Source organism: Homo sapiens, chromosome Y (assembly GCF_000001405.40).
Source record: "Homo sapiens chromosome Y, GRCh38.p14 Primary Assembly".
NCBI classification, from domain to species: Eukaryota; Metazoa; Chordata; class Mammalia; order Primates; family Hominidae; genus Homo; species Homo sapiens.
This window is the reverse complement of record NC_000024.10, coordinates 21184941-21329119: the sequence shown is the minus strand read 5'-3', so window position 1 is coordinate 21329119 and position 144179 is coordinate 21184941. Positions and strand designations below refer to the sequence as shown.

The following is a 144179-nucleotide window of genomic DNA, read 5'->3' as shown; positions in this document are numbered from 1 at the left end:
TCACCGTGCCCGGCTTTTTATTTTTTATTTGTTTAAAAATATATGTCAATTATTTTTCTCTCCTTTTATCTTTGTCTTCTCCTTATAGTACTCCATACATTATCACCCTGCTTCAAAATGTTCCATAAGTTCCTTAGGCTGTCTTCATGATTCCTTATTTTTCTCTTTCAGTTTTATCCTCCAGTTTGATTATTTTCAAACACTTGGCTTAATTTTGCTTATCCTTTGTTCTGCTTGAACCAGTTTACTGTTCAACCCATCTATTTAATTTTTGACTTAAGTTCCTGTAGTTTTTACTTCTTTGATTTCTGTTTGATACCTTGAAATATTTTCTACCTCTTTGTTAAACTTCTCAGTTTTTAAATGCATTACTCTCCAGACTTATGGTAATACCTTAGAGCTTTCTGTTTTGATTTCCCTGTCAGGGACATTACACACTTTCATTTTATCAGAGTCCAATTCTGTTTATTTCTTTTGTTCTTTACCTCAGAACGTATTTTCCTCTCCACTGCACTCCCTCACTGCCCTGCCCTCCCGTACCCACTACCACCAGCTCCATTTTTCTTGACTATGAGTTGGTTTCTGTAAGTTAGTGAAGATAACCATCTTTCTCTGTTTCCCTTAACTCATCCTATGTAGGAAATTTCATTTCCTTATCAGTGCAACCAGGGATTCCAGGTGCTACTCAGTTCTGTGATTGTCCAACCAACCCACTGTCTTTCTTCTTATGCCCCTCTGGATTGTATGGTGTGCAAAATCATAATATTCCCTTGGCATAGGCAAGATAGTGGCCAGCCCCATGATATGTAGCTAAAAGGGATTAGATGTATTTTACGTGTGGACAAGCTTAGATTCAGAGTTTATGTCCAACTAGTTCTGCCCTATGCCAAGAATAGTGTCCATGACTGACCCCTGTGCAGTCATTCATTATGCTCACTCTGAATCTGCACACATGGCCACTGAATATTTACAACTTTGACAATCTTGTTCTCTGTGATATAGGAGACTCAGAATACAAATTCCCATTCACTTACAGAAGTAAATAATTTAGCACAAGTCCTTTAGGTATAGGCTGCAAAATTTGTGACACATGATGTTTGCAGAAGCTACTTCCAGGGAAGGTCTACAGATCTTGATTCCTCACCAGAGCAAGCCAGGGAGAAGGTATTGCAGACATGCCTGCTTTCTCATTCTGCATTGCCAAAGTCACACAAGTTTTTTCCAGGAAGAATCTGCAAGTCAGATTTCTTGCTGTGGCAAGACAGAGAAGAAGCCAAGAAGGTCTGAGAGGTGTTCACTGTCACATTTATACTTTACTGATGTCCAGGGAGAATAGCAGGTGCGACTTGTTGCTAGAACAAGCCTGTGAAGCAAGCATGCTATGTCTGGTGACAGAAGGGAAGTGCTGTCTCTCTTCCATTCAAGATTTCAGAGATCTAATTCACTGATTTTCTCTAGTGAGGGATGGCAGAAATTTGCTATTAGAGTAAGCCATGGAAATGAGTGTGGGAAGTGCTTTTATTCTCATTTAGGTTTGGAAGTATTCCAACTCTCTGCCTCCTTCCAGATAGAGACTGCAGGAAATTTTGCTGGAGCCAGTCAGAGAAAATGCCTTGGGCAGTGCTGTCTCTCTGTGTTTGGCTCACAGAGGTCTGTCTCTAGCCTACTTTGAGAGAACAATTGCAGAAAACACTGAAGGATGTGAAAGAAGTCACAGTGATTGCCATTCTTCTCATTTAGGCTTTCAGTAGTATTTGTTCTAGTTTCCTTCCTGGGAGAGATTTCACAAATAGATTACTAAAACAAGTTAGGAAAGAAGGGACTAGAAGTGTTGAGACCTTTTTTCTCGCTTCTGAAGACTTTCAAACATCTTTCTGGGGAGAGAAAAAAAGGCTTTCCCTAATCACTGAAGGAAGCCAGGGAAGAAGGCACAGGGATTGATGTCCTTCCCATTAGGCTCCACAAGGTTTATTCTTGTTTGTTTGTTTGCTTTGAGTAGGGATTACAACCTTGGTTACAACTCCCCTGGGCTGTAATTCTCTTCATCATGATACTCTGTTTTGAGACGGAAATATATTCTATAGTGTGAAATGTTTCTTCCAAGACTGGTGTGAAAGTCAGCTCCATTTAACTGTTTTTTGTTTTTTTTTTTTTTTTTTTTTTTTTTTTTTAGTGAACATTTGACCGACCTTTACTCCTGATCTGAAAGTCTCCTCTTCATTGCTGTCTTTCTTAATAGGAAACCCATTTCCTTGCATGTAGGTTGGATATCTATTCTTCCTGACTCTCCTGCTAGTAGAAATTATTTTCTGCCTCACTGGGCTTAAGTCAGGAAATCCTGACTTCCTGATATCCCTGAGTAGGGAATTATTTTCTTACTACATAGGTTAAAAGCTTTTTGTCTTTTTTCTTGCTTTGTTTTCATAATAGGGACTATTCCCTAACTCTCTGTGCTTAAAGTGTCTTTTTTTGCTATCATCTCTTGGTAGGAATTATTCCTTGACTCCTGGAGTGAAAGTCCCTTCTACCTTTTCTGTCCTTACCTAGTAGGGATTATTCTCTGACTGTGGTAAACATCATATATTTTCATTGCTGTTGTTTTATTGGTGACTAATCCCAGACTTTACAAGACAGAAGTTTTTTTTTAGGGGATGTCTTATCTGAATATAAATTATTCCCGGATTTCTGGGATAGTACTCTTTTTTCTGGCTATTTTACTTCAATGTGAGGTATTCTGTGCCTCCTGTGGTAGAAAATTCTTGTTTTTGATTGTTTTTCTGAAGATTTTTGACTGGACTCCTGGTTTGGAAATTTCTGGACTTCTTTGCTGAGCAGGAAAAAAAAAAATTCCTGTCTCTATTCCCTGTGTAGAAATTTTCTGACTCCTGGAGTGAAAACCTGTTTTTCCTGGCTCTGTTTCGTAAGAGAAATTATTTTCCTGATTGGACATCATGTCTTTCCAGACCTCTTCCTTGAGTAAAAATTATTCTCTCACTTCTTGCTTTGAAATACATTCCTCCTGGCTCTCTTATCAAATGGAATTTATTCCCTGGCACCCTGAGCTGTAAGTCACTTCTTATTAGCTCTCTTTTCTGACTCTCTGGCATATGATATCTCTTCTTTCTTGTCTCTTTGGTAACGGGTAAAATTTTCTGACTACTTGATTGTCTCTCTCTCCTAAGTGAGAATAATTCTCATGTGATTCTGAGTTCAAAGTCACTTCTTCTTGGTTCCCTGCCTAAACTGGTATTATTCTCTGAATCCTTGGACTGAACCTCTTTTTTTTCCTTTGTTCTTTTCTCTGAGATAAATATTAAATAAGCTCTCTGGTGAAAGAGTGTTTTTCTACTTCTTTTCATGATTGAAGATTATTTCCTGGCTCCCTGGGATAGAAGTTTGCCACCCCTGACTCTTTTTCCTGATTTGAAATTTTTCTCTGACATTTGGGCTCAAAATTCTTCTTTCTGACTCTATTCCCTGATGGGGATTATACCCTGACTTTGTTTTAAATCCTTCTTTCTATCTCTTTAAAAAATAATAATGATTATTGTAACTTTCTTAGGTAGAAGTTCCTTCTTATAGGCTCTCTCTTTCCCCAGCGACATTTATTCCTAATGTGCAAAAAGTATTTTCCTCCTGGTGTTTCCCTTACTAGGGATTACTGTCTGACTCCAGAGATGAACATTTTCTTCTTTTGTTTTTCTGAACTTTTTTTCCCTTATTACAGATTATTCCAATTTTCTGAGGATTATTTCCTGATACATTATTTGGAAATCTCATCTTCCTGGCTTTTTTTCTTTATTGGGTATTATTCCCTGTCTCCTAGGGTGACATTTTCTTTTCCCAGGTTGTCTTTTTTTTTATGATTATTCTCTGACTCCCTGGGGTTGCAAGTCTCTCTTGCTTTGCTCTCTAATCTGACTAGAAATTGTTTCCTGATTTACAAATCTGGAACTTTTTTTTATCAGCTTTGCTTCATGTTTGGGATTATTGCTTTATGTTCTGTGTTGTATACCCTTCTTCCTTCCAAGAGGGGTTCATTCTCTGACATTTTTGGCTTCATTGTCCTGTTGGGTATCATTCTCAATGAAGATTTTTTTCCCTGATTATGCTAAACATATTTTTTCCTTGCTACTTTCTGAGTGGGGTTTTCCTTGAATCCATTGGCTGGGTTCCCTTTTTTTAGTCTCTTTCCTGAGTGGAGATTATTTCCTGATTCCCTATGTTGGAGACTTTTTTTCCTTAATGGGAATTTTCCCATCTTTCTAGCCTGTCAGGAAGTTAATCTCTATCTTTATCTATCTCTATCTGTATCTCTATCTGTATCTCTATCTCTTTCTCTATCTCTATCTCTATCTCTATCTCTATCTCTATCTTTCTATCCCATTATCTCTATCTCTAATCTTCATTGAAGCTCTTTGAAACCTCTCTGTTCTTTATTTGTATTCTTGCCTCTCCAATGGAAGTCTCATAGCCAACTAAAACCCACTTTCTTGAACCCTTGTGGACTTTAGGCTTTGGTAACTCTATATCCTTGTTGTTGGCATGCATTTTTCAAGGATAATTTGGAACTTCCATGATCTTTGAGAAACTTAACATCTCCTTACAGTGGTGCCTCTTTGATATCTTCCTTCTTATTACTCATGTTTCTTGTTTCTCCTTTCACTACCTTCAATCTTCCCTTTACCTTCCTTGAATCCTTTGACATATCCTCCCTCAAACCTCTCATCATTCTTCCATCTACCCCTAAGCAAGCCTTTTCCTTCCTATTTTATCCTTTCAACTCTTTATAGTCAACAGAATTGTAGGCCCACTAAATCAGAGGCTCTGGAGTGACTCAAGTATCTTCCCCACCCTCCAAAAAATTATTGGCCTGAAGCTGAAATGAAAAATGCTAATTAGAAGGGATTGAGTATTTTATCTACCCAGCCTTTGGAGACATCCAGACTGCAACTAGATGTATTCTATGCCTAAAATGTAGTCCTCTGGCTCCACAGATAAAATATTAGGGCAAAATAATATCATAAAATTCTTCTTCATCAATACAGACAAAAGGTATCAGACCTCCTATTGAATAGGCAACCTTGTATCATTTTTCAGAAGAACAATTTAGACACAATATAAAATGGACATAAACCAGCAAGTTTTATATTACCCTATTGCCTCATTCATGACTAAATTTTAGGAGAGCTACGTAATCTTTTTGTCTCTATATTTTTATGCATATGTGCTACGTGTGTGTGATATATTTCTATCTCTGGATATTATTACCAAGTTAATTTTTAATATCACTTAAAAGGGAGCTATTCAAATTGGCTTAGAGATAAATGATCACTATTGTGAATTACATACTCCTAACAATCCTTTCTAGAAATATGTATTCAAGCTCACATCACTCATGCAAATATTTAGTAACTAAGATTACTTTAAAATTGTTTAATACAAACAGCTACATATTACAAATTGTTGTTATTATTAAGTATAAAAAGACATTTGTGGGCCAGGCATGGTAGCTCATGCCTTTAATCCCAACACATTGGGAGGCCGAGGCAGGTGGATCATCTGGGGTCAGGAGTTTGAGACCAGCCTGGCCATTATGTCAAAACCCCATATCTACTAGAAATAGAAAAATTAGCCAGGAATGGTAGTATGCAGCTGTAATCTCAGCTACTTGGGAGGCCGAGGCAGGAGAATTGCTTGAACTCGGGAGGCAGGGGTTGCAGTGAGCCGACATCATGCCACTGCAGTCCAGCCTCGGTGAGAGGGCAAGACTCAATCTCAAAAGATAAAAAAGAAAAGAGAGAGAATACATTTGTCATTTGTATCCTTCTTGGATTTACTAATTTATTAGTTAAGCTATGTTATGTTCACTGGACATTTAAGATTTTATAAACATTTATATAGCAACTGAGTCATTTATAAAGTTCAGTAAGAATGTGTTCTCTTTTCAACAGAACCTAATTGGAACCTGGTTTTATTACAAAGCCTTGTCTGAAATATCAAATACATTTAAGAATGATTTGCATACAATCAGGGATAACCAGTCAGCTTTAAGAACTAAAGTTGACTGTGGGGAAAATACTTATAGAGCCCTCTTGGAAAAACCAGCCTGTTAGTTTGTTAGAGTTCCTAGCCGACGATGTGAGAAAGATTACTTCTGGGCAAGCTCTGGAACCTCACGATATTTGAGGACTCTGAGAGGAAAGGAGTTCAACCAAATGTATAGAATCTGAAAGGGAAGTCTGGTGGCAAGTTCCTGGCTTGATTTCTAGTCTCAAGGCTTTAAAAAGTATAATGTGAAACTAATTATATAAAGTTCTCACCAAGTGAGGTGGAAAGGCCTCTGTGGCCGGTCATGGTGGCTCACACCTGAAATCCCAGCAAATTCAGAGGCAGAGGTGGGAGAACCACTTCAGCCCAGAAGTTCAAGACTAGCCTGCGCAACATGGTAAAACCCTATCTCCAAAATCAAACAAACAGACAAACAAACAAACAACATACAGAATTAGCCAAGCATAACGGTTTGTGCCTATGGTCTCAGCTACTCAGGAGGCTGAGGTTGGAGGATCACTTCAGACCACAAGGTGGAGATTGCAGTGAGCTGGACACTGTCTGTAATTAAAAAAATTATATATATATATATATAAATTATATATAATAAAATATATAAGATATAAGATATTATATAATATATATAAAATATATAATAAAATATGTATATACGTATGTCTTTGTGGTCAATGACAATTCTTACTGCACTTAGGTAAAAAATGAGGACAAATCTAGTCAGACCAAACTTATTTTGTGAACAAGAGTTAAGAGAAGTAACTGCAGAGAGAATTTTGTTTCAATGGAAAACTAAAACACACTCATGTGAGTTGTCTTACATATTTTATTAGTCTACAATTTCAATTCTGATTTTATCCAATATATAGCTACAACTCTCCAAACTAAAATTTCAACACTGTATCCCCCTTTCATGATTTAGCATCACTGAAAAGTAAAACTGCCCAGTTGTCCCCAAACCTTGTAAGCTGAAGGTGGATGACTACATTTGAATAATTAAAAAATCATCTTCATGCCTTTAATACCTGATGCCAACACTGGAGGCGTTAAACACTGCAAACCAAAGAATTCATTACATCATCACTGCCACCTCACACCACCATCCTTAAGCTCAACATGTGGAAGTGTCACTTGGCTTCCTGCTGGAAGGGGAAAAGGGCCTTTGATGGGAAGTAATCAGTTCAGGAAGACAGTACCCTCATAAATGTTATTAGCGCACTCCTAAAAGACTATAGAGTTCCCAAGCCACTTCTACTATGTGTAGACTTAGCAAGAGGGGTGTTTCAAATCCAAGAAGTGGCTGGGCGCGGTGGCTTACGCCTGTAATCCCCGCACTTTGGGAGGCCAAGGCAGGCGGATCATGAGATCAGGAGATCGAGACCATCCTGGCCAAAATGGTGAAGCACTGTCTCTACTAAAATACAAAAAATTAGCCAGGTGTGGTGGTGTGCACCTGTAGACCTATCTACTCAGGAGGCTGAGGCAGGAGAATCACTTGAACCTTGGAGAAAGAGGTTGCAGTGAGCTGAGATTGTGCCACTGTACTTCAGCTTGGCGACAGAGCAAGACTACATCTCAAATATAAATAAATAAATAAAAATAAAAATAAAATCCAGGAAGTGACCCTTCACCTGTACCCTGTATTTGCTAATGCCTTGACCTTGGGCTTCTCAGCCTCTGGGATTACAAGAAATGTTTGTTATAAACTATCAAATCCAGGTATTTTCTCATAGCAATGCATATGGACAAATATGATAAAAAAATTATCCTATTATTCATTCATAAGCATTATGTTCCTATGAAAAATGATGCAATAAGGCTTTAGCTTTTGTTATTTAATGATTTTTCTCCATTTACTCTAACCTGCTGAAACAGAATCCCTGTTACAAGGTTGATAAATGGTATGTTACAGGTTACTCTTCTGTTTCCCCTACCTTTTAATCATTATGACAGAATGCCTCATGGAGATAATTTGGGTTAAAAAATCCTAGGGAGAGAGTATCACAGATACTTTTTCCTTTTCCCCCCCCTTTTTTTTTTTTTTTGGACAGGGTCTTGCTTTGTCATGCAGGCTGAAATGCAATGGAGCAAATAGGCTCACCGAAACCCGGATGTCATGGGCTCAAGCGATCATCCGCCTCAGCCCCCAAAAATCTGGTACTACACTGATGCACTACCACATCCAGTAAATGTTTTGTCTATTTTGTACAGACAAGATTTCTCCATGTTGCCCAGGCTGGTTTCAAACTCCTCAGTTGAAGTGCTATGCCCACTCAGCCACCCAAAATGCTGGGATATAAGACTGGAGCCATCACACCTGGACAGACACTGTTTCTTGTGTTGCTGTTGTAAAGATACACAAGACTAGGGAGTTGTATCCTTTCACAATCCTACATTATAGGCGAATAAAAACACAACTTCATAACATAAATAACTCACTTGAAAATCAAAGTTGGTAACTTCTCCCTTTAAAATTATTTGCACCCTTACGCTATAAAAACTATGATCTTGTCAAAATTTTCTCATAAAAATACATCCTCCTTACAGATTAGGCTGTAAATTTTAAGAATTATGGACTGTAAAATTCTGGATCTTCATATATTTCATTTCTTTAAGTTGTATGATCAGGAAAATTAATTGGTTCACTTACTTGGGTCCAAATCTTTTCATTTTTATCATTAGATGATATCTTAAATATCTTAAACCTTTAAGCAATCACTTGTCTGAAACTTTATGATGTTGTTTTATGTTTTATACACTTCACTTTCCAAAAACCATGAGGTTTAAAGCATTCCTATTCATACCTTCACTTAAATCTGATAGTCTGAGCCTGGTGGCTCATGCCTGTAATCCTAGCACTTTGGGAGGCCAAGGAGGGTGAATCAGGTTTTTAAGACCAGTCAGGCCAACATGGTGAAATGCTCTCTGTACTAAAAATACAAAAAAATTAGCCAACTGTGGTGGCACACACCTATAAACCCAGTAACTCAGGATGCTGAGGCAGGAGAATAGCTTGAACCCAGAAGGCAGTGGTCACAGTGAGCCAAGATCCAGCCACTGCACCACAGCTTGGGTGACAAAGCTAGAATCTGTCTTAAAAAAAAAATTCTGATAAAATCCCAAGCCTTCTAGATAATTTCTATTTGTAAGAACTTATTGCTAAACCATTCCTTAGCAACAACCATTGCCAAATATTATAGGAATTCATTAACATGGGTACTTCCCGTGTAAAAACACTTATTTTCCACTATTTAAATTAGGAACACTTAATTTCATTAAGCTATGTACTCAGGAAACGTAGCTGGTTCAGTTTTTGTTTAGGTGGAAAAAAATGTTTTCATCACCATTATCCCCTTTCAGTCACAGAATGCTTCAAGAAGAATGTTCTGCATGTCTTAAACTTTAGTATCAATGATATCTAATTATTTCCTTTTACCTACATGATTCCTCTGAATTGTAAACATCTTATGGTGAGACAGACAGTTTTGTAGTCTTTCTGAAGACTTCTAAAACTTTTAAAGCTTGTAAGTTTTTAAAGAGAAACACAGCCTAATTAGAAAATGTGTGCAGTTTGCAAGGGAGACGTAACCTATGCCTACTTTTGTATTTAGTTTTATTCAAAGCTACAAAAGAAAATTTTCAACAAACATCGCAATTTAGTCTCCTATTAAATTTGCTTTTAAACATGTGTAGCAATGAAATCAGGCATTACCTATTATATGTATAATTTTATTCTAAACGTTTTAATACACCCATATCATCTAAACAGATAGTTTTCAAATAGCATTAACAATTATGAAATTACTTTGAAAGAAATTCATTTTCATCTTAATACCCAAAAAATTCATAGAGGAAGTTAGGATCTACCTCTCCCTCCAAAATCAACATTTTGTTTTAGTGGTACTCACGTAATGATGCAGAAATAATATTTTAATTTTTGCTTTGCAAGCAAGGTTTGGTAAGCAATAACTATTATCTTTCTTTATTTTTTTTCTTTCTTTGTTTTTATTTTGTGAGACAGTTTTGCTTTGTTTCCCAGACTGGAGCACAGTGATGAGATCTTGGCTCACTGCAATCTCTGCCTTCTGGGTACAAGCAATTAATTCTCCTGCCTCAGACTGCTGAATACCACGGTAAGTATTATTTTTAATATCTCCTTTAATATCTGCTTCAGTCTCCTTTTTCACATCGGCTTCCCCCACCACTTCCTGTAGGTGCTCCATAACTTGAGCTATCGTATCCTTCATGAGGAGCAGGGTGCACCCTATCCACAGAAGGTAGATTCCTTTACTCTTTTTTTTCTTTTTTTATTATTATACTTTAAGTTTTAGGTTACATGTGCACAATGTGCAGGTTAGTTACATATGTATACCTGTGCCATGCTGGTGTGCTGCACCCACTAACTCATCATCTAGCATTAGGTATATCTCCCAATGCTATCCCTCCCCCCTCCCCCCTCCCCCCACCCCACAACAGTCCCCAAAGTGTGATGTTCCCCTTCCTGTGTCCATGTGTTCTCATTGTTCCATTCCCACCTATGAGTGAGAATATGCGGTGATTCCTTCACTCTTTTCTGCCACTGTGCCCATGATCACAGGAATACACATCACCACCTCCGTGAGTAACTCTGCTGACTTCTGCCATATCCATCTCATGTACAGTTATAATCATAGTGAATACTTCCACCATAACTCATCTGAGGCCCTCGTGCAGGTGGTGCACCATGAGAGGTCCCTGCAAGGTTGATAAAATATAGAACTTATAATGAACTACATTTAAACATTTTTAATGGTATCACTAATGCATGTCTCAGTTAAAGTACTATTTGGAAAAATCTGCTTTCCCCTGTCTTCATTGAGAGCATATTATTATGCCTGAAACAGTCAAAAGGTTTTATTGTAAAGAAGCATAAGAATAGTATTTCGAAGTATAAGAAAGTTTATTTTAAAATAAACGATGTTAAGTCACATTTTCTGAAAATGAACTGAAGTTCTCATCTACATGTTCACTATGCATTATACTGTTAACAATTCTCAGTTCTCAGTGTTTAAACATGCTATATTTTTCCTTTATGATCTTCCTTAAAATTTTATTAAAGCAATGATCTCATCTATTAAATATAATACTATAATTTACAAATCAAACCCAGACACTTACCATAACTCTGATATGCATCTCTGTAAGAACTTCCACTTGGATGTTCAGAATGATCTCTACCACAGCCCCCTTGGTAGCCATCACGGTCATTAAATTTAAAAAACGTTTGTTAATGTCAGCAGGAAAAACTTAAGAAATCTCTTTGACAAAACCAGAAATTATTTTAGTACCTATATCCTCCAGAGGATTGTTCACTCCAACTAGAACGACCGTAGTCATGGTATCCATAATCTTTAGGTGGTGGAGCATCATCCCTGGTGTCTCAGGAACTTGTATGAATTCTACTTCCATAAGTTAAAGCAACAAATTTTAAATTATCAACTTCTAGGATCCAAAACATAACTTACAACTTAAACAAAATAAAAGGCCAAACATCTGAACAGATATTTCTCCAAATAAAATATGCAAATGCTCAAAAAGCACATGGAACAAATAATCATAATTAGTTATTCAGAAAATGCATTTCAAAACCAAAATGAGATACCATACTTCACACATAACTGGAATGGAAATAAATTTTAAAAAGCAGGAAATACCAAGTGTTTGAGAGGATGTAGATAATCTGTAACCCTGATACAATTCTAGATGGAATGGAAAATGATGCAGGTAGTATGAAGAAATGTGGTGCTTCCTCAAGAAAATAAACACAATTTTTATAGGACCAAGAAATTCCACTCATATATACCGAGAATTGAATAAGTGTACCCAAACAAATATGTGCATATAGAAATACTGTGGTGGAAACAACCCAAATAAAATAATGGGTTAGCAGCTTGTGTAAGGAAAGAAGTGCTACAATGTAAATGAACATTCATGGCATCACGCAAAATGAAAGGAGACAGATATAAAAAGTCGTGTAGTGTTTGAGCTCATTAACATGAAACGCCCAGAAAAAGTAAGTTCAGAGGCAGAAAACAGATTGTTGTTTGCTAGTGGCTGACAGAAGGGAGAAAATGAAATGAACTGCTTAGCTGGTAGTGAAGCTGTAGTTTGGAGTGATGAGAATGTTTTGGAACTAGGTGGTGGTAGTTGTTGCACCACACAGAATGCATTAAACACCACTTAACTATTTACCTTTAAATGTTTAATTTTGTTATTTGAATTTCATCACCACACAAAAGTCAACTATTTTTCCATTTTTCCTTTACCTATCCTTAGTTGCATAACCCTCATCTCTTGGTGACACATGGTCATTTCTTCAGGAAGAGACTGGCTCTCTGCATGGAGGACCTCCATAATTCTCTCATCCAAGTGACATGGGATATTTAATGTTAAAATGATTAAATATTATGTAAAGGACACAAAATCTGAAACACTGTTTTTTCTTCTGTAAAACAACTTTTTAAAATTATTTCTTGTATGACTCTATTCTTCTTTCCCTAAATTACTAGACATTCATGACACTTAAATATTTCTTCTGGCTTTGGATAATCCCATGCCTCCACAAGGCCAGCTCTTCTAACGAAGCTGAAGGCAGACATTAATTCTTAGGTAAAAGTTCATTTTTAATTGTTAATAACTAGTTAGTTATTATTTTTCTTTTCATATGAATTACTGATGATTACTATTGACTCAGGGAAAGCATGTAAAACCATCAAACTCTTCACTGAATATAAAGTTTACATATGTTGTCCTTTCTCAGCTGAAGAAGGTAAATTTTCCCATGTTGTTCAATCCATCTCACACACACAAATACTGCTACCTTTGAACGACTGCATACTAAATTTTTACATAAAAGTGCTCCTTTATCTCTAAGTGATTGGCTCTATCTTAAATGTTGACAAATTAAAATGTCCTAGTACAGCTCTTCTAATCATGGCCAATATTTACTTTTACTGCAGTTAGCAATACTCTTAAAGGGGTCATTACAACATTGTACCTCTTTCAAAAACAGAAAACTTCCTCTTTTATCATACTCTTCACATGGTAATTCAGAGAGGTCAGTCTTTCTCCTATGATGTGTTCACTGGCTAGTCTTCTAATGGAAATGTGCTGGCTTGTGTATTCTGATATCAATAAATATTTAACTTCACTGATACTCTATATGCGAAATGTTGAAAATGGCAGTTTTCAATTTCCTCCATATTAGGAAGGAGGGCTAGGTAAGAATTTTAATTTGTTCTCCTTAAATTTCTTTGCTAAGAACTGTTATATTATTGTCTTGCTTTCTTCTGTTCAGTCTGAAATCTTACACTTCTTCTCAAAAACATTACTTCTATTCAATCCTACTGTTCACCTCAGGCTGCTTAGAACTAAATTCTCAAATAATTTCAAATCCTACACTAAGGATCTTGTGTTAAGGTTTCAACATCCCTGTACAATCTTAATGAGTAATTTACACCCCCATATATTTCACAACTCTGAACTTTTGTGGTATGCACTAAACTTAAAAATGCTGGACTCCTTCAAGTCTATCTTTCAAGCCTTAATTTTATTATTAAATATTGTTTAAGCCCAGTGATTGCTTATTTGCAAAATAAGCTCTTTTAGTTCTTAGTATCCTCACATAACCAGTAAGAATTCCTTGCACATAAGTATTATTGAGGTCTTAGAACCTGGATGGCCAAGCGCAGTGGCTCACACCATGAGCCAGTGTGGAAGGCTGAGGCAGCTGGACAGCTTGAGCCCAGGGCTTTAATATCAGCTACGACAATGTAATGAGATCTTGTCTCTACAAAAGTATAGAAAAAAGAAAAACAAATTTAGCTATGTGTGGTGGTGCACACTTGTAGGTACAGCAATGCAGGAGGCTGAAACAGGAGAATTGCTTCAGCCCAGGAATTTGAGGCTGTAGTGAGCCATCATCTCACCAACACACTCTGACCTGGTGAGAACAAGACTCCAACACAACAAAGAAACTGAACAAACAATTTTTAGATTGACCCACTGGAGGACCACTACCCAGGGACCTAGGAAATGGAATAATTCATTAGATTAAGAAGCCAACCATCAAAGTATAGTGCCAGGAACTTTAAGAAAAATTAAGAGGAATTCTCTGGCAAACACAGGATTAAAACTAATGTTTGCCTCAGTGTAATCACTTCTTTGATTTACAATTAGAAGCTAAAGTATTTCCTCATCATGAATGTGAAATTAACCTAGTGAGACGGAAACTACAATAAAAGCTATCAATTAGTAAATATGCCCATGTGTATGTCACTACTATTTTGTTTCTTGAACTAAAAGTTAAGCATCCTGTTAAAATAACTCATTTTTTTGTCATACAAAAACAACTGTCTTTCTATAAGATAGCATTTACCTTGGCCTCCCATCCCACTATTGCTTCTGGCCACAATACAAGGAGCAGATTTTTTTTTTGAAAGGGAGTCTCGCTCTGTCGCCCAAGCTGGAGTGCAGTGGCGCAATCTCGGGTCCCTGCAAACTCCACCTCCCGTGTTCATGCCATTCTCCTGCCTCAGCCTCCCGACTACCTAGAACTACAGGTGCCTGCCACCATGCCTGGCTAATTTTTTTTTTATTTTTAGTAGAGATGGGGTTTTACCCTGTTAGCCAGGATGGTCTCGATCTCCTGACCTCGTAATCTGCCCGCCTCGGCCTCGCAAAGTGCTGGGATTACAGGCGTGAGCCACCGCAGCCGGCCCAGAAGGAGCAGATTTTTTAGGAAGAGGACCTCCACTTCTTGAACATGGACCTTTTTTTAAATGGAAATGGCCCCCTAGAAGAAGTCATGTTGAGATCAAAAGTGTATCCACCATCTTCTGTGTTTACGAAAAAAAAACAAAAAAAAAACAAAAAAAAAACAACAAAAAAAAAAACAACTTTTTAGTTAAGTAACATCACTGTGTCTTAAATGGCTAAGTTTTAGTTGTTTATAAATATTTCTTAAATATGATAATCTTACGAATTCATGTGTCTAAACTAATACAATTTAGTATTTCTATACCAAATTAGTGCAATACAAGCAATAAAAATTCGTTTAGAAAACCTAGAAAATGGCTGGGCATGGTGGCTCACACCTGCAATCCCAGCACTTTGGGAGGCTGAGTTGGGCAGATCATGAGGTCAAGAGATCAAGACCATCTTGGATAACATGGTGAAACCCAATCTCTACTAAAAATACAAACATTAACTGGGCCTCTTGGTGTGCAACTGTGGTCCCAGCTACATGGAAGGCTGAAGCAGGAGAATCGCTTGAGCCCAGGAAGCGGAGGTTGCAGTGAGCTGAGGTTGCACCACTGCATTCCAGCCTGGCAACAAAAGAAAACCTAAAAAATAACACAAGAATCAGGCCGGACGTGGTGGCTGATGCGTGTAATCCCAGCACTTTGGGAGGCCGAGGTGGGAGGATCACCTGAGGTTGGGAGTTGAAGACCAGCCTGACCAACATGGAGAAACTCCGTCTCTACTAAAAATACAAAATTAGCTGTAATCCCAGCTACTCGGGAGGCTGAGGCAGAAGAATCGCTTGAACCCAGGAGGCGGAGGTTGTGGTGAGCCGACATCACGCCATTGCACTCCAGCCTGGGCAACAAGAGCGAAACTCCGTCTCAAAAAAAAAAAAAAAGAATTTTATACTGGTGTGAGAGAGAGAGAGATATGGGATAAATGCATAGTGAAGAGAGGGCAAAAATCTATCAGTTAAACATATAAACACAATCTAGATAAAGAAAAATATATTAGGAGAAAAATTATACATTATTGTTCAGATAATTCTGGTATGAGGAAAGTTTTTTCAAAACATATCATAAGGGTACTCCAAATTCCATTTAAAGAACTCAAATATTTACAAAATCAAAACATGACACCTCAGAAAAATACATTATCTGTAAAATTTGTGTCATAACATTCAATTCTTACAAATCCATTATGAAATATTAATTTTTAGCTTAGGCTATGCTCAATTTTAATAATCTTTAAGAACTGCATATTAAATAATAAAAAATATTTTCATATACCTACAAAAAATGTAGATATATTCTAATGACCTGGTGGTGTCACAGGTAAGAAAATGCATATTCTCATCATGGCAGAGTAGTATTAATCTTCACCCTCAAAATCAATTGAGAAAAAAAAATCATGAAGCTATGTACCTTAAAATGGAGCAAACACTGCAATTTCAACTTGAGAAAACATATCCAATGAATTACACATCTGGTTATTAAAACTCAAATTAAATGTTATATTTTTGAAGGTTGGTTAATAGATAATACAACTGACCCAATTTTTTTAATACATGAATATTTTTAAGTAAAAATTGACCCTCATTCCTATTGAGTAAGTCCTTCATAAATGCCATTTTCAGTGACTCATCCTCCAGCAAAGAAAGATACTAACATATTTGTGAAGCAGTGGCTTTTAGACTTTTCCTGAGTCACAGACTCTTTTGAGAAACTGAAGTTACACATTTCTTAAATACAAAATGCTTTATGGCAGGCCGATGTGCAAATCATGCCTATCAAAATGGCAAAGGAATACATTTGTATAGATATTTCCATGTGTATACACAAATAACAAATATTGCAAGATCAATCCTAAAATAATGACTTCTTATTTCCTGTTGGAAGGTTTTCAAGATTCCATCGTATTTTGATAATACATTTTATATAAAGTTCTTGGCCCCAAAATAAGAAACTCTGAAGCATAATGAATAAATGAGTTCTGCAGAAAACTTGTTGAGTACAGACAATCAATATTAATAAACTCAATTTTCTTTTAAATGTGTTATTTCAATGCAAATTAAGATTTTAAAATGAAATTTTCATATTATTTCAATCATTCTTATAATATATCTTTAGTACTTACAAAAAATTTTGCTCATTATCAGTAAGTTAATTTTCTGTACATAAAGGAAGTAAACAAAATTAAGAAATTTTGATATCTTCAAACTTACTGTCTTTCAGTCCTATGGTTTCATCTTTGTATTTGAAAACATTACCCAAGTGTCCCTCACATGAGGGAAGAAACACTCTTGTTCCTCCACTACCTCCTCTTGCAGATCTCAGACTTCCTGAAGGGCTCCTTTTTCTCCAAGAAGCTGTTGATCTCCACCTACCATCATTTTGAAAAAGATAGTTTCTTGACTTGTTCTACTTTTATTTCTTTTCCATCCAAAGACTAAAAGTATTAAGTATCCTATCAATAACATTGTCACATTTAACCTAAACACATTTTACAAACGTTTTTGCATCCACTATATTTCAGTTCTAGATGTTTTCTCCCAAACCAAATATATCTCTTTTTTTCCTGAAATGACCATGTCTTTCACAATGCCAAATTTGAGACATTTACTGAGCACATGCCTTCCACTAAGGGATCAAACACAAATTCTATTATTCAAATTCCTTGAAAAGTTTTCCAGTATTAAAAAATCACCTAAAAAAACTTAACCCATCACACATTCTAGGATAATGTAGCACATCTTCTTTTTCACAAACAATAATCTACTTCATATTTGTATTCACATCACTTATTTGTTTCAATATCCCAAGGTTTATGAAAGAATGTGTCATCTAAAAAAAGATTATTTATTTATATACATATATTAAAAAAAAACACTTGCCTTCCAATATGGGACCATATTTCCCAAATACTGCTTTAAGCATCTTTTCATTGGTTTCTAAATGGAGGCCAGCAATGAAAAGTTTGCCAGGCCAATCTGCTTCCACCATTTTGCTGTAAATGGAAAAAAAAAAATCTTGTTTAGATAACAATAAATAATCCCAAAAGATAAAATTTTATTACATACTGTGTTGAAAACTCAAGTGAAATTCCCTTACAGAGGCTGACATATTTTTAGTATTTCTTACTTTAAATATGTAAAATTTGTAACATGCAGAGCAAAAGGGGCAGTGACTTCATGGACAAATACTGCATTGTAATACTTACCTGACAAAAACTTGTTTGTAAAAATGAGATGAGAAAAGCTATTGTAATTTTCTTAAGCTGCAAAACGCAGGATGCCCCATTTAAATAATTTCATTTGAAAACTATATATTTATACTATACAATGTGATGTTTTGTGTATTTTTTTCTTGAGATGTAAATTTCTTGTTGCTAAAGTGCACACTGCTCACTGCAGCCTCCGCTACCGAGTCTCAAGTGATCCTCCCACGTCTCAGCTACAGGCGCTTGCTACCAGAGCTAGCAGGCAATTTTTTGTGTGTTTCTTTAATAGACACAGGTTTCCCCATTGTACCCAAGCTAGTCTCGAACTCCTGGTCTCAAGCGATATTCTGGCCTGATGCTACCAAGGTGATGAGATTTCAAAGGTGAACCACCACGCCCAGCTTAATATTTAAATAAATGATTAAATCAAGCTAATTAAAATACATCCTTTCTTGGGGGAGAGCATTTTACATTTTTTACAATATTTTAGTTATTTGAAATGTACAATAGATCAGGGATCCCCAAACCCTGGTCTCCAACCGGTACCTGTCCGCGGCCTGTTAGGAAGCCGGCTGCAGAACAGGTGACGAACCGCTAGCACCGCCTGAGCCCCGCCTCCTGTCAGATCAGCAAAGGCATTGGATTCTCACCGGAGTAGGAGCCCTACTTTGAACTGCGCATGCGAGGATCTAGGTGGCGCTCTCCTTAGAAGAATGCAATGCCTGAATGAACTGAGGTGGAACGGTTTCATCCAGAATCCATTCTCCCTATTCCCCGCTGGCCTGCCCTGTCCCCCTCGCAGCTCCGCTGCCCCACCGCTGCCCCCCGTCACACTGCTCTGACCCGAAGCCCCTCCCTACCCTGTGTTCCTCCTGGAACTGCAGCCCCTCATCTCCCCGGTGTGTCCACCTCGCCACCTTCTCCCCCTACCCACCTCTTTTCTGTGGAAAAATAGCTTCCACAAAACCGGTCCCTGGCGCCAAAATGGCAATAGATTAAAGGGCTCATTATGTTCGCAGACTGGTCTCCAACTCGTGACTTCAAGCCATCCTCACATCTCCTCTTCCCAATGGTAGGATTACAAGAGTAAGTCAGTGTGGCAAGTTAATAGAATAACTTAAACGCATTTATTTTGTCTCAGTTTTAAGCTATCACCATTTATCTCGATTACACCCACTTATTTGGTGTAAATAATTTAAATTATTATGGTGCCAGAGATACATGAAATATGTTTCAAATACTCTTAACAAGAGAAAGAAACATAAAAGAATTATAAGCAATGTTTGCACTATTATGATAGTGATGTGGAAAATAAGATGACAGATAAGTTTTAAAAAAACCGTGATTTATCAAGAATTGTTTGGAAAGAAATAAAAACCCAATATGTAGGCCCAGCTTGGTGGCTCATGCCTGTAATTCCAGTACTTTGGGAGGCCAAGGGGGGTCAGATAACCAGGAGTTTGAGGCCAGCCTGGGCAAAATGTTGAAACCCTGTCTCTAGCAAAAATACAAAAACTTATCTGGGAGTAGTGGTGTGGGCCTATAGTCCCAGCTACAGGTGGGAGCTGGGAGATTCCCTTAAACCCTGGAGGTGGAGTTTGCACTAAGGCAAGATCACGCCACTGCACTCTGGACTGGGTGATACAGCATGACCCTGTCTCAAAAACAAAAACAAAACAAAACAAGTAAACTCACACACAAAAAAAATTCCTTTGTAATGAATTCTAGGGAAGAAACCTGAAAAACGTGCTTAGGAGTCACTGTTTTGCTGACAAATTAATACTTCCTTCTTCCTTTCCCTTTTTTCTTCTCCTTTTTCCCTTCCCTTTCCTTCTCTTTCTTTTCCTTCCTCCTTTCCTTCCTCCTTTTCTTCTTCTTCTTTTTTTTTTTTTTTTTTTGAGATAGGGTCTCTGTCCCCAGGCTGTAATGCAGTGGTGCCATCATAGCTCACTGCAGCCTCCAATTCCAAGTCTCACATATCCTCTTCCTTTGCTTCCCTAGTAGTTAAGACTAAGGGAATGAGCATATGAAAGGATGATAAACGTCATATAATACTGGGGAGTTGTGAATTTGATAATAAATTAAATATAAAATTGCAAAAATTGAAAGCACTGATAACAGCAAATTTGGAAGAATGGTAGGCTTTGTTTTGTTTTGGTTTAACAAAATTAAACGTACTCTTTCGATCTCATCTAGCAGTCTTGCTTCTTGGAATTTATCCAACTAAATTAAAAACATATTTACATCAAAATCTGCATATAGATGTTGTTCTATATTAAAGTGGTTAAACTGTGGTTTATGGAATATTTATGGAATACTGTGCAGCACTGAAAAAATGAGCTTTCAAATCATGAAAAAACATGGAAGAAACTTAAATGTATATTTACAAGTGAACTAAGCCAATCATAAAATGCTACAAGTATTATTTCAAATATATGACAATCTAGAAAAAAATGTTGAAGAAGTAAAAAGATCAGTGGTTGCAATTGATTACAAGGGAGAGTGTAATAAATAGGCACAACTCAGGTATTAGAGTATACAATAGTGAAACTATTCTATATAATACTACAGTTTTGGATACATTTTATTACATGTTTGTAAAAACCTATAGAATGTGCAACAGTAAAAGTTAGCCCTAATGTAAATTGCAGGTATTGAGTGATAATGTATTGATGTAGGTTTATGAACTGTAACAAACATACCAGTCTCATCAGAAATATTGATAGTGGGAAAGGTTGTACATGTGGGCACAGGGTGTAAGGGAGCTTTCTATACTTTCTACTCAATTTTGTTGTAATGTAAAACTACTCTACTGAGATTTATTAATTTAAAAAGCTCAGTAATTAAGATCTGTATTTCAGTGCAATATTCATAAATAATTATTAATAAAATTTAAAGTTGAACAAAATATTTTATAGAAAGATAAGATCATTATCAATATTAATGTTATGCTAAGGAATATTGAAGCAGGAAACAAAATAATCAATAATATGCTATCTTTAAAAATATAATACTTTATTAATGATTATTACATTATTTTGGATTATGAAAACATTGCATTAAAATATTCTCTATGTTGATTATTTAATTCTTCTGGTGACCTTTAACTTTTGCATTTAAAGTAATTGCATTCACTTCACCTGCTTAATTCATAGTTTACTAAATCTTGGAATGGAATCGTAGACACAATGCAGGAGAGGCAAGCCCCAAGCAGAGCTAAGCCCACTGGTTTCTTGACTTTGTCCAGGAAATAATTCAATGCCAAACCAGAGGTAGAAAAAAATAGCTTAACTGATGAGACAGAATTACAGCTCTGGCAGTGTTACAGCCCTGTGGCTCCTCTTTCAGAACAGGGCTATGCCATAGCAAAAGAGTAGCAGCTCAGGGATATCTTGCAGCCATATTTATATTTGCTTTTAATTGCATGGATTGATAAATGCAGAAATTTATAGGGAAAGGGTGGTAATCATTGGATCATTGCCATAGAAGGGTGGTAACTCCTGGGTGTTGCGATAGCAATGTTAAATGCCATAGCACACTGGTGAGCATGTCTGATTGAAAACTGCTTCTGCCTAAGCCCTGTTTTTTAGGTAGTCCTCAATCTGGATCATGCGTGAGCCCTACCCCTGGAGGTGAGTCCCACCTTCAACCTCATTCTCCACTCAGATGTTAAATACTTTCCCTTAATCTTAAGGGGGATGCAAGAGGGAGGAGGTCCATGCAGTGTACCTGCTTTCTGCTGAATCATGAGCACTGGCCTTGCCTAGCACTAGAGAAGCAAATGTCTCTGGATACATGAGCTAAAGGGGTGAAAGGCAGAACACCACAATTATCCAGATCAGTATATAACTCAAAAGCCTTATGCCAGCATTGTTTGCACCTGGAAATATTATAATCTACAAGATACAAAGCTTACTATAAGGTTCAACAAACAAGTAAATAAATTAGTAACAACAAGACAGCTGTCAAGGGTCCTATCACAGATTTTTAAAAGGTGGAAAAACAGAGAAATACCCTTCTTTCCAGAAAATTGGGAAACTGACAATGATACCCTTCCTTTTCTAGAAAATTCAGGAGCTCAATTGTGTTTTTCTTAGTCTTTCCTAGTAGGAATACCCTCTATTCCCACCAGCAGCATCATGTTGCCACTTCTGGATGAGTGACTGTTGATTCTTTTAAATAGGTAGTGGCGATCTTCCAAAAATTTAGGTTACAGTGTCCTCCATTTGTGCCTGCAACTTATAAGAAACAGGTTTAAGCCAAGTGCAGTGGCTCATGCCTGTAATCCCAGCACTTTGGGAGGCCGAGGTGGGTGGATCACGAGGTCAGGAGGTTGAGACTATCCTGTCTAACACAGTGAAAACCTGTCTCTAATAAAAATACAAGAAAAATTAGCCGGGCATGGTGGCGGACACCTGTAGTCCCAGCTACTCACGAGGCTAAGCAGGAGAATGGCACGAACCCAGGGGGCAAAGCTTGCAATGAGCCAAGATCGTGACACTGCACTCCAGTGCACTCCAGCCTGGGTGACAGAGTGAGACTCCATCTCAAAAAAAAAAAGAAACAGGTTTAATCTTGGACAATTGTATCCAACTAGGTACGCTCTAAAGTTTAAAAGGACTGGAATAGTCAACAACACTTGATAGGGGCCCTTCTATTTTGGTTGTAACTGATTGTCAGGGGATGCTTCTTTCAAAATGTTTACTAGTTTCATGACTGAATAGGAGGTCAGTTAATTGCTTTGTGAGAGGGGGCAATACTTTTTGTCCATAGGCTTGGAGGACTTTTCTAAACTGGTCTAAGTTGACAACTTATGAGTCAACTATGTATCTCTTTATTAAGCAGGAGACCTCAAGCTAAAAATGGCCTCACATAACTCCTCTCAAATGGATTTTTCTGGAGGTTTTTAAGGGTCATTCCTATGTGTATGAAGACTATGGCTAAGAGAGGAACCTGGTCTCTGAGGTCCCCTGACATGGCTTAGCTCATGTCTTTTCAAAACATGATTAGATTTTTCTATTTTACCTGAGGATTGAGTACTCCAGGGGGAGTGAAGGTGATAGGTAATGCCTAAAGCTGAATGCAAGCTGCTGGGTCACTTTGGCTATGAAGGTAGGTCCATTGTCACTATGAAGGCTTTCAGGTCATCGAAACTTTGCAGTTGATCTTATTGAGTAAAAATGTGGGCGCTCATAAAGTGGGAAAAGCCTCAATTCACTTGGTGAAGTTGTCTATAAATACTGGTGAATATTTCCAGCCCCTGTATGGTTGTATCTGATAAAAATCTATTTACCAGCCAGGCATGGTGGCTCACGCCTGTAATCCCAGCACTTTGGGAGGCCAAGGCGGGTGGATCACGAGGTCAGGAGATTGAAACCATCCTGGCCAACATGCTAAAACCCCGTCTCTACTACAAATACAAAACTTGGCTGGGCCTGATGACACGCACTTGTAATACCAGCTATTTGGGAGGCTGAGGCAGGAGAATCACTTGAAACTGGGAGACAGAGGTTGCAGTGAGCCGAGATTGTGTCACTGCACTTCAGCCTAGCAACAGAGTGAGACTCTGTGTCAAAAGCAAACAAAAAAATTATATTTGCCAGTCTTCCCAGGGTATGTCCCTCAATGTTGTAAAGGTTTGGGTACAGGTAGGGGTATGGAGTAGTTTCCTGGATTGTTACAGCCACAGAGTTCACAGGCCCTGGTCATCCTTTTTATAGTGTAGAATAGTTTCTTTCCTTAAATGATTTGAGAAAATAACTTGTATATTGAGACCTGTCCCAAATGTGAGGAGTCATATAAAGGCTTAACTATCTTTCATTGCATTGCCCCAGGGAGAAAGAGTTTTGTTGCTTTCTAGTAACCATCCTGAGGGATTCTTTTATAACCCTTTTTGTCCTGTCCATTACATTTCTTCATGGGTACAGGGTGGTGTTCCGGACATGGGTGCAGTACCTGGCAGTAGCCAGTGGCCTGTAACAATGGTACCTCTTTAGATTTGCCCTTAGCTGTTTTCTCTCCCAGAGAATTTCCATTGATAATAGAAGGGTCTTCTTTTTAGTGCCTACTGCAGTGAATCACTCCCACCTTATTTAAGAGCTGGACAGCTAGTTATATGCAAATACTACACCATTTAATGCCAAGAAATGGAGAATCTGCAGATTTTGGTATCCATGGAAGTCCTGAACCAATCCCCCACTGATACTGAGGGAGGATTATGTATACTTCAATATCACACAGTTCACAATGGAAGTACAGCCTCCATTATCACTCAAAACCATCCTGTGTCTTTCTTTTACTGGAAGGTAGATAATTTCAACTTTGACATCTTAATACTACATCTAGAAAATTTTCTAAGTTTTCTTATTAATATATATGGTTTGTATATTCTTTGAAGTTGTCCATGTAGATAATCATGTCATCTACAGATGAGGACTGTTTTACTTCTTTCTTGTCAATTCTTATAAAATATTATTATTGTTATGAGTATTATTTATTGTATATTATACGTTAAAAATCTCCAGGACAAATGTTGAAGAGAAATGGTAATAGTGAGTCTTCTAGTCTTTCTTCTGATTTCGAAGGAAGTATTCTCAGATAAGGAACATTTTCTTTATTTGTACTTTAATGTCTTATTATAAATAGCTATTTGTTTTATTTGGTGTTTATTCTGTATTCATTGATGTAATTCTATTTTTTCCTACTTTAATATATTAGTATGATGCATTAAATTAATATATTTTCTTAAGTTGAGCCACTCTTTTGTCTTTGAAATAAATTTTGTGTAGATATGTAGTTATGATGTATAACCTTATATTTGTTTGCTCATTGATATATTTTGGCTCTGTTTTCACCCCAATCTCATGCTGAATTTTAATCCTCATGTTTTGGAGGGGGGCTTGGTTGGAGGTGACTGGATCATGGCGAGAGGTGACAAAGTGCTAGCAGCCCTCGCTTGCTCTCCTCACCTCCTCAGGCCACAGGGTGTCCACTCTGGCCACGCTTGAGGAGCCCCCTTCAGTCTGCCAGTGCACTGTGGGAGCCCATCTCTGGGATGGCCAAGGCTGGAGCTGGCTCCCTCTGCTTGCGGGGAGGTGTGGACGGAGAGGGGCCAGCGGGAACCAGGGCTGGGCATGGTGCTCACGGGCCAGCACGAGTTCTGGGTGGACGCAGGCTTGGCGGCCCCGCACTCGGAGCGGCCTAGTGGTGCCACCCGGCCCCAGGCAGTGAGGGGCTTGTACCTGGGCAAGCAGCTGCAGAAGAGGTGCCATGTCCTGCAGCACTGCTGGCCCCCTATGCTGCACTCGAATTCTCTCCAGGCCTCAGCCACCTCCCCATGGGGCAGGGCTCAGGACCTGCAGCCTGCCATGCTGGAACACCCCTGTGGTGGGCTCCCACCAGCCTGAGCCTCCTCGACGGGTGCCAGCCCTTGCTCCGTGGTGCCCGGTCCCATGGACCGCCCAAGGGCTGAGGACTGCAGATGTGTGGCGTGGCACTGGTGTGTAGCTCCACCCGTGACCCTGGCATGGGATCCATTAGGTGAAGCCAGCTGGGCTCCTGAGTCGGGTAGGGACTTGGAGAACTTTTATGTCTAGCTGGAGGATTGTGTATACACCAATCAGCACTCTATGTCTAGCTTGGGGTTCCTGGATACACCACTCTCTATCTAGCTAATCTGGTGAGGACTTGGAAAACTTTTACTTGTAGCTAAAGGATTGTAAATACACCAATCAGTGCTCTGTGTGTAGCTCAAGGATTGTAAATCCACCAATCAGCACTCTGTGCCTAGCTCAAGGTTTGTAAATGCACCAATCAGCACTCTGTGTCTAGCTAATCTAGTGGGGACTTGGAGAACTTTTACTTCTAGCTAGAGGATTGTAAATACACCAATCAGCACTGTGTGTCTAGCTCAGGGATTGTAAATGCACCAATCAGCACCCTGTCAAAACGGACCAATCAGATCTCTGTAAAATGGGCCAATCAGCAGGATGTGGGTGGAGTCAGATAAGGGAATAAAAGCTGGCTGCCCAAGCCAGCAGTGGCAACCCACTAGAGTCCACTTCCGGCAGTGGAAGCTTTGTTCTTTTGCTCTTTGCAGTAAATCTTGCTGCTGCTCACTCTTTGGGTCTGCACTGCCTTTATGAGCTGTTAACACTCACCACGAAGGTCTGCAGCTTCACTCCTGAGGCCAGCAAGACCACAAACCCACTGGGAGGAGTGAACAACTCCAGATGTTCCACTTTAAGAGCTGTAACACTCACTGTGAAGGTCTGCAACTTCACTCCTGAAGCCAGTGAGACCATGAACCCACCAGAAGGAAGAAACTCCGAACAATCTGAACATCAGAAGGAACAAACTCTGGACACACCATCTTTAAGAACTGTTAACACTCACTGCGAGGCTCCGTGGCTTCATTCCTCAAGTCAGTGAGACCAAGAACCCACCAATTTCGGACACAATGGGAGCAGACTTCTTTATGTTCTCATGATAGTAAGTAAGGTCTCATGAGATCGACTTTTTTGAAAATGTGTATCACTTCCCCCTTTACACTCTCTTTCCTGCCACCATCTGAAGACACACTTGCTTTCCCTTGGCCTTCTCGCATAATTGTGTGTTTTCTGAGGCCTCCTAGCTATGCCTCCTGCAAAGCTTGAGAAACTATGAGCCAGTTAAGTCTCCTTTCTTTATAAGTTACCCAGTCTCGGATATTTCTTTGCAGCTGTGTGAAAACAAATAATATACTTATATTTTGCTCATGTTTTCACATTGTTGTTTTAAAGTTAAATTAATCTTTTTTGGGCTTAATTCTTATGCTTTTTGTTTGAAAGTAGTAACGAAATTATTCATTTGAAAATTAATTAGGGTTTTGTGTTTTTCTTCTCTTTTTCACTTCTCTGAAACATTTCTTTCCTTGAATGTGTAGTAGAATGCAACTATAAAAGCCACTTATTCTAATACTTTTTTATAGGGATATTTTAAATGTGGATGCATTTTTTTCAAAATGATATAGCAAGTGAAGTTTTCTAGTTCTTCTTGTGTCAGTTTGGGTAACTGACTTTTTTGTAAAACTTTTCTGTTTCACTGAAGAATTAAAATTTATTTGCATAAAGATGTTCCTAATACTGCTGTATTTCTAAATTTCTGCTGCCTCGCTGAACATGCCCTCTCTTTATGTCTTGATATTATGTGTTCTTTCTTCCCCAATCAATCTGGTCAGAGATTTGTAAGCTTTGTAATCTTCTCAAAGTACTAATTCTATTTCTATTTGATTAACTTCTGCTCTTGGTTCATTATTTTCTAATTCATACTTGTTTCTTTTGGTGTACTTATTTCTTCTTTTCCTAATTCTTTGTAACAAATTATTCACATATTAGTGTCAGCTTTTCTTATTTCTTCATGAAATACAACATTTCAACCTTTTAATTTATCACTAACTTTCTTGTTAGCAGGATTCCAAAAGTACTGATACTTAATATTTTAAACTATTATTTATTTCTGAATTTCAAGTTTTGTGTTTTTTATGTGTAATTAAGAAGTCTGTCATATATTTCCAATTTACAAGGTTAAAAATATGTATATTTTTATACTTGTTTGTATTAGAATCAGATGTGTTCTTGATAATATAAGAATCTTTGAAATGTATTGAGACTTACCTTATGGCATAGTATGTCTGTAAATGTTTCTGAATTTTTAGAAGAATGTGCATTGCTAGATACTATAGCCTAAAACTGCCTATCAGATAAAGTTTTTGAATAGCTTCTTACATAGTTTAACCTCTGCTGAACCAATAATCTTGGAGTGTTGTACTAAAATGTTTCATGATAATTAATTTATTATAATTTCATTAATTTTTGCTGTCTATATTTTAGAAGTGTAGATTAAAACTGTATTATACTCCTAGTCTACTGAAAGTTTTGTTGTTATGTAGGTGGCAATAATTTTCCCTTTAGTATTAATTGTTGCTTTAAATCTGAAAATATGCATTGTTTACTAGGGGCATAGAATTTTCCCAGATATCCATTTACATAATTTATTTTCTGTTTCTTGCCTTGTGTTTGATGTATGTTTCATAAGCAGCACAGAGGTCCAGCTTTTAAAAAGAAATAATTTTAGATGAATTTATTTCTCATCTTCTGGCACACAAATGTCTAACAAATAAGTTCAGTGTGTTTGCTACTTCTTGCTCACTGGATCCAATCAGTATAATGTCATTAAGGTAATGGACTGGTGTAATAGCTTGATGAATTGTAAAGCATTCAAGGTCTCTCCAAATAAGAATATGGCACAATGCCAGAGGGTTAACATGCACCTGATGTAGGACAACAAAAGTATATTGTTGGCTTTGCCAGTTGAAGGCAGATTGTTTCTGGTGGGCTTTATGGGCAGGAATGGAGAAAAAGACAGTTGCCGAGTCAATGGCTGCATACCAGGTACTGGGAGATGTGTTAATTTGCTCAAGCAATGAAACCACAGCTGGTACACCAGCTTCAATTGAAATCACCACTTGGTTAAGCTTAGAATAATCCACTGTCATTCTCTAAGATTCATTTTTCTTCTGCACAGGACAAATGCGAGAGTCAAAAATGGGGATGTGGCAGAAATCACCACCCCTGTATCTTTCACATCCTTGATGGTGACACTGCATCTTTCACACCCCTCTGCATCTCTCCAGGGATGCAATATTGTTTTTCATTCACTATTCTTCTAGGTAGAGGCAGCTCTAATGGCTTCTGTTTGGCCTTTCTCACCACGATAGCTCTCACCCTAACTTTCAGGAAGGCAGTGTGTGGATTCTGACAGCTGTTTAGTATGTCTATGCAAATTATACATTCTGGCATTTGGCAAATGACCACAGGATAAGTTCAGGGACCAACTGGACCCACTGGAAGTCAGACCTGAGCTAAAATTCCTTTAATTCCCTGACATCCATAAGCCCCTACTTTAACTGGAGGATGACAATGACGTTTTGGGTCCCCTTGAATCAACGCAATCTCAGAAGCAGTATCCAGTAGTCCCAAAATGTCTCATCATTTTCCCTTCCCCAGTGCACAGTTACCTGGATAAAAGGCCAGAGGTCTCCTTGGGGAAGGATTAGAGAAAGATTAACAGCATAAACTTTCAGTATAGTAGTAGGGTCCTTCCTCAATGGAACCCAGACTCCCCTTTATTCAAAGTTTCTCAGTCTGAAAATGGGCTCCAGCCTGGACATTGATTGAGGGGCTGTGATTCTCTCTTTTTATAATTCCAATTAGTTTTTTTGCAGTATGCTTCCTATCAACTTTACTTATAGGAATACTGTGATTAATTAGCCAATACCAGAGCTCTAAGTGAGTGAGACTATTCTGTTTCTTGCTTTGCCTGCACCATCCATTACAGTAGCTATGTCCACCTTGCCTTTGATTGTTGAATGCCACTACTTGTTCCCTGCTAGTTTGGGGTCCAGTTATTCTCATCGTATTTGAATTTTGTAGTGGAGTAACTGTGGTTCCTGCCGTTAGATCTGACATACAGAGAAGAGCAATTATAGGGCTCTTCAAAGATACAGGTGCTGCCCTCACAAACCTATTTTGCTAAGAATTGGTCAAGGATATGTCTTCTGGACCCTCCCAGCTAAGATGAATGGGTCTAATATGATTAATCCACTCCACTATCTCAAGGTCTCTAAGCCTTTGTTTCCCTTTCTCTACATTAAACCAAACAGGCATTTCCAGCTCAGTCCCTGTGGGCCATCTTTTAATCCATATTTTAGCTAACCAAGCAAAGAAACTATTAGAACTTTTTTATCTTCCTGAGCTGCAACATTAAATGCAGATTCATTATTTATTGGGCCCAAATCAATAAATTCAGCGTGATCAAACTCAATGTTTTTTTCCGCCATTATTCTACACCCTTAATATTCATTCCTATGACTTTTCTCCTGATTTCTATTAATATAAATTAGAAAACTCTAGCAGTTCAAGTGTAATGCACCTCCTCATGGGTCACACTGTCAACCTCACCTTCAAGGGCCCACCAGGACTTCAGTCTAGTTATAGGTCTAGAAGCAAACAGGGGTGTTCAGGGTGCCTCTTCAGGAGAATCAGCATTATCTTGCCTGGAAACTGCCTCAAGGGACCCCATCACTGTTTCCTCAGGAAGTGCAGTGTTTATTGCTTCATGCAAAGGTGGAGATGCTGATGGCAACATGAGATGGGGAGGGGATGTTGCCATTGCTAGGGATGGGGAAGCTGTTTCTTCTGGCAAAAAAAGGTTCATCAGAGTTTATAAACTCAGTGTCCCCAGCTTCATCAGGGTCCTTCCTTATGCCCCCCTTGCAAGTTTCAGGGACCCATTATTTTCCAATCAATGCCTTTTCTTTAAAAGTAGACACCTGGTGAGGCTGTGCATGCACCTTTCCTTGCAGGTCAGCCACTCACAGGATAAGAGCTTGTGTCTGTTTTTCCACAATTTCATCTCTTTCTCTACAGGAGATAAGACTCTCACGCAGGGCGATTCTTTGCAGATTTGAGGCTCAATATCTGCTTCTGAAGCTGAGAGATAAAATCCCTGAGTCCACTATTTTATTTCATCACTTTCTCCACTGAATTTAGTTGCAACCAACCAGCTTCATTATTTTCCTTGATTCTCCACATATAGTCAAAGGTGTTATGTATAAAATCACTAAACTCCTTGTTTCTTGTGAGCAGTGCATCGGGAGTGCCAAATGCATTTATTTTTGCAGCCCACTGACTCAAATGTTAATCTCCTTTTGTAACACCCTCACAGACATACTCAGTATCAATACTTTGCATTATTTAATCCTATCAAGTTGACACTCAGTATTAACCATCACATTATATAGTTCATGTCATGAACTCTCAGTCTTCATACTACTAGAAGTAGAGTCCTTAGCATTTTGGGGTTTAATAGTATTAAGAATCCAATCCCAGAAACTCAAACCTAGAAGATAACTCCATCCTTAATATTCTTTTCCTCTAGAACCACTCGTATCACTGAAATCTGAATTAGGCTTCTCCAGATGAACAAAACTAATAGGATATATAAAGGGGAATTTATTAAGTATTAACTCATATGATCACAAGGTTTCACAATAGGCTGTTTGTAAGCTGAGGAGAAAGGAGAGCCAATCTGAGTCCCTAAACTGAAGAACTTGGAGTCCAACCTTCAAGGGCAAGAGGCATCCAGCACAGGAGAAAGATGTAGGCTGGGAGGCTAGACCAGACTTGTCTTTTCACATTTTTCTCTCTGCTTTATATTCTAGTTGCACTGGCAGCTGATTAGATGGTGCCCACCCAGATTAATGGTGTGTCTGCCTTTTGCAGCTCACAGACTCAAATGTTAATTTGCTTTGGCAGCACCCTTACAGACACATCCAGGATCAATATTTTGCATCCAACCAATACTCTTCAATCTAACCAAGTTGACACTCAGTATTAACCATTACAATGCCTGTACACTTTTGATACCTATTTGAATATGAGTGTCCTCTTTGGTTGTTTTAACTGTGCAAGGGAGCCTTGATCAGCACTTTTCTTTAACTAGGTTATTTACTTTTTTTTTTTTCCCTATATCAAGCCCATTAAAACAAAGGTCTTTAAGGCTTTATGATTTCTTCAAAGTCTTGTTTTTTTATTGTTTTTGTCCTTTGAAAGTTCTTTACACCTTCTTGTTTGTATGCATGGAAAAATATTTTTTCAATGTTTACTTCCAGGCATTTTAAAGTATTTTTAAAATGTTCCTTAGTGTCTGTGTTTATAAAGTGTAAGTCTCTAAAATAAAAATATAAAGGAAGAAAACTCTCTAAGTAGTCTTTTAAGTTATATCTCTTACATTCCCTAAATTATCAAACATTTTGAAAAAAATTGGAGTTAATCATTTCAAATTTCTCACTTTCTGCTGCTAAGAGAACTTATCCGTAGTAAGGCCATAATTTTCTTTTTTGTGAAGTGTGTTGCTTGGAAAGTAGATGCTTAGATAGAAATACACAATGCTACATTGATCACTTTGTGCTCGTAGGGTCAACACAGTAGAGAGGGCATAGAAGCAGTAGAGAGGGCATAGAGAAGGCATAGAGAGGGCATAGAAGCCAGAGGGCATGGAAAAAACATTGAGCTGCAATACAGTCTCAATATAAGCTTTATCCAACCCTATCAGGAGTTTGGAAAATGGAATGAATCTTCAGAGCGGTCTGCAGTGGAGGGCAAGAGAACTGGGACTTCGGACCCATTCTGTTACTCATTGTATGTAGACCTTCATGGGAATGGCGATGTGGCCTTGAATGAGTGGGTTTTCTGCAAACCTCAAAAGGGTTTTGTAGCTGAGTAATGTGGGCTGGCAGTCATGGCAATTAGAGTAATAACTCTTTTTTTTTTTCACTTAAAAGAGATAGGAGAGCTGCATTCTGATAGGTGACCACACATACTTAGAAATAAACCAAAATCAATCTCACTTCCAGCCCCTTCACTCTGGCTATGGCCATTCATGACTTTCATGTCTAGGAATCTAGAGTGGATTTTTATGTTTACATCATGTTTTTAAACAAGCATGCAGTTCTACTTACCTCTTTATCTATTTGAAAATCATTTTTATCTAGTGCTGTGGTATGGCTCTGTGTCTCCACCCAAATCTCATCTTAAATTGTAATCAAAATTGTAATCCTCATGGGTTGAAAGAGGAATCTCATGGGAGCTGATTGAACTGTGAGGTGATTCCCCCACGCTGTTCTCATAATAGTGAGTTCTCATGAGATGTGATAGTTTTGTGAGAGGCTTTAATTTCCTTCAGTCTGAATTTGTTTTATTCTTCTCTTTTCTTCTGCCATGTAAAATAGGATGCACTTGCTTCCTCTTCTACCCTGATTGCAAGTTTCCCGAGGCCTTATCAGCCCTGCAAAACTGTGAGTCAATTGAATCTTTTCTTTATAAATTACATAGCCTCAGGCAGTTCTTTCCTAGCAGTGTGAGAATGGACCAATGCATAAATTAGAACACTAAGAGTGAGATACCACTGTAAGGATACCTGAAAATTTGGAAGCAGCTTTGGCAGTAACAGGCAGAAGTTGAAACGTTTATAGGACTCAGAAAAAGAAAAAGAGAGTGGAAAAGTTAGAAACTTCCTATGACCTAAAAGGCTAAGAAGAAAGGAAGATGTGAGAAAGTTTGGATCTTCACAGAGACTTATTTAATGGCTGTGACCAAAATCCTGATAGTAATATGGACAATGACCTTAAGGTTGAGATGGTATCAGATGGAGAAAAGAAACTTGTAGGGAACTGGAGCAAAGGTGGCTTTGATGTGCTTTAGCAAAGACACTGGTGGCTTTTTGCCACCTGCCCAAGATATTTTTGGAACTTTGGGGTACCAGGCATGTTAGAAAGAAATTTTCAGTGCTGCAAAAGAAATAGCACTCAAACATAAATTTTCTCAGCAAGGCAAAGTTACTCCTGCAGGAGGGTGCATCTTGTTTATGCAGCAATGGCAAGAGCACCCAGAACAGAGGAAAGCAGGAGTTTTTATGATTTTTAATGCAGCTTGTCCCTGTTAGTGTATGTGCCTCCACTGGCTGCCGTTAGACCACACAATCTAAGCAGAATGCAGTTGGCTAACTTGAAGAGTGCAGGAATGCGGTTACACTGGTGGGAAGGCAGGAGGGTGATTTCTTGGTGGGCATGCCTGAGCACAGCAGGGCAGGAGGGGCTGACAGATTGGTGGGCAAGATTAGACAAAGAACAGGGAAGTAAGACTTCAGGACAGACAGCACAAGGAAGGAAAGACCTCTTGGAGAAGAACAGTTGTTTGTAGCAAAGTGAAACTCTTTGAAGAGGAATTGTCTAAACTACTTGTTTTTTATCAAGGCAGAATAAATTTCAAAGAGGCAGAACATTCAAAGGAAATCAAAGCATAAAATTATAAAAAATCTGCTGCCTGAGAATGGGGTAGAAGATAAAAACCCATATTTTAGGAAGAAATTGAAGCAGGTAGTACAAATCTACCTAAGTGAAGAGAAAACAGAGGTTAATCACCAAGACATGAAGAAAATGTCCCCAAAGTATGTCAGAAGTCTTTGCAGCAGCCCCTCCCATCACAGGCCCTGAGGCAAAGGAGGAAAAAAAATGGTTTTATGGGTGGGTCCAGGAGACTGTATCACAGCTGTTTCAGCCGTGAATAAGAGGGTCAAGGTATAGCTCAGGATGTTGCTTCAGGTGGTGCAAGCCCCCCACTTTGGCAGCTGCCATGTGGTGTTTTTACTGTGGGTTCAAGGAAGACAAGATTTGAGGTTTGGGAACCTCTGCCTAGATTTTAGAGCATGTATGGTAACACCTGGATGTCCAAGAATAAGTCTGCTGAAGGGCCAAAGACCTTATGAACCCATGCTAGGGCAGTGCCAAAGGAAAATATGGGGTTGGAACCTCTACACAGAGTTCCTACTGGAGCATTGCCAGGTGGAGCTTTGTGAAGAGGGACACTGTCCTCTAGGCACCAGAAGTGTAGATACATTGACAGCTTCCACTATGCACCTGGAAAAGCCTCAGACACTCAATGCCAGCCATAAAAGCCCCATAAAAGCTATGGGGAGCTATTCCATGCAAAGCTACAGGGGTACAGCCGCCAAAAGCTGTGGTTGCCCAAGTTTTCATCAATGTGGCCTGAATATGAGACAAGGAGTCCAAAATTTTTTTTGAAACTTTAAGATTTAATGACGGCTCTATTAGATTTTGGACTTGCACTGAGTCTGTAGCCCCTTTGTTTTGTACAATTTTCCACTTCAAATGGGTGCATTTAGTCAATGCCTATATCCCCGATATATCTAGAAAGTAACTCACTTGCTTTTGATGTTACAGGTTCATAATAAGAAGGAACTTACCTTGTTTCAGATGAGACTTTGAACTTGGACTTTTGGATAAATGTTGCAATGAGTTAAGACTTTGGGAGATTGTTAGAAAGGCATGATTATGTTTTTAAATGTGATAACATAGAATATGTGGAGGTTAGGAGAAAAAAAATATTGTTTGTATCCTTACCCAAATCTCATCTTACATTGTAATGTAAATTTTAATCTTCACATGTTGGAGGAGGAATTTGTGGGACATAATTGAATCATGATGGCACTTACCCCATGTTTTTCTTGTTACAGTCAGTGAGTTCTCATGAGATTTGATAGTTTTGTGATGGGCTTTCCCTTCTTCACTCTGCAGGGTCTCTCATTATTCTTCCTACTGCTGCCCTGTGGAGGAAAGATTTGCTTTTCCTTTTTCCATAATCATAAGTTTTTTGAGATCTTACCAGCCCTGCAAAACAGTGTGGCATTTATTTATTTATTTATTTAGTTATTTAGTTATTTAGTTATTTTTGTAAATTACCCAGTTTTGGACAGTGTTTTATAGAAGTGTGAGAATACATCTAGCTCCTTTGATACATCTTTCTCTTCAATTTCTGCCAACTGTGTGGCTATGCTTTCTTCATCTCCCTTTCTGGGTCATCCTTCTGCATATTAAATTCAGCCTCTGTGTCAGATTCTCGCCATTTCCTCTGCCATATGGTATGTTTAGAAAATCTTATTTATATTTCTGGTTAAAAAATAATTTTTCAGTCCGGGCGCGGTGGCTCACGCCTGTAATCCCAGCACTTTGGGAGGCCGAGGCGGGCAGATCACGAGGTCAGGAGATCGAGACCATCCCGGCTAAAACGGTGAAACCCCGTCTCTACTAAAAATACAAAAAATTAGCCGGGCGTAGTGGCGGGCGCCTGTAGTCCCAGCTACTTGGGAGGCTGAGGCAGGAGAATGGCGTGAACCCGGGAAGCGGAGCTTGCAGTGAGCCGAGATCCCGCCACTGCACTCCAGCCTGGGCGACAGAGCGAGACTCCGTCTCAAAAAAAAAAAAAATAATAATAATAATAATTTTTCAAAATTATAAATTTTTAACTAAAATCCCTATGTTGCCAAATTGTTTTTTAGAAAAATATATATTTACTACATCAATAGCAGTATGTGCATTATTTCTCACTATAAAAAAAATACTAACTTTACAATAAGGTACCCAGTATGGTATAATTTGAAGTTTAGTAATTTTATTAAAAATATTAGGTTACTTCCATTGAGATTTTACTCCATGTTTCTCACTTTTGACCTCATCCTATAGTTAGTTTCCTTTATGATCACAAACACCTGCTATGCATATTATCTGAAAACAGTAAAGACTTAGTGGCAGATAAGGACCTTACCCTATGTGTCTTTTTTCAATGAGAAAGAAGAACTTTTCCTAAGCCCTTCCTCCCTTGTGGTTCATTGAGCTAAATTTAGGCACACTTTTATGTCAATGATATCTTTGTGACCAATGTTGAACTCCTTAAATTTCTCTAAACCCATTGGGCCTGATGATGGGTCCAGCTGACTCTGAACCATATAGCTGTTGGAAGAAGGCTATTTATCTTAAAAACGTTTTCAGGAATAAGAGAGGCATTAGGTAGGCAACCAACAGGGTCAATGACACTTCTTGTCTTTATGAAAACTCCATGTTTTCACTAATCATTGTAGAGTACCACATATGGCCATATCAATAACTACATTTGTATAGTTAATAAGCTTGAGCTAAGATTAGGAGCACATGTATTGTGGTTAGTAATCAGTGCTTTCTTTGGTGCAGCAATCTGGTTTGGTTGTTATATAAATTAAATGTGATAATGCATATATAACATTTAGAAGTATATCTGGCATATTTTAAGTGCTCCAAAAAGTTTTCTATTTTATTACATCTAATTTTACCCAGAGTATGCTCTCAGTTTACACTAATGTCTAAAGAAGAAGTTAAAAACTCATACAATACAAATATGTTATTGAATAGCATTTAAAAGAAAAAGGGAAAAAAAACTGGATTCTGCACATCGTGCTCTCTGACTACAAACAAAACTGGTGGTTAACCTCATTGGAAAAATGACTCCATAAGTGATGCCTGTAATAGTCCAACAGGTTAAAATGAAGCACACCATCACAAAGATCACCAAAAACAAGAAAACACATGCAACTTAAAGTGAGAGTCAAAAGACAAAATAGATAATATATTTATTGTTTTACATCTGAAGAATGGTCTTAGCCAACATACAACTATAGAAACAGCATGTGTTGATGCAGGGAAAGTGACAGAAACCAATGAGTTGAGCCTAAGTTTAGATTAATGTATACATAAAGAATTAATATGACAGAGATGGCAGAACATTAGTGTAGGAAAAAGGATTAACAAATCAAGCACTGCAAGTTTGTTATCCCTATAAAAATGCAAAAACATGTCTAGCTTATATCCATCATATTCAAATGTCAACCCCAAATAGATTAAAAATTTAAGTGTTAAAAGTAATCACATATTTTTAGAAGAAAAATTAGGAAATAATTATAGAATAACATTATAAACTCAGAATGAAAAAGTGTCTTCTAATGAAACACAAAGAATCCTAATGCAAAGAAAATAGTTTATAATATTGAATAGACTAAAAAAATTGTTTATAAAAAACATATGAATGAAATTCAAGTAGAAGTTACAACTGTGGTAAAGTATGTTTGCAGTGTATAAAATCAATGATGGAGTATATAAATATTTCCTGAATAATTAATCACAGCAAACTGAATTCAAAATTGTTCAAAATATATGAACAGGCATTTAACCTAAGAGAAATATGGATGGCCAGTAAACTCATGGAGTTGCTCAACCTCACTAGTAATAAAGAAAATAAAAAGCAATCTCATTTGTAATTTTGGGGGTTTGAAGTGCAGTTTTTTACATGAATATATTGTATAGTAATGAATTTGTGTATGTTGACCCAATGGGTAATTTTTCAGTCCTCACCCATCTCACCCTCACACCATTTGAAGTCTGTAAGGTGTCTCCTTCCACTCTTTATGGCCATGTATACCTATTATTTAGCTTCCACTTGTAAGTGAGAAGATGTGGTATTTGATTTTCTGTTTCTCAATTATTCTGCTTAGGATAATAGCTCCCAGTTCCAGCCATGTTGCTTCACAATACATGATTTTATTCTTTTATATGGTTGAAAGGTATTGCATGGTATAAATATGTGCCATATTTACTTTTTCTGTCATCCATTGATGGACACTTAGGTTGATTATGTAGCTTATCTACTATAAATAATGCTGTGATCAACAAGCAAGTGAAGGTATCTTTTTGATATAATGACCTGTTATTTTTTAATTAGGTACCTAGTAATGAAATTGTCATTATATAGTAGATGTACTTTTAGTTATTTGAAAATCTTCATGCAACACTTCATACAGTTTGATCTAATTTACTTACCCATCTACAGTGTATAAACTTTCCTTTTTCTCTGTGTTATCACCAACATCTGTTGATTTTTGACTTCTTAATCTTACCCACTCTGACTTGTGCAGTATCATATCTCACTGTAGTTGTCAGTTACATTACTCTCAAGATTAATGATTTAAACACTTTCTGTTAGCTGGGCACCTGTATGATTTCCTTGGAGAAATATCTGTTCACATTATTTGCCCACATTTTTAAGGGGTTATTTTTTATTTCTTGTTAAATTGTTTGAATTATTTTAAGATTCTAAATATCAGCCAATTGTCAGATACATAGTTTGCGAATTGTTTTTCTACTTTGTAGATTGTTTACTCTGCTAATTATATATATACATATATATTCAGCAATCACATATGTATAATTAAAGCAAATGTGCTCACCATATATAATAACAGAAAAAAGAGAAATATATATATGTTTATATATATGTTTATATATGTTTATATACATATATGTTTATATATGTATATATATAGGTTTTTACTTTGACTACATCTCATTTGCCTACATTTTTTCATTGTTAGTTTGCTTTTGAAAACTTAGTTATAAACATTTTACCCAGGCCATTGTCCAGTAGAGAGTTCCTGCATTTTTCTCTTTCTCCTGGGATTTTTATAATTTCAGATTTTAAGTTTAAGTTTTTAATTCATCATGAGGTAATGTTTTCAAATGATGAAACTTATAGTTTTGGTTTTATTTTTATGCACAAGCTTATTTCCTAGCACCGTTTATTGAAAAGGGTATTATTTCTTCAGTCTAGCTTGTTACCAACTTTTTCAAACATCAGTTGATTGTAGTAATGTGCCTTATTTCTGGGATCTCTATTTCATTTTACTGATTTCTGTGTCTGTTTTTATGCCAGTACTATGCTCTTGTTGTTACTATAACCTTGTAATATAGTTTGAGCAGATAAAGTGATTCCTCTTGATTTGTTCATTTAGGGAAGTGCTCAGTCCTTGGAGCACTTATTACCAGCTAACTGAAGAGATTTCTGGCCCTAAATAACTAGCAGTGATACCCAGGTACTACATCAAGGTTCTTGGGTGGGCCTCTAAGAATTATAGGCTGCAGGTGAGAGTCCTGTGGTGACTGTCAGGCAAAACTCCTTCCTCTTGAAAAAAGTAGAGGGAAAATAAAGCAGACTTCTTCTTATACCTTAGGTACAGCACAGATATAATGTCTAGCCAGGGGGGTGCTTGTGTCACCACAGCTTTAGATGATTCTGCACAGGGACAGACTCCATTTGTTTGGAATAAAGAAAACAGAATATATGTCTTGGCCTGGTAATCTAGATAACTCAATAAGAATTTGCTCTTATTGTAACTACACAAGTTAGCAAAAACCATGTCATCTTTGGGCTAGGGATAAAGCATAGACAAAAACATCTAAGTTTTTTTTTAACATATGAAAAGACTTCTGTAAGAGTCCATTCTCACACAACTACAGAGAATTACCCAAGGCCAGGTACATTATGAAGAGAGAAAAAGGTTTAATTTATTCACAGTTTTACAGGCCGTAAGTGTGACTGGGGAACTCTCAGGAAACTTTTAATCAGGGGAGAAGGAAAATAGAGAAGCGAGAATCTTCTTCACGTAGGGAAATGAGAGAGAGCAGAAGGAAAAGTGCAACACACAACCAGATCTCATGAGAACTCAATATCATGAGAAAAACAAGCAGAAATGTTTCCCATGATCAAACTACCTATCATCTTGTTATTCCTCCAACATCTGAGATTACAATTTGACATGAGATTTGGGTGAGAACAGAGAGTCAAATACCACCTCTGGCTCCTCCCAAATTCCATGCATTTTTTCACATTGCAAAACCAATCATGTTTTCTCAACAGTCCCCTAAAGTTTTAACTTCTTCCAGCATTATCTCAAAAGTCTGAGTCCAGAGTTTCATGTGAGGCAAGGAAAGTCCCTTCTGCCTATGTGCTGGTAAAATAAAAAACAAGTTAGTTACTTCTAAGTTATAAAAGGGCATACAGACATTGAGTAAATGCTTCTGTTCCAAAAAAGAGAAGTTGTCCAAAACAATGGGGCTAGAGGTCCCCTGCAAGTCCAAAACACAGCCGGGAAGTTATTACATTTTAAACCTTCAAAATAACATTGTTTGACTCCATGTCTCACATCCAGGCTACACCGAAGAAAAGGGTGGGCTTCCAAGGTGTTGGGCAGTTCTTCCCCTGTGGTTCTGTAAGATATATCCCTCTTGGCTGCTTTTACATGCTGGCATTTAGTGCCTACATCTATTCCAGGTACAAGGTGCAAGCTGTTAATGGACCTATCATTCTGGCATCTGAAGGGCAGTGGCCCTGTACTTACAGCTCCACTAGGCAGTGTTACTGTGGGGTCTCTGTGTTGGGACTTCAACCCTACATTTTTTCTCTTCACTGCATCAGAAGTTTTCCATGAGGGTTCCACCCTGCAGCACACTTCTGCCTAAACCACCAGGTATTTTCATACATACTATGAAATCTAGACAGAAGCCCCCAAGCTCAACTCTTGCCTTTGCACATTCAGAGCCCTAACACAACATGGAAGTCACCAAAGTTTGGGGTTTGCACCCTCTGAAGAAATGACCCAAGCTGAGCTTTGGCCACTTTTAGCCACAGCTGGAGCTGGAGTGGCTGAGACACAGGTACCATGTCCCAAGTTTGCACAGAGCAGTAGAGTCCTGAGCTTGGCCCATAGAACCATGTTTTTCTAGGCCTGCAGGCCTGTGCTAGGGAGGCAGCAGGGGGCAGGGCACGGGAAGTGGGTGGAATGGGAGGTGGGGGAGGGGCTGTTGCAAAGGTCTCTGAAATATCCTGAGGCATTTTTGTTGATTATTAACATTCAGCTTTTCTTTACTTACGTAAATTACTATGGCTTTGAATTTCTTTCTAGAAAACGACGTTTTCTTTTCTACCACAGGTTCAAGCCTGCAAATATTTCAAACTATTATTTTCTGTTTGCCTTTTAAACATAAGTTTTAATATCTGACCTTCCCTTTGCAAACTCATGTGAGTGAGGCTTTTAGAAGCAGGCAGGCTAATTCTTGACAGCATTGCCCCTTAGAAATTTCTTTCTCCAGATAACTTAAATCATCTCTCTTAACTTTGAAGTTTCTCAGATCTCTGAGAGAGCAGGTGCACCATGCCGACAGTCTCCTCACCAAAGCATAGCAAGTTTTTATTTACTCTTTATTTCAGTTTCCAATAAGTTTTTCATCTTCATCTGAGATCACCTTACCCTGGACTTCCTTGTTTATATTACTATCAACACTTTGGTCACAACAATTCAACAAGTCTCTAGGAAGTTTCAAACTTTCCCTCATCTTTCTATTTTTTTCTGAGCACTCCAAAGTGTTCCAGCCTCTGCCTGTTACTGAATTCCAAAGTAACTTCTACATTTTCAGGTCTCTTTATGGCAACACCCCACTTCTCTGGTAACAATTTCCCCTATTAGTTTGTTGTTACACTGCTATAAAAAGCTATCTGATATTCAAGATAGATTAAAGACTTAAACGTTAGACCTAAAACCATAAAAACCCTAGAATAAAACCTAGGCATTACCATTTAGGACATAGGCATGGGCAAAGACTTCATGTCTAAAACACCAAAAGCAATGGCAGGAAAAGCCACAATTGACAAATGGGATCTAATTAAACTAAAGAGCTTCTGCACAGCAAAAGAATTAATTTTTGTGTAAGGCATAAGGAAGGGATCCAGTTTCAGCTTTCTACATATGGCTAGCCAGTTTTTGCAGCACCATTTGTTAAATAGGGAATCATTTCCCCATTTCTTGTTTTTGTCAGGTTTGTCAAAGATCAGATGGTTGTAGATGTGTGGTATTTTTTTTCTGAGGGCTCTGTTCTTTTCCATTGGTGTATATCTCTGTTTTGGTAACAGTACCATGCTGTTTTGATTACTGAAGACTTATAGTATAGTTTGAAGTCAGGTAGTGTGATGCCTCCAGCTTGTTCTTTTGGCTTAGGATTGTCATGGCAATGCGGGCTCTTTTTTGGTTCCATATGAACTTTAATGTAGTTTTTTTTCCAGTTCTGTGAAGAAAGTCATTGATGGGGATGGCATTGACGGGGATGGCATTGAATCTATAAATTACCTTGGGCAGTGTGGCCATTTTCATGTTATTGATCCTACCTATCCATGAGCATGGAATATTCTTCCTTTTTTGTGTCCTCTTATTTTGTTGAGCAGTGGTTTGTAATTCTCCTTGAAGAGGTCATTCCCATCCCTTGTAAGTTGGGTTCCTAGGTATTTTGTTTTCTTTGAAGTAATTGTGAATGGGAGTTCACTCATGATTTGGCTCTCTGTTTGTCTGTTATTGGTGTATAGGAATGCTTGTAATTTTTGCACATTGATTTTGTATCCTGAGACTTTGCTGAAGTTGCTTACCAGCTTAAGGAGATTTTGGGCTGAGACGATGGGGTTTTCTAAATATACAATCATGTCATCTGCAAACAGGGACAATTTAACTTCCTCTTTTCCTAAATGAATACCCTTTATGTCTTTCTCCTGCCTGATTGCCCTGGCCAGAACTTCCAAAACTCTGTTGAATAGGAGTGGTGAGAGAGGGCATCCTGTCTTGTGCCAGTTTTCAAAGGAATGCTTCCAGTTTTTGCCCATTCAGTATGATATTGGCTGTGGGTTGGTCATAAATAGCTCTTATTATTTTGAGATATGTCCCATCACTACCTAATTTATTGAGAGGTTTTAGCATGAAAGGCTGTTGAATTTTGTCGAATGCCTTTTCTGCGTCTATTGAGATAATAATGTGGTTTTTGTCTTTGGTTCTGTTTATATGATGGATTATGTTTATTGATTTGTGTACATTGAACCAGCCTTCCATCAAGAGATGAAGCCCACTTAATCATGATGGATAAGCTTTTTGATGTGCTACTGGATTCAGTTTGCCAGCATTTTATTGAGGAATTTTGCAACGATATTCATCAGGGATATTGATCTAAAATTCTCTTTTTTTGTTGTGTCTCTGCCTGGCTTTGGTATCAGGATGATGCTGCCCTCATAAAATGAGTTAGGGAGGATTCCCTCTTTTTCTATTCATTGAAGGAATGGTACCAGCCCCTCTTTGTACCTCCGGGAGAATTTGGCTGTGAATCCATCTGGTCCTGGACTTTTTTTGGTTGGTAGGCTCTTAATTATTGCCTCAATTTCAGAGCCTATTATTAGTCTATTCAGGGATTCAACTTCTTCCTGGTTTAGTCTTGGGAGGGTGTATGTGTCCCAGTATTTTTTTGAGAAGTACCCTACAAGCATAGGAAGCCAAAGCATAAATGAACAAATTGGATCACACCAAGTTAAACAGCATTTTGGCAAAGGAAACAATCAACAAACTGAAGAGATAATCTACATAATGGGTGAAAATAATTGGAAACTGCCTATCTGACAAGAAATTTATAACTGGAATATATACAAATCTCAAACAACTCTACAGGAAATACATCTAATAATTTGATCAGAATGGGCAAAAGATTTAAATAGGCATTTCTCAGAAAAAGCTATACAAATGGCTAGATATGAAAATGTGCTCAGCATCATTGATCATCAGAGAAATGCATATTAAAACTGCCATGAGTTATCATATTACCCCAGTTAAAACGTCATATCCAAAAAACAGGCAATAACAAATGATGGTGAGAATATATGGAAAAGAGAATCCTTGTACACTGTTGCTGAGAATGTAAATTAATATAACCACTATTTAAAACAGTTTGGAACTTCTTCACAAAACTAAAAACAGCGATACCATATGATCCAGCAATTCCATTGCTTAGTATACACCCAAAAGAAAGAAAATCAGTATATAAAAGAAATATCTGCACTTTCATGTTTGTTGCAGTACTGTTCATAATAACTAAGATTTGGAGGCAATGTAAGTGCCCAGTCACAGATGAATAAATAAGGAAAATGTGGTACATGTACACATTTGAGTTGTATCTAGCTATCAAAAACAATGAGATACTCTTGTGATTTGCAAGAATATAGGTGAAACTGGAGCTTAATATGTCAGGTGAAATAAGCTAGGCACTGAAAGACAAACAGTGTATGTTATCACTCACTTCTGGGATCTAAAAATCAAAACAATTGAATTCATGGACATAGAGGTAGGAGAATGCTTCCTAGAGGGCTGGAAATTTTGTGTGGGGTTGGAGGGAGGTGGGCATTATTAATGGGTACCAAAAATTGTTAGAAAGAATGAATAAGACCTACTATTCAATAACACAACATGGTGACTCTAGTCAATTATAATTTAATTGTGCATTTTAAAATAACACAAAGAGTGTAACTGCATTGTTTGTAATTAAAGGGATAAATGCTTGAGTGGATGGACACCCCAATCTCCATGATGTGATTGTTATTTTGCATGCATCTTTTTTAAAGAATCTTATGTACTCTACAATAATATACACCTACCAGGGGCCCACAAATACCAAAATAAAACAAAACAAATATAACCTAGAACCTTTAATAATAAAGTATGTTTTATCTAATATAAGGACAGCTACTCCTACTTTTGTTTTCTGTTTGCATAATATTCTTTTTCTATGTCTTAAATTTTAGTCTGTGAATAACTTTACATTTTTGTTAGTTTCTTGTAAGTAGCCTATAGTTGGACCTTGTTTACTTTCAAGATAAATATTAACATGTGGGAATTTGTTGCTGTCATACTGTTATTTGTTACCTGTTCACTTTGTAGTCTCATTGGTGTAATTGTTTTGTAATATTTTGAGTTATATACCTTTGTGTATTTCTGTGATGATATCATCCTTTTGTTTCCATTTGTAAAATTTTGAGCTTTTCCTTTTTGAACCAGTATAGCGGTGATAAATTTTGCTTAGTGCTTGCTTTTCCGAGGAATATTACACATTTTTCTTTCCTTTATAAAACTAGGTTTGGCAGCAAACAAAATACTTAGCTACAGTTTTGTTTTTTTTTTTAATTGAGAAAATGGAAAAAAGAGGACCACAATCAGTTCTGGCTTCTTTAGCTCTTTCTGAGAAATTTGCTGTTAATCTGACATGATTTTCTTTATAATTAGATAGGTTATTCTCTCTTGCTTTTAGGATTTTTTTCTCTTGTGCTCGTTTTGCACTCTCTCATGAGATATGCCTTCATAGGTTTATTTTGTGAAGTGTCTTCCAGGTTCTCTTTGGGCTTCTTGAAACTGGATGTCTAATTCTCTGAGAAGATCAGTGTAGTTTTACTTAATTTTTCATATAGATTTTTAAAGCTTGTTACAATTTTCTTCTACCCCAGGAAACCTATGGGTCTGAAAACCTATAGGTTTGGTTGATTTACATAATTTTATATTTCTCAAAATAATTGTTCCTATGTTTTCTTTAGTTGCTTCTTTATATCTGACTATGTTAATTTGAAAGTCCTATATTCGGGCTTTAAATTTTCAAAATTCTGCTTTGTCTAATTCATTATTAAGGATTTTAACACTAGTAATTTCTTCAATGAGGTTTTTTATTTCAATAAATTATCTTTTCTTCAGTATCTATCCATTTGGTAAATGTATTCATATTCTGAATTGTTTCACATTCTTTGTGTTTGTATTAAACTTTCTCTTGGATCTCATTGGACTTAAAATTTGTATCTTGAATTCTTTATCTGTCATTTTAGAATTTCTATTTTGGTTAAAATTTATTGCCAGAGAGCAAGTTTGATTTTGGGAGTTATCAAAACAGCATTTTTGATCATACTTGCAGGGTCTATACAGTGATGCCTTCTCAATTGGACAAAGTGTCACTTTGTATTTTTGAATTTACTTTCACTCAAATTGAACTTCCCCTCTTTAGGGAGTGACTGTAATGTATGTTGTATTTGTCACTTGACCTTGATTCTGGGTCTTTTCAATGAGCCAAGTCTCTGTAGGTTTTCATTAGTTACATAGCATTTCTGTGCACTGATGTTCTGAAATGGTGATTGTAGGAGTAACACACTGGGGACTTGATCAACCTTAGTATCTTCTGTGAAACTGGGACTGTGGAAGTGTCAAAAAGTTTATCCCATCCTGCAGCACTATGCCCTTATGTTTGTCTATGTGCTTTATTATTTGGTTGCGCAGTTTAAACTACAGTTTCCAGGTGGCACTTATGGGTAAGAGGTGATTTACCATCAGGTACCCCACTGATGAGTGAAAGTATTTGCCCTGATTGGAGTAGAAGAGACAGATTGTAGCAAAATGGGCCAAGGCCTTTGCAAGGGGAGAGTAGAAGAGATGTGCTCCATACACTGGCCAGGCAGAAACAAAATCCATGTTCCTTTCACACTCTATCTGAGGGGTCATTATTTTCAGCCCAGATAAAGACTGTTTATTATCTCCAAGCCACCCATGATACATGCTTGTCTTACTACCACCAAAGTGGCTTCAAGGTAAATCCTTTTTCCTCTGCCAACAATAGCTCTTTGGCTCATCTATTCTCTGCTGCAGGAATGCTCTTACTCCTTGTGGGGGGATGGGTTCTACCTTTTCTGCAACCCCCAAGGAGAAACAGTCATGCTGCAGTCATGCTGCATCCACAGTAATGGGAGTGAAGTAGGATATGCCCTTCTCTCCATGTCCATTGCTAGGTGCTATTGCTCCCTGTTCAATGGAATGGAACCACACTAATCCAATGCAGATCTGAGCACAGTATCTGTATTTCTTTGGATGGTTACAATCACCTTTTTCTCACAAGCAGAGTGCTCTAAGGCAGAGAAGAGCATGCAATCTTGTTTCCACTGAACTGAGGAATGCTTTGGCATGCTTTACTCTTCCTTTCCCTAGAGGTGGCTGGCCCTGAGGGCTAGGCCTCCAGGAATTCTGCATCTTTCCAGGGTCCTGCCATATTTTTGTGACTGTTGCATCCTAAGTGCATTTGGGGAAGGTTTGTTGGGGGCCTAGATATGTGGAGACACAATAGCTGGAACTCCCTGGGTAAAATAGAGTCCCAAATTGGGTGCACAACCAGTATGATACATGCTTTCTCAACTCAGATCTGGGAGGATGAAAAGAGAACCTGTGCAAGTTGTTTACCTGGTACTCTGCCTTCAGTAAGTCCCCTGCCAATTGCAGTGACTCTCACCTATAATCTGAGCACTTTGGGAGGCTGGGATGGGCAAATTGCTTGAGCCCACAGGTTCTAGCCCAGCTTGGGCAACATATTCAAATGCTGTTTCCATAAAACATACAAAAAAATTAAAGTAGCTGAGCCTGGTGGCGTATGCCTGTAGTTCTAGCAACTTGGGAGGCTGAGATGGGAGGATCACTTGAGCCTGGGAGGTGGAGGCTGCAGTGAGCCTAAACATAAAATAAAATATAAAATAAAATAAGCTCCCAAATTGCTACCTACATTTCATAATCACAGGCTTATGAGAGCACAGGGGCTATCTGACAGTTCAGCAGTCAAAAGACTCCTATAGCAACCAGGGAAGCAAAACAATGCATCCCCACGTACTCTTTTCATGGTATTTCAAGTTCCTTTGGAGTCAATCTCTGCTAAACATTTTCTTTCACTCTTTTCTGTGCTCTAGTTCCTTCCCATGGGTTCTATGACAGGTGTTTGCACTCTTTCCTCAGTATTCTACTCATGCTATAATTATTTACCAGTAACTTTGGTTCTTCCTGTATTCCAATTTGAATACCCTATATTTCTTTCTCTTGCCTGATTGCCCTGTCCAGAACTTCCAACACTATGTTGAATAGGACTGGTGAGAGAGGGCATCCTTGTCTTGTGCCAGTTTTCAAAGAGATTGCTTCCAGTTTTTGCCCATTCCATATGATATTGGCTGTGGGTTAGTCATAAATACTCATTATTTTGACATATGTTCCATCAAGACCTAGTTCACTGAGAGTTTTTAGCATGAAGCGGTGTTGAATTTTATCAAAGGTCGTTTCTGTGTCTATTGAGAAAATCATGTGGTTTTTGTCATTGTTTCTGTTTACGTGATGGATTAAGTCCATATTTGAACCAGCTTTGCATCCCAGGCATGAAGCCAACAGGATTATGGTGGATAAGCCTTTTGATGTGCTGCTGGATTAGATTTATCCGTGTTTTATTGGGGATTTTTGCATTGATGCTTATCAGGTATATTGGCCTGAAATTCTCTTTTTTGGTTGTGCCTCTGCCAGGTTTTGGTATCAGGATGATGCTGGCCTCATAAAATGAGTTAGGGAGAAATCCCTCTTTTTCCATTGTTTGGAATAGTTTCAGAAGGAATGGTACCAGCTCCTTTTTGTACCCCTGGTAGAATTCAGCTGTGAATCTGTCTGGTCCTGTACTTTTTTTGGTTGGTAGTCTATTAAGTACTGCCTCAATTTCAGAACTTGTTATTGGTCTATTGAAGGATTTGACTTCTTCCTGGTTTAGACTTGGGAGGGTGTGTGTGTCCAGGAATTATTGTGGATTTTCAGGTTTTTTTGTGTAGAGGTGTTGATAGTATTCTTTGATGGTAGTATGCACTTCTGTGGGACCAGGTGATCTCCTTTATTGTTTTTATTGTGTCTATTTGATTCTTCTCTCTTTTCTTCTTTATTAGTCTGTCTAGCAGTCTATGTATTTTGTTGATCTTTTCAAAAAACCAGCTCCTGGCTTCACTAATTTTTTGAAGGATTGTTTTGTGTCTCTGTCTCCTTCAGTTCTGCTCTGATCTTAGTTATTTCTGGTCTTCTGCTAGCTGTTGAATTTGCTTGCTCTTGTTTCTCTAGTTCTTTTAATTGTGATGTTAGGATGTCAATTTTAGATCTTTCATGCTTTCTCTTGTTTGCACTTAGTGCTATAAATTTATCTCTAAACATTGCTTTTGTTGTGTCCCAGAGATTCTGGTACGTTGTGTCTTTGTTCTCATTGGTTTCAAATAACTTATTTATTTCTGCCTTCATTTTGTTATTACCCAGTATACCCAGTAGTCACTCAGGAGAAGGCTTTTTTAGTTTCCATGTAGTTGTATGGTTTTGAATGAGTTTCTTAATCCTGAGTTCTAATTTGATTGCACTGTGGTCTGAGAGACTGATTATTATGATTTCCATTCTTTTGCATTGCTGAGGAGTGTTTTACTTTCAATTATGTGATCAGTTTTAGAGTAAGTGCAATGTGGTGCTGAGAAGAATGTATATTCTGTTGATTTGGGGTAGAGAGTTCTGTAGATGCCTTTAGGTCTGCTTGGTCCAGAGCTGAGTTCAACTTCTGAATATCCTTATTAATTTTCTGTCTCTTTGATCTGTGTAATATTGAAAGGGATGTGTTAAAGTCTCCCACTAGTATTGTGTGTGAGTCTAAGTCTCTTAGTAGGTCTCTAAGAACTTGCTTTATGAATCTGGGTGCTCCTGTATTGGGTGCATACATATTTAGAATAGTTAGCTCTTCTTGTTGCATTGACTTCTTTACCTTAACTCTTGCAAATTGTTAAGTGAAGAAATACTTTTGAGCAAAGAAATATGTAAAACTGAAGAAATCCATCACCACTTGACTTGTCTTATGAGAAATAGTTTAAATAATCCTTTATGTCAAAACAAAAGGACACTAAATAGAAACATAAAGCATTTAAAAGTATAATTCTTGCTAGCAAAAGAAAATACAAAGGTATATCAAAATATTATAATAATGTAATAGTATAATAGAATATTTTAATTCTAGTACAAATGTCAAAGAACAAAAATATAAAAATTAATGTAACTATCAAATTAGTGCAAATTAGTTCAACAATTGTGGAAGACAGCATGTCAATTCCTCAAGGATCTAGAACTAGAAATACCATTTGACCCAGCAATCCCATTATGTGTTATATACCCTAAGGATTATAAGTCATTTTACTATACAGACACATGCACACATAATATTTATTGCAGCACTATTCACAATAGCAAAGACTTGGAACCAACCCAAATGGCCATCAATGTTAGACTGGATAAAAAAAAATATGGCACATACACCCCCTGGAATACTATGCAACCATAAAAAAGAATGAGTTCGTGTCCTTTGCAGAGACATGGATGAAGCTGGAAACCATCATTCTCAGCAAACTAACACAAGGACAGAAAACCAAACACTGCATGTTCTCACTCACAAATGGAAGTTGAACAATGAGAACAAATGGGCACAGGGAGGGGAACATCACACACCAGGGCATGTTGAGGGGTGGGAGGCTAGGGCATAGATAGCATTAAAAGAAATACTTAATGTAGATGATGGGTTGATGGGTGGAGCGAAAACCACCAGGACACATGTATACCTATGTAACAAACCTGCACGTTCTGCACATGTATCCTGGAACCTAAAGTAAAATAAAATAAATAAATATATATAAATAAAAATTAAAAATTAAAAAATTCAACAGATATTAAAGCCATACAAAATAATTTTTTATAAATAAAATGCAATATGATGGCATATTATAATAGGATGGCATAAAGTTCAGAAAAGGAAAACAAAGCTCTCATACAAAGATTCCATATTTAAAAAAACTATTGTTCATGAATGAAGAACAAAGTATTCTACCTCTAGTTAAACAAACACTAAAAACTAGTTGAACTGCTCTTTAAGAAATGCTGGCCAGGCGCGGTGGCTCAGGCCTGTAATCCCAGCACACTGGGAGACCGAGGTGGGCGAATCACCAGGTCAGGAGATTGAGACAACCTGGCTAAAGCGGTGAAACCCCGTCTCTACTAAAAATACAAAAAAAAAAAAAAACAAAAAAAACAAAATTAGCTGGGCATGGTGGCAGGCGCCTGTAATCCCAGCTACTCAGGAGGCTGAGGCAGACGAATGGCAGAACCCAGGAGGCGGAGCTTGCAGTGAGCCGAGACTGTGCCACTGCCCTCCAGCCTGGGCAACAGAGCGATACTCCGCCTCAAAAAAAAAGAAAGAAGGAATGTAAAAAAAAATCTTTCTTGTTGAAATAAAAGAATAGTAGATGACCCTTAAGGCCAAGAGAAAAACGAATAACACTAGTAAATATAAATGTTTAGTAAATATGAAATGCAATGTTATCATATATTTATATAATTTGTCACATTTTTCTAGATGACTTAATAATTGCACAACATAATACAAATTGTTGCTAAATAGCATACCATTTATGATGTTGCAGTCTATGAATATACTCATGTAAAGGCGAAAAAATAAAGATAGAAGCAGAACATTTGCATAGTATGAAACCAAATTGTTATTCAAAGTAGAATATTGTAAATTTAAGTTGCACATTGAAATATATGCATAAATCCAAGAAATAACAAATATATGCAGAGAGTAATATAAGAATGAATTCAAATCAGTACAGCTAAATAATCAATTTTAATAAAAGATAGAATTGAGAAACATAAAGTATATAAGAAACAAGATAAATAGGTAAAGTGAAGACAACTTGCTTTTTAGTAATTGTATTATGTGTATAAGAATTAAACTTGGGGCCAGGCGAGGTGGCTCACGCCTGTAATCCCAGCACTTTGGGAGGCCGAGACAGATGTATCACGAGCTTGGGAGATCAAGACCATCCTGGCTAACATGGTGAAACCCTGTCTCTACTAAAAATAAAAAAAAAATTAGCCAGGCGTGGTGGCAGGCGCCTGTAGTCCCAGCTACTCGGAAGGCTGAGGCAGGAGAATGGCGTGAACCTGGGAGGCGGAGCTTGCAATGAGCCGAGATCGCACCACTGCACTCCAGCCTGGGTGAAAGAGCGAGACTCTGTCTCGGGGGAAAAAAAAAAAAAAAAAAAAAGTATTAAACTTGCCCTGGACTTTTAGGTTACAGTGAGCTACGGTCACATCACTGTACTCCAGCTTGGGTGACAGAGTGAGAGCCTATCTCTAAAAATGTAAAAATAAACATAAAATGTATACAATATATAAATAGGCAAATAATTTTCAAAAGAGAGAGATTTATAGGGCCCAAGAGGAGAAACCACTTCTCTGGAGGCAGTTGGAAACTAACAAATATAAGCATACATGAGATTCACAGTGGCTGTCATGAGAATTTTTGACAACTACCTGCTATGGTGTTTCAGGCTGAGTTCTTGAGTTTTGAACTCCCTGACCTTATAATTACTATAATAAACCCTTTTTAAGAGTTGAATAAGATCATAATTATTATAATAAACTCTTTATACCTTGAAAAAAACAAGATTGACACAGTGGAAAAATTAAAAAATAATACTTAATGCTATCCACAAGATAATCACCTTTAAAATAATTACAAAAAAGAGGTATAACATGTAAGAATAAAAAGCAGTCCAGTGGCACACACCTATAATCCCAGCACTTTAAGAAGCAGAGGTGGGTGGATCACCTGAGGTCAGGAGTTCGAAACCAGCCTGGACAACATGATGAAACCCTGTCACTACTAAAAATACAAAAATTAGCCAAGCATGGTGGTGGGTGCCTGTGATTCCAGCTACTTGGGCTGCTGAGGCAGGAGAATTGCTTGAACCTGGGAGAGGGTGGTTGCAGTGAGCTGAGATAATCACCAACTCCAACCTGGGTGACAAAAGTTAGACTCCCCCCCAAAAAAGAAAAACAATCCTCCCATGGAAAGTGTAAAGAAATAGACTTAGCTTATGGAGGCTGGTATTTTCAGGTAAAATAAACTTTAAGTCAAAGACATAAAACATTTTATGACACACACACACACACACACACACACACATATATATATATAGCATTTCTGTGCAATGTATATATATGTATATATACATATAAATTTTTGATACAGAAATAAGATATTGTAAGTAGAAACATGAGCACCAAAAGAGAGCTATTAAACGTATATAAAGTAAATCATAAAATTGAAAGGAGATATAAGGAAGTTTTGCAATGAGAGATAGAAACTTCATAACTAATTTTTGACATGAATAAGAAAAAAACAGACACAAAATCAATAAGAAATTGGATAACTTAATGCTGTAAAATGAGTAGAAGTAATGTGTAAAAATTATATATAAAACAACTTCGAAAATCACAAGACACATTATTCTCAAGTATGCATAATGTAATATTCAAGGGATACAATGTTTCAGAAGTTAAAACCAGTTTAATTCTTCCCAAATATTTTAAATGACAAATAATTCTTGTGAACATTTATGGAGTAAAATGTGATGCTTCAATATCTGTCTACCTATGTATCTATGTATCTATCTATCTATCTATCTAAGAAACACATTCAAAAGAGATAATTAATGTATATTGATCACCTCCTTAATTTTTGTGGTGAAAATGTTAAAAACCAAGGTAAGCAGTTTTGAAGTCCTCAATCTATTACTGCTAATGGTAGTCATCAGGCAATGTCATACATTGGTAAATGTATTCATCCAATCTAATTGCAACTTTATATTTTCTGATCAACATTTTTTCTTTATCCATTTCTCTCCCTTTCGTAAGACTCCAGTAACTATCTTATTCCTCACTGTTCTTATAGATTAACTTTTGAATTTTTCATATGTAAGTGAGATAATGAACTATTTGGTTTTCTGTGCCTGGCTTATTTCACTTAACAGCAAGTACTCTAGTTACATTTGTATAGTCACCCGTAACGTATTTTCATGACTTTACAAAATTCCATTTTTTATGTACCACTTCTTCTTTATTAATTCAGCTATTGATAGACAGTTGGGTGGTTTTGCATGTGTTGTCCATTATAAATAATGATGAAATAAAAATGGGACTGCAAATATCTCTTAACACAAGTCTTTTAATTTATTTAGATATATACTAAAGAGTGAAACTGCTGAATAATATGGTAATTATATTTTTAGCTTCCTGAAGAACCTTAAAACTCTTCCAAAATTTCTATGCTAATTTATATTCCCACCAAGAGTTTACAAAGGTATTACCTTCTCAACATCTACACCAACACTTATTATTTTCCTTATTGATTACACAGTAGTGAAATTGCTAGGTGGAATGATAGCTCTATTTTTCGTTCTTAGAGAAATCACCAAACTGTTTCTCATAAAGGTTGTACAAATTTCCATTTCCACCGATGGTATATAAGAAAACTAGTTCTCTTGGCATATTCTGAACATCAGTTATTTTTTTTTGCCCCTTGAACAACAGCAATTTGGTAACTGTAAGATTATATCACATTATGTCTTTGTTTTTCTCTGATAATTATTAACTTTAAAAATTGCAAATTACTCTTTGTAATCTGTATGTCTTCTTTTGAAAAAGGATGCTTATGTTATTTGCCCACTGATACAGTTTGACTCTCTTTCCCGACCCAAATCTCATGTTGAATTGTGATCTTCAGTGTTGCAGGAGGTGCCTGGTAGGAGGGAATTGGATCATGGGTGAGGAGTTTCCCTTGTTGCTCCCATGTTAATAAGTGAGTTCTCCTGAAATCAAGTTGTTTTACAGTGTATAATACCTCCCCCTGCTCTCTGTACTGCTGCCATGTGAAGTTGTGCTTAATTTTCCTTCGCCCTTCCGCCATGATTGTAAGTTTACTTAGGACTCCCAGTAATGCTTCCAGTACGACCTGCAGGACTGTGAGTCAATTAAGCCTCTTTTTCAAATAAATTATTCAGTCTCAGGTAGTTTTTTATAGCACAGTAAGAAATAACTAATACACGAAATTGGTACCAGGGAAGTGAGGCATTGCAATAAAAATGACTGAAAATGGGCCGGGCGCAGTGGCTCACTCCTGTAATCCCATCACTTTGGGAGGCCAAGGCGGTCACATCACGAGGTCAGGAGATCGAGACCATCCTGGCTAACACAGTGAAACCCTGTCTCTACTAAAAAATACAAAAAATTAGCCAGGTGTGGTGGCGGGCGACGGAAGTCCCAGCGACTAGGAAGGCTGAGGTAGGAGAATGGCGTGAACCTGGGAGGCGGAGCTTGCAGTGAGCAGAGACCGCGCCACTACACTCCAGGCTGGGCGACACAGCGAGACTCCACCTCAAAAAAAAAAAAAAAAAAAAAGCCTGAAAATGTGGAAGCGACTTCGGAACTGAGTAACAGGGAGAGGCTAAAAAAGTTTGGAGGGTTTTGAAGAAGAAGAAAAGTGAGGAAAAGTTTGGAATTTCCTAGAGACTATTCAAATGGCTGTAACCAATACGATGACAGTGATATGGACAGTGAAGTCCCAGTTGAGGAAGTTTGACGTGAAGGTGAGATAGTTACTGAGAACTGGAACAAACGTCACTCTTTCTATGCTTTAGCAAAAACAGACTGGCTGCATTGTGGAAATGCTCTAAAAATGTGTGGAACTTTGAACTTAAGAAAGATCATTTAGAGTATCTGAGGGAAAAATTTCCTAAACAGCAAAGCCTTCAAGAATTGACCTGGCTGCTTATAAAAACCCACATGCATTTACATAGATCATTGACCTGAAACTAGAACTTACGTTTAAAAAGGGAGCAGAGAATAAATGTTTGAAAAATTTGCAGCCTGACCATTTCAGAAAAAAAAAAAAAAAAAAAACCCAAAACCAAACCAAAACAAAACAAAACCAACCCTCCATCCTCTGGAAAAGAAATCAAGGCAGCAGAAATCTGTATAAGTAAAGGAGAGCTGAATGTTAATAAACAATGCAATGGGGGAAATGCCTCCAGTGTACTTTCCATACATTTGCTGCAACCCTGCCCCTTATAGGCCTGAAGGCTTTGGAAGGAAAAATGGTTCTGTGGGCCAGCCCAAATCTCCACCGCTATAGACAGACTCAGAACTTGGCAACCTGCATTCCAGCTGCTCCAGCTCCAAATGTACCTAAAGGTGGTCAAGGTACATCTTGGGCCATTACTTCAAAGGGTGCAAACCCAAGCCTTGGCAGCTTCCATGTGGTGTTTGGCTTGCAGGTGTGCAGAAGACAAGAATGGTGGTTTGGAAGCCTCTCCCTTGTTTCAGAGAAAGTATGGAAACATCTGAATGTCTAGGCAGAAATGTGCTGCAGGGGCAGATTCCTCAAAGTGAACTTCTAGTAGTGAAATGCAGAAGGAAATATTGGGCTAGATCTCTAACACAGAGTCCCCACAGGGGCACTGCCTAGTGGTGCTGTGAGTAGAGGTCCACTGTCCTTCAGGCCTCAGAATGATAGATCCACCAATAGCTTGCACCATGCACCTGGACAAGCTACAGGCACTTAATGCCAGCCTGTAAAAGCAGCCAATGAGGCTGTATCCTGTAAAGCCACAGGGGTAGGGGTGCTTGGTTCCTGGGAAGCTTGCTTCTTACATCAAATGGCTTGGATGTGAGACATGGAGTCAAAGAATCTTATTTTACAGCTTTAAGATTTAATAACTGCCCTGATACATTTTGGACTTACATGGGGCCTATAGCGCCTTTCATTTGGCCAATTTCTCCATTTTGGAATGGTAGCATTTATACAATGCCTATATCCGCATTGTATCTTGGAGGTTACTAAGTGTTTTGTATTTTTTTTTATTTTACAAGTTTATAGGTGGAAGAGATTTGCCTTATCTCAGATGAGACTTTGGACTTGAACTTTTGAACTAATGTTGTGATGAGTTAAGAATTTGGGGGCTCTTGGGAAGGCATGATTTTGTTCTAAAATTTGAGAAGGACATGAGATTTGGGAGAGGGCATGGTGAAGTGATACGGTTTGACTTTGTTTCCACCCAAATCTCATGTATAATTATGATATTCAGTGTTGGAAGAAGAGCCTGGTGGAAGGTGGTTGGATCATGAGGGCAGATTTTTTCCTGTTTTTCTCATGATAGTGTGTAGCACTTTCTCTGCTCTCTACAACCACCATGTGAAGGCTTGGTTGATTTTCCTTTCCCTTCTGCCATGATTGTCACTTTTCTGAGGTGCTCCAGCCATGCTTTCTGAGCAACTTGTGGAACTGTAAATCAATTTAAATTCTTTTCTTTATAATCTACCCAGTCTCAGGCAGTTCTTTATAGCAGTGTGAGAATAAGACAAATAAACACACTTTTTAATAAGATTCTTTTGTTGAACTTGAGTTTCTCATAAATTTATGAATTCTTAACTCATCACAACAGTAGTTCAAAAGTTCAAGTCCAAAGTCTCGTCTGAGATAAGGCAAGTCTCTTCCACCTATAAACTTGTAAAATAAAAAAAAAAAAATACAAAACACTTAGTTAACTCCAAGATACAATGGGGATATAGGCATTGTATATGAGTTTCTCATAAATTAGTCCCCTGTCAAAATTTACTGAAAAATGTTACCCAATCTGTAAATTGTGGGTTCAGTTTCTAGATGATTTCTTTTGATGTGCAGAGTATTTTTGGTTTAAGTTGCTCTTACTTATTTTTGTTTCCTATGCTTTTTAGATTTTAATCTTGTAATATTTGCCTACAACAATGCTCAGAGTGTTTTTTCTTTTTTTTCAAGTACATTTGTAAGTTCGTGTCCACATTTTAGTCTTTAGTTGATCTGGATTTGATTTTCCTTTATGGCGAAAGAAAGGGATCTCATGTGTCCTTCCACTGAATAATGCAATCAAATTATTTCTGTACCATTTATTTAGAAGAATATCATTTTTCTCAGTGTGTGTTTTTGTCCAATTGATTGAAGATTAGTGGACTATATATATCAATAGCTGGAAATATGTGGCTGTATTTCTGGCTTCTGTATTCTGTTCTGTTAAATTATGTGTCTAATTCTATATAAAAACCATACTATTTTTATTATACTTGCTAATAAAATTTAAAATCAGGTAATGTCTTCAACTTTGTTCTTTTTGCTTGGAATCATTTTGTTATTCATGCTCTTTTTGGTTTCTTCCATATATGTTTGAATTAATTTTTATCTTTTGGTGATAAATAAAATCAATATTTTTTTAACAGTTGAATTTAACCTGTAGATTGCTCTGAGCACTATGCTCATTTAATAATATTAATTCTTATTATCAATGAGAATGGCATGTGTTTTCATTTTTGTGTGATTTAATATTTATTTCATTAGTGTTTTGTAGTTTTCATTGTAGTCATCTTTCATTGCTTTAGTTAAGTATTTTTTGTTTCTATTGCAAATAGAATCCATTCTTAATTTTATTCTCAACTAGATTGTTGTTGGTATGTAGAAACACAACTGATTTTTATAAACTGATTTTTGAATGTTGCCTTCTGAAGATTGACTGAATTCATTTATTAGATATTCCAGATATACGATCATATTATCAGTGAAGAGAAATTATTTCACTTCGTAATTTACAATTTGAATGCTTTTTATTTGTAGCTATTGCCTGATGGCTTAGGGCTTCCAATAATGTGTTTTTTAGGAGAGGTAAAAATCAGCATTCTTGTCTGTTACCAGTAATTACAGATAAAGTTTCAATTCTTCCTCAGTCAATATGATGCTGGCTATTGGTTTATTATAGATTGTTTATTATAGATGGTATTTTGAGGTATGTTCTGTATAAGCCTAGTCTGATAAGGGTTTTTTTTTTCATAAGGAAATCCTTTGATCAAATGTTTTTATCTATAAAGATAGGCAAATTTTTAAAGAAAACTATTATTTCTATTACTTCTGTTGATTTAAATGTAATGCACTGTCCCTTCATCCCTGGTATATCAACCACATGCTCATAATGTATAATTCTTTTTATTGTGCCAATGGGTTCAGTTTGCTGATATTTTGTTAAGAACCTTTGTGGCCACACTCATAATGAATATGTTTTGTTGTTTTGGATTTGTGCATGTCTTGTGTGTATGAGTGTGTCTTTTTCTGGTATTAGTATGATGATAATATTCACTTCATAGAATGAGCTGAGAATAAGTATCTTCTCTTCAAATTTTGAAATAGATTCTGAAAAATTGGCATTAGTTCTTTGTATGGCTACTGAAATTTGTCTGTAAATTTGTATGTTTTTGTACTTCCCTTTGGGTTTTAAAAAAAATAGTTATTCAACCTTGCTACTCATTCTTGATATGTTTTGGTTTTCTCCTTTTTCTAGTTACAATTTTAGAAGGCTTCATGTTTCCAGAAACTTAACCATTTTCTCTAGGTTTTTTAGTTTCTGAATTCACAGATGTCCATAGCAGTCTCTTAATACACTTTTCTATTTCTGTGACACTTGTTGTAATGTTTTCTTTTTCATTTTCAACTTGTTTACTTGCATCTTTTATCTTCTGTTTTCTCTGTTATTCTAGTTGATGGTTTATTAGTTGTATTTGTCTTTTCAAATAAACAACTTTTCATTTTGTTAATTTTTGGTATTGTGTTTTTGCTTTCTATTATTAGTTTTTCTCTGATCTTTGCTATGTCTTTTATTCTGCTAACACTGAGTTTGTTTTTTTTGTTTTTATTTATTTATTTATTTTTAGTTTTTTGAGGTGCAATAATAGGCTGTTAATTTTTTATTGTTTTTGTTTCTTAATGTAGGCACTGAGTAGTGTAAGCTTCTTTATTAATACTATTTGGAGTTTATCAGAGACTGGTATGTTGTGTTTTCTTTTCAATTTATTTCAGCTAAAATCATTTTATTGTCATTGTTGATTCAGTGATCATTCAAGTGCATGTTGTTTACTTTTCATGTATTTGTACAGTTTTCAAAGTTCTTGGTATTAATTTTTGGCTTATTACACTGTGGTCAAAGCAGACATTAATATGATCTTGAATTATTAAAATTTATTAAGACTTGTTTTGTGGCCTAACATATAATCTCTCTTAATCAAATGGCATGTACTAATAAGAATTTACATTTTGCAGAAGTTTTTTGATATAATTTCTGTATACATCTGTTAGGTCTCTTTTGTGAAATGTTTAATTTAACAAGTTCAGGCTTTCTTTTTGGGTTTCTGTCTCACTGGTCTATCTAATCCTCTAAGTGGTGTGCTAAACTTTCCCATAGTATTGCATTGTTATCTCTTTATTTAGTAATATCTGTTTCATAAATCTAGAAGCAATAGTGTTTGATGTGTACTTAGTTGTTTTATTCACCTTCTGAATCAATTTCTTATCATTATATATGGACATTTTAATATTTTTTACTCTTTTAAGTTCAAAGAATTTTCTCTCATGTAAGTATGGCCACTTCTGCTTACTTTTGTTTTATAGGTTTTTTGGATTACTTTTAAGTTCAAAGAATTTTCTCTCATTTAAGTGTGGCCACTTCTGCTAACTTTTGTTTTATAGGTTTTTTGGATTATCTTTCTCTGTTTGTATACATTTAGTTTATATTTGTCTTTAGAGGGAAGCTGAATTTCTTGTAGGCAGTGAACATTTTTTATTCACTTTTTCAAATATATATGTGTGTGTGTATGTGTGTGTGTATATATATTTTTTTTTTGAAGAAGGGTCTGGCACTGTTGCCCAATCAGGAGTGTTGTTGTGTGATATTTATTTAGTCATTACAACCTGTGTCTCAGGAGCTCAAGCCATCCTTCCACCTCGGCCTATTTATTAGCTGGGACTACAAGAACATGCCATGATGCCCTGCTAATTTTTGCATTTTATTTGTAGAGATGGGTTTTCACCATGTTGTCCAGGCTCATCTAAAACTCCTTGACTAAAGTGATCCATCCACCTTGGCCTCCCTAACATGCCAGAAGTATAGGTGTGAGCTACTGTGCCTGACCAAATACAGTATTTTTTATTTTATTTATTTATTTTTGAGACTGTTTTTTCCAGCCCAGGCTGGAGTGCAGTGCCACGATCTCGGCTTACTGCAAGCTCTGCCTCCCAGGTTCACACCATTCTCCTGCCTCAACGTCCCGTGTAGCTGGGACTACAGGCGGCCGCCACCACACCCAGCTATTTTTTTTTTTTTGTACTTTTAGTAGAGACCGGGTTTCACCATGTTAGCCAGGATGGTCTCGATCTCCTGACCTCGTGATCCACCCACCTCAGCCTCTCAACCAAATAGAGCTATTAATTGGATTATAAATATTTAGCGATTATGCATTCAAGGTTAATATTGATATGTGAGGTTTTATCTTCATTATATGCTTAATTTTTTTTCTAGTTGATTTTTTTTATTCTCAATCTTTTTATTTGTGGTTCAGTGGAATGTTGTCATGTGGTGAAATCCTAGTTGTAGTATCAATTTGGCTGGTGGATGAGTTGGGTAAAACCCTTTTATTAGTTGGAGTGACCAGGCAAGAGTGCTACCAGTGACTTGAGAAGCTCTCCTTTTTCCCACATTCTGTACTCTTGTGTTAGCAATTTTTACAGTGGGCTTTGTGGGCTGGCCTCAAGTGCAATAAGTAATGATTGAAGACAAGAGCCAGCTGCTAATATGGTGGTAATGAAAGGAGACTGTTAGTTTGCCTTAGGTAGGTAACAAGGGAAGAGACTCTGGACAGTCCCCAACCCATGGGTCAGTTCCTCATCCCCATGCAAGAAACAAAGCAGGCTGGAAAAAAAATCAAGCTGCAGGCATCATAAGGAAACTATCACAGGCTGTTGTACCTGGAGACATGCCCATGGCTGCACAAATACGGTAAATCCCAGCCCATTCAGATAAAAATTTGTACAAACCTCTTGTTCACTCAGATAAGGAAATAAGACCTAACATAAGAATGCCATTATCCTTTGTATAATCTGTAGGTTCCCAGGAAGTTTTTTCTCATTTTGTGATCATAAACACAGTGGGCTCCAGTGGGTTTCAATGGATAGTTTGCTTTCTTGTGCAAAGTGTGAGCCCAGACTCTGTAAAGCATCACTTCAGCCCCTGGCCCAAGTTCTGGATTAAGATTGGCTCTGGTCCAAGGTCCTGGGTTAAGCTTTCACTTCAGCTTCTAAATAGATCCCTGGCCAAGCTAAACAGAGTCTATAAATCATCAGTTCAGCCTCTGATTTGTCCTGGGCCAAGGTCTTTGGCCAAGTTTTTAACTGGTCCCAGGCCAAGCTAAGTCAGCACTATCCAGGACAGCTTGCAGACTAAGCACATTCCTCCTTCCCCTTCCCAGTTCATAAAATTCCTAAACCTCAGCCTCATGTGGAGTAACTCATTCAAGAATCCCTCTCTTCTGGCAGAGAACTTTCTTATTTCACTTATTTAACTTTTGCTCCAACCTCACTATACTGTTCTGCACTCCTTAATTTTCTTGAGGGTAGAACAAAAAACTCCAGATGTCATCACAAACGAGAAACTGCTTCATCTTGTTACACTGGCAAAACTACAACAGTAAGATTTTGTCTATCAACTGTTCTCTGAGAAAAGTGCATGGATATTTCAGTGGGTGAATTCAGCTGTGGAATGACCAGTGGCCTGGATCCCACACTGTGTCTCAGAGAATGTGGTAAAGCTATCCATAGCTGGACTAGTAAATCCTGCAATCAGGCCTCAAAGGCAGGTGCAGGCACGAGCCCTGATGTTAAAAATGAAAGAGTCCTCATTGTTCTGTCAAAATGTCTGGGCAATAGGCAACTACTCCTAGGCTGAGCTCTCATCACAAACAAAAGCATGCATTTCCAGCACCAAAGTATTTGTTGGTGAAATGGAACCTGCTTTCTTCTCACCTCCCAGTCCCAGCAGACTTCATTCCCTCTAAGCCAACTGTGACAAGATTGTGGATATTTATTTAGTCACTGCAGTTTGCTGATGTACACCATCATAGCCTGGGTCATAGGAGACATTAGCTGGTAACTCATCAAACATCCTTAAGAGCTCTTCTTTTGCTCAACTCGTGGAATTGGAGGAAGGCCAGGTATAGTGCTAGAGGCTAGAACCCACTCCATATTTTTTATTAGTTCCGGCTGTGGGATCATATTTCCCACTTGAGTCCCATTGCATTATATACAGCTTAAGTTTTTCTGATGCCAAGAGGTGCTGCTGTTGCTAGCTCCCAAAACCAGCCACAATTTGCTAGGATCAAGAATGGCATCTTACCCAAGTCACTAAGTATGTTATGCTTTTCAGAGAAGTTTTTACTCACTGTCTCCCAGTGACTTCTCAAGTTAAATTCAGGGGCTGACGGAATCACGGTGCTGTCATATGGTCTGTACTTTAAGATCCAACTAAAAAGTAGGCTGCCAAAAGATACTCACCTATCTTCTATATAGAGTATTTATTCCCAGGTTTTGGCTGGTCCTGGCCACATAGGCTGCCTGACCTTCTAATCTCTCCCAGCATATGGAGTTTTCCTTTACTTTCTGTTCTACTCCTTGTTCCATCCCAGATAATATGTTCAAAGAGTGATTGTCTACATACTACTTTGCTTTTTTAACTAGATAAGGTGTCATGGAAATGTCTTCAGTCAGTCACAGGAGTAACAACTGACAATAAATTTTATTTTCCCAAGGCTAGCTTAACATGTACATTTGATTTCTATAATATTCTGGACCTTTTAATTTTCTTTCACTCTTATAAATAATGATTGTTTCTACATTGGGTCATTTTATGTTGTCCCAAATGACTCAAAGCCTGTGCTAAACATTTTTAATAGTTTTTCTTCATATTTTTCTGACTGGATTATTTTAGTAGATATGTCTTCAAGTTCTAAGATTATTTCTTCTGCTATATCTAGTCTATTATTAAAAGTTTCTAATGTATTTTGTATGCTCAGTAGATTTTTCTTTTTTTTCTTTCTTTTTTTTTTTTGAGATGGAGTCTTGCTGTACTGCCCAGGCTGGAGTGCAGTGGTGCAATCGCTGCTCACTGCAAGTTACGCCTCCCAGGTTCACACCATTCTCCTGCCTCAGCCTCCCAAGTAGCTGGGACTATAGGTGCCCGCCACCACACCCAGCTAATTTTTTTGTATTTTTAGTAGAGACGGGGTTTCCCCATGTCCGCCAGGATGGTTTCGATCTCCTGACCTTGTGATCCACCCGCCTCGGCCTCCCAAAGTGCTGGGATTACAGGCATGAGCCACCACGCCTGGCCAATACATTTTTCATCTCCATAATTGTTTACTTTTATTTTTTAAAAATATGTATCTCCTTGAAAATTTTTTATTGTATAACTGTGTTTCTCTAAATTCTGATTTCAGTTTACTATTGCTTTTCCTTGAGCTTTTAAAAAATGTATACTGTGAATTATTTATGTGTAATTTAAGGAATTTATTTTCAGACTTCAGGGGCAAGAAGAACAATTTGATGCAGCCAGAAAGTTCTTTTCCCATTAGTAGACACCAACATTCCAAGTAAACAAACATAATTTGTACAGATTTTTAGAAAGAAAATGTGGAGAGTGCATGGAGATATGATGCACACACTAATGCTCTAGAAGGAACAAGCTAGGAACCCACTATGAGAAACTTGAATGCTCGGGGAAGTTCTTTGTCCTAAATTTCTCAGGGGAAATTGGTGAGTGAAAAAGCTGTGGAATTTCCAACTCTTTCCCTAGAGCACTGGGATTCTAGGTCCTGGGGACAACATGTCCCCTAAGAACATTTGAGCTGGCAAAGTAATCTTCCCAGAGAGTAAGAAAAGCAATGCTTCAGCCAGCGCAGAGCCTTTGTGTGTGGAGCAGCTCACTGTGCAGTCATAGGTGTCCATTCCCTGAAAGCGCTTCACATTTCTTAGAGAAAACCTAGCCCTAGCTATATAGGTATAAAAGAAAGTAAAGCCAGCTTCCCTGCAGGACTTGGGCATGTCTGTTTTGCAGGCACACCTACCTCCCAGTGCCTCCCAGGAGCCATACCTCCTTACCAGGATTGAGTGCACAGCACAGCTTCTGATGCACATAGAAGGTATATTCCTTCATTGCAGTCTTGGAGCACTTTAGATCTCTCAGTGCACCTGGAACATGGGAACTGTGTTTCAAACATATGGATAATAAAGCCATATGCCTAACCTGGCACCAAAGGGCTGCAGCACGCAGCTCAGGAATGTTGAGAATCACAGCTGGCAGATAAGTTGGGAAAGAGTCCACACTCTTGGAGAACTGACAAGGGTGATTTATTCATCATGGGCTGGTGTGGGAGCATAACATGCCTTCCTTCACAAAGCTAGTACAGAAAAAGTGTGACTTATCTCCCAGTCATTGACTCTTTCCAAAGGAGCCTCACAGACTGAAACATATAACAGAAGAAATGTGGGTATGGGCCAGGTGCTATGGCTCACATCTGTAATCTCAGCATTTTGGGAGGGTGAGGTGGGTGGATCAACTAAGGCCAGTGAGTTTGAGACCAGCCTGGCAAACAGGGAGAAATACTCTGTCTACTAAAATTACAAAAAAGTAGCCAACTGTGGTGGTGCCTGCCTGCGGTTTCAGCTGCTTGGGAGTCTGAGGCACAAAAATCACTTGAACCCAGGAGGCGGAGGTTGCAGTGAACCGAGATCTTGCCACTGCACTGCAATCTGAGAAACAGAGTGAGACCCTTTGTTTTTTGTTTTTTGTTTTTTTTTTGTTTGTTTGTTTGTTTTGTTGTTGTTGTTTTTTTTTTTTTTGAGATGGAGTCTCGCACTGTTTCCCAGGCTGGAGCGCAGTGGCGTCATCTGGGTTCACTGCAAGCTCTGCCTCCCGGGGTTCACGCCATTCTCCTGCCTCCGCCTCCAGAATAGCTGGGAAGCTGGGACTGCAGGTGCCTGCCATCACGCCCGGCTGATTTTTTTGTATTTTTATTAGAGACGGGGTCTCACCATGTTAGGCAGGATGGTCTTGATCTCCTGACCTGGTGATCTGCCCATCTTGGCCTCCCAAAGCGCTGGGATTACAGGCGTGAGCCACCGTGCCTGGCTAGAGTGAGACCCTTTCTAAAATAAATAAATGAATGCATGAAGAAATAAATAAATTAAATAAATAAATAAAATAAAATAAAAGTGGGTATGCTGTCAGTAATAGTAGGGGACTTCCCCAAGCCCAGTAGTGGACATGGTGAGGGTGTCACCTCCCTGCCTCCCACAACACTGAGCATGGCTGCAAACATGAGGGAAAAAAAAAAAGTTTAGTAAAAGCCTATCTGCTGGCTATTACTCTTAAATGTCACCAGCTGTATCACAGCCTAAACTACAAAACCAAAAATATTTTGCTAATATACTCCTCTATGAAACCAGTCACAAGAATTCAGCCACAAAATCCCTGCACAGAGCCTTGTCTCTATAAAACATTCAGAAACAAAGCCAATATCAAACTAATATCAAAATTAAAGGAATAACAACATTCACAGAGAAGAATGTATCTGTGCAATAATCCTGTGTTATTCAACCTAGTGCAATTCAAAAAGCCAGAGTACCCCCTTCTCTCCCAGTAAAACCATAAGCTTCCCATCCATACTTTTTAACCAGTCTGAAATGACTTAAATAGAAGACATTATGGATTATAGGGAAGCTAATCAAAATTCAGAACAAAGCTGAAAACTAATCCAAAAATTCCCGAGAATCAATCCACCAAGAACTAAAATAATCATTTTAAGATAAACCAAATTAAATTTTCAGAGCTACAAATTCAGTAAAATAATTTTATAATACAATCAGGAGTACCAACAGCAGAATACACCAATCTCAGAAAAAAAACAATCTCAGAGTGCAAAGGCTCGTACTTCTGATCAATTCAGCTAAAAGAAAAAATAAATAAATAAAATATTATTTAAAGTAAAAATAAGAACTTCTGCAAAATATGGCATTATTTAAAGAGACAAAGTCTATGACTTATTGTCATTCCTAAGACAGAAGACAGACAGAATAAATAAAGGTCATGAAAATTTCTGTAATCTCATTAGATAGGTTGACATGCAAATTTAGGAAATACAGTGAACTCTGGCTAGAACAAGATGACCACTTCCAAGGAACATAGTCACCAGATTCACCAGGGTGACTATGTTTAAAAAATATTTAAACAAGCATAAAACACACAACTCATGTATTTCAAAAGATGATATACAAGCGATCAACAAAGATAAGAAAAGATGCTCATCATTACTCACCATCAGATAAATGCATATTAAAACCACAATGTGAAACCATCTCACACTAGTCTGAATAACTATTATTAAATATCAAAAAATAAGACATCCTGATGAGGCTCCAGAGAAAAGGGAACACTGATACATTTTGAGAGTAAATGTAAATTAGTTCAGTCACTGTGGAAAGCAGTCTGGAGATTTGTCAGATAACATAGTGCTACCAACCCAACATTCAACCCAATAATCTTATTGCTGTAGGTATATACTCTAAGGAAAATTTTTCTATGCAAGAATAAACATGAACTTGTATAATCATTACCATGGTGTCCACAATATAAAAGAACACTGCATCAATCCAGGGGCCCATATATGATGGTTCAGATACAGAATATGTTGCACATTACACAATTGTATACTGTGCAGTTATAAAAAGAAAAAATTAATGTCCTTTGCAGAAACATAGTTGCCATTGAAGGCCATAATATTAAGCAAATTATTTCAGGAACAGAAGACCAACTACCACATATTTTCACTTGTAAGTTGAAGCTTAAATTTGAGCACACATGAACAACTGACGCTGTTTACTGTTAGAGGGGAAAGGAAGCAAGCAGAGAGTTGTGTTGAAAACTACCTTTTGGGTACTATACTTCCTACCTGGGTGATGAGATTTATATGACGCAGTTCAGCAGCACATCACATACCCATGTAACATACAAGAATATGTAGCTTCTGCATGTAAAAGAGGAGTTGAAATATTAAAAATAAGTAATTTATATTTAGTTAACATACGTTACTGGTAACGTTTTGTATTCCATCAGAAGTGGTTTTTTTTTTTTTCTGTTTCTTCACGTGTTCTTTGTCCTTACATTGATATTTTTTGCACCTGGTGTAAGAGTACCTTCTTCCTTTTTTAACAAATACTTTTGTTGAGATGGGATCTTTCTCTTAGAAATGTCTATGGTTTTAGTCGACTAGAAACCTTTGGCTTTGATTCCAGATGCATGCAGGTGTGAAATCTCTTCATTATTTCTTCAGCTGTAAGCTGTGTTAATAGTATTTATATAATTCTTGGGTTGTTAGGGTGCGGTTATTAGTGGAGGCTGTGATAAAGTTTTATTGGGTACTAGAATTCCAGGTAAGCCCATCTTCAGGCTTTAGTGGTACTGATGGTGGTTAAGGAGGTGTATCCTTGTGTCTTAAAGTAGCCTACATTGGCACTTGTGTTCAGAGTTTCAGGCAGGTCAATTCTTGGACCTTTGGGTGGTTTTCTCAGGTGTTGGTTACGATACTGATGAACTAGTCAGGTAAGCAGGCTCTTGAGCCCCTGATTCAGTGGCATAGAGTAAGTGATTGTGTTAGAAATGGTGAGGTATTCTGCTCCATCTCAAGCACAGTGCTCTCTTGTTCGCAGTGGTTGCAATTAGATATTTGGGTGTTAATTTGTTTTCTGGGCCAGCAGATGGTGCCCTTATATAGGAACCAGCTAATATGATGGAATATTTTGAGTGATCAGGCATTTAGGCCCATCATCAGTTCCCCAGGAGATGTTCTTGGGTTTCTCACTTCGTGGATTCTGTTGTACAATCCCCAGGCCACAGACCGTGTACTTTTTCTTGGTAGATGGGGGCAAAGCCAAGCAGAGCCTAACTGAAAAATTTTGCTCTCAGTCTCCCTAATGGTGAGTGCATGCACCAGCCATGAAGGTCATGGGAAAGATGTCCCTCAGACTTGCCTAAATTCTCAGATGAAGATTGGCAGCTTCTATGTAGACAATGGGGCCAGCTTCAGCAATCAGAGCCTTGGCTAATGAGAGGGAAATAGGCATTTCTGTCTCACCTCAGTCCTACAGGGTCTTCTCAGACCTAGCTGTCACAGCAGATATGTTTGACCTGTATAGCCCAGCAATCCATGCCTAGTCTATAACTTTCTCATGGATGCTAGAAACTTCCCACTGCCTGCCATTGTATTAAAACCAAGCCTGCATGGCTACTGTGTCTCATTTAAGTTCTGGAAGTGGCACCCATTTTCTAGCACTGATGACTAAGCCCACATTGAGCTCCTGCAGTCTTCCACAGGAGCTCACCCTGTCCATGCATCTGTTTCACAAACAATAACCTGAATTTTCTTAGTGCTTAGAACGGGCAATTCTGGGACCTGAGACAGCACACAGTAGTGGTGAGTCAGTGACAAATGTGTAGCTTTGTTATAGCCACTTATATTTTACAAAAGACACAGGGCTCATGATGAACTCTCTCTCTGGAGCAGTTTCTTCTCAAAGTCTGGAAACTTTCTACATTGGATTCAGTGACAGAGAAGGTTAAAGTGCTGTCCTGTGGCCTGAATTATAAAATGACTTGATGAAACAAAAAACAAAACAAAAACACAGACTACAGAAAGCTGCTTTTTCACCCTTTCCAGAGAGTGGGAATTCACTCCCAGCTCCTGGCCATTACTGGTCAAGCAGGCTGCCTTTTCACTTTTTCCTTCCTAATTCTTGCTATTTAATGTCACTCCTCTGTTAAATTCCAATATTATTTTTGGATAAAATATTCAAAATGGCTCATGCCTGTAATCCCAGCACTTTGGGAGGCCGAGGTGGGCGGATCACAAGATCAGGAGATCAAGACCATCCTGGCCAACATGGTGAAATCCTGTCTCTACTAAAAATACAAAAATTAGCCAGGCGAGGTGGTGGGCGCCTGTGGTCCCTGCTACTTGGGAGGCTGAGGCAGGAGAATGGCGTGAACCCGGGAGGCGGAGCTTGCAGTGAGCCAAGATAGTGCCACTGCACTCCAGCCTGGGTGACAGAGCAAGACTCCATCTCAAAAAAAAAAAAAAAAAAAAAATTCAAAATGTGGTTTTTGACACATTATTTTTTAAGTGGATGAGTTATGTTTGAAATGCTGCTTTTCAGCCATTATAACATCAATTCCAATGGCCAAATATTATCATATCCTTATAAAATGAATGGAACACAGAAAAACAAAAAGGTTATACGTGCAGAAAACAAATTAATCCTTCATTAAGATTGAGATGTGACTGGAGAAAGGAATATAATATTTTAATATTTCTTCACTTAATTTTACATGAAAATGTTTGTAAACAAAGTATGTTGATGGCTGCACATATATGTGATTATACCTAAAGCAAATACATTGTGTATTTTTTTATTTGACATTGAGTCTCACTCTACTGCCCAGGCTGAAGTGCAACGGTACAATCTTAGCTCACTTCAACCTCTGCCTCCCAGGTTTAAGTGATTCTCCTGTCTCAGCCTACTGAGTAGCTGGGATTACACGTGCACACCACCACCCAGCAAATTTTTGTTTTTTCAGTAGAGATAGGTAGGGTTTCAGCATGTTGGTCAGTCTGGTTTCAAACTCCTGACCTCAGGTGATCCACCTGCCTTGGCCTCCCAAAGTGCTGAGGTTACAGGAATGGGCCACTGCACCTGGCCACATTGTGTATTTTAACTGGGTGAATTACATAAAACATAATCTGTAGAGCTGGATATATTTCTTAAAATATTTATTTTATCATCTTTCTTCTCAGAAAATGTATAGCCAAAAAGTGAAAGAATGTAAAAAATTATTCCATAAAGTGCAAATCCAAAGCAAACAGAAGTAACTATATTTATATTAGATAAAACAAACTTTGTGAAAAACTGTAAGAAGGACAAGGTCATGATACCATGACAATGTGATCTATTTGGAAAAAAAATATAATCAGTGTAAATATATGATCACCCAACAATGGTACATTTGGATGTATGAAGTAAACATTATAGCTATTAAAGAAACTGTGATAAAGAATATTATCACAATTAAAGAAATACTGCAATATTAAAATAGCAGGGCACTTAAATCTCTCACTTTCAGCAAGTCAGATAATTCACAGACAATGAACACAACTTGATTTAATCACAAAACCTGATTTAAACTGTGCTCTAGATAAAATGGAGCCAACAGAAATAGATAAAAGCCTCTCCTCCAAATGCTGTAGAAGACACATTATTCTAACCTGCACTTTGAAAATTTTGTGGAATAGATTATATGTTAGGACAAAAAACAAGTCACAACAAACTTAACAAGATCACATTTAATATCTATTTGTACCACAATTAAATAACACTATAAAGTTAAAAATATAAAAGTAAACATTAGAAACTACAGAAATTTACAGATATGTAAAAATTAAATAGCATGCTCCTGAAAAATCAATGAACCAAAAAAAGTAAAAATAAAAATGTTTAAATGTTGAGACAAATAAAAAAGTAAACACAATATATAAAATTAAAAAGAAAAATCAAATATCGCTAAAATAGAAAAGTTGATAGCAACAAATTCCAACACTTAAAAGTAAAAAGCTCTAAAAAGTCAAATAAGACAACTCAGAGTTTTAGGAAAACAAAATGAAACTACTCACAATGTGTAGAAAATTATAAATTACAAAGGTCAGGGTAGAAACAAAAGAAATACACTGATATCTAGAATATATAATAAACTCAAGCAACAGGAAAAACAAATAAAACCATTAAAATGTTACTTTGTACAGCAAAAGAAACTATCAACAGAGTACACAGACAACCTACAGAATGGGAGAAAATTTTGCAACCTGTGCATCTGACAAAAATCTGAAAAATTTTGCAAACTATGCATCTGAAAAAGTCTAATACCCAACATCTATAAAGAACTTTAACACAATTCCAATAGAAAACCCCATTAAAAATGGGAAAAGGACATGAACAGATTTTTTTTAAAAGAAGACATACATGCTGCCAATAATCATGTATAAAAAAAGCTCAATATCAGTGATGATTAGATAAATGCAAATCAAAACCACAATAAGATACAATCTCACAGCTGTCAGAAAAGCTATTACTAAAAAGTGAAATAGTAACAGATGCTGGCAAGACTGCAGAGAAAGGGAAACATATATACACTGTTTGTGGGTGCATAAATTAGTTCAAGCATTGTGGAAAGCAGTATTGTGATTCTGCAAAAGGCTAAAAGCAGAACTACCATTTGGCTAAGCAATTTTATGACTAAGTGTGTACCAAAGGATGATACATAAATCATCCTACCACACAGAGACATACACATGAATATTCATAGCAGCAGTATTTACAATAGCAAAGACATGATATTAATATAAATGTTCATTAATGATAGAATAAAGCAATATGGCATATATATACCATGGAATACTATGCCAATATACATATAAAAAAGCAAGATTATGTTTTTTTTTTGCAGGCACATGGATGGAGATGGAGGGTATTAATCTGAGTAAGCTAATGCTGGAAGAGAAAACCAATAGTTTTCATCAAAGGTTAGGGCTAAGTAATACTTGTTAAAACAAAGAAGGAAATAACAGACAGTGGGGTCTACTTGAGGATGGTGGGAAGAAAAAGGGAGACAAGCAGAAAAGATAACTATTGGGTATTGGGCTTAATTTCCAGGTGATGAAATAATCTTTACAACTCATCCCTATGACCTGAGTTTAACTGTGTAAGAAACCTTCATGTGTTTGTGAAAACCAAAATTTAAGTTTTGAAAGGATAATAAAAGCTATTAATAATATGAATAGTCATTTATCAAAAGAAGACATCCAAAGGCCAGCATGCATATAAGCCAATGTTCAACATCACTAATGATCAAAGAAATGCAAACTAAAACCACCGTAAGATAGATATCATATTACACCACTCAAAATGGCTATTACATAAAAAGAAAAACAGATGATGAGGATGCTAAGAAAGAATGCTTAATACTGTTGGTGGGAATATAGATTAGTATAAGCTCTATGAAAAACAGAATGGTTATTTATCAAAGAACTAAAACTGTAAGTACCACTTGTTCCAGCAATCCCACTACTGGGTATCTATCAAAGATATTAAAATCATTATATAAAATACATATCATATAAGTATTGCAGCATTATTCACAGTAGTAAAACAATAGAATTACCTAAACTGATTATCACCATATAATTAGATTAAACAAATATGCTACATAAACATAATAAAATACAATTTCATTATAGAAAAGAATAAAGTCATGTCCTCTCTATTGACATGTATAAAACTGGAGGCCATGATCTAAAACAAACAAACTTGGAAACATAAAGTCAAATACTGTATATTCACAATATTGTAAGCATGGGCATAAAGTATAGAATGATACACATTGGAGAGTCAGAAATGTGGAAGGATGGAAAGAGCTTGGTTGATGAGACATACTTAATGAGTACAATGTACATTATTCAGATGATTAATACACTAAAACCATGACTTTATCACTACACAATATGATCATGTAATAAAATTGCATTGTACACTTAAATTTATACATTTTAAACAATAGAGTAAAATCCTAAAGATCAGCTGAAGGCTTCAAGACATTTTTATCACAAAACAGACTTTTACAATTTCATTATCTAGAAGGCAGATAATCTAGAATAAAAATTTAAAAAGAATCACAATCATTACTTTATACAATAGGGCAAATAAATGTAATAGATATTTGCAGAACATTTCCTCCAGCATCTGTAGAATACACATTCTTCTCAGCATATGCAACATTCTCAAGAATAGAACACAAAGCAAATTTTAGGGATTCAAATAAACTGAAATTATTATATTGTTAACTAAATATGGAATAAAACTAGTAATCAATAGTAAGATAATTTTTGGAAATTACACAAATAAATAAAAATTGAAAAACATGATGTGAAATGATCACTGACTCTGTAAAAAATTAAGATGAAAATAAAAACATTTTCTCAAACAAAAAGGAAAACACAATGTACCAAAACTTGTGGAATACAGCAAAACTGCTAAGCAGGAAGTTTAACATATTTAATGCCTACATTGAAAAGGAAGAATGATTACCAATTAACAGTCTTATAACACAGATCATGAAACTGGAAAAGAAATAACATGACAAACCCAAAAATAGCTGAAGAAAATAAATAATGGAAATAAAGGCAGAAGAACTAAATCAAATAGCAACTAAAATTTTTTTAAAGATCAAAATAAAACCTATTTCTTTGAAAATACAAACACAATTAGTAAATTGCAAGTAAGCCAATCAAGAATACTCAAACACAAAATAAACAGTAAATAAATAAAGATAAATGAATAATAATAAATAAATTAAAAACAAATAAAAAAGACATTACAAGTGATACCACAGAAATACAAAGGATTACCAGATGCATTGTGACAACTATTAACTGTCAAACAAGTAAATCTAGAGAAAATGAACAAATTACTGAAAACACACAACCTGTTATGATTGACCCAGGAGGAAACCGGAAACCTGAACACTTGAATAACAAGTATTCATGCTTCCACCCGACAAAAAAAAAAAAAAAAGCCTTGATGCAGATGGATTCACAGCAAAATATTACAAAACATGCAAAGATAAACTAATACCAATCCTCCTGCAAACATTTCAAATATTGAGGAAGAGAAAATTATTCCTAACTCATAGAAGGCAGGTGTTATTTCAATATAAAAACCAGACAAAAACAAAACAAAACAAATACAAGAAGAGAAAGCTACAGACCAATGTCTCCAATAAACCTAAGTGCAAAAATTCTCAAAATACCAGCAAAGCAAAACCAACAGTATGTAAAACAGATAAATAATACACTTTATTATTTAATAGTACAATTTTTATGTACTGTAGATAAAACAGATAAGTCATACAATGTGTTATTTAATAATACAGTTTAAAGATATTTATGGCTAAGACCTCAAAAGCAAATGCAACAAATACAGGAACAAATGCAACAACTAAACTAATAAGCTTCAGTACGGCAAATCAATAACACAGTAAACAGATAACCTGTAGAATATTAAAAAAAAAAAAGGCAAAAAATATTTCCTACAAGGGCTAATGTCCAGACTCTAGAAGAAACTCAAATAACTAACCAGGAAAAGAAAACATTCTGTGGGCAAAAGTCATGAGCAGATATTTCCCAAAAGACAACATACAAGTGAACAACAAATAGATAAAAAATGCTCAACATTGTTAATCATCAGAGGCAGAAAAATCAAAATCACAGTGAGATATTTCACAGCAGTCAGAATAACTATTACAAAAATTCAGAAATCAACAAACACTGGCTAAATTGCAGAAAAATAGAATAATGATATAGTGTTCCTGAGAATAAAATTAGCTCAATTCTTATTTAAACAGTTGAAAATTTTTCAAAGAAATAAAAATAGAACTACCATTTGGCCCAGCAATGCCACAACTAGATATCTACTCAAAGTGGTGGTGGTGAGAGGAGTTATATCAAACACATAGCTGCATTGCTGTGTTTATCATGGCACCATTCAAAATAGCAAGGTTGGCTGAGTGCAGTGGCTCATGCTGTAATCCCAGCACTTTGGGAGGCCAAGGCAGGCAGATCACGAGGTGAAGAGATCAAGACCATCCTGACTAGGAGGGAGAGGTTGTAGTGAGCCAGATCTCACCACTGCACTCCAGCATGGTGACAGAGAGAGACTGTCTCAAAAAAAAAAAAAAAAAAAAATATATATATATATATATATATATATATATACATACATACATACATATATATATATATATATATATATAGTAAGGTCATGGAATTAACCCAAGTTTCCATCAAAGTATGATTGAATTGAAAATATGAAAATGTGGTGTCTATACATGATTTAATACTGCATAACCATAAATATTTACAATAATGTTACAGTTTTTGCAATCACATCCACAGAGCTAAAAACAATTATCTTTAGTAAAATAACTCAAAATCAGAAAATCACTTACCATATGTTTTTACATGTAAGTGGAAGGTGAACGATGAGTACACATGGCCATATAGAGGGATATAATAAACACTAGAGACATCAAAAAAGGAGAGTACAGAAGGAAAGTGGGAGTTAAAAAGTATTCAAAACAACATTTAGTAATTGAGTGATGGGCACACTAAAGGCCAAAACTCAATAGTACACAACATACCCATGTAACACACCTGCATGTATACTCTATTCTCTGAACTTAGCAAAAATTAAATAAATAAATAACATATAAAATGCAGAGTTAATAAATGCATACCCAGATACATTTTGTCAATAAAGAATCACATTGGATGCTTAACAATTAAAATCCATCAACACCTCAAGGCTTACATACCTTCCAAAAGAGTCACGTACCTAAATAATTTATAACAAATTAGTTATAAAACCAATAAATGCAATGCAGAATAAGAATATAATAAGGAACAGTATAATCATAGCTTATACAACAAACATTTTCAAAAAATATAACATTTATTATTAAAAGTAAATAAACTAGAAATGAAAGGAAAATTTCCTCTCTCATAGAGAGCACTATAATTCACAGGTATTCTTTTCTTCAGTAGTGCTAAGTGGAAGCTTACTTTTAAATAAGATGTGGAATGAGGATGCGTTGTTTTTTTTACTTTCACTTAACTTTGCCTTGGAACTTCTAGCCTAAGTCATTAGAAAAAAATGTAAAAAGTAATATAAATTACGTTCATATAAATTTTGCATATTTTAATGCATAGATACAAGTATTAAAAATCAACACCTAAATGAAATGTTTCTAAACTCTAGTAATCTACAATATGGAAACAAAACTATAGAGATAATTTTATTTAGAATAACACAAAAATAATAAAATCAATATTAAAAATGTATACATGTTGTGATAATTGTATACTAAAAGTACAAAATATTATATGAAGTATAAAAAAGAACTAAATGTAGAACAATGTATTTGGATCCCAAATTCTAAGATTTAACATGTTTAAAGTGCAAATCTTTTTTCAAATTTATTTGCAAACTTAATATTTTTCTAGCATATTGCTGTACTTTTCTGTGCAGAATTGAAAATTTTTATTTTAAATTTTATATAAATCTGTCAATCTCTAATTTGTTTCTCCATTGCAGAACTAAAAAATTATCTTATAAAATTTATATTGATGTCTGGTTAGCCAAAATTGTTGAGAAGAAAAGAAACTCTTGTTCATATTTCTTTACTGCTAATATTACTAAGTATTACTAAATAACTACAATTATTTAAATGAAGAACTACTCAAAGTGTGTACACAAAGAAATATGTAGTTGAATGAAAAATTAACAAATAAATAAACTCATATATTTCTGATACATTGACATTGTCAGTGGATAATTCTGTTAAGACAATTTAATAAGACAAGAATTACAGGGAGATCTGACAAGATGGCCACATAGGAACAGCTCCAGTTTGCTGCTTCCATTGAGACCAATGCAGAAAGTGAATGGATAATCTCTACATTTACAAAGGAGGTACCCAGTTAATCTCATTGGGAATGTTTAGGCAGTGGGCGAAGCCTATGGACAGTGAGCAGAAAGCAAGAGAGGGCATTATCTCACCAGAGAAGTACAAGAAGCCAGGAACCAATCTCTGCCCTACCAAGGAAGCCATGAAACACTGTGCTACCTGGCCCAGATACTACAGTTTTCCCATGGGATCTTCAATCTAGAGAGCAGAAAATTCCCTTGTGTGCTTACACCACCAGGGCCCTCGGTTTCAAGCATAAAACTGGGTGGCTGTAGACACCAAGCTAGCTTCAGCTTTTTTGTTTTTGTTGTTGCTGTTTGTTTGTCTGTCTGTTTGTTTTTCCCAGTGGAACCTGGAACCCCAGTGAGAGAACCATTTACTCCCCTGGAAAGAGGGCTAAAGCCAGAGAGCCAAGTGGTCTTGCTCAGTGGGTCCCACTCCCATGGAGTCAGCACCCTAAGAACCACTGGCTTGAAATTCTTGCTGCCAACAGAGCAGCATGAAGTCAACCTGGGATGATCAGGCTTGGTTGGGGAAGAGGCATCCACCATTACTGAGGATGGAGTAGACAGTTTTCCCCTGACAGTGCTAAGGAGGCTAGGAAGTTCATACTGGGCAGAATTCACCAAAGCATGTCAAAGCGGCTGTGGCCAGACTGACTCTCTAGATTCCTCCTCACTAGGGAGGGCATCTCTGAAAGAAAGGCAGTAGCCCCATTCAAGGGATTATAGACAAACTCCCATCTCCGTGGAAAAAGAGCACATGGGGAAAGGGCTGGCTATGTGCCCAGCAACAGCATACTTAAATATTCTTGCCTGCCATCTCTGAAGAGAGCAGCATCTGTCAAGAAGGATTCTCCCAGCACAGTGCTCCAGCTCTGCTAAGGGACAGACTACCTGCTCAAGTAGGTCCCTGACACCCATGACTCCTAACTGGGAGATACCACCAAACAGGAGTAGACAGACACCTTGTACAGGAGAGCTGTGGCTGGCATCAGGCCAGTGTCCCTCTGGGATGAAGCTTCCAGAGGAAGGAGCAGGTGGCAATCCTTTCTGTTCTGCAGCCTCCACTGGTGACACCCAGGCAAACAGGGTCTGGAGTGGACCTCCCGCAAACTGCAGCAGACCTGCAGAAGAGGGACCTGACCGTTAGAAAAAAACAAACAGAAAGAAACAATATCACCATCAACAAAAGGACCCCCACTAAAAAAACCTGTCCAAAGATCATCAGCCTCAAAGAGCAAAGGCAGATAAATCCATGAAGATAAGAAAAAAAAAACAAAAAACATGCTGAAAATTTAAGGAACCAGAATACCTCATCTTCTCCAAATGATTGAAATTCCTCTCCAGCAAGGGCAGAAAACTGGATGGGGAATGAGTTTCATGAGTTGATAGAAGTAGACTTCAGAAGGTGGGTAATAAAAAACTCCTCTGAATTAAAGGAACATGTGCTAACCCAATGCAAGAAAGCTAAGAACCTTTATAAAAGGTGACAGAAATTGCTAACTAGAATACCCAGTTTAGAGAAGAATATAAATGACCTGAAGGAGCTGAAAAACAGTGCTAAAACCTTTGTGAAGCATACACAAGTATCAATATCCAGATTAATCAGGTGGAAGAAAGGATATTAGAGGTTGAAGAAGAGCTTACTGAAATAAAACATGAAGACAAGGTTAGAGAAAAGAAAAGGAATGTGAAGTAGAAAATTAAAAGAAAATTAAAGCTTGCTTAAAAATTGTTGTTAGAGTTAGGATGGAATAGGCCTCAAATAGCCCCCTTCCAAAGTACGAGTTAAGAAAGAATACTAACTACTTCTCTGTGAAATATTAACCATATCTACCCTCTGCATATTTTGTAAGTTCTCTAAGTTTCTGTTTTACTGCTGAACAGCTGAAAGGTCACAAGATAGATAACCACTAGCTGTAAAACATGTTTTATCAAAGATGTAAGACGTGTCACAGATGATTAACTGCTTTTGTTCTCGCTTCTGTAAGCCTGCTTCCTGCCTCATGTACTGCCTGCCTTAAGATGCATAAAAGGCCGGGAGCAGTGGCTCATGCCTATAATCCCAGCACTTTGAGAGGCCGAGGCAGGCAGATCACGAGGTCAGGAGATCAAGACCATCCTGGCTAACAAGGTGAAACCCCGTCTCTACTAAAAATACAAAAACTTAGCCAGGCATGGTGGCAGGCACCTGTAGTCCCAGCCACTCAGGAGGCTGAGGCAGGAGAATGGTGTGAACCCGGGAGGTGGAACTTGCAGTGAGCTGAGATCACACCACTGCACCCCAGCCAGGGTGACAGAGTGAGACTCTGCGTCAAAAAACAAAAACTGCATAAAAGATACTTGCCTTGTTTGTTTGGTGCTCAGACTTTCTGGACACTAGTCCACTGAGCCAGTGTATACCTTAAATAATAAATCGTCCTTTGACCCCATCAGTCTCTCCAGTCTCTGATTTCCTGTAACATTTTCTAGGGGCTCATCCAGGATTGGAGATGGCAAATGTTCTGTCTCCTTTGCCCATAGGACTGGAGCCCAAGAGCAGGGGATACCTGAAATCCTAGGCACTGACAGGAGAACTTCAGACTGGAGAGGAGACCAGCTCTCCTGCATCCCGGTGCCCTTCCCTAACAGCACAATGGAACTGGCAAAGGGGCTACAGGACAATTCCAGGAGCTGCGTGCATTCTTCAAAAACGTGGTAAGGCCTGAAGCCCCAAGTCAAGACCCATCCCATAAGGATGAAACGGGGGCCTAATCACTTCCCAGGGTGTGACTACTCGTCTAACACAGAGGGGCTGAGGAAAGTGGGAGTGACCTGCCAGTTTGGATGAAACTTACAACCTAACTGTCACAGCACATGAAAGAGGCTCACTAAGTCAGTTTAGGAAAATAAAAACTGAAACTAGACGTAGCAAGAATGAGTTGCCACCCTAATTAAAAAACGTGAACTGGGAGTGAAGAGGCATGTGAAAGCACATTAAAGAGACAGTTCTGGGAAGGGCCAACATGGGGCATGACAGGTGAAGGCACAGATCTCTTAATGTGGACTGTGGGCTCTGGAGCCAGTGTGTGGCTGACCAGATCTAGAGCGATCTGTATAAGGCTGACAGGAGCTGCCCTACAGCTGCAGCAGCTGCAGTGGGAATACGATACTGTCCTAGCTAAGCAGTGCATGAAATTCCCGTAATAGGAACCAGTCTGATCAGTCTGTAACAAAAGGTAGAGTGAGTGTGTGTCATAAAAGGAGGAATGGGAGGAAAATCATCAAAAGCTTCTCCATTGGAGTGCATGTTAAATAATTCTGGGAAACGCTTTGGAGGAGATTATGGGGTAAAACTGACCCCCCAAAGGTTGAGAACTCTCTGTGAATTAGACTGGCCTTCTTTTAATGTTGTGTGGCCTGCCAAAGACACAATAGATAGGGAAGAAATTGGCCATGTGTTTAAGGAAGTGACAGGGGTTGGAGAACAGCCTGGGAATCTAGATCAGTTCCCATATATTGATTCCTGGTTGAACATGGTTCTAACACATCCCAAATGGATACAACCTTATTTGACAAGTTATTGTAAGTCTCTGGTAGCCTGAGCTATACCTAAGGAAGTTGAGAAGTCTATCTCAATAGGAGCCTCAGAGGAGAAGAAAAAGCAACAGAGTAGTCAGGAAAAAACAGTCTTCCAAACGCTTTCCAAGGAAAGAAAGTTTCCTCCTTCTTATGCTCCAATACACCCATCCTTGTCAGGGCTAAGACAAGGCAGAAAGCAAATGGCCCTCGAGGAATCAGGCTCAGAGAAAAGTGAGTCTCAAGCAGCATAACCCCATGGAGGGGATCCTGAGCCCCTGCCCATAAAAACCAAAGAGGAAAGGCAGGATTAAACAGCAAGCCACTTCTGGTCAGGCTGCACCCAAGCCTTGCAAATGCTCTTCCATGAGACTCGAGCACAGACGTATTATTATGAACAAGGCCGGGTCCGGGGTGGGCAGTGAATTTTTGTCTACCAGCCTTTCTCCATCACAGACCACCTAAATGGGGAACAGCATACTCCATCCTATACAGAGAAGCCCCAGTCTGTAATAGACCTGTTGCGGTCCATTTTTCTGACTCGCAATTCTACCTGGCCAGACTGCCAGCAGCTCCTTCTGACATGGTTCAATACAAAGGAGCATCAGAGGGTGTCCAAAGAGGCCCTCCAGTGGATAGAGAACAATGCACCTGATGGCACACATGATGTCTGGTGGTATGCCCAGGAACAGTTCTCAGAGACAGACCCAAATTGGAACCCAAATGAGGCAAAAGAGCAGCTCTGCCTGCAGAGATATCAGGAAGCACTCTTAAATGGGATAAAAGCTGAAGGGAAAAAGGCAATGAACATAGGAAAAATTTCAGAGGTCCTTAAAAAGGCTGATGAGAGCCCAAGTCAGTCCTATGAGAGTCTCTGTGAGGCATACCAGCTCTATAGCCCATTTGACCCCGAGGCTACAGAGAGAATCAGTGCATGGTGAATATGTCATTTGTTAGTCAGGCACAGGCAGACATTAAACAAAAGCTTTGGGATCTTGAAGGTTTTGCAGGCATGAATGCCACCCAGCTAATAGAAGTATCCACCAAAGTATGTGTTAACCACGATCAGGAGGAAAGGAAGGAGGCTAAGCAGATGATTAAGAAAAAGGCCGAGCTACTGGTGGCAGCCGTTGTTGAAATAGAAACTAGCATTGTAAGGGGACAAGGATGTGGTCATGGTCATGGTTATGAAGAGGTCAAAGTGGCCCGGATTTGAAGGCCAGAGAAGGCTGGAGAGGGATTAGTGTGCATTACGCAAAAAGAAAGCACATTGGAAGGATGAATGTCCAGAGAAGGATAAGGGCAATATCTGTGACCAGGGAGCTTGGCCAGAGCTACCAGCTGTAAGTCATTGTGTTCTGAAACCGGATGCCAACTTGATCAGCCTGGCAGAGACTGTGGAGGACTGAGACAGACTGTTTCTCCATCTCTTTGGGCCACCAGGAGCCTATGGTCACAGTGGAGAGAGGGGACCAATGGATGGACTTTATGGTAGATACCAGAGCTAAACACTGAGTAGTTACCCAACCCATAGGGCTACTATCTAAGAATTATACCACTATTTTCAGGGGATCTGGAGTTTCAGAAAAAGGCCTTTTTGCTGGTCAAGGGGTTGCATTATTGGAGGATGAGAAGTCCACCATGAGTTTCTATACCTTACAAATTGTCAAGTTTCTTTGCTAGGGAAAAACTTGCTCCAAATACTACAGGCACACATTTCCTTTGCACCACAAGGAAATATGTATTTAAACTTACGTCAACCAAAAGCTATGGTGTTAACCCTCACACTGCCAAAAGCTGAGGAATGGAGGCTATATGCACAAGTACCACTTAAGCAAGGACTGCTAGGACCTCTTGAGAAGTATGGGCTAGTTACCAAAATACCTAGAGTATGGGCGGAAAACAATCCACCTGGATTGGCTGTAAATCAGGCACCAGTCTTAGTAGAGTTAAAACCAGGAGCCACCCTGGTATGAGTTTGTCAGTAACTGATTTTCATATAAGCCATCCAAGGTGTTCAAAAGCATATAGACTGGCTTTTCAAGAATAGAATCATAGTTAAATGCAGATAAGTTTGGACCACTCCTCTGTTGCCAGTATGAAAGCCATCTGGGGAATATGGGCCAGTGCAGGATTTGCGTGCCATAAACCAGGTCACAGAGACAATCTATCCAGTAGTGCCCAACCCATACACCTTGTTAGGACAAATACCAGCTAGTGCAGCCTGGTTTATTTTCTTCTACCTAAAGGATGCATTCTTTTGTCTCCAGCTGGTGCCAGTGAGCTGACCTATCTTTGCATTTCATTGGGGAGAAACACAGTATACTTGGACAAGGCTCCCACGAGGGTTTAAGAACTCCCCTACAATCTTTGGAGAAGTGCTAGCATCAGATCTCAGGAGCTTTCATTCCACCTAATGACAAATGCTTCTGACTGCAGTTCATAGATAACCTCCTATTTATGGTCCCCACTCAGGTGGATTGCCTTCAGGGCACTGAGAAACTCCTCCACCTTTTGTGGAAGGCCAAATATAAAGTATCCAAGAAAAAGGCACACATCTGTTCAGAAGGAGTCATATATCTAGGTTTTGAAATAAGTGAAGGGAAATGTGAGCTTGGCAGTGAGCGAAAGCGGACTGTTTGTGCAGTACCATCCCAACCACTGGGTGCCAAATAAGGGAATTCCTAGGAGCAGCAGGTTTCTGCCACATCTACATTCCAAATTTTTTACTTATGGCAAAATTGCTGTATGAAGCCACAGAGTGGGGAAAAAGAGCCCCTTCTTTGGGAAGCCAATCAGGAAAAAGCTTACAAGGGATCAAAAGGGCTTTAATCCAGGCCCTGGCCTTAGGACTGCCAGATCAGACTAAGCCTTTCTTCCTATATGTCTATGAATGGAAGGAAGTGGCTGTAGGGATCCTGACTCAAATGATGGGGTCATGGCATATACCAGCGGTGTATTTATCCAAACAGCTGGACCCTTTGGTGCTAAGCTGGCCCCCTTGCTTTAAGACATCAGCTGCTACAACCCTTTTGTCACAAGAAGCCAATAAATTGACCTTAGGACAAAAACTAATCATCAGAGTACCCCACACAGTTATCATCTTGATGGATCAAAGGGGACATTATTGGTTGTCAAACCCAAGAATTACCAGATAGATATCAAGGACTCTTATCTGAAAATCTTTATGTAATCATAGGAACTGTTATTTCTTTAAACCCAGCCACTCTGCTACCCATAAAAAGGCCAAAAGATTCCATTCCCTATCACTATTGTGTGGATGTAGTGGAGGAATTATTCTGTAGCTGAAAAGACTTAACAGACCAGCCCCTTGTTGGCCCAGATGTTGAGTACTTCATGGATGGGAGCAGTTTTATCTCAGAAGGGATCCAGTAACCTGCATATACAGTAGTAACCTGGGACTCAGTGGTAGAGGCTCAGCCTCTGCCTGCTAGGAAATCTGCTCAGAAAGCAGAGCTAACAGCTCCAACAAGAGCCCTACTGTTGGCCAGAGGAAAAGTGGTTAACAGTTATACTGACTTTAAGTATGCCTTTGTGACACTGCTTGCTCATGGGGCCATATATAAAGAAAGAGGACTTTTAACTGCAGGAAGAAAGGAGATAAAAAATAAAGAGAAAATTCTACAACTCTTAGATGCTGCGTGGGCCCCAGAAAAGGTGGCTGTCATTCACTGCAAGGGACATAAAGCATCAGAAATTTTGAAGCAAAAGCAAACAGAAAAGCAGATAAAAAGGCACAATGGGCATCAATGGCCACTTTTCCTCCTAAAGAGGGAGCCCTAGCAATGCCTCTCTTCCCAGAGATTTCCCTCCCAGAGATCCCAAGTTACACTCTAAATGAAAGGAGTTGTTTTGCTCAGGAAAATGGAAACTACACTGAGGGAGGATGATGGAAGTTCTCTGATGGGAGGCTAGCCATACCTGAGATGATGACTCCCAGATTTGTAAATCAGTTCCACCAAGGAACCCACATGGGAAGACAGCACTAGAAACCTTGCTAGGATGGCACTTTTATGTGCAAAGACTTAGCCCCATCACTTGAGCCATCTGTGAGCAATGTCTGATTTGTCCTCAAAACAACCCATGGCAGGGGCCAACCTGGCCCCCAGCAGTTCAGAAATCAGAGCTACACCTTGTGAAAATTTACTTGTAGACTTTACCAAACTGCCCCAGGCTGGGGGCCACTGGTACCTACTAGTGCTTGTTTGCACCTTTTCACTGTGGGTTGAGGTTTTCCCAAACAGGACAGAAAAGGCATGGGAAGTAACTAGAGTGCAGTTAAAAGACTGCATTCCTAGATTTGGACTGCCTGTAACTATAGGATCAGAAAATGGCCAGGCATTTGTGGCTGAGATTGTACAGCAGCTAACACAACTACTAAAAATAAAATTGAAGTGGCACACTGCCTACCACCTGCAAAGCTCAGGAAAAGTAGAGTGGATGAACCAAACACTCAAGCAACTACTGAAGAAATTCTGTCAAGAAACTCATCTCAGGTGGGATCAGGTTTTGCCCGGAGTCCTCCTCTGAGTCAGGTGCCCCACTACCAAACAAACTGGGTATTCACCTTGGGAGATTTTGTTCAGCAGACCACCCCCAGCATAACTCAGGTTAAAGGTGACCTCCATGATTTAGGGGAATTAAACTTAACCAGGCAAATAGAGGCCTTAGGTCTAGCTATGCAGAAAGTCCATGGCTGGGTACGGGAAATGATGCCTGTAAGTCTAACAGACCCAATATGCCCGCTCAAATCTGGGGACCTGGTTTGAGTTATGAAACAGAATCCAACTACTCTAGGACCCTTATGGGATGGGCCCCATGCTGTAATCTTGTCTACTTCCACAGCTGTTAAAGTTGCAGGTATCATACTGTGGGTCCACCACAGTTGGCCAAAATTGGCAGCACTGGACAAGTGGACCAGTCAGGAAGACCCAGACCACCCAACAGGGCTGATCTTGCGATGGAACCAAGTCATGCTGAGAAGGACAACCACTCTGCTCTGTCCACTCCAGAGGCTGGACAGTCTACACATGGCTGAAGCTTGAGGAAACTTCAAGCCCTGCCCTAGTCACACCACAAGCTGACTAGTCTATGCACGGCTGAAGCTTGAAGAGTCTTCCTCAGATGAGTAAATGTGGATAGAAGTATTAAGTTTAGTTGCTATCTTAGTAATATTACTTGTTCTGTTGCTATGCTATAATTTTTGCCAGTCCCTCCTCCCAGGAAAGGACCTTTTTTGTCCATACTTTGTGTAAACATACCACTCCTTATTTTTATTTTGCTACTACCACTGCCTATGGCAAAGAGAAAGCACCTGGAATGGTGCCCCCACTGCACTCATACCACAAAGTCTGGAAGAACTTTAACTAAAACTCTCCTATATCATACTCATTACATGTGTGCCAGGGCACATTTGGGTACCTGTGTACATGACCAAATAACATATTCAATTTATGACCCAGGAAATAACAAACCATATATATGTTATGACCCTAAGACTCCACTCACAGAATTCTAGTTTGAGTCTCATGCAAAAATAAAAGATGGGGATCTTTTGAATCAAAATAAGGGTTTTTCCCTTGGCATAGATGCCACATCCTTATATCTTAACCTCTGCCAACACACTTTCACGGTGTCCACTCACTTAATTATTATCTCTGACCCTGAAGGTTACCTTAGCAGTTGTCATACCACTGGATGTGCACCCTCCATTTGCTCTGCCAGATACCTAGTGATGATTGGATGCTGGAGCTGCTCAACATGGTTACACAACCCATTAGAGGAGGCTCTACTTACCAGAATGCTAGCCAAACCTCACTGTAATTGGAAAACATGTTCCTGTAGTACTGTGAATTTTACTATCTTAAAGCCAAATGAACTCATATGGACTACAGGATATCCCATAATGTTAGGAGTTGCTGATCAAAAGGCAGCCATGGAAATCTAGCTATTTATTATTAAGAAAACAAACAAAACAGCCAATACCTCAGTTCTAGTCTTCATGTCATTTTATAAATATTCCAACCAGAAGGTATCTGAGCCACCTCCTCCAACCAAAAACTTATTTGCCCAGCTAGCTGAAAACATAACTGGCAGTTTAGGAATTACTTCCTGTTATGTTTGTGGAGGAACAAATGTAGAAGACCAATGGCCATGGGAGGCAAAAGAATTAATGCCTCAAGATAATTTCACTCTTCCTAAATCCACCAATGAACCAATAGACTCAGCCAGTGTGTGGATACTGAATACCTCCATAATTTGAAGGTACTGTATCATCCATTGAGGAGAAGCATTTACAGATGTAGTAGGATAATTAACTTGCTTAGGGCAAAAATATTATAATAGAACTGAAGGAAAATTCCATGGAGGAGTACAAAAAATGATTCCTCCTTATCTAATTTTAACCCCTTTTCTCAGTTTCCCACCTCGCACCATTCTTGGTATCAGCTTGAGGATCCAAATTCTTGGCAAGTACCCTCTGGCCTCCATTGCATCTGTGGAACATAGGCATATCAGAAACTGCTGCCTAAGTGGTCAGGGGCCAATGTATTAAAAATAATTAGGCCTTTCTCTTTCTTAACCCCCCTAAAGCAGGGTGAGACTTCAGGGTATACAGTTTATGATGAGAATAAAAATGAACCAGGAGGTTATTTTATTTTGTTGTTAGTCTCAAAAATAGAACAAACTTCAAAAAGGATATAGATATATGATACTGGAAATGTAATGAATGGCCTCCTGAAAGAATTATTAAATACTATGGGCAAGCCACCTGGGCAGAAGATGGAATGTGGGGATATCATACCCTCATTTACATGATCAGCCATGTCATAAGGTTACAAGCTGTTCTTGAAATTATAACCAAGGAAACATCAAGGGCTTTAGGTTTGGTGGCCGTGCAAGCCACACAGAGGAGATAAACTATTTATCAAAATAGGTTGGTACTAGATTAACTCCTGGCCTCAGAAAGGACAGTATGTGGGAAGTTCAGTTTAACAAATGTCTGGAAATTGATGATAATGAACAACTTGTCATAAAGATTACTGCAAAGATGTGAAAGCTGGCTCATGTTCCAGTGCAAATCAGGAAAGGCTGGTCTCCAGACTCCTTCTTCGGAGGATGTTTTTCATCTTTTTGTGGATTTAAAACCATAACAGACTGCTTTGTAGTTATCTTAAGTGGGTGTCTAATACTCCCTTCTCTCCTGCCTCTTTTGATCAGAAGCATTCAGTCAAGTATAAAAGCAATTGTGACAAGGCAAACCACCACCCAAATGATGGCTTTAAGTAAACACTATCCTCTATCTAGAGAAGAAAGTGTGCCATCCCATTGAGAAATAGATGATAGTGGTGCTTTCTATTAAAAATTCATTCATAAAAAGCATCAAAGGGGGAAATGAAGTACAGAATTAAAGGAAAGTTAAAACTTGCATAAAAATTGTTGTTAGAGTTAGAATAAAATAGGCCTCAAGTAGCCCCCCACCACTGAAGTAGGAGTTAAGAAAGAATACTAACTGCTTCTCTGTGAAACGTTATCCATAATCTACCCTCTGCATATTTTGTAAGTTCTGTTAAGTTCCTGTTTTTCTGCTGAACAACTGAAAGGTCACAAGATAGATAAGCACTAGCTGCAAAACATGTTTTTCCAAAGATGTAAGACACGTCATAATGTGACTGACTGCTTTTTGTTCTCACTTCTGTAAGCCTGCTTCCTGCCTCGTGTACTGCCTGCCTTAAGATGCATAAAAGGCACTTGCCTTGTTTGTTTGGTGCTCACACTTTTTCTGGATGCTAGTCCACAGAGTTGGGGTACACCCTAAATAATAAATCCTTCTGTGACCCGATTGGTCTCTCTGGTTCTCTGATTTCCCACTACAAATGAACAAAACCTCCAAGAAATATGGGGCTATTGGAAAAGACCACACCTGTGATTGATTGGTGTATGGGAAAGTGTTGAGGAGAATGATAACAAGTTGAAAAACACACTTCAGTATACTATCCAGAAGAACTTCCCCAACCTAGCAAAAAAGGCCAACATTCAAATTCAGGAACTGGAACACCACTAAGATACTCCTCAAGAAGAGCAACCCCAAGACATATAATTGTCAGATCCACTAAGGTTGAAATGAAGGAAAAAGTGTTAAGGGCAGCCAGAGAGAAAGGTCGAGTTACCTATAAAGGGAAGGGACAGCCTGTACAACTATAAAGGGAAGGGAAGTTCTGTACAACTGTAAAGGGAAGCCTGTACAACTAACAGCAGATCTCTCAGCAGAAACCCTATAAGCCAGAGGAGAGTGGGGGCCAATATTCAACATTCTTAAAGAAAAGCATTTTCAACCCAGAATTTCATATCCAGCCAAACTAAGCTTCACAAGTGAAGGAGAAATAAAATCCTTTACAGACAAGCAAATGCTTACAGATTTTGTCACCACTATGCCTGCCTTTCAAGCGCTCCTGAAGGAAGCATTAAACATGGAAGGAAACAACCGGTACCATGCCAAATTGTAAAGACCGTTGATGCTGTGGAGAAACCACGTCAACTAATGTTCAAAATAAGGGATCATATGTTGAAAGGATCAAATTCAAACATAACAGTATTAATCTTAAATGTTAATGGGCAAAATTCTCCAATTGAAGGACAAAGACTGGCAAATTATATAGAGTCAAGACCCATCAGTGTGCTGTGTTCAGGAGACCGATCTCATGTGCAAAGACACACATGGGTTCAAAATAAAGGGATGGAGGAATATTTACCAAGCAAATCAAAAGAAAAAAAGGGGTTGCAATCACAGTCTCTGAGAAAAAAGACCTTAAAACACCAAAGATCAAAAAAGACAAAGAATGGCATTACATAATGGTAAAGAGATCAAGGCAATGAGAAATATTAACTATTCTAAATATACATGCACCTATTACAGGAGCACTCAGATTCATCAAATAAGTTCTTAGAAATCTACAAAAATACTGAAACTCCCACATAATAATAGTGGGAGACCTTAACACACCATTGTCAATATTACAGAGTTCAATGAAACAGAAAATTAACAAGAATACTTAACCCACGAACTCAGCTCTGGACAAAGCAGATCTAATAGACATCTACAGAGCTCTCTGTCCCAAATCAACATAATATACATTCTTCTCAGCACTACATAGCACTTATACTAAAATCGACCACATAATTGGAAGTAAAACACTCCTCAACAAACGCAGAAGAATTGAAAACATAACAAGCAGTCTCTCAGACCATAAAGCAATCAAATTAGAACTCAGGATTGAGAAACTCACTCAAAACCACCAACTACATGGAAACTGAACAACCTGTTCCTGAGTGACTACAGGGTAAATAAAATTAATGCAGAAATGAAGAAGTTCTCTGAAATCAATGAGAACAAAGAAACAATTTACCAGATTCTCTGGGACGCAACTAATGCAGTGTTAAGGGAGAAATTTATACCACTAACTGCCCATGTCAGAAAGCAAAAAAAGTCCAAAATTGACAACTTAGTATCATAATTAAAAGAATTAGAGAAGCAAGAGCAAACACATTCAAAAGCTACAAGAAGTAAGAAATAGGTAAAATCAAAGCAGGATTGAAGAAGGTAGAGACACAAAAAACCCTTCAAAAACTCAGTGAATACACCAGATTTTTTCAAGATTAACAAAATAGACTCATAGCTAGACTAACAAATAATAAAAGAAGAATCAAATATACACAATAAAAATGATAAAGGAGATATCACCACTGATCTCACGGAAATACAAACTACCATCAGGGAATACTATAACCACCTCTACACAAATAAACTAGAAAATCTAAAAGAAATTGATAAATTCCTGGACACATACTCCCTCCCAAGACTAAACCAGGAAGATGTGAAATCCGTGAATAGACCAATAACAAGTTCTGAATTTGAGGCACTCATGAATAGCCTACCAACTAAGAAAAGCCCAGGACCAGATGGATTCACTGTCATGTTGTAACAGATGTATAAAGAGAAGTTAGTACTATTCTTTCTGAAACTATTCCAAACAATAGAAAAAGGGGGATTCCTCCCTAACTCATTTTATGAGACCAGAATCATCCTGATACCCAAACCAGGAAAAGACAAAACAATAAAAATATCAAGCCAATATACCTGATGAACACCAATGAAAAATTCTCAATAAAATATCATCAAACCAAATCCAGCAACATATCAAAAAGCTTATCCGCCATGATCGAGTTGGCTTCATCCTTTTGGTGCAAGCCTGGTTCAACATACACAAATCAATAAATGTAATCTATCACATAAACAGAACAAATGACAGAAACCACATGAATATCTCAATATATCCAGAAAATGCCTTCAATAAAATTCGACATCCCTTAATGTAAAAAACACTCAGTAAACTTGATAATGATGGAACATATCTCAAAATAATAAGAGCTATTTATGGCAAATCCACAGCCAATATTATACCAAATGGGCAAAACCTGGAAGTATTCCCTTTGAAAAATGGCACAAGACAAGGATGTCCTTTCTAACCACTCCTATTTAACATAATATTGGAAGTTCTCAGCACTGCAATCATAAAAGAGAAAGAAATAAAAGTTATTTAAATAGAAAGAGAGGAAGTCAAATTTTCTGTGTTTGCAGGTGACATGATCAGCCCAATAACTCCTTAAACTGATAAACAACTTTAGTAAAGTCTCAGGGTACAAAAGTGATGTTCAAAAAGTACAAGCATTCCTTTACAACTACAACAGATAAGCAGATAGACAAATCCAGAATAAACTCCCATTCACAATCAATACAAAAAGAATAAAATACCTAAGAATATAGCTAACAAGGGATGGGGAGGACCTCTTTAAGCAGAACTACAAACCACTCTTCAAGGAAATGAGAGCGGACACAAACAAATGGAAAAATATTACATTCTCATAGATAGTAAGAATCAATATCCTGAAAATGGTCATACTGCCAAAAGTAATTTAAGATTCAATGCTACTCCCATCAAACTACCATTGGCATTCTTCACAGAATTAAAAAAAAACTATTTTATATTTTATTTGGAATCAAAGAAGACCCCCAATAGTCAAGACAATTCAAAGCAAAAAGAACAAAGCCGGAGTCATCATGCTGTATGACTTCAAACTATACTACAAGGCTACAAAACCAAAAAGCATGGCACGTCTAACAATGTAGCAGAACAGAGGCCTCAAAAATTACAACACACATCTACAGCCATCTGATCTTTGACAAACCTGATGAAAACAAGTAATGGGGAAATTATCTCCTATTCAAGAGAATGGTACGGGAAAACTGGCTAGCTATATGCAGAAAACGGAAACTGAATCCCTTCCTTACACCTATATAATTAACTCAAGATGGATTAAACACTTAAATGTAGCCATCAAAACCATAAAAAAAAAATTAGAAGAAAGCCTAGGCAACACCATTCAGGACATAGGCATGGGCAAATACTTCATGAAAAAAATTCCAAAAGCAATTGCAACAAAAGCCACAATTGACAAATGGAACCTAATTAAACTAAAGAGTTTCTGCACAACAAAAGAAACTATCATCAGAGTGAACAGGAAACCTACAGGGTAGTAGAAAATGTTTGTAGTCTACACATCAGATAAAGGTCTAATATCCATAATTTTCAAGAAACATAAAGAAATTTTCAAGTGAAAACAACCCCACCAAAAAGTGGGCAAAACATATGATCAGAAACTTCTCAAAGGAAGACATTTATGCAGCCAACAAACATATGAAACAAAGCTCCACATCACTGATTATTGGAGAAATGCAAATCCAAACCACAATGAGGTACCATCTCACAATAGTCAGAAGGGCAATTATTGAAAAGCCAGGAAATAAGAGATACTGGTGAGGTTGTTGAGAAATAACATGACCCTGAGGAACCAGAAGTTAACAAATATATTAAGATTTGAACATCTAAGCTAATGACAATAAAAATATGTCACACCAGGACATGTAGAATAAAGCAAATGCAGTACTGAGACTGTTTATATCAACAAACACCCATATCAGGTAAATAGAAAGTTTTTAAATTCTAAAAACCTAATGATGCATAGCAAATAATTTAAAAAGGAGAAAAACCCTAACTCAAATGACTAAAAGTATAATTCTTTCTTGTAATACAAAGATAAAATAAATGCTTGAAGATGAATATCTCACTTACCCTGATGTGATTCTTTTGCATTGTATGCTTATATAAAAATACGGCATATACTCTATATGCACATGATTTCCCTGTACAGATGAGCAGATAGTCATGTTTAGAAAATTCAAACTAATGTAAGGTAACACAAATAGGAATTTAGATTTATATCAGAAAAGCTATTCAAAGATATGTATATAATTAAAAACAAGCAAGCAAAAACTCTGTAGCTGAAAAATACAATTGTCGTGCTAAAGAATCTATGAAAATTATTTAATAACAAAAAATCAAGTGGAATAATTAGTGAGTTTAAAGACAGACTATTAAAAATGTACAGTAAAATAAGACAAAATAATAAATAATAATAAAATAATATAATGCATCTGTAGGATTTATAATGTAGCCTCAAAAAAAACAAATGTAAGAATTATTGGCCATAAAGTAGAAGTAGACAAAGAAATAGAGATACAAAGTGTTTTTAGAAAGGCTGGGTGTAGTGGCTCATGCCTGTAATTTCAGCACTTTAAGAGGCTGGTGGCGTGTGTATCACTTGAGGCCTGGAGTGCGAGACCAGCCTGGCCAACATGATGAAACCCCATCTCTACAAAAATACAAAAATGAGTTTGTCATGGTGGCATGCACCTGTAGTCCCAGCTACTACAGAGGCTAAGGCAGAAAATTACTTTAACCCATGAGGTGAAGAACTAATGACAATACTACTCAAATTATTCTAAAAAATAGAGGAGAAGAATATAACTTCCAAACTCATTTTGTGTAGCCTGTATTATACTTATACCAAAACCAAAGGCACATTCAAACAAGAAAACTACAGGTTAACATATCTGATAAATTTTGATATGAAAATCCTCAATCAAATACTAGAACACTGAATTCAACCATACATTACAAAGATCATTCATCATGATTGAGTAAAATTTATCTCTGTGATGCAAGCATAATATGTCACCATATACAAATCAGTGTGATGAATCAATCTGTTGATATAACAAAATAAAAATATCAGTGAAAATATAATTCAGATTAAAAATAGATAATCATCATAATATAAATGTGTTTATTTGGAAAGATTTAAAATTGAAAATCCATTAGCTAGACAAAGAAAAAACAAGAACAAAAAATAAGTAAAGCCATTAACCAAGTGCAAGAAATCATTAGAAACTATTATGAATAACTATATACACAAACAAGTTAAAAACCCAAGGGAAATTGATAAATTTCTACACTTAGATAGCTTACTCAGATTGAAGAAGAAAGAATTAATAAAAACCAGAACAGAAAAGGGCATGAAGAGATGGAGAGAAAGATGGCAGAATCAAAGGCTCACCAACATGACCTCACCAACATGACCTCACTCACATTACTAACAATTGTAAAAGTAGAATAAAATAAAATAAAGTAAAATAAAGTATGAATGATATCAACATTGATTCATCTCACTGATTGATTTGTATATGGTGATTATACGATAATTCCATTGATACCAAAAATGCATTTCATTACATTCAACATCTCTTCAACATAAAAACCTCAGACACTGGGGAGAGAAAAACGTACCTCAATAAAACCACATAAGCCTACAGGTATTATTATGCTTAGTAGGGAAACACTGAAAGCCTTTTATCTAAGATCTAGTATATGACAAGAATACCCACTGTGGCCCACTTTTATTCAACATAATATTGGAAGTCCTAGTTAGAGCAATGAGACAAGAGAAAGATACAAAAGTTTCTAAATTGGAAAGAAATAAGTCAAATTATCCTTGCTTACAGATTATATAATCTCACATTTGGAAAAACCTAAAGACTCTTATTGGAATGAATAAACAAATTTAGTAAAGGTGCAGTATACAAAATTAACATACAAAATTAGTAGCATATCTATATGCCAACAGGAAACAATGTGAAAATAAAATTTAAAAAGTAATTGCATTTGCAATAGCCACACAGAAAATTAAATACTTAGGGATTAACTTTACCAAAGAAGTGAAATATCTCTGTAATAAAAACTAAAACACTGATGAAATAAACTGAAAAAAACACCAAAATAACTGAAAAATATTACACATTCAAAAACTGGAAGACTCAATATTGCTAAAAAGTCAATACTACCCAAAGCAATCTACAGATTCAATACATTCTCTCTCAAAACACCAATGATATTCTTAAAAGAAATATTAAAAATTAATTATAAAATGTATATAAAACCACAAAAAACCCAGAATAGCTATTCTATACAAAAATTTAAAAAAAAAATCACATTATGACTTTGATTTATACTACAGAGCTATGGTAACCAAAACAACATGATACTAACATAAAAATAGACACATAGACCAATGGAACAGAATAGAGAACCAAGAAACAAATCTATGCTCCTACAGAAAACACATTTTCAACAATGGTGTGAAGAACATATACTGGGGAAAGAGACAGTTTTTTTTTAAATAAATGTTGCTCAATTAACTGGATATCCATATGCAGAAAAATGAAACTAGACACCTATCTCTCACCATGTACAAAAATCAAATCATAATGAATTAAAATTTAACCTATGACCTTAAACTCTTAAACTACAACAAAATAAACTTTGTGGACAAACTCTGGAACATGGGTCTCAGGAAAAATTATGTGTTTAATACTTCATAAGCACAAAAAGGCAACCAAAGCAAAAATAAACAAATGTTATCACATCAAGTTAAAAGCTTCTGCTCAGAAAAAAAAGGAAGAGGGAAGGGGATAACCCATGAAACCTGAAAGAATATTTGCACACTACCCACCTGACAAAAGATTTGTAACCAAAATATATAAAGTGCTGAGACAAAGATATAGGAAAAAAAAAAATCTAATAACCTGACTAAAGAATGGGCAAAATATTTGAATAGGCATTTCTCAAGAGTAAACATATGAGTAGCAAATAGACATATAAAAAGTTGCTAACCTTCACTGATCATCAGAGAAATGCAAATAAAAGCTACAATGAGATATTATATCACTCCAGTTAAAACGGCTGATACAAAAAGAAAAAAAACAGGCAGTAACAAATGCTGACAGTAATGTGGAGAAATGTGAACACTTGTACACTCTTGCTGGGAATGTAAAGTAGTACAGACACTATGGAGAACATTTGGGAGATTTTTTAAAAAGCTAAAAATCGAGCTGTTGTATGATCTAACAATCTCACTCCTGGTTATATACCCCAAAGCAAGAAAATTCATATTATCAAAAAGACATATGCACACCTGTGTTTGTTACAACATTGTTTACAATCACTAAGATTTGGAGGCAGCCTAAGTATTCATCAAAAGATGAGTGAGTAAAAAAGTGGTACATATACACAATGGAGTACTAATACTAATAAGCCATAAAATATAGCATGCTTTCATTTGCAACAACATAGATGGATGTCATATTATTATTTTAAGTAAAATACAGCAGGAACAGAAAGGCAAAACATTACACATTTTCTTTATTTGTGAAACCTAATAAAGCAATTGAACTTATGAACATAGTGAGTAGAGGGCTGTTTACCAGAGGCTGGAAAGAATAATAGGAAGCTGATCAGGAGGTGGAGATGTTTAAGCCATAAAAAGAAAATAGAAAAAATTAATAAGACCTACTCTTTGATAGCACACAAAGTGATTATAGCCAATAATAGCTGTGCATTTAAAAGTAACAAAAGAGAGTAAATGGGTTGTTTGCTACTCAATGAATAAAATGCTTGGCATAATGTATAATCTAGTCTTCATGATAAAATTATTTCAAATTTAATGTCTATTTCAAAATAGCTCAGATATTCCATAAATGTATACCCCAACTATGTACCTACAAAAATTAAAAAGAAAATAAAAATTATAAAAATAAAATAATTTTAATCTAAAATAAAAAATAAATAAAACTTGAACATACCAAAAATTAATTTAAATAGTAAGTTATTATATAAGTATCTCAACAAAATAAATCTGAAGGCTTTAGTGATAAATGGCTTTAGTGATAAATTTTACCAAACATTAGTACAGAATTCATATAAATCATTGGGTTATTCCAAAAAATAAAGACTGTTTCCTAAATAATTCTATGTGGCTAGAATTATCCTAATACCAAAATGAAACAAAGACATAATAAAAGATAAAACTTCAAGTCAGTATCTTTAATGAACACTGATGCAAACTCCTCAATAAAATATTATCAAAACAAAAAATAAGATAATATAACATGGTAAACTGGTATTTTTCACAGGAATGTAAACAAAATTCAACATAGAGATATTGTAAAATGTGATACATCACATCAGCAGAATAATCATCATAACAATACAATAATCTCAATATATGTAGTACATTGAGCTCATATCTTAAAGCATTTGATGAAATTCAACATATTTTCATAAGAAATATTTCCAAAAATTTAGTATGTAACATACATCAACCTAATAAAAACTACATATGATAAACCCACATTTCAGTAAAGGGGGAAAGGTTAATTTTTTTTTGACTTCTCTAGTAACTCCAATAAGACAAGGTTGCCTACTTTCATCACTTGTTCAACACAGTATTGAAAGTATTCGCCAGAGGACTTAGGAAATAGAAATAAATATGGAACATTTAAATTAGAAAAGGGAAACTTAAATTACCTCTCTTTGCAGATGACATAATTCTATACAGTTAAACAATTAAACTAAATACTCTACCAAAGAAACCATTACAACTGATAGACAAATTTAGTAAACATACAGGATATAAAATCAACATATAAAAATTGGCCATGTTTCTATATACCAACAGCATTCAATTTGAAAACAATAAATAAATCGTAGCAAGAAATCAATTCAAACAAAAAGATAAAAAAAATTCTGAAATAAACACCACAAAATGCTAACAAAAGAAATTAAAAGGACACAAATATGAAATACATGGGATTATAGTTTGTGAAAAATGTTAAAATAATTATATTATCCAAAACAATTTATAGATCAAATTAAATCTCTGTCAAAATAACAAGATTTTTATATAAGTAGATAAAACAATCATTAAATTTTAATGGCACCACAGAAGAACCTGAATATCAAAAAATCTACTGAGCAGAAATACAAAGCTGGATGAATCACAGTATCTGACTTTAAAATTGACAAAAAAGCTGTAGTTACCAAAACAGCATGACATAGGTGTAAGTACAGACATATAGACAATTGAGGGAGAACAGAGAAATAAAATAAATAAATTCGCACATTCTCAACTTAGATTATTCAACATGGCCTGAAAAACATTCTTTGGATGAAAGAATAGTGTGTTTAATAAATTGTGTTGGAAATACTGAATATGCAGAGAAATAAAATTCTTACTTTTTTAAAAGGCTTACATTTCACCCTTTATGCAAAAATCAACTAAACATGGATTAAAGACTTAAACAAAACTGGCTTGGAGCGGTGGCTCATGCCTATACTCCCAGCACTTTGGGAAACTGAGGTGGGTGGATCACCTGAGGTTGGGAGTTCAAGACCAGCCTGACCAACATGATGAAACCCCATCTCTACTAAAAAAATTAAAAAAACAAAAATAATTAGCCAGGTGTGGTGGCAGGTGCCTGTAGTCTCAGCTACTCAGGAGGCTGAGGCAGGAGAATGGCATGAACCCGGGAGGTGGAGCTTGCAATGAGCCGAGATGGCACAACTGCACTCCAGCCTGGGCAACAGAGCAAGACTCCATCTCAAAAAATAAATAAATAAATAAAAAAGAAAAGACTTTAAACATAAGTTTCTGATCTATAAAACTACCACAAAAATAGAAGAAACACCTCAAGACATTAGTTTAGTCAAATGTTTCATGAATAAGACTTTAAAAGCAGAAGCAGCAAAATGAAAAATCAATGCACTTCACCACATTGTACTGCAAAGTATTTTCATAGAAAATAGAACAATAAATTAAGAAATTTGCTATTGGACTAATATCCAGAATATACTAGAAACTCATTAGCAAAAAACAAAACAAATTGATTTTTAAAAAATGGACAAAGAGGCCACGCATGATGGTTCACTCCTGTAATCCCAGCACTTTGGGAGACCGAGGCAGGTCAGGAGTTCAATACCAACCTGCCCAAGATAGTGAAACTCCGTTTCTATTAAAAATACAAAAATTAGCTGGTCATGGTGGTGGGTGCCTGTAATCCCAGCTACTAGTGAGGCTGAAGCAGAGAATTGCTTGAACCTGGGATGCGGAGGTTGCAGTGAGGCAAGGTCATGTCACAGCACTCCAGCCTGGGTGACAGAGAGAGACTTGGTCTCAAAAAAAAAAAAAAAAAAAATTGACAAAGAATCTGATTAGGCAATTCTCAAAAGAAGAAATGCACGTTCTCCTCAAAAGCGGATATACGAATACTCCCATTAATATCAGAAGTGTTATGCTTATCACCATAAAATATAAATTAAGACAAAAGTGAGATATTTTCTCACTTTAGTGAAAATAGCTATCAGTAAAAAGATTAAAAAATTGTCGAATGACCATGAGGTTGTGGACAGAAAGAAATATTTATACTGCAGGTGAGAGTGTAAATTAGCACTGTTCTTATATTTTTTAAGTGTTGAGTGTTTACAAAATACTAAAATTACAACCGCCATATGATTCAGAGATCCCACTACTGAGTATTTATTCAAGGTAACGAAAATCAGTTTACAAAAGAAAAAAAAATCTGTTTTTACATGCTTATTGCAGCTCTATTTACAATAGCCAGGATAAAAAAAATCAACTACAAATTTTATCAACATGAGTACATAAAAATGTGGTATATTTACACAATAGTTAATTATTTGGTCATATATAGAACAAAATGATGACGTTTGTGCCAACATGGAGGACACCATAAGATGTTATGCTATGTGAAATAAGCCAGTCACAGAAATAAAAAAACTGCATTATGTCACTCACATTTGAGAGCTTGATAAAGGTTGATTTTATAAAAGTATTGAGTACAATAGTGGTTAACAAAATATATGAAGTGGAAAGGAAGGAAAGAAAGTAGTTGTCTTATTTGTTATAAATTTAGAATTTGACAATAAAAATAATTTCTAGTGTTCTATCACATAGTCCTTGATTATGATAAACAATAAAGTTCTATATATTTCAAAATAGCAAAAAAAGTGAGTTTTGAATATTCTCACCACAAGAAAATAACACATAATTAAGTTAATGGATATATTAATTACCCTGATTTAATCATCACATAATTACATATATTAAAACATCACATTTTTAACCTATACATGTAGAAAATTATGTGCCAATTTAAACAAAATAAAACTTTACTTTCATTATCATATGTTGTCTATATTTACCCAATGTTGCTGCAAATTACAGGATTTTATTTTTCCTCTGACTAATATTCCATTCTAATAATGAAAATATTTATTCTAGTATTTATATACAACCTTATATATAAGAGAGAGACACTCAAAGTACCTGGTTTTAACTTTGTATCACAGAGCCACTGAAGAGGTCTCAAATTACTGGTGTCATTCCTCCATCACTCTATGGCAGTATGGTATGCTGAAGGAATATCTCTGTGTGCTGGGGAAGAGAAAACAGGAATTTTGAAGCAATAAACTGAGTGCTGTCCTGTTAGAGCAAAAAGGAAAAAAATGAACCAAACTCAGCAGATGCTAAGTCATAAAGGGAGCATTTAATCCAGCCCAAGTTAGAGGGGAATTGGCAATTCCAGCAGTACAAACTGGAGTTTTTACCTACCTCACTACTGAGGGTTAAAATGCTCTGGGTTTCTAAGTAAACCTGAAAGGCAGTCTTCAAGGACTTTTATAAGGACCACAACTCTTATGCAAATTCTAGTGTTGAACTAAGCTCAGAGACAGTGGACTGGGGAATCAAGATCTACCGAAACCCCCAGCTGGAGTGGTTAAGAGAGTGAGGGCATCATTGCTCTCCTAATCACAGGCTGCACAGCTAATAGATAAAAAAGAGATCTCTGCCAGGCGCAGTGGCTCATGCCTGTAATCCTGGCACTTTGGGAGGCCAAGGCATGCGGATCATGAGATCAGGAGTTTGAGCTATCCTGGCTAACACGGTGAAACCCTGTCTCTACTAAAAATACAAAAAATTAGCCAGGCGTGGTGTCATGCACCTGTAGTCCCTGCTACTTGGGATGCTGAATCAGGAGAATCTCTTGAACTGGAAGGCAGGGGTTGCAGTAAGCCGAGATTGCCTGCATTCCACCCAGGGTGACAGAGCAAGACTCTGTCTCAAAAAAAAAAAAAAAAAAGAGAGAGAGAGTGAGAGAGACAGCTTTCTTCCAATTCGAAAGAGAAGAGAGAAGAATATGGATAACTTTGTTTTCCATCTTGTATACCAGCTCAGCTCAGCCACAACAGGATAGGGAACTGGTCAGAGTCATGAGGTTTCTTTTTTAGGACCTAGCTTCTGAATAACATCTCTAGCTATGTTGGACCATAAAAGACATGCTGCCTTTTAGGAAAGCACCAAGTTATGGCCACATTCATCAGATGTTAACTGAGGAGCCCTTGGGCTCTAAATAACCATCAATAGGTACAGCATCAGAGGTGTTGGGTGAGCCTCTGAGACTAAGTGGCTTCAGGTGACACACAGCAAATTCCACATGACATCTATGGGGCAAAATTCCTTCTGTGTGATAAAAAGCAAAGGGAAATGTAAAGAAGACATTTTTCTTGCAGCTTAGGTGCCAGCTAGGCGACAGCAGGGTATAGCACCAAGCAAATTATTGAGTAATTCTATTCTATGACTCTTGAAGGTCATTTCTAGACTTTCTCTGGATCACAAGGGAGCCTTCTGATCAGAAACCTGAGTCTCAGGCCTGGAAGCGACAATTACAAGATGGCCTAAGAGCCCTTGAGCCTTCAGGGAACATTGGTAGTAGTGCAGAAATACTTCCTGAAACCTGGGGTCATGGTGATCATAGAATGAGAATCCTCTGCCTCTTATAAAAAGGAAGAAAGACTTAGGAGAATTGCATCCTGTGTTTTAAGTGCCAGCTCAACCTCAGTGTAACAGAACACAAGTTAGGCTTCTAAAATTTTGACTCTAGTTTCTAACTACAAAATAATAACAACTGGGGCCTGGGAGATCTTGACAGCCTGATGGGAAGAACATATACCTGACTGGCTTCAGCATTTGCTGACTGTAGAGTCCAAAGATCTTGAGTGAAAATAGGCAGTAGTCAAGAAGTGCTTACAGAAGGCTTTGGTTGAGACTCAGTGCTTTGCTTGCTTCAGGGTTAAGTCCACATAGTCATAGTGATAGAGGCCACATGAATGATGCTGTTACTCTACCCAAGCTTCAGGAGGTTCAAAACAGAGAATGAGATTCTCTTTGAGAGAAGTTATAAAAACAGAATGAGAATAATACAATGATTTTTTGCAGCAACACGAATGTAGCTAGAGGTCATTATTCTGAGTGAAGTCCATAGGAGTGGGACACATGAATTCACTCTGTATGCCTTTGAATACTCGTAGCTTAGGTCCCACTTATAAGTGAAAACAATTAAGAGTGGGATCTAAGCTACGAGTATGCAAAGGCATACAGAGAAACAAAATGGAATTTAGAGACTCAGAAGGTGAAGGTTGAAAGGGGATTCAGGGATTTTTCACAAAACTACATACTAGGTAAAATATACACTACTTGGGTATATCTAGCTACTTGGCTACTTGGGTGTTGGAGACACTAAAATATTAGAATTCATCACTATATACTTATTCAGTTAACTAAAAAACACATATCTCCCAAAGTATTGAAATAAAATATAAATACATTCAAATAAAATAAACTAACATCCTAAATTATTAATGGGTCAAAAAGTGAGAATAAAGTGGAAATTTTCTCAAATCAAATGATAGTGGAAACATATTATACCCAAACTTATGAAATACAGCAAAATAAATACTAAAAGGAAGGCTTGTAGGTATGCATTTATATATGAATAAAGGGGAAAAACTTCAAATAAACAACCTAACAATGTATCTTAAAGAACTAGAACACCAAGAGAAAACCAACCCCTAAATTAGTAGAAAAAAAGAAATACCAAAGATCACAGCATAAACAAATAAAATTGAAATAGAGAAGACAATAGAAAAGATTACTTTTTAAAAGTTTTTTTTGCATAGTAAATAAAATTGATAAATTTAGCCAGACTAAGAAAATAAGAGATAATAGCAAAAAATTAAAAATAAAAAGTGAAAAAAGACATTATAACAGATATTGCAGAAATTCAAGGTATTATTAGGTCTACTATGAGCAACAATATGCCAATAAATTGAAAATTCTAGAAAGAATGGACAAATTTCATGACTTACAGAATCCATCAAGTTTGAACCAGGAAGAAATTCAAAACCGGAATAGACCAATAACAAGTAATGAGATAAAAACCATAATGTAAATATGTCTGTAAAGAAAAGCACAGTAAAGTACAGCCTTCAATGCTATAATCTACCAAACTTTTAAAGAAAAACTAATATTAATTCTACTCAAATTATTCTGAGGAATAGTGGAGAATGGAATTACTCCAACTAATTAGATAAAGCCAATATTACCCTGATACCCAAACCAGACAAAGACACATCTAGAAAATAATACCACAGGCCAATATCTCTGATGGCTATTGAAGCAGTAACCCTCAATAAAATACTAGCAAACAAAATTCAACAATATATTAAGAGCATCATATATCATGACCAAGTGGGATTTATTCCTGGAATAAAAACATGATTTAATGTATGCAAATCAAACAGTCTGCTATATCATTTCAATAAAAGAAAGGATAAATTTTATATAATTTCAATTGATGGTGATAAAGCAATTGGTTAAATTCAACATCCTTCAAGACAAAAATCCTCAAAAAACAGCAGAAAAAAGAAACATACCTCAACATAATAAAAACCTTATATGACAGACTAAAAAATATTCAGTATTGTACTGAATGGGGAAAAACTGAACATATTTTATCTATAATCTACAATACAACAAAGTTGCCCACTGTGACCACTATTATTCAACGTAGTACTGGAAGTTCTATCTAGAGAGATCAGACAAGAGAAATATATGAAAGACATTTAAGTGGGAAGAGAATAATTCAAATTATTCTACTTTGCAGGTGATATAATCTCATATTAGAAAAAAAACTTAAGGACACCACAAGAAAACTATTAGAGCTGATAAACAAATTGGGTAGAGTTGTAGTATATAAAATTAACAGACACAAATCTGAAACAGTAAACAATCTGAAAAAGAAATAAGAAATCATCTTATTTTCAATAGTCACACATAAAATTAAATACTTAGAAATTAACCAAAGAAGTGAAAGATCTGAATAATGAAAATAGTTGAAGATGACACTACAAAATGGTAAAACATATTATGTTCAGGAATTGTAAGACAATATTGTTAAAATGTCCATACTACCCAGAGCAATCTACAGATTCAATGTAATTCCTAACATAATACCAATAATATTTTTGAAATAAATGAAAAAATAATTTTAAATTTTACATGGAACCACAAGAGACTCAGAATAGCTAAACCTGTCCTTAGAAAAAAGAACAAAATTAGATAAATCAAATTATCTGACCTCAAATTAGAGTCCTGAGCCACAGTAAGTAAAACAGCCTTAAATAGCCAGTTTACTAGCATAAAATAGAAACACAGAAAAATGAAAATGAATAGAGAACCTGAAAAAAATCCACACAGCTACAGTAAACTAATTTGGACAAATGTGCCAAGAACATCCACTGAGGAAAACATACACCCTATTAAATGAAGATGCCAAGAAATCTGGGCTTCCATATGTGCAATAATAAAAATGAGACTTCTACTTTTGGCCATATATAAAAACTGAATCAAAGTGAATTAAAGCCTTAAGTCTACAACCTGAAACTCTGAAATTACAAAAAAAAGACTTGGGAAAATCTCCAGGTTATTAATATGAAAAAAATATTGCTTTTTTTTGAGATAGGTTGTCACCCATGCTGATGTACAGTGGCAAGATCAAAGCCCACGGCAATCACCATCTCTAAGGCTAAAGCAATCTCCTGTCACAGCCTTTGAGAAGCTGGGACTACTGGCACATATCACCACATACCATGGAAATTTTTGTGTGTGTGTGTTCACTTTTGTAGAGATGGGGTTACATCATGTCCTCAGGTTGGTTTTGAATTCTTGTGCTCAAGAAATCCATATAAGTTAGCCTTGCAAAGAGCTAGTATTATAGGTATAAGCCACCCTGCCTGACCAAAGATTTCCTCAGCAATTCCCCAGAAGCACAAGCAACCTAACCAGAAATGGACGTCTGGAATCAACATGCAGTTGAAAAGTTTCTGCAGGGGAAAAATTTAAAAATCAACAATGTGTAGAGATTATTCACAGAAATAGAAGAAATATTTGTAACTTACCCATCTGACAAAGGATTAATAATCACAATAAATAAAAATCTCAAACAATCTATAGGAAAAAATTTATAGGAAAATCTTATAATTTGGTCAAAATATTTGAAAAACATATTTCTCAAAGGAAAACATACAAATGTGACCAGGTATATCAAAAAGTGCTCAAGATCATTAATTATCAGAAAAATCCAAATTAAAATTACAATAAGATATCATCTCAATCTAGTTAAAATGGGTTTTATTCAAAAGACTTTCAATAACAAATTCTGCTGAGAATTTGAAGAGTGTGAAATGTGCTCACATTCAAGGAGCAGTGTCCCAAAGTTGTGCAGAGCTGAAAGTCCTTGAATATGGTCCATGAAACAACCATTTATCTTTGCTAAGCTTCTGTGTCTGTGGTAAAAGAGGCTCTCTGAAATATCTTAGAGGTTTTTTCCCCATTGTCTTGGATACTAACACTTAGCTCCTTTTTGCTTTACTGCAGCATCTTAAATTTCTTCTCTGAAAAAGAGCTTTGCTTTTCTACCACTTTGCAGGCTGCAAGTTTTCCAAACTTTTATGCTGTATTACTTTTTTTAACATAAGTTTCAGTTTCATGTCATCTGTTTGCTCATGCATATGAGCTTAGGTTGTTAGAAGCATCCAGGTGACATCTGGAGCACTTTCTGCTTAGAAATTTTTTTCACCACATACCCTAAATTTTTCCACCACAGACTCTAAGTCACCATACTCAACTTCAGAGTTCCACATATCCCTAGGGCAGGGGTACAATGCATTATCAAGGGTACCTTGCTAATGTGTAACAAATATGACATTTGCTCTGCTTCCCAATAAGCTCCTTATTTCCATGCATGATCTCCTCAGTGTCTACTTCATTTTCCCTATCACTATCAGCACATTGGTCACAACAATTTAGTAACACTCTAGGAAGTCCCAAACTTTTCCTTATCATCTTCTGAGACCTCCACACTCTTCTAACCTATGTTAGTTATTTAATTCCTATGTGGCTTCCATATTTTCAGGTAGCTTCATAGCAATACCCTACTGCTCCATACCAATACTCTGTATATAGTCTGTTTTCCCAGCAATACAGAGTTTTGGTATTATCTTAGACACATTTAAGAATAATGCCCACTAGTTTCTACATTTCCTCTCATAAATTTTAACTTTTAACTGAAATGGTAATGATCTATATAATTTATATATCCTATATAATGATATATTTACATTGTATCATTTTAAAGCATACACTTGGGGGTTTTTAATTGTTTCACAATGTTTTTTCACTGCAATTACTAATTTAAAAATATTTTTATTACCCTGATACAAAATTTTCCTACAAACAGGCTGAGGGCAGCAGGATGGAAGCCTGCAAATGTTCTGACCAGGCTGCACCACAGCAGAGCGAAAAGCACCTGGATAGCCTGATGGGCAAAATTGCCTTTCTGAAGAAATTTCACTAAGAGGAGATCCATCCACTTGCAGGGGCAGATCCAGTATGTGCAGATCTCCATAGAGATAAACATGTTCACCAATCTCAACCTCACCTCTTTGCTGGAGGTCATCTGCCCACAGTAGGGAAAGATGGCTGCCAAGAGCATGCAGAGCATGCAGAGGAGTGCTTTAAGAGCCCTTTAGACTGCTGAGCCAGAGCACTGTCAAGAGGGTCTATGCCATGCAAGGCACCAGAAACAAGGTGTCTCAGAGCCACTACCTGCTCAAGACCAAGAACTTGGAGATCAAAGCATGCTAGGGCATGAAGGAAGTAATGGAGATATAGCTGCAGGAGCCAAAGGACAAGTTGAACACCTACATCAGTAGTGTGCAGGCCATCATCCACAAATTAGAAAATGAATTGAAGATGGCAAAGTTAAACATCTGGATACCTAAATGAATACCAAGTCCTCCAGGTGAAGATGGCTCTTTGTATTGAGGCTGCAGCTCAGAGGAAACCCTTCAAAGGCAAGGAGACCCAGCTGAGTTTCAGCAGCATGGGAAGCACACTGCTTCCAGACCCCCTGGTCTTTGGTTTATCACCTACTGGGGTTCACATACCAACTCCTACATGATGTCCACCCACTCCTTCCTGTCCTACTACAGTAGCCATGTGCAAGAGGAGTAGATCATGGTGGAGGAATCCATTGAGAGTGCTAAGATTGAGGAAGGCAAAGACTAGTACCCCTCTGAAGAAAAAGCCTAGGAGGAGAAAGATAATAAAGAGGAGGAGGAAGAGGTGGCAGGGAAGAGGACTAAGCTGCTAAGGAAGTGTCTAAAGAAGCAAAGGATAAAGAAGAAATAGGTCAGGGTGAAGAAGGAGAGGAAAAGCTGAAGAGGAGGAAAATAAAGTTGAAGGTGCTGGGGAAGAACAAGCAGGTAAGAAGAAATATTAACCCCCATTCCCTTCATTATTCCAGGACAAATTCTCCCCAAATCAGGTCAACTCATCAACAACCAACCAATCACTTAAGTTCCAGATCCTATGTGAATTAATGTGTCAATATATGTATAATTCTAAGATGACTGAGGTTAGATATTTGGCATTGTGGTATGAATTTCCATTCTCTGCAGAGTATTTGTTTGCTTGCAGAGTGGTTTTCTGGCTTGCTGCCAACATTTGCATGATCCTCACTTATGAGTTCAGGATCTACAGCAATGTGAATGGTTTGCAATAAAAAATACACATAATACATGAATTCACTATTCACTAATTTTAATGTTAAACTCCATGGAAAAATAGTCCTTTGAAGTTTTGATGTCTAGAAATTAAGGACCTCAAGTTATGTCCAATAAATAGTAAATAGTATTATACTGGATGACATAAACAAAGAGATTTTACTATTCAGAATATTTTATTTAACAATTCACAGTGTGTGCCTTTATGTTTCTTGTTTTTGTTTGTGTAGCATAAGATTTTCAGTGTTTCAAGGGGTTATACCATTCACTCTTTATTTCATGACTAATTAATGTTGCATTGTATGAAACGTCTACATTTTATTTATAAATTTATTAGGTAATGGACATTTGTTTGTCTCATACATTTTACTTACTTCAGAAGTATTTTTATTTATGTTAAATAATTTCTTTGATTACCTGATTTCAGTTTTGGGGGAAAAGTGTGGAATATATGCTCAGATAAAATATGCCTGTTTGTATGAAATTTTTATGTCATCCTTTGAGAAGTGTCTATTCAGCTCTTTTGTCCATTTTTTACCATTGGATTATGAGTTTTTTCTTTTAGAGTTGTCTGAGCTCCTGTATTCTGATTAGTCATCAGATATATATAAACATATATTCTGATCATTACTCCTTTGTTAGATAAGTAGGTTGCAAAATGTTCTTCCGTTCTGTGGGTTGTCTTTTCATTTTGTTGATTGTTGTCTTTATTATGCAGAAGCTTTTATTTTTTGAGATGGAGTCTCACTCTGTCACCCAGGCTAGAGTGCAGTGGCACAATCTCAGCTCACTGCAAACTCCACCTCCTGGGTTCATGCCATTCTTCTGCCTCAGCCTCCCGAGTAGCTGGGACTACAGCTGCCCACCACCAGGTCTGGCTAATTTTTTTGTATTTTTTAGTAGAGACGGGGTTTCACCATGTTAGCCAGGATGGTCTTGATCTCCTGACCTCGTGATCTGCCCACCTTTATGCAGAAGCTTTCTAATTTGTTTTGATCTCACTTTTTATTTTTGCTTTGGTTTTGGTAAAGAAATTTTTTTTGTGGAGTTTTGGTCAAGAAATATTTGCCCAGACCAATGTCCTGAGGGCCTTGTTTTCAATGTTTTCTTCTAGCCATTTTATAATCTGAGGTCTTACATCTTAAGTCTTTACTCCATATTGATTTAATTCTCATTCTTCTGCATATGGATATTTGGTTTACCCAGAAACATTTATTGAACAGACTGTCTTTTCTCCAGTGTATGTTCTTGGGAACTTTGTTAAAAATGAGTACCCTGTAGATGTATAAATTCTTTTCTGCATTGTCTAACATGTTCCACTGGTCAATGTGTTTGTTTTTATGGCAGTAGCATGTAGCTTTTTATGTTTTAATTTTTTACTATCATTTTATAGAATAATTTGAAATCAGGTAATGTAATTCCTCCAGCTTTGATCATTTTGCTTAAAACAGATTTGGCTATTCTGGGTCATTGTGGTTCCATACTAATTTGTTTCTTTGTTTATTTTTATGAAGCAAGTCATTGGTGTTTTTATGAAGGTTTCATTAAACCTGATTTTGGTAGTATAAATATTTTAACAGTATTAATTATTCCAATTTATGAACATAGAATATCTTTCTAGTTATTGTGTCCTCTTCAATTTCTTGCATCAATTTTTTATAGTTTTCAGATCTTTCACTTCTTTGCTTAAATTAGTTTCTAGGTGTTTTATTTGTAGCTACTGTAAATGAGATTACTTTCTTGATTTTTTTTTAGACAGTTTGCCATTGACATATATAAATGTTACTTTTTTTGTAGGTTGATTTCATATCCTCCAACTTTACTAAAGTTGGTTCTTTGATACTTTATTTATTATACTTTATTTGATACTTTATTTATTAAATGCCTTGAAGTAGCCTTCTATGGTTTAAATCTCCTTGGTGTTCTATACAACTTTCTTGAACTTGGAAACAAATATCTTCCTATAGGTTTGAAAAGTTCTCTACTGTTATGATTTTGAATAAAGTTTTAGCTCTCTCTCACTCTCTGCCTTTTTTTAGGGCCAATTATTCTCAGTTTTCCCCTTGAGGTTACTTCCTAGATCCTGTAGGAATACTTTATTCTTTTTTTAAATTTCTTTAATTTCTTTTTTTTTTTTTGTCTCCTCTGACTGTATTCAAATAATCTGTCTTCAAGCTCACTACTTTTTTCTCCTGCTTGATCAGTTATTCTACAAAAGACACAGATGTATTCAGGTGCAGTGGTTCATGTGTGTAATCCTAGCACTTTGGGAGGCTGAGGTGGGTGGATCATGAGGTCAGGAGTTAGAGACCAGCCTGGCCAATACAGTGAAATTCTGGCTCTAAGTAAGTGCAAAAATTAACTAGGAATGGTGGTGCATGGCTGTAACTCCGGCTACTTGGGAGGCTGAGGCAGAAGAATTGCTTGAACCCAGGAGGCAGAGTTTGCAATGAACCTAGATTGTGCCATTGCATGGCAGCCTGGGCAACAGAGTGAGATTGCTTCTCAGAAATAAATAAATACATAAATAAATACATAAATAAATAAATAAAAGACAGTGCATTTTTCTGTTTTTGAATTATACTTTACCTTCTAAAATGCTGCTTGGCTCTTTTTAGTTATGTAAATTATTTTGTAAAATGATGAATTTTAACATTTTAATTTCAAATTGATAAAATTCTGTATTTCTTCTCAGTGTTTTCTCAAATTCTGTCATCCTTCTCTGTGCTATGCTGAATTTATCTTGAATTTCTTTTCTGTGTTATCTTCCAAACAGAACTATTTTGAATTCTAAGTCTGAAGGACCACATATCTTTGTTTCTTCAGGATTGATCCCTAATGTCGTGCTGAGTTTGTCTGGGACAGTCAATTTTTCCTTGGTGGTCTTGCTGGTTGTTGATGTTCATTGGTTTCTGGGCATTGAAGAGTTATTGTTGTCTTCACAGTCTGAGCTTGCTTATACCAGCACAGGGGAAGGCTTACAGATATTTGAAAAAAACTTTGGTGTTACTATCTAAACCTTATCTGCATTAGGGAGCTTCCTAAGCCCAGTAATGTTGTGATTCTTATAGATGTGTAAAAAGCACCACATAGATGAATGGTCTTAAATGAGGTCTAGAAGAACTTTATAAATTAGCAGGCAGATGCTTTAGTCCTCTTCCCCTGCTTTTTTCCAAACAAATCTCCCACTCCGTCTCCCTCTCCCTCTCCCTCTTCCCTCTCCCACTCCCCCTCCCTCTCCCCTTCTCTGTAAAAATAACACCCCTGTGTCCACCACCCCGGGACTCCACTGTGGGACAGACATGAAGCCAGGACAGCACTAGGTCTTGCACAAAACCAGGTCTAATTATTAACCATTTACTGCCTATGTTTGCTAAAGAACCTATGGCTCTACATAAACAAGTTATAAAGACAACCAGATTTTTTTCCTTCCACTGAGGGCAGAAATTTCCCCTAGGTCATGGACAGATCCAGAGATGAAATGAGAACTAGGGACTAGAGTAGAGAACTTCACTGGCCAGGAGCAGTGGCTCACTCCTGTAATCCCAGCGCTTTGTGAGACTGAGGTGGGCGGATCACGAGGTCAGGAAATTGAGGCCAACCAGGCTAACATGGTGAAACCCCGTTTCTACTAAAAATACAAAAACAAACAAACAAACAAACAGCCAGGCATTGTGGGGTGTGCCTGTAATCCCGGCAACTCAGGAGAGTGAGTCAGGAGAATGGTATGACCCCAGGAGACAGAAGTGGCAGCGAGCTGAGATTGCACCATTGCACTCCAGCCTGGGCAACAGAGCAAGACTCCATCTCAAAAATAAAAATAAAAATAAATAAAAAAACCTTAGGTAGCCTATTCTACTGCGTCTGAGCTGGCCATTATGGAGAATAGTATGGAGGTTTCTCACAAGGTGAACAAACAAATATAAAACCTACTGTATGATCCAGCAACCTCATTATTCAAGAAAAAGAAAAACGTATATTAAAGAGATACTTACACCATCATGTTCATCCCAGCTTTAATCAGAAAAGTTGAGATATTATCAACCTAAATGTTTGCATATATGTATACAGAGAGAGAGAGAAAGATAGAGACAGAGAAAGATGGAGAGAGAGAAGTTGTAGAATGGACACTCAAGATTATCTTCACTAATAAGAAGTAACACTGAGGAGAACATGGTTGAGGTAAGAGCCAAAGTAATCCAGACTTTTCCCTCTATTCTTCTTTTTCTCCAAGATATGTATGGTATTATTCTATGTAAATTCAAAAGGGCTGCAATATGAACAGAGGTTTGATCTACAGAAACATCACTACTTGTCTTAACTTATTTAACTAGTGGTCTGACCTCACTATCACAGGATATAGCAAGACAACTACTGAAGGGATGCATAATGGGCATCAGTAGATATGATTTTGGTGGATTTTTCAATTGTTTCAATTGTAAAAGTTCATGAGGGATGAACATTAATCTCAACAGTGTCGTTTTCTCCAGCAGCTTAACAGTAATAACATGCAGCTCAGTCTCTTGCAGTAGTATCTCAGAAATAAAGCACCAGTAGGAAAAACAAATGGGTGGAGAAGAGAAGTGATAAAGAGTAAAGATAAGAAGCACAGCTGGTGGAGCCCCTTGTGCCAGTTTACTGGGTCTCAGGACACTATTTTCTCATTTTTGTTGTTGTTGTTTGTTTTGTTTTGTTTTGTTTTTAGATGAAGGTTTGCTCTTGTTGCCCAGGCTAGAGTGCAATAGCGTGATCTCAGCTCATTGCAACTTCCGCCTCGTGGGTTCAAGTGAATCTCCTTCCTCAGCCTCCCAAGTAGCTAGGATTACAGGTATGCATCACAATACTTGGCTAATTTTGTATTTTTAGTAAAGAGGGGGTTTCACCATGTTGGTCAGGCTAGTCTTGAACTTCCCACCTCAGGTGATCCACCCACCTTGGCCTCCTGGCAGCAGAGGTATCATAATCAGGACACTATTTTCGAATAAACAGGCACTCAAAAGAGGAGAGGGAGTGACCCCCAGCTTTCTTTATGTACTCAGTGTGAGTTTGTGCCATCTTCTCTTAGCTTTATTTGTCTTTATGTCTCTGGTACATTTTATTTTTTTTCTGAATTTGCATGTATATACATTCATAAGTGTCTGTGTTGTTTTTCATTATTTCTTTTCTTTTTTTTTATTTTTTTAATTTTTTTGGCAGAGTCTGGCTCTGTCTCCCAGGCTGGAGTGCAGTGGCACAATCTTGGCTCACTGCAAGCTCCGACCCCAGGTTCACACTATTCCCCTGCCTCAGCCTCTGGAGTAGCTGAGACTACAGGTGCCCGCCACCACGCCTGGCTAATTTTTTGTATTTTTAGTAGAGATGGGGTTTCACCGTGTTAGCCAGGATGGCCTTGATCCCCTGACCTCGTGATCCACCCGCCTCAGCCTCCTAAAGTGCTGGGATTACAAGAGTCAGCCATCGTGCCTGGCCTGTTTTGCATTTTTTCTTGCCTCTCCATCTATTTCTTTCACTATGTTACTTTTTACATTTTAAATTTTATTATATTTTCCATTGACATATAATAAATGCACACTTATATATCGAAGACCATGTTATTCTATACATGCATACATATATCAAATAAAGGTATTTATCCATCACCTCTAAGGTTGATAATTTGTGATGAGAACCCTAGAAATTTTCTCTTCTACATTGAAATATACAATGCATTATTATTTTTATTGTTTATTGTTTATTATTATTATTATTTGAGATGGAGTTTCACTCAGTCACCTGGGCTGGAGTGCAATAGTGCAATCTTAGCTCACTGCAACCTCTGACTCCCAGGTTCAAGTGATTCTCTTACCTCAGCCTCCTGAGCAGCCGGATAACAAGTGCCCACCACTATGCCCAGCTAATTTTTTGTATTTTTAGTAGAGACAAGGTTTCCCCATGTTGGCCAGGCTGGTCTCAAACTCCTGACCTTGTGATTCTCCTGCCTCAGCCTCCCAAAGTGCTGGAATTACAGACATGAGCCACCTTGCCAGCCTACGATGCATTATTACTAAACACAGTGACCCTGCTGTGACATATTTCTTCCATCTAACTGCATTTTTTTGTATCCATTGACTAATCTCTTTCTATCCCTATGATTCATACTCTTTTTAGCCCGCAGTGTTGCAGGACATTCCCTTATTCAACTAAAAACAGGGTTATTTGTCCTGCAGCTATGAAAATTTCAGCTAACAGACAATTTAAATGATAAGACAGACACAGGGTTTTATTGGGTAAAAGGGAAGAAAAGGGAGAAACAGTGACTCCTGCAAGGCCAGAGTTCCTACTAGTGGGCTTCCTGCCTGCCTGTTTCCCTACTTCCACACAATAAGAGGAGGAGCCAGGCTCATTGCTACTGCAAATGGTACAATGTTCTGAGGCATAAAATTAAAGAAAGAAATGAAAATAAAATTAAACTAAAAGAAAAAAACAAATTTTTCTGTATTAGGCTATCTCATGCCAAAAAGCAGTAACAGACACAGCCCAGGCCCAGGCGAGGTCCTGGTAACACTATCTAAGAGGTCAGGAGCCAAAAGAAATGTGCTCCAGAGACTCTCCCTAGCACTCCCCATCATAAGGATAAGTAAAACAAAATTCCTCTTTTAGCCCTTTATCCCCTCCCCATAAATATTTTGCAAGTTTTGTAAGTTCCTGTTTCTCCTTAGATGCAGATGCAAGGTTACAAGCTACAGTAGAGATTATGAGACCTGTCACTGTTTAATTAACTGTCTTTGTTCTGCTTCTGTAAGCTTGCTTATAAAAATCAAGCCGTGTCTTTGTTCTAGGCTCAGCTTTTTGGATGCGAATCCACTGAGCCTGTGTACACCTTAATACAAATCCTACTATAACACCCATTTGGTCTCTCTGATTCTCTAATTTCTGCAACAGTTCCTGAGGCTCATCACAGTGTTCATTCCTTCTAGTGTGCAGGCTGGTTGGAGATTCTCTGGAGAACCCCTTTCACCTGGCTATCTAATTCTTTGTACTAAAGAAGTACATCTAACTTCTGTTAATATAAAAATAAGAATACAGACAAAGACTAAACTTAACTCCTTCCTACTGATGGAGGATACTGTTTTGGGGAAATGGCAGTCAGACCCCTCTCAGAGGCCTATTTAAGAGTCCCTAGAGGAGGAACATAAAGGGCCATCATCAGAGGCTTCAGCTGAATTACCATTTAGAGTTTTACAGTCTGAAGGCAAGAACAAACAAATCAGGTTGTTAGAAAACATGTATGAAAATGAAACAAAGGGAGGGCTTAGAAGTGCTCAAAAGTTTCAAAGCATTTTAGCAGTTTGCATCAAAGGGAGGTCAAAAACCTGACTAACTAGAAAAACTTTACCATTTTGCCAGCCTGTAGGGCTTCAGGGTTTCCTTCCCCTGAGCTCAATTTTAAGCCAACCATTTAACGTTTGAGAAATTTTCTCTTTTCAGTTTGGAAAAGGCCTCTGAGGTGAGTGACTTGTATTGCAGAGACACAATTATTTAACCATGAAGAGTGAGCTGGGGAGGAGAAAGTAAAAGAGAAGGGATATTTTAAAGGAGTCTCAGAAGTTCAGGATGCATTCAAAAGGGGTACAGACTGAAGATGAACTGATACCGTTGTAGAAAGAGGGAATCAGGCATCCCTGGTTTCCTTCTCTTCCTAGCAGATACCTGAGGTACACGAGGGAGAGATGGAATAGCATCCTCTTTCCCTCATTCTTTCTTGTATTTCCAAGTTCCAATGACCTTGGCAGGCACTGCCATGGGTATTAAAGTGGCTTGCACCCATGAAGCAGAGGATCCTAGGAGGTGAGAATTATCCACTCTTACCCATGTACACTCTATCTTCTTGGCTTTCAGTAACCTTGGATACCCTAGACCTCATTTATCCCATGGATACTAATATGGCCTTTATCCATGAAACAGGAAGCTTGGGGTTGGCTTAATTATCAGGAATAACCCACATTTACCTGTGCTGTGCCTTTTAACCTGTGTTTTCATCTGCCTTAGGATTGCTCAGGTCCATTTTTTTCCCCTAGTGCTTTAATCCAAAGCTTGGAATTGAGATTGGGAAAAAATGTGTCAGCAGGGAGTTGGGGAGGTATCTCAAAGACTCCTTATCATAAGCCGAATGCTAAGGTGAAACTATGGAACTCAGTTCTCCTCCAACAAGGGAGAGAAACAGATGTCTTGTGGCACACCCAAATAACTGATGGCGATAGTTATGCTTTCTAGGATTTGGGTGCATAGTGCTTAGCCTCAATTAGCTCCTTCAATGTTACTTTCCCAAAAGGAAACCTCTGATTGATAAGTATTCTATTTATTCCCATAACCTGGCAAGATTTTCAGGATAATTGCTCAGAACTAGGATATTGATGTAGATTTTTACATTATCTATTTCTCTTGTTCTTTATGAGCTGCAGCCAGAGCCAGAGCTGGTAGATTCACAGGAACAAGCAGGGTTAGTCAAAAGTATAGGTGAAAACTTAAAAAACAACTAATAAATTTTGAAATTAATGACAAATGTAAAATAAGTTTTGAAACATTATTTCCCTCTATCAACTCCTTGTTTTTGTTAAACAAAATTTTAAGACTGAGTGTTTTGCAAAATAGACTTTAGCCTTATACTTGGCCTGATAATTTGCATAGAGTGCTGCAATAATACCTATTCCTACGTAAGGATTTTGGATTGGTTTTGATGAAAGTCTGTTCCACAAGCAATCTCAGATAAGACCTTTTAAAGCCAAGGACAGTTTTAGGTTTATTCTCAAATACCTGTGAGTTAGATAATCCTCTTCTCTTAAGGTCACAAGATAAACTTAGAGATCTTGGATCTGTTAGAATGTGACATTCTTTACTGACCACGTGTTGTTTCCCTCTCCAAGTCTATGTGTTCTCATTGTTCAACTCCCACTTAAGAGTGAGAACATGTGGTATTTGGTTATCTGTCCCTATCTTAGTTTGTTGTGGATGATGGCTCCCAGCTTCATTCATGTCCCTGCAAAGGATATAATCTCATTCCTTTTTATGGTTGCATAGTATTCCACAGTGTATTTCTACCACATTTTCATTATCCATTGTATCATTGATGGGCATTGTTGGTTCCATGTCTTTGCTATGGTACTTAGTGCTGCATTAAACATATGTGTGCATGTGTCTTTATACTAGAATAATTTATATTCTTTTGAGTGTATACCTGGTAATGGGATTGCTGGGTCAAATCATATTGTTGGTTCTAAATCCTTGAGGAATTACCATACTGTAATCCACAGTGGTAGAACTAATTTACATTCCCACCAACAGTATAAGAACATTCCTCTTTCTCCACAGACAGATTGGTACCCATTGTTTCCTGACCCTTTAATAATCACCATTCTGACTGGTGTGAGATGGTATTTCATTGTGGTTTTGATTTAAATTTCTCTGATGATTAGTGATGTTGAGCTTTTTTCCATATGTTTGTTGACTGTGTAAATATCTTCTTTTTAGAAGTGTCTGTTTATATTCTTTGCCTACTTTTTGATGGAGGTGTGTTTTTTTATTTTTATTTTTTATTTTTGTAAATTTCTTCAAGTTCCTTGTAGATTCTGGATATTAGGTCTTTGTCAGATTGATAGATTGCAAACATTTTCTCCCATTCTGTACATTACCTGTTCAATCTGATGATAGTTTGTTTTGCTGTTCAGAAGCTCTATAGTTTAATTAGACCCCATTTGTCAATTTTGGCTTTTGTGGCAATTATTTTTGGCTTTTTTAATGAAGCATTTGCTAATGCCTGTGTCTTGAATGGTATTGCCTAGGTTTTCTTCTAGGGTTTTTATGGTTTTGGGTTTTACATTTAAGTCTTTAATCCATATAGAGTTAATTTTTGTATAAGTTACAAGGAAAAGGTCAAGTTTTAGTTTTCTGTGTATGGCTAGCCAGTTTTCCCAGCACCCTTTACTGAATAGGATATCCTTTCCCCATTGCTTGCTTTTGTCAGGTTTGTCTTCAAAGATCAGATGGTTGTAGTTGTGTGGTGTTATTTCTGAGGTTTCTGTCCTACTCCATTGGTCTATATGTCTGTTTTGGTGTAATTGCCATGCTGTTTTGGTTACTGTTGCCTTTTAGTATAGTTTGAAGTCAGGTACCATGATGACTCCAGTTTTGTTCCTTTTGCTTAAGTTTGTCCTGACTGGCCAGGCATGGTGGCTGATGCCGGTAATCCCAGAATTTTGGGAGACTGAGGTGGGCAGATCACCAGGTCAGGAGATTGAGACCATCCTGGCTAACACAGTGAAAACCCGTCTCTACTAAAAATACAAAAAATTAGCCAGGCATGGTGGCAAATGCCTGTAGTCCCAGCTACTCAAGAGGCTGAGGGAGGAGAATGGCATACACCTGGGAGGTGGAGCTTGCAGTGAGCCAAAATCACACCACTTCACTCCAGCCTGGGGGACAAAGAGAGACTCCATATATAAAAAAAAAAAAAGATTGTCCTGACTATCCAGGGTCTTCTTTGATTCCATATAAAATTTAAAATAGGTTTCTTTGATTCTGTGAATAATGTCAAGAGTAGTTTGATAGGATCATTAAATCTGTAAATTGCTTTGGGTAGTATGGCTATTTTCACAATATTAATTCTATCTATCCATGAGCATGGAATGCTTTCCATTTTTTTGTGTCCTCTATTATTTCCTTGAGCAGCGGTTTGTAGTTCTCCTTGAGGAGGTCATTCACACTTCTTGCTAGCTGTATTCCTAGGTATTTTGTTCTCTTTGTTGCATTTGTGAATTGGAGTTCATTCATGATTTGGCTCCTTGCTTGTCTATCGTTGGTGTGAAAAAATGCTTGTAATTTTTGAATACTGATTTTGTATCTTGTCAGCTTGCTGAAGTTACTTATTATTTTGAGAAATTTTGGGGCTGAGATCATGGGATTTTCTTTTTTCTATCTTTGTGCCATATTTTATTCAGTATGGTTTTGGTTTCATCTATTGTATTTGTCTTTTATATGCATATGTATATAGTTTTATTTTTATTTATTTTTTAAGACTAGTCAAGTGAAGCATACAATCATGCCATTTGCAGAGACAATTTCACTTCCTCTCTTCCTAATTGAATACCCTTTATTTCTTTCTTTTGCCTGATTGCCCTAACCAGAACTTCCAATACTATGTTAAATATAAATGGTGACAGAGTCATCCTTTTCTCATACCACTTTTCAACAGGAATGCTTCCAGCTTTTGCCCATTTAGTATGATATTGGCTGTGGGTTTGTCATAAATAGCTGTTATTATCTTGAGTTATGTTCCATCAATACCTATTTTACTGAGAGTTTTTATTATGAAGCAATGTTGAATTTTATCAATGGCTTTTTCTTCATCTATTCAGATAATCATGTGGTTTTTGTCTTTGATTCTGTTTATTTGATGGACTACATTTATGGGTTTGTGTATGTTCAACCAGCTTTGCAACTCAGGGATGAACCTGACTTGACAGAGCAAAGTGGGTGCCTGCCAATTCTTCTGGGACCTCTGACCTCAAGGGACACCAACCAGATGCTAGTAGGATTGCTGCTATTTGGGTGTTGAAAATCCCTGTTGGAGACTCTCACCCAGTTGGGCGACATGGGAAATAGAATGCATTTAACAAAGCTCTTTGTTTTTTGGTGGAGGGGGTATGCCTTCCTGGGGGGAAAACCCACTCATCTGGGCTGCCTGGATTCCTCAGAACTGACCAGTCTCTTCTGGTTTGCAGAGACTGTGGCTACCTCTCCCCTATGGGTGCAGGCCCAGGGTGATTTGTGTTTTGTCTCTGAAACTCTGGCTAGTTATTGGAATTCCTGAGGGAAGCCCCACCCAGTGAAGAAAGATGTGTCAGGGTCAGGCCTGAAGAGGCACTCTGGTCACAGAATGCCACAGCTAATGTCTTGGGCAGTGGGTCACAAGTCTTGGGATCAAGCCCTCCAGCCTCCCTTGCTCCAGCAGGGTAAAAGCACAGCCTGGAACTCTAGAGATGGGTGCTGTTCTTCCTCTTCCCAGGGAGCTTAGCAAGTTAGGCAGTTATGAGTCCTAGTGCTGCCTGCTGACCTTTCCCCCTGGAGCTAAAGTGGCTTAGATAGCAGGCAATTTCAGCCATGGCACTGGTCGCTCCTCGCCACTGGGAGTTCAGTAGGTTTAAGCAGATCCCAGCTGAGACACCATTAAGAGTAGGTGCATTCTGGGGCGGTGATGCTAGGCCCTCGTGGTGTGGGTTTGCGGATGGGATCTTCTGATCTGTGGGTTTCACAGTTCTGTAGAAATAGCACGATTTCCCAGCTGGGTCACAGCCTCACTGACCTCCTCCCTTGGCTGAGGGAGTTGGCTCCCATACCCCATGTGCCTCTCAGGTGGGACACTGCACCACGCTGTTCTTCCTTTTCTCCCTGGGTCGCACCATCCTCCTGGTCAGTTCTATAAAGTGAACATGGATACCAAGTTGCCAGTGAAGTGTTCACATGCCTTTTATGCTTTGTTATCAATGGGAGCCTCTGAACACTGCTGTTTCTAGTCACCCATCCTGGCCCCACTCATCCTTGTGGTAATTTTCAGGTGAATTATTTGAGAAATCTATGTAATGTGTTTTGTACTGGTTCTACTAATTTACATTCCCCCCAAGAGTGTGTTTTGTGCAGTTTCCACACCTTCCTTTTCCTGATGTTACTGGCAGTACTTATTCTTTTTTTTTAAAGTAATATCCACCATATTTCTAATAGATTCACTCAACTAAAGTGACTTGATATATTTCCTTATGGATTTTCGTGGCATTTCTCTTATATATTTGTTTGAAGTATCTGTGTCATTTTCAGAGAAAAGTCTGTTTGTCTGTTTACATCTTTTGAACATTTTAAATTAGTGTTTTTTGTTTGTTTGTTTGTTCAGCTGTTGAATTATATGTCTTATTTGTTCTTAGTATTAACCCCTTACCAGATGCATAGTTTTCAAATACGTTAAATGTTTGTTAGGTTTTCTCTTCACTTTATTTGTTGTATCTTCAGTTGTGCACAATCTTCTTAGTTGGATGTAATCACATTTGTTTATTTTCTTCATTGGTTTTCTGGGTTTTTCAGATGTCATCCAAAAAGTCTGCCCAGAAAATCATTATAAAAAAATTTCTTTTGCCTTTTTTGACTAGTTTTATAGTTTTTTATGTCATATTAATCCTTAATTCATTTTGAGCTGACCTTTGAACATTACTTAAAATAGAAGTGTAGTTTTCTGCTTCTATATGTGAATATCCAGTTTTCCCACACATTGCATTGAAGGTACTATTTTTTTCTTAAGACAGTTTGATGTTCTCCTTTTCTCAAATCCCTTGTGAAAAATCAGTTGATGGTAGATGCATGGATTTATTTCTGAGCTCCTGTTTTGCTCCACTTGTGTACATGATTGCTTTTATTCCAGTGCTACTGCGGCAGGCTGGCTCTCACTAACATAAGATGACCACATAACAACTGTTTCACTACTGGCTGAGTGGTTCAGTTAAATATTATAAGCCCAATATAAGCCAGTACTCTTATTCAAAAGCTGGAATGTGACGAAAGCCCACCATGCATTTTGTGTTGGCTTTTTCCGGGCCCTAACACATGAAAAACTACTGAAGAAATTCTTAACTATCTATTTAGGATAAAACAAGTTTATTGGAGGTCTGGAAGAACTCCCCAAACCTCCATGATTTAGCAGGAGACAAGATAAGAGTAATCACCCCAACGCATGGACCCATTTAGATTGATTAAATTTACTGAGACTCCAGAGGAAGGTCTTCAGGACTTAGAACTTACGTTATAGATTAAAAGAAGTTAATCATTTATGTTTTTAGATGATTGCATACTTACACATAGCCATATAATTTAGAAAGTATATAAGCTCTGGACAACTTTGTAACTTTGAGTTGGTCTGCTGATAATTTTCAGGCCTTCTCCTTGTAACCCGTTGCTGAAATAAAAACTCTCTTCCTTCCATCTGTATCTCGTTATTGGGCCATGAGAAATAGCAGCTTGACCCTCAGTTTGATCTGGGAACACTATGATTATTACTAATTTTTTAACTATTGCTTTATCTTATATTTTTAAGTTGACTACTGTGATGCCTTCAGCATTGAGATATATCCATATATCACCTAGGTGTTATGAAGTCTTTTGTAGGTTCATATGTATTTTATATATTTGGCAGAGTTCTGCAATAATACAATCAGGGCCTAAACTTTTAATTGATAGAAGACTATTATAAATTCACCTTTGGTTCTCATTATTGATCTATATAAGTTTTGTAATTATTTATAAGTTAATCTTGGTAGGTCGTGTGCTTCAGTAACTCATAAATTTATTCTAGATTTTTTAGTTTATGTATAGTTGTTCACAATAGTGTCATAATATTTTTTATTTCTGTGGTAACACTTATAATGTCTTATTTTCTGTTTCTGTAAGTTTTGGCTTCTGTCTTTTAGTCAGTCAGGTAATTATCAATTATTTACATCTTTAAAAGCCAACCCTTTTTTTTGTAGCTTTGTAATTTTTAATCTCTATTTATTTGTACCTGCTCTGAACTTTAATTTTTTCACAAATTTTTATTTACTTTGTTATTTTCCTTTTAGTTTCCTCTACTATAATTTTATTTTAACTGATAAGGGTATTTACTGCTATAAACTACTCTCTGAGTAATGTTTTAATGCTATCCCATATGTTTTTTAAAGATTTTGTCTTCACATTTTTGTCTAGAAGTCATAAATCAATCCATTCTGTTGTCTTCATTAGAACTGATTTTAATTTTCCTATATGAGTGAGAAAATTCTGAATCTGTCTTTCTGTGACTAGCTTATGTCATTTAACATTATAACACCAGTCTGTCTATGTGACTGAATGGGACAGAATTTTATTGTTTTGATGACTGAATAACATTGTTGAATAATATTAATATTGCACATATATTCCACTTTTTCTTTGTCTGTTCACCTGCTGATAGGTTGCTTTCCTGTCTGCAGTATCATAAATAGTGCTGCAGTTAACAAGAGAATACAGGTATTTCTTCAATAAACTAACTTTTTTTCCCCTTGGAGAAATGCCCAGTAGTGTGGTTGCTATATCACATGGTACTTGTATTTTTAATTCTTAAGAAATTTCCTTATTTTTATAGTAGTTTTAATTATTCACATTCCCATCAGCAGTATATGAGAGTTCTACACATTATCACCAGTGTATGTTATTTTCTTGTCTTTATAATATCAACTATTTGCACTAGAGTAAGATGATATCTCATTGGGATTTGAGTTTTTATTTATCTAATATTTACTAATGTTAAGCATTAATTTACATCCCCAGTGACCATTCGTATGTCTTCTTTATAAAAACATGTATTCACCTTCTTTTTAATGGAATTATTTGTTTGAGGCTTTTTAGTTGTTTGGTTTTTATGTATATTATAGATACCACAAGCATATTTTATATTATGATTTTTTTCTGGAAAAAAAAGTCTCCATATGAATTTATTTCAAATGAAATATGTTAACTATATCAATTATTATGATGCTGTTATTATAAAACCCTAGTTTCAATTCAAACAGGACACAAAGGTGAAATTCTGCATTATTATAAATTCCTTCTTACATTTCTTGAAGATAATAGCTGGCTGGAAATGTTTTTTTTCTACAGTTCATTTCCAGGAGAAAAAGATTTAAAAATTTACAACTTACAAACCATTGACACTCTGTACTGAAAATCATATCTTGTTAAGAATTCCAACCATCTGCGTTGAAAAGGGATGAGGGTTACTCCATACCAACCTTTGTGCTGCACAGTTAAAATGTACAGATTCATGTTTCTCATTTTAAAAAGGCTAAATCTTTTGAGTTTACTCTCTCAATCGAGGATTATTGGTATGCTAGATTTCTATACAAAAGCTTGCAAAAATTTTGGACTATTGCTGCTGCTTTGAAAAATAATTGCTCCTTTGAACTTTACACAATTGTTACATTAAATGTCTGATTTGCATATGACATTTATTTACTTCCATAGAGTTGTTACTCTGTCTTAATGTGTATAATGACATAGTCATATTTGGGATAAAGTACTCCAACATGTTACTACTTGATAAAACCTGCCTTATTGTTGGATTCACCAGGTGATTCCTTGATTCATTTATGTAAAATATACACCAGTGGAAATATCACAGTTAAGGTCACCAGTTATTTAAAAGCAACCTCCTTCTTGATTGTCTTTCAGGTCCAACTACTTAATAATGGGGATACTGCCATCTCCTCATTTTAATCTTTTATTTCTTGTTAACCTTGGTTTTAGTCGTAACCCAGGCTACACCCTGTGACCTTCTAAATCTTTGTGGTAATGGGTTAACAAAAGATGTTAAAGAAAATAAAAATATAATATGTCTCTACTATGTGAACAATATAAATCAACAGGCTGTTGTGAAAATTGATGCTGGAAGGCTTGCCCTGGACAAAGCCGTTTAACTTGCCATTGCCAGCACTTCTCAGGATGAATTTATTGATGAAGGTACCTTAGAAGGAATCACCAGTGCTACCCCTGGTTTTTGTTTTTATGTAGCATACGGAATGATCTTCCTAAAAAACGATGGACATATTTATACCTTAATCTCTAGCAGATAGAAGGCTTATGCTTGATGGGGCATTTTATAACCTCTTTTTTCTTGCATAACAATATGGAAAGACCCACATTTCCTTACCATTACAGAACTAAGAGTACTTGGTTAGTAGTGTGTGGTGACAACACAATCAAAATATTTGAAGAATATGAAATCCAAGGACAGAAGTGTGACAATAGGAATACAATTCAAAACCTGTCAGCTGCCATCGGTCAGGCATCTGAAGACACTCTAATATCCATTGCAGCTCACCACACATTTTTAAATTTTTGGCTGAGGCAGTACCTGTTATTAGAATTGCTCTGAATTATGTATTGCCCTAAATTGTCCTGAATTATAAATTATATTTAATCAATATAAGTATTGATTAAAGTATAAGATGCAGGCACTGAATAGAATGCTGATTTAAATTCAAATTAGTTGAACTGTGAACTTTTACAGACGGACCTGCACAGAGATATTTCTTAGTCTGTATGTCGCAATCTATAGGTATTATTTGTAACCCCTGTATTGTACCTGTCAATGAAAGGAGAATTACTCTTGTATGAAAAGACCTCTCCAGCATTTTAAACGTTACCATAAAAACCTTTTGATTTCTAGTAGCCTCCGGTACTCTTACAATTTTCTTTCAGAGGTCACTCATCACGTTCGGCTTTCAATAAGGCTTTATAAAATTATTTCTGCCTCAGTAGTGTTAATTTTACTTGACGTAGCTGTTAGAAAAAAGACACAAAATACCAATTTTTATGAGGATGCAGATAAAATGGAATGCATATATATGAATTATATAATACATTATATAATAAGTATGTAAAATATATATTTTGTGTGAGTGTGTGTGTGTATTTCTGAGAAGGTTAAGCAGCACACCCACTATGGTCAACTTATGGAATGTATTTAAGAACCTGGAAATAGTTAACTAACACATGATGTAGCAGTTGCTTGTATGTATAAACATTTTAAAAAGAAAATCAGCAGATTGATGAGATAGCTGCATTCTTATATTCATGACAGCAATATACACAGTTGCCATGATATAAAATCAACTTGTGTTGATCTATAAAATAGTTGATAAAATGTGTGGCATATATTCACAGTGGAATCTTATTCAGAAATGTGAAAGAGAAATTCTGTCACTTACAGCAAAATGGGTGGAAGTGAATGTCTTTATGTTAAGTGAAATAAGCCAGACACAGAAAGACCACATGTTCTCACTCATATTTGGAAGCAAAAAACTAGAGGAAAGAATGCGGGTTACCAGAGCCTGGAAATGATAGGAGAAAGCAACAATAAAAGAAGTTGGTAAATGGGTACAGAAATGCAGTTACATTCAATAAATAAGTTTCAGTATTCCACAATACAATAGAAAGCTTATAGGGAAACACAACTAATAGAATGTTTAAAGTAGCTAGAAGAATTGCAGTGTTTTAGCACAAAGAACTAATGGTTTGAGGTGAGGTATATCTCATTTATCACAATTCATTTAGTACATATCGTATATGTGTATCAAAAATGTTACATGTATTCCCAAAAATATATAACACATAATTTTTAAAAAGCACCTTTCATTGATATGTGTCGAGAGTTCTGTAGATTTCTATTAGGTCTGCTTGGTCCAGGGCTGAGTTCAAGTTTTGTATATCCTTACGAATACAAAATTTCATCAATCTGTCTCATTGATCTGCATAATATTGACAGTAGGGTGTTAAAGTCTCCCACTATTATTGTGTGAATCTGTAAGTCTCTTTGTAGGTCTCTGAGAACTTGCTTTATGAATTTGGATGAATGAATTCGGATTTATGAATTTGGATGTTCCTGTATGGAGTGCATATATATTTAGGATAGTTAGTTCTTCTTGTTGCATTGATACCTTTATATGCCTTTTTTGATCTTTCTTGGTTTAAAGACTGTTTTATCAGACACTAAATTGCAACCCCTGCTTTTTCTTTCTTTCTTTTTTTTTTTTTTTTGCTTTCCATTTGCTTGGTAAATATTCCTTCATCCATTTATTTTGAGCTTGTATGTGTCTTTGTACATGAGGTGAGTCTCCTGAATACAGCACATTGATGGGTCTTGACTCTATCCAATTTGCCAGCCTGTCTTTTAGTTGAGATATTTAGCCCATTTACATTTAAGGTTAATGTCATTATGTGTGATTTTGATCCTGTAATTATGATGCTAGCCAAATTAAGAGAATATACATTCTTCTCAGAACCACATCACACTTATTTTAATAGTGACCACACAAGTGGAGGTAAACCACTCCTCAGCAAATGCAAAAGAATGGAAATCATAACAGACAGTCTCTCAGACCACAGTGCAAACAAATTAGAACTCCAGATTAAGAAAGTCGCTCAAAACTGCACAAGTTCATGGAAACTGAACCACCTGCTACTGAATGACTACTGGGTAAATAACCAAATTATAGTAGAAATAAATAAGTTCTTTGAAACCAATGAGAATAAACACACAATGTACCAGATCTCTGGGACACAGCTCAGGCAATGTTTAGAGGGAAATTTGTAGTACTAAGGGCCCACAGGAGAAGGCAGGAAAGATCTAAAATTGAGAGCGTTAACATCACAATTAAAAAGAACTTGAGAAGCAAGAGCAAAGAAATCCTGAAGCTAGCAGAAGATAAGAAATAAATATGATCAGAGCAGAACTGAGGGAGATAGAGACACAAAAAAACCCTTCAAAAATCAATGAATTCAGGAGCTGGTTTTTGAAAAGATTAACAAAATAGATTGACTGTTAGCCAGACTAATAAAGAAAAAAGAGAAGAATCAAATAAACACAATAAAAAATGATGAAGGGGAAATCACCACTGATCTCACAGAAATACAGACTACCATCAGAGAATACTATAAACACCTCTACACAGATGAACTTTCTAGTTGAAGAAATGAATAAATTTCTCGACACATACACACTAACAGGACTAAACCAGCAAGAAGTCAAATTCCTGAAGAGACCAATAACAAGTTCTGAAATTGAGGTAGTAATTAATAGCTTACCAACCAAAAACAAGCCCAGAATCAGATGGATTCACAGCCAAATTCTAGCAGAGGCACAAAGAGGAGCTGGTACCATTCCTTTGAAACTGTTCCAAACAATAGAAAAAGAGGAACTTCTCCATAACTCATTTTATTAGCCCACTATAATACACCAAAATGTGTCAGAGACACAAAAACAACAAAAATTCAGGCCAATATCCCTGATGAACATCATTGTGAAAATCTTCAATAAGATAGTGGAAAACTGAATCCAGCAGCACATCAAAAGCTTATCCACCACAATCAAGTTGGATTCATCCCTGGGATGCGTGAATGGTTCAACATATGCAAGTCATTAACATAATCCATCACATAGACAGAACCAGTGACAAAAACCACAAAATTGTCTCAATAGATGCAGAAAAGGCCTTTGATAAAGTTCAACACCCCTTCATGCTAAAAGCTCTCAGTAAACTGGGCCTTGATGGAACGTACGTCAAAATAATAAGAACTATTTATGACAAACCCACAGCCAATATCATAATGAATAGGCAAAAACTGGAGAAATTCCCTTTGACAACTGGCACAAGACAAGAATGCTCTCTCTCACCACTCCTATTGAACATAGTATTTGAAGTCCTGGCCAGGGCAATCAGGCAAGGGAAAGAAATAAAATGTATTCAAATAGGAAAAGAGGAAGTCAAATTGCCTCTGTTTGCAGATAACATGATTGCATATTTAGAAAACCACATCATCTGAGCCCCAAAGCTCCTTAAGCTGAGAAGCAACTTCAGCAAAGTCTCAGAGTACAAAATCAATGTGCAAAAATCACAGGCATTCCTATACACCAATAACAGACAGAGAGCCAAATGGTGAGTTAACCACCATTCATAATTGCTACCAAGAGAATAAAATACCTAGGAATATAACTTACAAGGGATGTGAAAGACCTCTTCAAGAAGAACTGCAAACCACTGCTCAAGGAAATAAGAGCAGACACAAACAAATGAGAAAACATTCTATGCTTACAGATAGGAAGAATCAATATTGTGAAAATGGCCATACTGTCCAAATTATGGTATCCCCAACAAGCTATTATTTACTTTCTTCACAGAATTAAGAGAAACTACCTGAAATTTCATATAGAATCAAAAAAGAGCCTGCATAGCCAAGACAGTCCTAAGCAAAAGGAACACGGCTGGAGGCATCACACTACCTGAATTCAAACTATACTGAAGGGCTACAGTAACCACACAGCATCATGCTGGTACAAGAAATATATAGACCAATGGAACAGAACAGAGTCTCAGAAATAACACCACACATCTACAACCATCTGATTCTTGACAAACCTGAGAAAAATAAACAATGGGAAAAAGATTCCTATTTAATAAATGGTGTTGGGAAAACTGGCTAGCCATAACCAGAAAACTGAAACCTGACACCTTCCTTACATTTTATACAAAAATTAACTCAAGATGGATTAAAGACGTAAATGTAAAACCTAAAACCATAAAAAACCCTAGAAGAAAACCTAGGCAATACCATTCAGGACATAGGAATGGGCAAAGATTTCATAACTAAAACATCAAGAGCAATGGCAACAAAAGCCAAAATTGACAAATGAGATCTAATTAAACTAAAGAGATTGTGTGCAGCAAACAAAACTATCAAGAGTGAACAGGCAATCTACAGAATAGGAGAAATTTTTTGCCATCTCTCTATCTGACAAAGGGCTAATAACCAGAATCTACAAGAAACTTAAACAAATTTACAAGAAAAAAAAAACCTTATCAAAAAGTGCGTGAAGGTTATGAACAGACACTTCTCAAAAGAAGACATTTATGCAGCAAAGAAACATAAGAAAAAAGACTCATCATCATTGGTCACTAGAGAAATGCAAATCAAAACCACAGTGAGATGCCATCTCATGCCAGTTAGAATGGTGATCATTAAAAAGTCAGGAAACAACAGATGCTGGAGAAGATGTGGAGAAATAGGAACACTTTTATACTGTTGGTTGGAGTGTGAATTAGTTCCATCATTGTGGAAGATAGTTTGGTGATTCCTCAAAGATCTGGATCCAGAAATATCATTTGACCCAGCAATCCCATTACTGGGTATATACCCAAAGGATTATAAATCATTCTGTTATAAAGACACATACACACATGTTTATTGCAGCACTGTTCACAGTGGCAAAGACTTAGAACCATCCCAAATGCCCGTAAATGATAGACTGGATAGAGAAAATTTGGCACATATACACCATGGAATACTATGCAGCCATAAAAAAGGATGAGTTCATGTCCTTTGACAGGGCATGAATGAAGCTGAAAACCATCATTCTCAGCAAACTAACACAGAAACAGAAAACTAAATACTACATGTTTACATTAATAAGTGGGAGTTGAAAAATGAGAACACATGCACACAGGGAGGGGAACATCACACGACGGGACCTGCCAGGGGGTGGAGGGCTATGGGAGGGATAGCATTAGGAGAAATACCTAATGTAGATGACTGATCGATGGGGGCATGTGTATACCTATGTAACAAACATGCATGTTCTGCACATGTATCCCAGAACTTAAAGTATAATAATAATAATAATAATAATAATAATAATAATACCTAATGAGAAGACAACACCAAGGGTATGGGCAAGTGATCATTTGATAGAGAAATGGGTATGAATATCAGAAATGGGTCTTCTCTCATATCTTCTTCATATTGGGTATGCCAAGGAAGAGGAGGAAGAGGGGAGGTTAGACTTGCTGTCTCAGGGGTGGCAGAGGAGGAAGAAAATTCACTTATAAATTTCCATCTGCATAGCCCATAGTTTTCAATGGTTATATTCATCTGTTCTCACACTATTATAAAGAAATATTTGAGAAACCAAAATTGATAAAGAAAAGAGGCTTAATCAACTAACAGGAAGCATGGTAGCATCTGCTTCTGGGTAGGCCTCAGGGACCTTTGACTCATGGTAGAAGGCATACTAGGAGCAGGCATCTTACATGGAAGGAACAGAACAAAAGGGGTAAGGGAAGATGCCACACATCTCTAAAAACCAGATCTCATGAGAACTCATGATTGTCATGTTAATACCAAGGCAGATGGCATTAAACCATAAGAAATCATTTTTATTATCCAATCACCTCCCACCAAGCCCAGACTCCAACAGTGGGGATTACACTTCACTGTGAGACTTGGGTGGGGACACAGATGTAAACCATATCAATAGTCAACCACCTTTGTACGTGAGAAAGGTATGCATGTTGAGATTCCAGGAGCAGAATGCTATGATGTCCTGTCTCCTCCCATTTTTATGTTATGGATGCTTAATCCTAGTGCACTAGTGTTGAAAGGTAGGTCACAATAGGTCATTAAAGATCTCCCCTCATGAATGAATTAATGTTGCCATTAAAAAGTCTTGCAGAAATTGATTCACTTTTTGCTCTTTTTTCATGCAAGAACACAAAGTCTCTCCCCATGGGAGAAGCAGCTTTCTAGAAACCAGAACCTCTCCAGATGCTACTGATTTAGTCTCAAATTTCCTAGCCTTTGTAATAAAATGCCTTTTTAAACACAAATTCTCCAATCTTCAGCATTCTTTTTTAGCAGCAGAAAGAAAAAAATATATTATATACACATTACACATATTTGTAGTATATATAAAATATTATTTAAATACAGAGGTGTTTAAATAAAATGCTCATACACTTATTTAAAATACACATATTATATATGTATTCTGTCGTCTGGATAACCTTAATAACCATCAATGTTTCTTATGAATGTGCACTAGAACATTTTAAAGTATTTGTATAGCCACCTGTATATAGGTAAAGGTCATGTGCCAGTAACCATAGATATGTGTAGGCATTTGCACAACTGAGTGTTGTGCATTAGTCCATTTTCACACTGTTGATAAAGACTGGGAAGAAAAAAAGGTTTAATTTGACTTACAGTCTCACATGGTCAGGGGGCCTCAGAATAACGATGTGAGGCAAAAGGCAGTTCTTACATGGTGCTGAAAAGAGAAAATGAAGAAGAAACAAAAGTGGAAACCCCTGATAAACCCATCAGATCTGATTAACCTTATTCACTATCATGAGAATAGCCTGAATAAGAACAGCCAACCTCCATGATTACATTTCGTCCCTGTGGGTCCCTCCCACAACACGTGGAAACTAATTTATTTATTTATTTATTTTTTTGCTCTACTTTTGGTTTAATCATAACTACAAAATTTTGTGTTGTTGTTGTTGTTTTTTGTTTTAATTATCCTTTAAGTTCTAGGGTACATGTGCACAAATGCAGGTTTGTTACATAGGTATATACATATGCCATGTTGGTTTCCTGCACCCATTAACTCATCATTTACATTAGGTTTTCTCCTAATACTATCCCTCCCCCATGACCCCACCCTATGACAGGCCCCAGTGTGTGATGTTTCCCGCCCTGTGTCCAAGTGTTCTCATTTTTCAATTCCCACCTCTGAGTGAGAACATGCGGTGTTTGGTTTTCTTTCCTTGTGATTGTCTGCTCAGAATGATGGTTTCCAGCTTCATCTATGTTGCTACAAAGGACATGAACTCATCCTTTTTATTGCTGCATGGTATTCCATGGTGTATATGTGCCACATTTTCTTAATCCAGTCTATCATTGATGGACATTTGGGTTGGTTCCAAGTCTTTGCTATTGTGAATAGCGCTGTAATAAACATTATATGTGCATGTGTCTTTATTGTAGCATGTTTTATAATCCTTTGGTTATATACCAAATATTGGGATCTCTGGGTCAAATACTATTCCTAGTTTTAGATCCTTGAGGAATCGCCACACTGTCTTCCACAATGGTTGAACTAGTTTACACTCCCACCAACAGTGTAAAAGCATTCCTATTTCTCCACATCCTCTCCAGCACCTGTTGTTTCCTGACTTTTTAATGATCGCCATTCTAACTGGTGTGAGATGGTATCTCATTGTGGTTTTGATTTGCACTTCTCTGATTACCAGTGATGATGAGCATTTTTTCATCTGTCTGTTGGCTGCATAAATGTCTTCTTTTGAAAAGTGTCTGTTCATATCCTTTGCCCACTTTTTGATGGGGTTGTTCAATTATTTCTTGTAAATTTGTTTAAATTTTTTGTAGATTCTGCATATTAGCCCTTTGTCAAATGGGTAGATTGCAAAATTTTTCTCCTATAGGTTGCCTGTTCACTCTGATGGTAGTTTCTTTTGATGTGCAGAAGCTCTTTAGTTTAATTAGATCCCATTTGTCAATTTTGGCTTTTGTTGCCATTGCTTTTGGTGTTTTAGTCATGAAGTCCTTGCCCATGCCTATGTCCTGAATGGTATTGCCTAGGTTTTCTTCCAGGGTTTTTATGGTTTTGGAGCTAACATGCAAGACACTTTAATACCCCATTGTCAATAGTAGACAGATCAATCAGACAGAAGGTTAACAAGGATATCCAGGAATTGAACACAACTCTGCACCAAGCAGACCTAATAGACTTCTACAGAACTTTCCACCCCAAATCAACAGAATATACATTCTTCTCAGCACCACATCACACTTATTCCAAAATTGACCACATAGTTGGAAGTAAAGCACTCCTCAGCAAATGTAAAAGAGCAGAAACCACAACAAACTGCCTCTCAGACCACAGTCCAATCAAGTTAGAACTAAGGATTAAGAAACTCACTCAAAACTGCACAACTACATGGAAACTGAACAACCTGCTCCTGAATGGCTAGTGAGTAAATAAAGAAATGAAGGCAGAAATAAAGGTGTTATTTGAAACCAATGAGAATAAAGACACAATGTACCAGAATCTCTGGGATACATTTAAAGCAGTGTGTAGAGGGAAACTTAGAGCACTAAATGCCCATAAGAGAAAGCAGGAAAGATCTAAAATCGACACCCTAACATTACAATTAAAAGAACTAGAGAAGCAAGGGCAAACAAATTCCAAAGCTAGCAGAAGGCAAGAAATAAATAAGAACATGTGGAAATTATGATAGTACAATTCAAGTTGAGATTTGGGTGGGGATACAGCCAAACCATATTATTCCACCTCTCTAAATCTCATGTCCTCACATTACAAAATAAATTATGCCTTCCCAACAAACCAAAAGTCCACAATCCAAAGTTTCATCTGAGACAAGGCAAGTTCCTTCCACCTATGAGACTGTAAAATCAAAAGCAAGCTAGTTACTTCGTAGAAACAATTGGGGTACAGGGATTGGATAAATATGGCCATTTTAAATGGGAGAAATTGGTGAAAATAAAGGGGTTACAGGGCCCATGGAAGTGTGAAATCCAGTAGGGAAGTACAATTTCGAAGTTCCAAAATGATCTCTTTTGACTCCAGGTCTCAAATCTAGGTCACACTGGTGCAAGAGATAGGTTCCCATGGTCTTGGGCAGCTCCACCTCTGTGGCTTTGCAGGGTATGGCCACCCACCTGTCTGATTTTACTGGTTGTGGCTGAGTGTCTGTGGCTTTTCCAGGTGCATGCTGCAAGCTGTCAGTGGGTCTACCATTATGGAGTCTGGAGGACGGTGACCCTTTTCTCACAGTTACACTAGGCAGTGCCTTAGTAGGGATTCTGTGTGTGGGTTCTGAAACTGCATTTCCCTTCCACACTGTCCTAGGAGATGTTTTCCATGAGGGCACCATCACTGAAGCAAACTTCTGCCTGGGCATCCAGGCATTTCCATACATCTTCTAAAATCTAGGTGGAGGTTCCTAAACCTAAATTCTTGACATCTGTACACCCAGGCTCAACACCATATGGAAACTGCCAAGGCTTGATCTTTCCATGCACTGAAGCCAGAGCCCAAACTGTATGTTTCCCCTTTCAGCCACGGCTGGAGTGGCTGGGACACACAATACCAAGTTCCTAGGCTGCACACAGCATGGAGAAACTGGGCCCAGCCCACAAAACCACTTTTTCCTCATGGGCTTCCAGGTCTGTAATGAAAGGGGATACTGTGAAGGACTCTGACATGGCCTGGAGACATTTTCCCCATGGTCTTGGGGATTAACATTAGGCTCCTTGCTAGCTATGCAAATTTCTACATCCAGCTTGAATTTTCCCCTGGAACATGTTTTTTTCTTTTCTTTTGAATAGTCAGGCTGCAAATTTTCCAAAGTTTTATGCTCTGCTTCCCTTATAAAACTGAATGCTTTTAACAGTACCCAAGTCATCTCTTGAAGTTTCACTGCTTAGGAATTTCTCCTGCCAGATACCCTAAATTTTCTCTCTTAAGTCCAACATTTCACAAGCCTTTAGTTCAAGGGCAAAAATGCTGCCAGTCTCTTTGCTAAAATGTAACAAGTGTCACCTTTACTCCAGTTTACTTCCAACAAGTTCCTCATCTCCATCTGAGACCACCTCAACCTGGAACTCATTATCCATATCAGTATCAGCATTTTGGGCAAAGCCATTCAACAAGTCTCTAAGAAGTTCCAAACTTTCCTATATTTTCCTGTCTTCTTCTGAGCCCTCCAAATCGTTCCAACCTCTGCCTGTTACTGAGTTCCAAATTTGCTTCCATATTTTTGGTTATATTTTCAGCAATGCTCCACTCTACTGGTATCAATTTATTGTATTCATCTGTATCCACAATGCTGATAAAGGCATACCCAAGACTGGGAAGAAAAAATGATTTAATTGGAGTTACCGTCCACATGCCTGGGGAGGCCTCAGTATTATGGCGGTAGGCAAAAGGCACTCCTTACATGGTAGCAGAAACAGAAAATGAGGAAGAAGCAAAAGTGGAAATGCTGATAAACCCATAATATCTCAGGAGACTTATTTACTGTTACAAGAATAGCAGGGGAAAGATCAGCTCCCATGATTAAATTCCCTTCCCCTGAGTCCCTCCCACAACACATGGGAATGCTGGGAGATAAAAGTCAAGTTGAGGTTTGGGTGGGGACACAGCCAAACCATATCACAAACACAGATGACTATGTACACACTTTGAAAATATCTTATAATCTTGCATATAGCTAAATATGCCCGTGTCCACTATACAAATTAGCTATGATGATGAATTTGTTTATGCTGGTTTGTGATGCCGGTCAGCTTTGGCCTTATGAAAATATACCTGGGTGCATATACATATGCGTGTGTGTGGGGGGCAGTGTATGTGTGTGTAGGAAAAGTCTAGGGTGTATACATTATGTGATTCATACTTAATAAGAGACATTAAGCAACCAGAAAGTGTACATAGTTAAGCAAAGAGGAAGTAGGTCAGTGCTTATTGCCAAAAGAGCTGTGAAAGATATCTAAAAAGAAAGTTTGCCGAGCTTTATACACACAGGATATCTCAATTTTATCTTGGGGAGAAGGAAGTCAGAATTTATACAACTGGAAATTTCATAGAAATACCCAAGTGAGGAAAACAAACAAACAAGCCTTATAGCATTGAAAATTTTATGACATTGTCAAAAGAAAGTAATCAGACTTTAGAAAGCCAATTTTGTAACATCTCTAGGCAACAATTAAGACTGTCAGGTTGTACAGAGTCAGGAACTTACATCCTTGCCCAAGGAGTGAGATTGGGTTTATGTTGTGAATCTCAAATCAGTCACAAGAAAGAAGATGGGCAGTGTTTATACAGCAGGAAAGCTGAGTTGCACTTTGTGGTATATACCCCTAGAAATCTCATCCCATGTCCAAAAAAGATAATCAGTTGTACAGGTGGAGAACTCCCATTCATTATATCTCCAGAGAGCTCATATTTCCTATTCAAAGAAGGAAGCCAAAGTTTATTTTGCCAAGTTTTCTGTATCCATAAACAAGAACTGATAAAGCCAGATTTATTCTTTGAAGAGCATGTTTATGACCAAGGTAAGAGAGATTAAGGTTTAGACTGCCAGAAACCTCATAGCCATATAGAGGCAAAGAGGAGAGCTAGGTATGGATGGGACACACACTCATATTTTATAAAATTCAGTCACAGCTCACTGGGTGTAAACTTTCCATCCAAGTCTAAGTTGAAAGACCATGGTATACACAGATTGGAAGCCTTCATTTTTCCAAGAAGCACCTGTTTAGTTTTTCTACAGATATTAATTATAGTCCTTTATCAAAAAGAAGGCAGCCAGACTTTATTCAACTGGACAACTTCTATCCACTGGCAAGAGATGAAAATATCAGTATGCTCATATTCAAGGAACAATTCTGCAATTTATAAACCAAGGATGCTTAATCCATATCCAAGAAATAAAGAGTTCAGCATTTATAAGTCAGAAAGCAGACTTCAATATGCAGAAAAAGAGAAGTCCATGTGTCTTTTCTTACTATTTTGCTACCACGCAGTACTGTTTTTGCCAACCTGTTTCTTTCAGTTCTTATGGACACATATTTTCAAGTGAGGATATTTGTTCATAGTGATGCTTCTGTAAGTGGGAGCTGATTGCTGAAGTTTTCTATTTCTTATTTCTTCTTATTGACTCTCTACATCCTTTTAGTTCTTCATGTTGAAATTGTACATGGATTTATCTATTCAAAAATCTTGATAGAGTACTTTTCTTATTGTGGGTGTGGATTTTCTAGTTGTATATCTGTCCTCCTTAGTTTGTGTATACAAAGATAATTTTCTGACAAAATACAGCCTGACAACAATTATTATTGGACATAGTTATGAAATTTTCAGCTATGTAACTATTGCATAATGGATACTGATTTGGTGAGAAGAGCATAGTAAGGGCAGTTTTATATTACCTGCATCATCCCTTCCCTAACTCATTAGCACAGTGCACAGAGAGAAATTGGCTATTTGGAAGACAGTAAAATGATGACCAAACTTTGGCTTATACTCCAACATGGGCATGCCACAGAGAACTGGGCAGGTTCTCACAGACCCAGACTCCAGACTGGTACCTAAACATAAAGATGCCAGACCCACCCTGGCACCAGATAACATCACACAGCCCCAGTCTTTAGGCCACATCTACAATCAGTCTCCACAGGATAGAGAGAGCCATTGGTGATCCTGAGATTTCAGCCCGACCTAGTGCCTCACCACCCCTGGAAGTTTTCATTATCAGAACCACACCAGAAAGTGTGCCAAGAACCTACAGATAGGGTGACTATTGAAAGGCTTTCCCAGAAAAGCCAGTCTGCAATTATTAGGAAAAGTATGTACTTCACCAAATGGGTGCACACCAATATATGACCACAGATATCAGGAAGTCAGGAAAAGATGGCATTATCAAGTGAAAATAAAGTGCTAATTACTCACCCTAGAGGAATGGAGACGTATACAATGTCTGACTAAATAACATTTGTCAAATAACTGCTTTAAGGAAGGTCAGTAAACTTTATTAAAATAAAAAGAAACAATTCAATTAGGAATTAACTAGAGAAAGCTGTAAGTGAGCAAAACAAAAAATTTAACAGAGACTATAAAATAATAAGCATAATAAATAAATCAGAAAATCTGAAACTAAAATATATATATAAAAATTTAAACTGCAACAAAAAACATCAACACCAAAATTAATCAAGCTGAAGAAAGAATTTGGTAACTCAAAAACAAGTTATTTCAAAATATATAGTCAGAAGAGAAAAGGGTAATAAAGAATGAAGAGAGATTATGAGATCTATGGAACAGCATGAAGACAGTAACGTTGTTAATTATAAGAGTAACAAGAGAAGAAGAAAAAGATAAAATGGTAGAAATGCCATTTTTTTCAAATGATAGCAGAAAACTTTTCAACTGGCAGCAAAATATAAATATCCAGATATACAAATGTCAAAGTTTCCCAATCAGATTAATTTATACAAAGTTACATTAAAATATTTTATAATAATTTTTTTAAAAAACAAAGCCAATCCTAAAAGCAGCAACACAAAAAATAAAATAACATATAAGTGAGTACATAACAGCTGGCAGATTTCTCAGTAGAGACCCTGCAGTCAGGAAATAGTGGGACAATATTACTTACATATTAATAATATGAAGAAAAAGAGAAAAAAATACTCCCTACTAAGAATAATGTACACATAAAGCTTTTCTTCTGAAATGAAGAAAAGATGAAGTGTTTCTCAAATAACCAAAATCTGAGGAAGTTTACAGCCATCAGACCTATTTCATAAGACATGATAAGAGAGATTGAAGCTGAAAAAGAGCACAGATTATTACATGAAAACATATGAAACTATAAAGCTCACTGGTAAAAGCACTCAGCAAAATAAATAATATTCTGATACTATAATGAAGGTGTGTCAATAACATCTATCTTTGATGTAAAAAGACAAAATGATTACAAGTAATGATAGCTGCATTAATTTCACAAGGGGTAAAAATAACTAAATTATATATTTTGAAATTAAAAAACATAAAGTTTAGAAAAGATGCAGGAGATAGAGGTCACAATTAGTGCATGCAGTGTCATTCATTATTATTAACCTATGACAGCCATATACTGCCTCAAGAATTTTTACATAAGTCTTGACTGTAGGGGACATATAAGAGGTTCAGTAAATACCATTACAGGAAAACATCAAACACACACATGAAAAATAAAATAAGAGAGGAAAAAAAAATAAGTTATTGGAAATCACATCCAGAACAATTCACAAGTGACATTAATAAGTTCTTACCAATCAATAATCACTTTCAGTGTAAGCAGATGATAAAATTGTTCAGTCAGGGGCCTATTTACTTACTTAAGTAAAAATATTTTAAATTCTATTTTGACAGAGTAGAATTACAACTCCTGCTTTTTTCTGTTAGCTTGAAACTATCAACAAAATAAATAGACATCCTACAGAATGGGAAAAAGTATTTGTAAATTATGCATCTGACAGACTTCTAATATCCAGTATCTTTAAGGAACTTAGACAAATACTGGAACAAATGAAATAACAAACAATCTCATTAAAAACTGGGCAAAAAACAAACAAACAAACAAAAACATGAACCAGACAGTTTTCAATAGAAGATATATTTATGACCAAAACAAATTAAAAAAATAAAACAGTAAAAACATCAGTGACCATCAGAGAAATGTCAGTCAAGACCACAATGAAGTCCTATCTCAAACCAGTCAGAATGGCCATTATTAAAATGTCAGAAAATACAGGACACAGTGGCTCATGACCGTAATTCCAGCACTTTGAGAGGCTCAGGAGATCACAAGGTTAGGAAATGGAGACCATCCTGGCTAACATGGTGACATCCCTTCTCTACTAAAAAATACAAAAAAAAAAAATAGCCGGGTGTGGTAGTGGGTGCCTGTAGTTCCAGCTACTCGGGAGCCTGGAAATGGCAAGAAAATGAAAGGCAGAATTGCCTTTCATTAACCTGAAAGGCAGAGCTTGCAGTGAGTCAAGATAGCACCACTACTGCACTCCAGCCTGAGTAATAGAGTGAGATTCCATCTCAAAAAAAAAAAAAAAAAAAAAGTCAGGAAATAGCAGATGCTGGCAAGGTTGTGAAGAACAACAACAAAAAAGCTTTTACACTCTTGGGTAAACTAGTGCAATCATTGTGGAATACAGTATGGCAATTTCTCAAAGACCTAGAGAGAGAAATACCATTCAACCGAGCAATCCCATTACTAGGTATATACCCCAAAGAATAGAAATGATTCTATTATAAAGACATGCACTCATTTGTTGAGTGCAGCACTATTCATAAAAGCATATATATTGAATCAATTTAAATGCCTATCCATGATTAACCAGATAAAGACAATGTGGTGCACATATGCCATGAAACACTCTTCAGCCATGAAAAAATCAAGTTATGTCCTTTTCAGGGACTTTGTTCGAGCTGGAGACCATTAACCAAAGCAAACTCACACAGCAAGAGAAAAACAAATACCACAAGTTTTCACTCATAACTGGAAGCTAAATGATGAGAACACATGGACACATAGAGGGGAAGAAACCACACTGGGGCCTACCAGAGGGTGAAGGCTGGAGGGACAGAGATGACCAAGAACACTTACTAATGTGTACAAGGCTTAAAATCTAGGTGATGAAATAATCTCTACAACAAATCCCATGACACATGTTTCTTTATGTAACAAACCTGTACATACTGCCTATGTACCCCTGAACTTAAAATGAATGTAAAAAACATATAGCCTTTAAACATTCAACCTGTGTTGCTTCAAGATATTTGTCTATAAAAACACAGATGGCTAAATGTGAAGAAATAGAACAAGGCAGTTATGTGAATGGGAACCAAAAAACACAGAGGCAGCTATATTTACAGCAGACAAAATAAGAGTTCAGGAAAAACTGGTAATAGGACACATAGAAATTCATTATATAAAGTACCAACACAATAAGATTATATGACTATTATAAATATATATACACCCAACGTTAAAACATGTAAATAAATACAGCAAGCACTAATAGACCTGAAGGGAGAAGTAGACTACAATACAGTATTGGTAGTGGTCTCCAACACCACACCATAAGCAATGCACAAATTTAGCAGACAAATAATTCAACCTAAACTACTCTTTAGACCAAATGAACCTAACAGTCATGAATAGAACATTGCATCATTCAGCCACAAAACTCCAGTATTTTCTCAACTGAATATGGCATATTCCCCAGGAGAAATTTTATTCTGAGGCCAGAATGCAATTCTAAGCACATCTTAAAATAGAAAGCATATCAAATGTATTTTCTTAATGCAATGGTGCCAGACAAGAAATTAACAACAGTTCAAGGCACTTTTGAATTATTTCACAACTACATTGAAATTAAACAAATAAAACTATAAATAGGTCAATAGAAAAAGTAATAAAGTCATATTTTTTAAAAAATCAATGTCTATATCACCAAGAAACACATCAAATAAACAACCTAACATTATCACCAAAGTTAGCAGACAGAAAATATTAGAACAACAGTAACAGAATTAGAAACCAGAGAGACAATACAAAATATCAAGAAAATTAAGAGTAGGTTTATGGAAGAGAGAAGCAAAATTATCACACCTTTAGGAAGGGGAACTAAGATGAAAAACAGAATTGCTCAAATAAAAATATGAAATAAATAAGACATAACAACTGATACCATAGAAATGAAGAAGATCGTAGGTGCTGTAATTGACAACTGCAATTGCTAATATGTTTTGGTGTAAAGCAATTGCATACTCAAGACAAATTGGATAATTCAGAAGACAGTAATGTTTCTTGGCACACTTACTAAGATTGAATGATGGAAAGAAAAAGAAAAGTCAATCAGTAAGAAGTTGAATTAGCAATAGCAACTATGTATCAAAGAAGGGCCTTGCATCTGGTGGCTCCACAGCTGTATTTTATCAAATATGTAAAGAACAATATATATCAATTCTCAAACTCATTACCCAAAGAGTTAAAGATTAAACAATATTTAAACTCACTTTATACCAGTTTGGTATCAGTTTATAATACCAAAGCCAGAAAAAGTACAGGCAAAAATGAAAACTGTAGGTGAATGTCCCTGTTGAACACAAACGCAAAATTCTCAACAAATTACTAGCAAACCACATGAATCAACACATTAAAAAATCTCATTCTCTATCACCAAGTGGGATGTACCCCAAAGATGTAAGATGGTTTAACATATTCAAATTAATATCACAGTAATAGAATGGAAGGCAAAATTATATAATCATTTCCATAGATGAATGAGGCATTGCTCCTTTCACAGGGCCACTAGATGTGGGGATCTCTTCCTGCAGACCCCTGATTTGGCAACCAATGAATAAATGTACACTGACACACAGATACTCTGCTCTGCCAGTCCAGCTGGTGGTCCAAGCTACTTACAGGCCCCAAGCTGAGTTTAGTAAACAGTTGCAACTCAGCCCTCAACCGATAGTCATGGTTGCATTTATTCAGTAAGACTAATTAACAAATGTTGAGAGTAAACACTGCAAGACGGTAAAGACTAAAAGCTAGGTTCTGGTCTGTAATCCCAGCACTTTGGGAGGCCAAGGCAGGGGGATCATGAGGTCTGGTGGCAGGCAGCTGTAGTCCCAGTTACTTGGGAGGCTGAGGCAGGAGAATGGTGTGAACCCAGGAGGCCGATCTTGCAGTGAGCTGAGATCGCACCACTGCACTCCAGCCTGGGCGACGGAGTGAGACTCCATATCAAAAAAAAGAAAAAAAAAAGGCTAGGTTCTGAAGCATAAAAAAAACACCACTTGTGGATAATAAACTTCTGCTGACCCCTAAATAGGAGGCAGTAAAATACCGGCAGCAGGACAAAGGTTAGCCTTAAGCCTACATAACTAAACAGGTTAGTAAGATAAACTTTCCACATTCATCTGTTCTTGCACCCTAATCTTTCTGGCTCCTGCAAACAGACCCTGGCTGCCTTCAGCCAAGCAATCTGAAAGTATGCAAACTCTCAGGCCTTCCAAGACAGTTTTTGACTACTACTGTAACTATCTTTAATATTTTCCCCACCAGCCTGGCAGAACCTCAACATTTCCCCCGTTTTTTGGTCTCTGTATCATGTCTTTTTGATTGCAGAGAGCAGATATATGCAGCCACAGGTTTGTCAGGAGAGGCCGTCACTGCTCTTATTCTGGCTTTCATCCCAGAATTAGCAAATAACACACACACAAAAATGAGTACAATTAGCAGCATTCTTTTCCAGTCAAAGAATTACCTTTAGTGTTACTTGGATGTTAGTTTGATGTGTGCTGCTACCAAGGAACTCCACTGGGTGTTTGTTAACTCCTTCCAGGCAAACAGTTACATTGTTAAAAGCTGGAAAGGGAGTGTCTGCTTAAGTAACAGGGCTGAAAAAAGGCAGAATTAAGAGATGAGCTTAATAGTGTGTAGCAGGTATAGATATAGGCACAGCAAGAAAATTAAAATGAAATAAATTATCTGGAGTGAATGCTGTCTGTTTCCAGAGCAGGACTCATACAGTCTTCTGAGTCATCTTCCTCAGCATTCTGTCCAGGGCATGCATTGTCTTAGCAAGCTGCATTGTTTGAGGCTACAGGTCCTAGGGTCTTTCTGAGGCTGGCTCAAGTTTTTTCTTCTTTCTATCCTTTGATGAGGACATACTTTCCAATCTGGTGTTGGAAATTCTAGGGGTGGTGACTGGGCTAAGAGAGTTTGTATGATGTTTAAAGAGCAGGTTATTGTTTTAAGAACAACTTGTGCTTTATTTTAATCTGTAGCATATAGAAAAACTGAATACTTTTTTAACTTTAGCCAATATGTTTACATACAGAATAT

At 37.1% G+C, this 144179-nt stretch overlaps 2 long non-coding RNA genes and 2 pseudogenes across 3 annotated transcripts; 2 read left to right on the top strand and 2 right to left on the bottom strand.

The window, feature by feature from the left end:
- Positions 9685-17959, bottom strand: RBMY2SP (RNA binding motif protein Y-linked family 2 member S, pseudogene; annotated as a pseudogene).
- On the top strand, positions 26110-81055 carry LOC107987347 (uncharacterized). The gene is made up of 3 exons (XR_001756079.2): positions 26110-26559; positions 32900-32965; positions 79970-81055. It is a non-coding gene; the product is annotated as an uncharacterized LOC107987347 (long non-coding RNA).
- On the bottom strand, positions 75746-100983 carry LOC107987346 (uncharacterized). 2 transcript variants are annotated; one of them, XR_007068467.1, is made up of 4 exons: positions 100946-100983; positions 100661-100768; positions 78412-78570; positions 75746-75997 (listed from the first exon to the last, which is right to left on the bottom strand). It is a non-coding gene; the product is annotated as an uncharacterized LOC107987346 (long non-coding RNA). The 2 variants fall into 2 exon arrangements; XR_001756076.2 differs by having other exon boundaries at positions 75746-78570.
- NEFLP1 (neurofilament light pseudogene 1) lies at positions 107338-107769 on the top strand (annotated as a pseudogene).